General features: G+C 41.4%; 5 protein-coding genes and 1 pseudogene across 5 annotated transcripts; 3 read left to right on the top strand and 3 right to left on the bottom strand.

Annotated features, from left to right (window-relative positions):
* Window positions 1–4,346: 4,346 nt before the first annotated feature.
* On the bottom strand, window positions 4,347–7,852 carry LOC139455580 (serine protease inhibitor dipetalogastin-like). The gene is made up of 4 exons (XM_071237130.1): window positions 7,764–7,852; window positions 6,688–6,841; window positions 5,472–5,825; window positions 4,347–4,446 (listed from the first exon to the last, which is right to left on the bottom strand). Exons 1-4 carry the CDS (start codon window positions 7,798–7,800, stop codon window positions 4,380–4,382), a joined length of 612 nt encoding a protein of 203 aa, XP_071093231.1. The 5' UTR covers window positions 7,801–7,852; the 3' UTR covers window positions 4,347–4,379.
* Window positions 7,853–11,333: 3,481 nt separating this feature from the next.
* Window positions 11,334–16,949, bottom strand: LOC139455581 (ovomucoid-like). Its single transcript, XM_071237131.1, has 5 exons — window positions 16,833–16,949; window positions 15,718–15,847; window positions 12,816–13,022; window positions 11,664–11,744; window positions 11,334–11,418 (listed from the first exon to the last, which is right to left on the bottom strand). Exons 1-4 carry the CDS (start codon window positions 16,867–16,869, stop codon window positions 11,672–11,674), a joined length of 447 nt encoding a protein of 148 aa, XP_071093232.1. The 5' UTR covers window positions 16,870–16,949; the 3' UTR covers window positions 11,334–11,418; window positions 11,664–11,671.
* A 7,097-nt stretch (window positions 16,950–24,046) lies between these two features.
* LOC139455582 (follistatin-like) lies at window positions 24,047–29,229 on the bottom strand. The gene is made up of 5 exons (XM_071237132.1): window positions 29,149–29,229; window positions 27,253–27,376; window positions 26,253–26,459; window positions 25,363–25,435; window positions 24,047–24,132 (listed from the first exon to the last, which is right to left on the bottom strand). Exons 1-4 carry the CDS (start codon window positions 29,183–29,185, stop codon window positions 25,363–25,365), a joined length of 441 nt encoding a protein of 146 aa, XP_071093233.1. The 5' UTR covers window positions 29,186–29,229; the 3' UTR covers window positions 24,047–24,132.
* Window positions 29,230–40,291: 11,062 nt separating this feature from the next.
* LOC139455583 (uncharacterized) lies at window positions 40,292–43,030 on the top strand (annotated as a pseudogene).
* A 7,092-nt stretch (window positions 43,031–50,122) lies between these two features.
* Window positions 50,123–107,921, top strand: LOC139455584 (DNA excision repair protein ERCC-6-like). Its single transcript, XM_071237134.1, has 22 exons — window positions 50,123–50,263; window positions 53,065–53,303; window positions 55,273–55,460; window positions 60,278–60,403; window positions 61,830–61,995; window positions 62,455–62,580; window positions 64,042–64,134; window positions 64,912–65,081; window positions 66,277–66,382; window positions 67,255–67,373; window positions 73,679–73,889; window positions 74,558–74,671; window positions 75,992–76,040; window positions 76,586–76,775; window positions 90,761–90,909; window positions 96,422–96,540; window positions 97,758–97,929; window positions 98,516–98,835; window positions 99,549–100,968; window positions 101,506–101,586; window positions 106,012–106,120; window positions 106,751–107,921. The coding sequence occupies exons 1-22, from the start codon at window positions 50,191–50,193 to the stop codon at window positions 106,872–106,874; spliced, it is 4,464 nt and encodes a 1,487-aa protein (XP_071093235.1). The 5' UTR covers window positions 50,123–50,190; the 3' UTR covers window positions 106,875–107,921.
* Window positions 107,922–111,509: 3,588 nt separating this feature from the next.
* Window positions 111,510–120,089, top strand: LOC139454949 (proline-rich protein 36-like). Its single transcript, XM_071236545.1, has 4 exons — window positions 111,510–111,525; window positions 116,174–116,281; window positions 116,609–117,382; window positions 118,441–120,089. The coding sequence occupies exons 1-4, from the start codon at window positions 111,510–111,512 to the stop codon at window positions 120,087–120,089; spliced, it is 2,547 nt and encodes an 848-aa protein (XP_071092646.1).
* The last annotated feature ends 2,700 nt before the right edge of the window (window positions 120,090–122,789 follow it).

Raw genomic sequence — 122,789 nt, forward strand, 5'->3', positions numbered from 1 at the left:
CACCACGCCAAGCTAACAATCAAAACAGTGGACGCAGGATCCAAACAACAATCAAAACAGTTGAAGCAGTGACATCACCACCACCAAAGAAGGCAAATACGAGGGCTCGTCAAAAAGTTCTAAGCCTAACAAACAAAACCAACTATTGTGAAAAGTGTTTTTAATTTTATTTATCAACATAATCTCCCTGCTTTTCAAAAGAGTGATTGTGAAGCTTTTCATTTCCAGTCAGAAAATTGCATATTGGTTTCCACGAGGGTGTTCCTTAAGTTTAGGAACCAGGTGGAAATTAGTTTGGTGCCAGGTCAGGCGAGGATGGAGGGTGAGGAAGCTCATATTGTCGCACAGCAGCCTTTGCATGTCAAGAGGTGTGAGAAGAGGCATTGTCATGAAACAGTATAGCTCCAGCAGTCAGCATTCCTCGCCGCTTTTTTTATTGAATTTCTCAAGCGATGAAGTAGATCAGCATAGTAGGCACCGGTAACGGTCTCTGGTCCTTTTTTCCTTAAGATCAGAATTTAGAAACGTTGGCATCCAACGAGCATATATCTTATTCATCTGTAAATGTTCGCGAATAAACATTTCACAGGAGCCATGGCTTAGACCGGTGTCGTCCACACGTCCAGCAATGCTAATACGTCTATCTGGCAGTATAAAAAAAAATTTAAAACACTTTATCTTCATTGATGGAAGTTGAGGGAAGTCCAGACCTAGGGTCATCATCAAGGGTTGTTCTCCCAGCATTTAACATAGCTGCCCACCACTTAACAGTGGAATAGCTAGGGCACTTATTCTCATACACAAGTGACGTGCGGTGTGTTGTTCTTTGGGAGTACTTTTCTCTAAAGTCAAGAATTTGATGACTGCTCGGTACTCGTTCATTTCCATTCCTGTGTCCATTTGGACCCCTGCCACGTTCAACTGGCTGTCACTAATATACAAACGTCCTCAACAGACCAAATACACTTGCAATGAACTACTCAAACAATGTACTACATTGACTAGTTCTCTTTGTTATGGCCCGCAGTGCACAAATCAGTCATTGCCATGGCTATAAACCAGGAGAGTGGCTTTGAAGTCCTTCACCACCCATTTTATTCTCCTGGTCTGGCTCCGTCAGACTTTCATCTGTTCCCAAACATGAAGAAAGAATCCATTTCGACCTATTATATCCATGGATAACTTTGGACAAGCACAAGTAAAGAACTTCTACGGAGCTGTGATCACATCCCTCCAACACCGTTGGCAAAAGTATGGAATTGGATTATGTTGAAAGATGAATCATTTTAATGTATCTCGATCAAGTCTTTCTATGTGGGGCTCAGAAATTATCAGTAAACCCTGTAGCGACAATATTCTCAACATACTCGTTCCCTGGAGTATAGTTGAAAGTATTGAGTGAGGTACATGCTCCATTCTTGAATCCAAGTGGGAGAAGGCCTCGAAGTGCCTTCATCTCCTTTCTTATATATGTAAAGCCATCCCTCTAGAAACTGTAACACTAACGCCTTGACCAATGTCAGAGAGCTCTCTGTTCCCGGCAGGTAACGGAGGTGACAAGCGCTGGGACGGCGCTTGAACTGTAAACACTAATGCCCCCATTTCACTACGACCACGAATATCTAGAATCACCCCGTATAAAGAAAGGTTTCATGTTTGTAGATAAATCTCAATCATTTCTTGAAGTTCTTAAATGAATCTTATTTGATTCCCAAACATTCGTACAGTTCGCGGGAGTTCGTCGAATCGATTCTTTTGCATTCTGGGCTATTCTTAGCGATTCGTGGCTCCAAAATGTCTTGTCCTCAACCCGAAAACATCCCGAAACTGCCACGAATGTCCCGAGTCAACTACAAATCATGTGGGAATTAGGTAAGAACAACATTCGGCATATTCGTAACTTTGTCGTAGGTGATTCTTACAATTCGTGCATTATCCGTACATGAATCTTGTAATTCGTACATGTTTCTTAACCCATACCTGGCATTCTTCACATTTTTCAACCCGATTAGCCACGAAAGTTTGCATTATTGGCCGAATCACAACGAATTTCGAAAGTTTCCGATTTGGGTAATTCGGGATATTCGTGGTCGTAGGGAAAGGGGGGCATAGGGGAGCGCATCCTATTTTGTGAGTTGATGTGGGAGTATATGAATGGGGATATTAGGCACAACGGGGGTGGATGTTATGTAGATAGGGATATCGTGCACAGCGGGGATGGGGTCATGTGTTTAGGGTTTGTTTATTTGTAAGTGTGTTGTTTAACGCCACACACTTTTCCAGCTCTATGATGGAGGTCTGTAAATATCCCAGTTGGACCAGACAGTCCAGTAATTGATATCATGAGCATCGATCCATGCAATTGAGACACGATGACATGTGCATCAACCAAGTGAGCGAGTCTGACCACCATCTGACCACAATCTATTCTAGCCCGGATCTTCCCGGGTTCATACGGTTAGGAAACAGGGGCACAGAGGGGTAGGGTCATAATGATATGTATATTAGGCACAGCAGGAACAGGGATCATGTGGATCGGAACATTTGATACAGCAGAGACTGGATCATGTGGTTAAGGATATTGGGTACAGCCTCGGTGAAGGTCATATGGATACTTGGCACAGCTGGGGTGAAGGTCATATGGATACTTGGCACAACAGGGGTGGGGGTCATTGGATACAACGAGGAATGGGTCATGTGGATAAGGATTGGGGACACACCGGGATGGGGATGGGGGGGGGGGGGGGGGGGTCGGGGGGGCATGCGAAAACTGGGCACCCCAGGGGTAGGGGTCATATGGACATGGACATTAGAGAATGGATCACATGCATATGGATATTGGGCACAGCGGTTTGGGAGCATGACGGATTGGGATAATTCGCACAGCCGGGATTGGATGTCATGTGGATATGGATATTGGGCACAGCGGTTTGGGGGCATGACGGATTGTGATATTTGGCACAGCAGGAGTGGGACGTCATGTGGATAGGGATAGTGGGCACATTATTTTGAATTTCTTATTTATGATAATACTGAAGGTTTTTTTGGACGCTGTATTTTATATAATATTCCTGTTGTTGTGTGAATGTCAAAGTGTGTATCTTTGCAGGTGCTGGATCTATACAGAATCTCCTGTCTCCAGTAGCCAAGTAGTTTAATGGGCAGCAAGTCCCGACCAGACACCGTGAGGAATCAGCCTCTCCAATATCCGCTAATCGATGGTTTCGATTCCCAGATTATGATCTGATTGTGTTCCCTGATAGGCACGATGGTCGTGGGATTCACTAACGAGTAACTGACGGGGTCACAGATGTGTCAGCACCATAACCGTTCACGTTGGTGTCACGCCTAAGACCTGCTTCACCCCGGGCTTCCCACATTAAACCGTCCTGTCGTAATAATATATATGTAAATTACAGTTCAAAGCTGTGGTAAACCTACTCACTCACTCCTGGTTCTGGCTCCTGATTAGATTGCCATGACAACAAGCACTCGGTTTTCACTCCGTCCCATACGGTTCTTTCGCTAACTGTGGCAGCAATGATGTAGTGTAAACCGTTTAGAGCGGGGCGCTTATTACGTCGAATACGGTATGTAACGTCTCTTTAATTTTGCATGAGGAGTTGCGTCAGTTGTACTTGTCAAAATGCATTTCAGATTGACCAATGAGTTCCTGGCCCAGAATCAACTGAAACAACAGTAACAATAGGCCTTATGTAAAGTACTTATACACGTTTATTTGGGGACAAATGCAACCGAAAAATGGGAACAGTAATATGAGGTTTGTAACTATCCACAGTCTGTGTGGTTTCATGTGCTAGTGTGATGGCAACTAGTTTCAATCTGGATTCCTGACATTGCTGGTCGAGATCCTATTGGATTTATGGTCTCGATTTCTTGAAAGAATATTCACCAGAATTATAAACCCTTTATTGTAAACCCTTTATATTTGTTTGCGAGGCATCTAAGGTGCCTCCATTATCTGTGCTGAGTTGCGTCCCCTTGGCGTGCCAGACACTCATGAAGCCAAAATCGCCCTGATCACGATTAGAACCAACCATTGCTCGACATAGACCGAAAATGAAGTCGTTTCATTTTTGTCTCCATTGAGTTTGCAGTTATATATATGTAACTGCAATGTTATATATATAATATATATAAACGGTGTAAGTTTTTGTACATATAAACAAAAACTTACACACTCTCTCTCTCTCTCTATCTTTCTCTCCTTCTCTATCTTCTCCCTCTCTTTCTTTCTCTCTTTCTAGCACACACACACACACACACACACACACACGTTTCAGAATCTTTACTAAGCGTGGGCGTATTCAATAACACCAATAACGTCATGGTCCAAGCTTTACTTCAAAATCTGACATTCAGCAATATCCACTGTGTGCCATCTTGAGCTGTCTGTGCATGCATCTTGCTTTTTGGAACTCACAACTGAAAATATAAACATCCAGTATTAATTTAGGATCCTGTATTTAATCAACAGGACGTCCAACTCGAACAATTTACGACCGCAGCAAACCAATTAGAAAGTTTGTCAATTTCGATTTTCTAAACGGTTTGTACTTATTTATGGGTTCCCTTAAAAACAATATCAATTTCAAATAATTTTAAGCTCAATTCTCTCAGAATATAACGTAATAAGGTATTAATTATTAAATACTTCTGTTTGCTGCTCAGGACCAGTCACTTCCAACTCGAAACCGTCAATGTGTGATTTTGCATCAAAATGTGAATATGAAATGTAGATCATGTAATGAATTTAATGAGATTGTCCAACACATTGTGAGTGGATGTCCAGCTTTGGCATAGAATCGACATGATGGGGTGGCTCGATAATTTTATTACCGTCTTCGCCATGACTGTGGTTTTGACACAGAGTTACATCCATGGTACGACCCGGAATAGGTAGAGGGCGTCATGGAAAATTATAAAAACAAAATCCTTTGGAATAGGCCCGTATACAGCTTCATACATATCCAGGCCAACAAACCTGATCTTGTCCTTTTTGATAAATCCAATGAAATCATTTATATCATTGAATTTTCTGTCCCTTTTGACAGTAATGTGATTGACAAGATTGAAGAAAAACATGGCAAATATGCAGACCTCGCTTTTTGAAATGTCACGCTTGCATCCCTAATACCAAGTTGTCCGACTCCCCATTGTTCTCAGTGCCTTAGGTTTGGTACCTCCCAATCTGTTCAGTGACATCGGAAGAGTACCCGGGTTTGCTACCAGGAATCCAGCCCTTCTGACAATCTTTGTAATGCAGAAGGTTGCAGTGTTGGGGAGTCTTCACATTCTCCGATAAGTTCTGGGTTGGTTTGACTAGGCAGCGCTTCCATTCACGCAAGTGCCTTTGACGTGGAACCAGTATTAGCATTGTCACCTTTGTTACCATCACATATGAATAAAATGCCGTATACACGTGCATTGTTATCAACAAATAAACTTACTAATTGCGGTAGGTAAACCCATCGGATCCACAGACTTCGCTCAATTCGGGTACACAGTCCTCGCGAGACAGCTGGATGCATAAGAAATCCAGAACATTTTCTGCTGATGCTCCACTCGTTGAGGTCACGGGCAGCACAGTGGAGGTCACGGCCTGCTTCGTTGTGGTCTTAAACATCACAGTGGAGGCCATCGGCTCTTTCGACTGAGGCATTGATGTAGAGGTCGAAGGCTCGGGTGAGGTCACGTGCGCGCTTTGTTGATTGTGTGTAGTGTGACTGTTGTGGCAAGCACGCAGCCCTGCCACATGTATCTGATTGTGCTTGGAAGCACATTTGACCTGCATGAAAGCGCAACTGAAACAAGCAACGTTTGTATGAAATAATATTTCTGTAGCAGTGCATTTGTTCATATTCTGAAAACATAAATGAGTGAGTGAGTGTTGTTTTACGTCGCTTTTAGCAATATTCCAGCAATATCATGGCGGGGAACACCAGAAATTGGTTTCACACATTGTACCCATGTCGGGTGTGGAACGAGCGAGCGCTTTAAACACAAGGCTACCCGACCGCCCCTCTGAAACGATGAGGTGATATGAAGTCATTGCAGATATATAACGACGTGCTTGTGCCTGTGTGGCTGCTTGTACTAGTCCTGTCTTTTGCCGTTTTTTTATCGTCGTTTAACATGGAAACCCAAGTCAGGACACCAAAGAGCAAAATGTGTCAAAACGATTCTTGGAGTTTATTGCTTGAATAATATAATAATGCTAAACGGGGTTAAAACCATCTCACTCATTTTCCGATATATGATATATTTTAGTTTAATGGGGGCACGGGTGTCAATAGTTGAAGGCGCCACAATTCGCCACGCAGAGTTTGCCAGAAAAAGAAAACTATTGCTTTGAGTTCGAATCCCGGTTCGCCCCGATTATGTTTCTAGCTTTGTCAGCACCATACCCGTGCGCGCGGGCTTCACAAACTTGGTAAACGTCTAACACCTGCCTTACTTCGGGCTTTCCTCCCACATGAAGCTGACAGGCCGTGATATAACTGGAATACTGTTCAAAGGGGAGTTAAACCTAACTCACACACTGACACATTAATTTAAAATACATTCGTGATTGTGATGGCCAAGTTAAAAACATTGTTTCTTCTATGTTGCCATTCTGACTATCCAAAGACATATCTGTTACGCGCAGAAGCTGACGAGACTTACAAGTCTTTATATGTGATCCCATCTGAGCCGCAGATCTCAGTTATATGGGTGTAAAAGGGGCAGCCATCATGATGCCCGTCATGGTCGTAGTGATCACAGTTACTTAAATCACGAAAGTTGCTTCCAAAGTCATCCAAGATAAAACCGGTTGCCCCTAAAACAAAGTTGTAAATACATATCAATATATAAATTGTATAATGATTTATTAATTGATCGACAGAGTGAGTGAACACCTGGTATCCTCACCATTTGATTGTGATTTATAAACCCATTCTAATGATAGTGCAAGGCTCTGCTTTTAGGCGCGATTTGTTATGATTATAGAAATGATTTCTTTTCCTCTTTGGTTTTATGAGCGGTGATTCCTGAGAAACCAAGAAAATTAATTTCTTGCTACACAATATACCACTGAAGGTAAGTTAGGACATCGTTGGTTTAGTCTTTTCCATACAATGAATTATTTAAAAATCTATATTGTTTCGTGAAAAGGATGCTGTTAGTTTTTTTTATAAGAAAATATAAGATTTTGAATTGCCTGCCAAGATAAGTGTGACGTCACTATTCATTCTGATCATGTCAACTAACGATGAGTAAATGTGGTTTACGCTGCTTTTAGCAATATATCATCAGTATGATGACAGGGGACAATAATAATAATAATAATAATAATAATAATAATAATAATAATAGCGACACAACCATTTACAAATTCCTAAGAAATCTCTGCTTAAAGCAGAGTCGATTGTACGTTTCCGAGTATATCATGAGCATGTGTTTATGAATCACATTAACATAGTTGTGATACAAGGTGTTCGCGAGAAGGTGAGCGTATCCTGCTCCGCCGGTGGCAAACGTCGAAAGCACATGCAAAGGCAATTCAGTTGTTCATCTGAAAACAAACCACTGAAACATATGGTACAAGTCAAAACGGTGACATCATCTTCGTCACTGGCCGATTGATTGTGTCATGTCTACATTTATTAACGAACCTAATTTCTGGAAGTTAACTTGAACGTTCGTGACATTAATATTTTTATTTAAATACGAGGACAATAATTAATCAGCCTGACACTTACATGACACTGCACAGAAGAAGATGACCACGCGAACCATTGTGGACTAGCTGGTTCAAGGTTGAGTTCCTGAATGTCCTATGTTGGCCAACCCGGATCCTTTATCTAAACTCAGATCAGGGTGCGTTATCGTTGACACAAATATCTGCATATGCAAAATAAGTTAAGCACTCCTTGCCTTTAGTCTCGATGTTGTAGTTTTTAAAAGTAAATATCTATATCTTGATTCATGTTATAAAGCGGTAAATAAAGACATGATTCCATGGAAAATGTTCAACGAGACACACACCGTATTTGTCTGGCATTTTGAGTTTCAAAATGAGAAACAAAATTGAATTTGAAACTTCGCTATGTAGGCCTAAGTACAGAAAAGAATATTCTATAGTTTACGAGATAGTAACGTTGTCAAGAAGGTTATCAAAAGAGTTGAAAGCAATAATGAAATGTAAAATTCGGAAAAGAATCAAAATCTTTGTAAAAACAATAAATAACGAGAAATATCGATTTTAAAATAATAAATAATAATAAATTTATACTACCAAAGTGACACTGTAGGCTTTCGTATGTAAGTTTGCAAAACCAAAGCTATTACTAATATCTTGAATTCTTCTCAAATTGATTTTTTATACAGTGACAGTATTTGGAATTGTACCAATACACTCATTTATTTGTTTGAATACAAAGGGGAGTGATGTGGTAACCTGTTGGTGAGTGAGTAAGTGGGTCAATCATCGAGTTTGGCATAACGCCTCCTTGAAAATAATTCTTTCTTTTTTCATGAAATCTCACGCATGAGATTGACAATGGAGTTTTTCATTTGAAGTACATTGCAAACAGTATACTACTGACGGAAGCGCCATACAATGGTCAATGGCATGTACATTATTTCATATCAGCATCATGTTTGTGGAGTCACACAAGCTTGTAAGACACTGTTACACGTTGTGTTAAAAGAAACATTTGCTTCGCATTTTCATACCAAGAAATATATATTTGGCTAAACAATTGACAATTAATGGATTAGTAGACGACAATAGCTGTTTAAATTTAAATACAGTTGGAAATGTTTTGTAATACTTTGGAAGTACATCTATTCTCAATCTTCAATTAAATAGGGATATCAAGCAAGCATGGTATTCAGCTTCAACATAGAGAATTACACAAAATGAACAGGGCCTAAAACAACGTGGAAAATTAAGTTTCCTTCCTTCTTCCATTAATATCCTGTGATCGAAACACCGGAATGTACATAGGGCTATTCTATATACTGGTTCCTTGATTATTGAGAAATAATACTCATGTCTAACATCTAACTGAATACTTCTTAACATATCTAATTTTGAAATTGCCATTGCTGTATTCAAACCAAGTCAGTTTAACAATAATGATACACCTCTCTTTAAATTCTGAGATACAAGATTTTGCACAACCAACAGCTTGCCGTACACAAACATAACCAATTCCATGCTCCATTTTCTGGAAGGGAATATTGGAATTCATAACTTTTACGTGATATATTATTGCTTGCTCATGCAAAACTCTGACCCAATATTTGATAGTGGTTTACTCTTGTCGAAAACCTTCCTAACTCTCTCCTTGATGCAATGCTCGGAGTTGCTCGGCCTAAATGAAGAACCGGTTTGTTATAGGGTTTTTTCAACACGAACTTCTAGACTTCGGAACCATACAGCAACACCGGAAGAACATTAGCATATTTTATGTGTAATAAAACCCACTAAGCCCACTGGATCTTAATGTCCGGACGATTTTTACAGCTTGTTCGGAAAGTGTTTGTTGTGTCAAGACCATGAACTAGAAAACAGTATATAAATATGTAAGGGAAGAAACCATTTCCAATTTTAAACCATTAAAATAAAACCTTTCATAATGCTTGAGTCTTCCAGCTTTTCAAAATACCTTATCCTTAGTTTTATCCACATTTTCCAATAAGTGTCATGTGTTACAATGCACTGATAATTTATCTAGTTTCCTTTGTAAACCAACAACACTGCTTTCAGTTAACACCATATCGTCAGCAAACAACAAAATAAAAACCCATATTTCAATACATCTTTGACCCTCGTCACCCCAAAACTGAATGATGTCATCAATGTATAACGTAAATAACAGGGGAAACATCTGACATCCCTGTCTGAAGCCGAACAAAGTAAGTGAGACACAAGATACAACTTTTGCATACAAATTGTGGCTTAAACGGAAAGCCGTTCACATTATCAGTCCACAATTTAAGCAGACAAACACTTCTTGCTACAGAATCGAAAGCTCATTTTAAATCTATAAATGCACAAGGCAGTTTACCTTCATATGGTGATAAGTATTTATTCATGATGGTATCGAAAACAGAAGTATTATCAACAAGTTGACATCCCTTCCTGAAACCTGATTGTTCAGGAACTAGAATAGTATAACTTTCTGTCCAAAAATATAATCTGTTTCAAAAACGTTCGAGAATATTTTCCCTGATACTTCTAACAACGTGATAGGTATATAACTAGATGGCTGATTGACACTCCCCTTGTTATGCAGTGGCATTATTACTTCTCTTATCCACATTTCTGCATATTTACCTGATGCTAGAAATGAATTGAAAAGAATTCAATACAAATTATGGGGCTTTCTTCAAAACGTCTATCGGTATTGCACTGTAACCGAGTGTCTTACCATGACGCATTTGTTTCCACGAATGGATCAAACCAGACATTATTAATGTAGCACATATCCGAAATGGTGCGGAGAGTTTAAGCAATGCTCATGTGTAAATGTGCGTCTGAATATGTATGTATTTTGATTGGAGGCCTTTTACTGAAAACTGTTGGTCTCTCTGTCTGTCTGCCAAATGATTACATAGTATCTGCCGATCTCAATACAAATAGTCATAATTTAGTCAACCATAGATATCCTCCATGAATGAACCAAACGTTGACATAATAAGCACCACTTTATCTCAGTAATATTATGTACAGTAAACAAAGACTGTTTGGTCAGATAACGGACAGAGGGTCAGAATGTAGGCTTTTGGCGTATCTGGTGTGTGGTCACTCAATCTAATATAGAAGTCATAGACTGATCATACAAGTTCAAGATATTGGATATATCTTTTTTAGAGTTTTAGGATTGAAGGATGGCTTTAAATTAAACGTAAATGTAAAACCATATATTTATTTGGTGTTCACTAGCAACGCAGAAACAGAAACGCATCATTGGAGACATAAATGAGGATGAGGATGAGGAGGAGGAGGATTATGATCGAAAGAACTCTTTCCATATTCATAGGAAAACTAAGTCGATTTTACAGTTCCGACTATACCATGAGCATGTACTGAAAAACACTATCAACAAGTGATGATACCAGGTGTTGGTCAGGGGTGAGCGTATCCGGCCCCACTGCTGGCACCCGTTACAAAGATATGCAAAGAAAAGTCAATTTTTCATCTGATGACGAAGTTTTGTTCGCCAGTCAGTTTGTCTTCAGTTTGTTTCGCAGAATGGGTGTTTATAATTATATTGATTTTAGCTGGCTCCATAGGAAGAGATGACTGACGGACTTCACACTTTGTTTGGATTTTATTTATTTCATGTTTCAAAATTACAAGTGGTATGTGTTAGCACTTGTTCTATCCCATGCTGATCACGCAATCTGAAACACAAATGATGGTAACACGTAAAACTTACAATGAGATTCAGTTTATCGATGCCTCTTACAAGATTTTAAGAGTTTTAACCCACGAACGTGAGGCAGGTCAGCATTACAGTTAGCGTTCCTCTCAAATATTAACACACGCTTGGATTTTTTTGTCGGTGGGTATAACGTCCACCTGAAGAGCTAAAGGTTGTTGTTTTTATGGCGTAGAGCCCTACTCACTCACTCACCCTTATACTTACGTAAGTGTTTAGACAGGGCATGTTCCGAAGGTCATAACATGAAGATCCCTGTGGGTGCATTTTGCCTTCTCATATTCACAGCTGAAAGTCATAATAATGCACCTGATGAAATCCTTCTTTTAACAGGTATTTTCTATGTGAAAAGAAGTTTCTAAAATAGGCACTGTTCCTTGCAGTTTTACTGTCACATTATGTTTTCAATTACAAAATCATATATAGGATGATATAGTATTACTCTGGTGGATTTGCTTGGATTGTTAGTTGTTTAACGCCGCGCTCAGCAATATTCCAGCCATGTGACGGTGGTCTGTAAATAATCGAGTCTGGACCAGACAAACCATTGATTGACATCATGAGCATCGATCCTCGCAATTGGGATCGATGACATGCATCAACCAAGTCAGCGAGCCTGACCAACCGATCCCGTTAGTGGCCTCTTACGAAAAACATAGTCGCCTTTTATGGCAAGCATGGGTTGCTGAAATTCCAAATTCTACCCCGGATCTTCACGGGTCTACACTGATGGAAGAAAGTAGGAACACGCCGTATTGTAGTGATGCCAACGTCTCAAGTTCATCTTACAATCCTTGATTAACCCTTCGTTACTTTCATCATTTAAAGAGAATATGACAAAACTCACTATTATTATTGCCTTATGATATTAATATATGCTGACCAAAATAAGTTAGGGATCATGAATAGGTAAGGAAATATTACTTTATAAAACTGTGTGCTTAGCCTTCACTACGAAATAAGTCCCGTAAAATATTCATGATCTCTTACTTTATTTGTTCAGTATATAGAGAATCTCACCCGAGTGTCTTTTGATATCAAATATATCAACACAAGTTGATAAAAGTGGAAAACGAGAGTTGATATATTTCATCTCACAAGACACGAGAGTGAGTTTTTTTATCATCCAACATCATTCTTCCACCTTTTTCAGTTTGTAGACAGTAATAAGCAGAGTCTTAAGTCTAAACAGTACTGCTAACAGCTTCAGTAGCAGAGCCATTTGAGATGTCATTTGATTTTGACGTCATGGTAACCAATGGTCTGCAAAATATTGTGATGCAATTTCATTGCAGTGATATCTCCTGTGGGAGCCAGTTTTGGATGATAAATATAAGCTTGACAAAATACAACTCTTACAAGTTGTCGTAGGTGACTTTGTCTGTTCCACAAACTTCATCTTTATCAGCGGGGCAGTCTTCGTGGGAGATCTCCAGACAGAAGAAGTCCAGAACAGCCTCTTCCCCAGAGAGCACTGGGCCCCCTGTTATGGTGCGGTTGTCACAGGCACCGTAGTAGGCTACGTCGATGACGCTGTCTTGACAGCGAGCCTTGGTAAAGTCACATCTGTAAAATACACATGACCACGTGTTATGATGTCAAACTGTTAGGGTAAACTAAACGCCTACAATTCTTGCATTTGAATTTCAATGTGCACAGTTGGTATTCTACAGTAATGTTATCTGATAGTGGATGTGTTCATGATGATTCATTATAGGTTTATGGGGAAGTAAACTGTAATCATGATAAGTGATAGAGTTACGAATGGCCCCTGTTCACGTGTGACTGCATTAGATACATATCTGTTCATGTGTGTGACTGTATCAAATACATGCCTGTTCATATATATGATAATATCAATGACTTGCCTGTTCATAGTTGTGATTACCTCTATGACTTCCCCGTTCATGTGTCTGACTATATCAATGACTTCCCTCTTCATATGTTAGACAACATCAATGACTTGCCTGTTCATAGTTGTGATTACATCTATGACTTTCCTCTTCATATGTTAGACAACATCTATGACTTCCCTCTTCATATGTTAGACAACATCTATGACTTCCCTCTTCATATGTTAGACAACATCTATGACTTCCCTCTTCATATGTTAGACAACATCTATGACTTCCAAGTTCATAGTTGTGATTACATCTATGACTTCCCCGTTCATGTGTCTGACTATATCAATGTCTTCCCTCTTCGTATGTTAGACAACATCAATGACTTCCAAGTTCAAAGTTGTGATTACATCTATGACTTCCCCGTTCATGTGTCTGACTATATCAATGTCTTCCCTCTTCGTATGTTAGACAACATCAATGACTTCCAAGTTCAAAGTTGTGATTACATCTATGACTTCCCCGTTCATGTGTCTGACTATATCAATGTCTTCCCTCTTCATATGTTAGACAACATCAATGACTTCCAAGTTCATAGTTGTGGTTACATCTATGACTTCCCCGTTCATGTGTCTGACTATATCAATGTCTTCCCTCTTCATATGTTAGACAACATCAATGGCATGCCTGTTCATGCGTGTGACCTCATCAATGACTTCCCTGTTTGTCACGGAGCTGTGCTCCAATGATCAGGGGTGTTATTTAACAAGAATAATGAAAACTTGGTAATAGGTTCACATGTTTATTACTAGAAGCTAATTGTATCAATAGATGACAATATATAGAGTCAAAAACCTAATCTATACTGACAATGATCCCTGATTAAATAAATCGGAGCAAATACACAAGCTGATTAGTCAAGCAAGTGTATTACAGTAATGAACTGCGAATAGCCAAAACACCACTTTGACAAGTTATTGACCAGGTACGTTGACGGCAGTGAACAATTAAAACCTGAGTTGCTTAACACGACCCTGTAATGAATGAATAACCTAGGCTTGGTTAAATAGCGGGAAATAAACACAGAGGGCCTATCCCTAAAAGGTCACTTGGACCATAAAATAGACGAGAACGTCTGAATATCAAACGGGTCAAATATACTAAAGACCCTGCAACTTTGTCTGAGCAAGGAAATAATAAAATTCCCCAAAGGCTAGACAATCACAGGAAGGTTTGTAATCCACGGATTTGTAGTACGACGTATGAAAACCCTTAGCTAATACGTTTAGCGCTCATTACCACCTCAATAAGTCAGTACTAAATCCAGAGTGCCCCGCAATCACTTACTAAGAAAATCTAACAAAGCCTAAAGACACAAGATCCTGAAATAGGTATGTATACTTGGACAATCTCTCCTGAACAGCCAAGGCGAGGGTAGCGGTGCGGTCACTAGACCGTGACAGGGATAGTTTCATGACTCGATGACACTGTTCATATGTGAGACTACATCTATGACTTGCCTGTTCACGTGTGTGACTACATCAATTACTTCCCTGTTCATATGTGACTATGTCAATTATTTACACGTTCTGGCGTATGTGACTGCATTAAAAACATACCTCTTCATATGTATTTCAATAAACTGCACACTCGTGCGTGTGGCCCACCTGTTCATATGTGACTATGTCCATTATTTACACGTTCTTGCGTATGTGACAACATTAAAAACATACCTCTTCATATGTATTTCAATTACCTCAATGACATCTATATCCATGTGTGTGTTCGACAACATCAATGACTTGTATATCCATGTGCGTGTGACAACATCAATGACTTGTATATCCATGTGTGTGTTCGACAACATCAATGTCTTGTATATCAGTGAGTGTGTGACAACATCAATGACTTGTATATCCATGTGTGTGTGACAACATCAATGACTTGTATATCCATGTGTGTGTGACAACATCAATGACTTGTATATCAGTGAGTGTGTGACAACATCAATGACTTGTATATCCATGTGTGCATGACAACATCAATGACTTGTATATCCATGTGTGCATGACTACATCAATGACTTGTATATGCATGTCTTTGTGACCACATCAATGACTTGTATGTCCACGGGTGTGACTACATCAATGACTTGTATATCAGTGAGTGTGTGACAACATCAAGGACTTGTATATCCATGTGTGTGTGACTACATCAATGACTTGTATATGCATGTGTGTGTGACTACACCAATGACTTGTATATGCATGTGTTAGTGACTACATCAATGACTTGCATGTCCACGGGCGTGACTATATGAGCTATGGCTGAGTTCACCCTTGACCGAGTCAGTGAGACACTTCTCTACGCATCTAACCTGAGGAGCAAAATAGAAGCTCTCGGTCAGATGTGTGACGTACCTGTTCTTGTACGTGACCCCATCAGTTCCACATTCCTCGTGTATATCGTATGTGGAGCAGTCCCTGTGTTGGTAGATACGGCAGGTGAACTGGCTGCCGAACCAGTTGTTGAAAAACTGGGCGGAGGAAACTGAAAGAAACATGGCATGGGTTTAATAATAATAATAATAAGAAGAAGAAGAAGAAGAAGAAGAAGAAGAAGAGGAATGACCAGCCTGACTGCGCCAGAATCACCCGATCCGCTTTGCTCTTTTTCTTTATTTCAAGACTCGATTATTTACAGACCGCCGTCATATAGCTGGAATATTGCTGAGTAAGGCGTTAAACAAAAACAATCTGCTAAGTGATGACAGCGTTTACATGTTTAGAAGTCTCGTTGTTTAGTTATTACGTGTTTCGCAGACAAACAACAACAGTTCACTACTGATGCTCAATTTAGGTAAGTGAGTGAGAGAGTTGTGTGTAACGCCGCTTTTTCCAGTTATATCAAGGCGTGTCAGCTTAATGTGGGAGGAAACTTCGAAGTGATGCAAGTCTTCGATGTTTACCACTTCGGTGAAATCCACGAGCACGGTGCTGACAAACCTAGAAACATAATCGGGGCGAACCAGGATTCGAACCCACAATCATAGGTTTCTGGCGTGCCCAAGGGACGCAACTCTGCACAGCGAATCGCGGCGCCTTAAACGACTGGGCCACCCGTGCCGCCCTCAAATTAGGAATCACAAGAGTGTATGAGACCTTTGAGTGTAATTATGTATTTACAGCGAAAGCTCAGCATAATAAAACCCCAGCGTTCCATATAAGCAAGAGTTCAAATTTTTACTTATCTGTACAACGATTGTATACAAGTCACTACTGGATCCGGAGTTGGTATGGTTGTGGATAATACAACTGGGGATCATGACCACTTTTTCGCAAAGCGTTCAATGTTCGAAGAGAAAAACATGTAAAGGGAGCAACAAATTAAACTTAAATAACAAAGTCCAAACGTTTTAAAGCAAAAACGAAACATGAACAATGCCATCATCAATATTGCAACATCGATTAGGCCGGGCATTTATGCCACCAAAATACAGATGTGCTTGGTTGCCTTGAAAAAATGGTAAACTTACCGGACAGAACCGCCAATACAACAGCTACTCGCAGCATAATTGAAAAATACACAGTCGGACACGTAACCGAGTCAGAAAGACAGAACACACCTTACTGTGACTACTATTATTCGCAGATATTTAAGGTGTGTCCGAGTATCTCTGTACTCTGCCATCTGGCTCAGAATTATCTTGGGTTTGGACTTATCATTTTGTTACAGATCTATTTTCAATCCCTAATGTGTTGACATTATAAGATCGTAAAGGATTGTTTAGGATCTAAACACATGAGAGGGGTTCGGATTTTTCTCAATGTCCAAACCTCCCCCATAATTTTTGTAAGTAAAAACTTCTGCCTCCTTCTGCTTGAAAAAAATATGACCAGAGTATTTCGTAAGAAAAGCCATAATCATTTACATAGAGGCATGAGCATGATAGAAAGGTTTCCTGTAATACTTTTTTATTAAAAGTCCATGGAGGTCTTCCTTCCAAGCGGCCATACCATGCACGTCACCGTATGTTTCCTTAGACACTCCGCCTTTAACAGTATTCCACTCAAATCACGGCGTGTCAGCTTAATTTGTGAGGAAAGCCCGAAGTGATGCAGGTCTCAGACGTTTACCACGAGCACGGGTGTGGTGCTGACAAACCTAGAAACATAATCGGGGCGAACCGGGATTCGAACCCACAATCATAGGTCTCTGGCGTGCCCAAGGGACAGCGAATCGCGGCGCCTAGGACGACTGGGCCACCCGTGCCCTGGCTATGATAAGACTGAAACAGTTGTTGACTGTGAAATTGGATGGATGGATGGATAGAACCACCCTTCAATCCTTCAGAATGTCAGTCAATATTGTGTATGCCCACCACAGGCATCAATGCCCCAACTCGACGATAAGCAGAAGAAGTGAGACGTCTGGTCAAAAGAAATGGGATTCAACGCCATTACTTTCGGAGGTCCTGTGCCAAGTCTCTGATGAGTGTGGTGATTGTACTGGCAAGGCAAGACGTTGTATGGGGTCTTGTGTTATCTACCTGAAACAGGGTCTGGGGATTATGTTGCAAGAACAGGATAGAGAGGTTGCCCATGAGAGATTGATGTTTCCTTCCAAAGTTACCAGATCCGTCTTGCCTTGGTTACAGATGCAGCCTTCACCTACCTACAGAGGCCGTACTGACTTGTCTAATGATGCAGCCTTCACCTACCTACAGAGGCCGTACTGACTTGTCTAATAATGAAGCCTTCACCTACCTACAGAGGCCGTACTGACTTGGCTAATGATGCAGCCTTCACCTACCTACAGAGGCCGTACTGACTTGGCTAATGATGCAGCCTTCACCTACCTACAGAGGCCGTACTGACTTGGCTAATGATGCAGCCTTCACCTACCTACAGAGGCCGTACTGAATTGTCTAATGATGCAACCTTCACCTACCTACAGAGGCCGTACTGACTTGGCTAATGATGCAGCCCGAAGCCATATGCCGCCACCTCCAAACGGCTCAACATCTTGAACGCAACAACGTGACGTTCATTCTCATCGTCAACGGTAGAAACATACTCTTTCATCTGCACTGAAAAGATGTAATCTGCTATCTCCTGTGTACCTGAAATGTGTCCTATATCTTAGCAATCACTACACAGACTTGTTTCACACTGTGTTTGGTTCAGTTAGATTCAATACCACAATGAGACAAACAATTGAAGTGTCACCTTGCCACATCATAAGCTTTTACTTATGTTCTGAACAGGTGCTTGTTATCAGAATGCGAAACAATCACCAGAGTCTCTACATTTGGAGCTATTTTATCGCTTATGTGAACCCTTATGGTGTCTGGTCCCGCATCGGTTTTAAAGCTTAATTAGCTTAAACTTCATAGAATAAAATGTGTAAAGATGGTTGTCAAAGGCGTTGCATATCTAGACCATAGCACGGCTGCAAACACTGTAATTAACGGAACTGGGGCCCGATCCACAAAGCATTCGTAGCCCTACGAACATAGTTAAACCCGTCGTAACTTTATGACAAAAATCTTAAGTGATCCACAAAGCTATCTTAGTAAAAAAATCTCGTAAAGTTAAGAGAAAAATTATGAGTGGTCAGTACCTATCTTAAATCAAACATTTCTGTCGTAACTTTAGTATCAAGATGGCTGCATATTTTTTGCTTGGCTTATTAGAAGAAAAGGCAACACGGTCACGACCAAGGGTGTTTCGAGACCGAAGTCGAGTACTTGACACGCTCGATGATGACAGCATAATCCGGCGCTACCGGCTACCACGTCATGCCATATTTGAGTATATAGACTCACTAAAACCAAATCTTGCTTCCCAAACAGAGCGTTCCCATGCATTGACCCCGGAAACACAGGTTTTGATTGCCCTCAGATTTTATGGTAAGGGATCGTTCTTCACTGTATTATAAAGTTAACTTCAAAGATGATTTGTTCTATGGGAAGCTGCCCTGGAAGCCGAGACCTATTCTGTCCCGGAATATCATGGGCTATAGTGTAAACCGTCCCAATAATCTCATTAAAATCTGACCTATTATTCTGATAAGATATCTCTCTTTGTAGAATGTTACGTCAGGTAAGCCCTGAGCAAACCTTGACCGCCCACTCTAAATGCAGGATGTGTGGGTTCTTGCGCCAGTCGATTGTCAGCTTTCTGCGATGGGTGGCTGAAAACTTCGGAGCCTGATTATGAAGGATGTATAACTCTAACGGCCATCCATTCGGAAATGGTGTCTGCTTAAGGAGATGATGCTCTCCCTGCTTTCGCACTGTTAAGAGGGGAAGAGATGATCCACGATAAACTGCCACTAAGAAATCTGTTAAAAAATACATGACAGGATCATGGATAATCGACAACTTACCACACGTCACACAGAGTCCAAGGCGTCTGATTCTTGGTCAGAATCGCTCCAGATTTATCATCTCGTGAGGTGACGTGAGATGACGCGAGAATTCGTTTTAAAGGGGGTCCAGCTGATTTTGGTGAGTGACGTATAAAACAATGGATAAACGGTCAAGCTTGCTGACGTGGTTGATGCATGTCATCGTATCCCAATTGCGTAGATCGATGCTACGGATTCGAATATTTACAGACCGCTGTCATATAGCTGGAATAGTGCTGGGTGCGCCGTAACACAAAAAAACTGTTTTTAAAAATGCAAGCAACGAAGGCCGCACTGATGGAATCAAGAATCAAGAATCAAGAATTTTTATTGTACAGAACACCCTCGTAGGGCAGGGTACAAACTAGCTACATATGGAATAAATATAACTATCAACATGAAAGGTAGTTATACATAATGTACATGATATATATGTATATTACATATTATTTCATTCATAGTGTATAAACATTTATAAATATATATATCATGAGGTGGCTGGCAGCGTGTACTTTAATGATGCTGATACTGTAAAGATAGGTCATAATAATCATAAGGTCATATCTAGATGTTGTCTATAAGAGAGGTTCTTTTAATAAACATGTCGGAGATAATTTGTGAAACATATTTTGCTCTTTCAGGACAGGGGTTCAGGATATTTGCCAAGATTTTATTATCATTTTGGCAGTTTTGTAAGTCCTAGTGTTCGAAGAAGTATCTGCCTTTCATTCTGATAATTTGGACAGTACAAAAGGAAGTGTTTCTCATCTTCTATCTTATTTAGCTTACATAATTTACATATTCTCTGGTCGACAGGCGTGTTAGTGTATCGGCCTCTTTCAATCTCCAGATTATGGCAACTGAGTCTTAATTTGGTTAAAGCTAATCTATGATCTTTACATTTTACAGCTGAAACATACTTCTTAAGTTCAAATTTATCTTTAATAAGTCCTAGATGCCTAAGTTTGTGGGAGTTATCAGTGTTTACTTGGTCACTTTCAATGAGAAATATATTTCTAAATTTTGTTTGAAGAGCTTCATAGAATTTTGAGCAAGGGGCATTTTCACTGTTGGATTTGGGAAGTAGGTGTGCCATCATTTATTTGATAGAGGATGTCCAGGACATTTTTTGTGAGGCCAAGAGAATATCCTCCTGGTACACATCGAATAAGAGCTTGTCACATTCCAAGCCTCTCAGGCGCTGGTAATATCTATACATGGACATATATATTTGTAAAGTAAGAGGGTACATTCCTAATTCACTGAGGCATCCAATATTACACGACTTTTTTGGTACTCATAGAATCTGCTTTGCTATTTTGATAGTGATCTCATTACATAGTTGTTTAGACCAGTTATGATACATTTCATGCGAGGGTCTTAGAAGACTGCAGCCCCATACCTCGGCTCCATATGACGCAATGGGTACAATTAAGACATTATACAAGCGAATGAGAATGTCTGCTGGGAGATGAGAAGTTGATTTCAGTGAACTTTTGATCTTATACCATGCTCGCATGGCCTCTCCTCTCAGTGTATTGACAGCGGCCTTAAAAGATCCAGTCCTCATTAGTACTACTCCAAGATAGGAGTAGGAGTCCACTACCTCAACGATTTGATGGCCCAATTCAAATTGAAGTTTATGTTCTTTTGAGGAGCCCTCAAATACAATTATTTTAGTTTTGGATAAGTTAACTTTAAGTTTCCAATGTTCAGTGAAGGTCTGTAGGCTGTTAAGACTGTTTTGCAGACCACGAGCAGAGCATGAAAATAGTACAAGGTCATCAGCAAATAGTAAGTGGGTTAGGGCCTTATCATTCAGTAGAGAGGCATTGTTAGAATTGTCTGACATAAGGTAATCCTGTAGGTCATTTACGTAGATACTGAAGAGGGTAGGGCTGCAGACACATCCTTGCTTGCCACCAATATTAGAACAAATTGGGGTACTGGAGCCTTCTTGAGTTTTCACAGCATAATAAAGTGTAGAGTATATATTATCAAGTAGATTATAGATTTTCCCATTTATGTTGTTATTTAGTAGCTTGTGTCTTAGACCATTTCTCCACACAGTGTCAAAAGCTTTACTAAAATTAACAAAGCAAGCATACAATTTCTTCTTAGACTTCTTATATTTCTGAATCAGAGTCCGCAGTATGAAGATGTTATCAGATGTTCTAAAATCTTTTCTAAAGCCAGCCTGTCTCTTATCAAATATCACCTCTACATACACCATTATGTGTGCATCATCACCTCTATACCATTGTGTGTGTGCATCATCACCTCTACATCATTGTGTGTGCATCATCACCTCTACATACACCATTATGTGTGCATCATCACCTCTACACCATTGTGTGTGCATCATCGCCTCTACACCATTGTGTGTGCATCATCACCTCTACACCATTGTGTGTGCATCATCGCCTCTACACCATTGTGTGTGCATCATCACCTCTACACCATTGTGTGTGCATCATCACCTCTATATACACCATTGTGTGTGCATCATCACCTCTACATACACCATTATGTGTGCATCATCACCTCTATACCATTGTGTGTGCATCATCACCTCTACATACACCATTATGTGTGCATCATCACCTCTACATCATTGAGTGTGCATCATCGCCTCTACACCATTGTGTGTGCATCATCGCCTCTACACCATTGTGTGTGCATCATCACCTCTACACCATTGTGTGTGCATCATCACCTCTACATCATTGAGTGTGCATCATCGCCTCTACACCATTGTGTGTGCATGATCACCTCTACACCATTGTGTGTGTGCATCATCACCTCTACACCATTGTGTGTGCATCATCACCTCTACACCATTGTGTGTGCATCATCACCTCTACACCATTGTGTGTGCATCATCGCCTCTACACCATTGTGTGTGCATCATCACCTCTACACCATTGTGTGTGCATCATCACCTCTACATCATATAGTGTGCATCATCGCCTCTACATCATTGTGTGTGCATCATCGCCTCTACACCATTGTGTGTGCATCATCACCTCTACATCATATAGTGTACATCATCGCCTCTACATCATTGTGTGTGCATCATCGCCTCTACATCATTGTGTGTGCATCATCGCCTCTACATCATTGTGTGTGCATCATCACCTCTACACCATTGTGTGTGAATCATCACCTCTACACCATTGTGTGTGAATCATCACCTCTACATCATTGTGTGTGCATCATCGCCTCTACACCATTGTGTGTGCATCATCACCTCTACACCATTGTGTGTGCATCATCACCTCTATACCATTGTGTGTGCATCATCACCTCTACATCATTGTGTGTGCATCATCGCCTCTACATCATAGTGTGTGAATCATCATCTCTACACCATTGTGTGTGCATCATCACCTCTACACCATTGTGTGTGCATCATCACCTCTACATCATATAGTGTACATCATCGCCTCTACATCATTGTGTGTGCATCATCGCCTCTACATCATTGTGTGTGCATCATCGCCTCTACATCATATAGTGTACATCATCGCCTCTACATCATTATGTGTGCATCATCACCTCTACATCATATAGTGTACATCATCGCCTCTACATCATTGTGTGTGCATCATCACCTCTACATCATTGTGTGTGCATCATCGCCTCTACATCATTGTGTGTGAATCATCACCTCTACACCATTGTGTGTGCATCATCACCTCTACATCAATGTGTGTGCATCATCGCCTCTACATCATTGTGTGTACACCATCGCCTCTACACCATTGTGTGTGTATCATCGCCTCTACACCATTGTGTGTGCATCATCGCCTCTACATAATTGTGTGTGCATCATCACCTCTACATCATGATGTGTGCATCATCGCCTCTACCCCATTGTGTGTGCATCATCACCTCTACATCATTGTGTGTGCATTATCACCTCTACAGCAGCTGGGGGGGGGGACATATTTGTTGAAACGTGCCAAAGTAAAAGCATACTTCTGTTTGTTCGCATATAAATTTGGATAAGTATTTATGTTAGTTACGTGCCCATGAGCTTATATTTGTCGTCATAGGCAACTCCATGGTCGGTTTGTTCATAATATCAATCACTTGTTGTCTTTCCAGACTTGATTACTTCCTGGCCACTGTGACGTATCTTGATCATTGTCGACGGCGGTTTGGGCCAACAAACAATTGAGATATGTTTCATCTGAAAAACTGGTGATTGTGTTATCCAAATTATTGGTAAATCTTCAATGTTACTGGTATAAGTCAGCCAGAACTGTGAACCATTCATCTCATCGAGCTTGTGGAAATATACGAAAGAGCTGACGAACTAGATTCCCTTTTCATGATTTTATTCAAGGCTGGTAATTCTTGTGAATCGTTTTGCATTTCGAAGTGCGGCATAAGACGACAAAGACGGTCGGCGTTTTCATCTGAAAGATCAACAGTAGAATTATGTTTCTGCTAGGATTTCATACGTTTGAACAAACCCTTGTTGTTTTTCTGGGAGAGGTGTCTGCACTAGGTACTCTCATCGATTATCAACTAAGCAGCCACAGACCAACAGTTGGTATAAGTTAACGCCCAATGGAATCCGTTTCGGCAGAGAATCGAGACGGAGAGGAGAATGGCATCTAAATTTTTAAATTGAACAGTGATCCGTTAACCACGTATCAGAGGCTTTGAGCATGCCTGTCAGTGGTTTGGGGCACTGGGTTTTAGAAGTGGCATATAATTCTTCCTTACCCATAGGGACAGTATGGAATCCTAGAAAGGACATTGTCGCGTCTTCGCATTGACGCATAACAAAGACAAGCAACAAGTGTCAAAATTAACAAAAATGAGACAATGCGACAACGCGACAAAGTTCCTTCCAGGCTTCCATCGGTGAGAAATAACCGAGTTCATAAACATCGTAATGTGCACCAGTGCAAATATCGCTTCACGCGCACCCGTCTAATGTTTACGTCATTCGGACGGCATTGTTGGTGTCATCCAAACTTGTTGTGACGTAAGGGCGGAATGACGTCATACTAGAAACGACGATTTTTATTAACTCGGATATTTCTAACCCTGTGTGTAGTAAATTCCTACATACTGTGTATCAAGTTCCTTCCCAGCGCATGACACCGTTACACTCTCGGTAACATCGCTGCCACCAGTGTGGGGTGACCATTACAAGAATCTTGAAATTTGCCCTCTAATCCGAATTGTAGTAACGTTGAGACTTTTGTGTCTTTGGTAATGCCATCATAGTTCATTTTGAAAAGGTTTACGACTGACAATGTTTTCAAGATGAATTTACTTTGTTGTTTGTGTAATCAGATTGGTTCGAGATTACAAACTTAAGGAAAATCAACCAACTTCTCCCTTACATTCTTACTATATAAATTACATGATAGTTGTAATGAAATAGAAAATCAAATTGACAAACAAGGAAAGTAACTTAGCAGCGGTAAGTGTATTCACGACAGTCGTCACTTTTTTTGTAAACATAACGGTCATTCGGTTGTGAGTTCAACTCCAAGCATGGTTGTGGTCATCTATCACGGTTGGGAGTTTTGACTGATGGCGGCGATAGTATCAGAGATCCGCGAAAGGGATATCGCTGTGAGTAGCTTAAATGTGTATGTGTTCTCAGTATGTGCTAGCTCTGAACTCACCTAGCTCGAGCATGCACCAAAATCAGCTACGTGGAGATCACGGTGGGTACACTTTGTCTTCTCGTATTCGCACCTACAACAAAGATTGTGAGTGAGTGAGATTCATCCAGGAACCAGATCCAAGCAGGCGTGGCGGTAAGAGTACCTGGATAGCTGTATTAAGCATGTATTCGAATCAGAATTTCAAACATCTACGATCACACAAGTGTCACTAAAGTAAGACTGTTGCTTTGTTTGTTTTTGCTCAGACAAAAAATCACAGTACGTGTTTACAACGATAGTGGACAATATCCATCAGGGCAGCCAGCCAGCCAATAACTGATACCAAGACGTCCTTGCCGTCAACGCTACACAACCACATCACACACTTTAATCACCCAGGGGCGGTCGGGTAGCCTAGTGGTAAAAGCGTTCGCTCGTCACGCCGAAGACACGGGTTCGATTCCCGACATGGGTACAATGTGTGAAGCCCATTTCTGGTGTCCCCCGCCGTGATATTGCTGGGATATGGCTAAAAGCGGCGTAAAACCATACTCACTCACTCACTGTAACCACCAAATCTTCTTCATATTGGCTGAATCTCAAAGAACCAACGCAGTGGATATGAATGGGTAATGGGGATCAAATGATCTGCCTTTATTTACTATATATGTAAGGGACAGTTATCCGATATTGGTAGAGAAGGTGGGGGTCTCTTTAAAATACTGGGTATAACATTGTGCCTCAGGTTTTAAAAGGAATCTTTGGCTAAAAATTAGCATTTTCGGCCCAAAAGTGAAACCTTTAATTTCTCACATTAGCCTGTATCCTACATGCTGGACAAACCATGGGAGCAATGCCCTGGGGTCAAGAAATTAATCGGTTTGTCTATCTTGATACAAATTACTCACAAATTGGCGTAGGTCTTGCCGTCACTTCCACACAGAGTCTCGGTCTCGTTGGGGCACTTCTCGTGAGACAACTCAATGCAGAAATAGTCGAGGACTGCCTCCTCTCCACTTACACCTGCTCCACCCGTCGTTGGGCGTTTGTCGCAGGAACCACGGAAAGCGATGTCAATTTTTTTCCCACCGCATCGGACTTTAGTGAAAGCACACCTGCATGAAACGATAATTTAGTTCTGAGCCATTTTGGATGTTACTGACAATCGTCATCACTTCGCGCATGAAATAACATAAGGGATATTCTCGCGAAAGCCAGAATTTAATGCCTCACTCAGCAAATAGTAAAGCTGTATGAAGGCGGTCTGTAAATAATCGAGTCTGACCAGACAGTGATTGGCATCATGAGCATCGATCCACGCAATTGGGATACGATTGCATGATCAACCATGTCAGTGAGCCTGACCACCCGATCCTGTTAGTCGCCTCTTACGACAAGCATAGTCGGCTTTTACCGCAAGCTTGGCTTGCTGAAGACTTATTCTAAGTCGGATCTTCACGGGTCTAATTATTCAGTGAATGAATGTTCTTCTAATTCATGCAAATAATCCATTGCACGTTCATCTTTTTATATCTATTTGATTTTGATAAGATCTGTCTGAGGTTGTCATTTCTTATGGAGTCACGTATGGTACCCAATTAACTGAAATTGGATGTGCAGAGTTGCGCCCCTTAGTCATGCCAGAATTCTATGATCCTGAGTTAGAATCCCGGTTCGCTCTGATTGTATTTCTAGGTTTGTCAGTATCATGGCCGTGCTCGTATGTTTCACAAAAAGTTATGATAAACAAAAACATACATCGATTTTCTTCCCACATCAAGCTAAAATGACTGAAATTCATTTCCAAGCGGCGTTTGACCAAATGCAATCATTTTCTTTTGGTTGCTATTGAGAAGTGTTGCGTCACGATGTCATGTGCTATAGTCTCGACATTTAACGCTTACTCACAGGTTCCTGTAAGTAACGCCATCAGTACCACATTCTTGGTGCTCACGCTCATAGTCACAGTTCCTGTACTGGTAGCGACGACAGGCGAAGCTGCCAAATAGGTCCCCCAGCTGGGAGGAACATACTGAAAAACAGTGAGAATCACAATTAAACTGAGGCTGGGCAAGATTGTGCCTTAATGGTATTGAGAGACGTGAAATGAACATACTGAGATGGCTTCAGCTGCAATCATAGATCGACTAAAGGGCTCACTTAAATAGCCCCAGAGTATGATGTAACCATGTTTCACAATAACCTCAAAGACGACCTTGACCTATGATTGACACGAAACCTACATTTGATGTGGTAGGTTTTACAAATATACATGAAAATATAAAGTTCCATGTCTGTAGAGGGAAGTATGCCTCAGACACTGTCAATGATAAAACAAAGTTTAACAAGTACTATAATGTTGACCTTGACCTTTGACTATACTTAACAAATAATTTCTAAAAAACGACCCCATACTAGAGAAGGTATATACCAAATTTAATGATAAATGCATGAATACGTTTTGAGAAAGTGTAATTACATACATATAGTGAGTTTTTATCTGTCTGGTGACGTTGACCTTGACCTTTTATATGCCATGTGCCAAAGAACTAGATACCATGATACTCGTCACAATGGAGTGCAGATTTGGTGGATCAGATGTATGTCCATCGCCCCACGAATTCAATAGAAAGTGTCAAAGACAGCCATGTGTATTTAGCGGGACAGGTTGGAATGGAACCCCGCTGTGTCTCTATATGAGTATTTCTATGACCTCAAAAGGACAACCTGTGTTATGTAAAGGTTCTACACATGTCTCTTATCACCTTATGTATACAATCCCAAGCCGTAGTCTCGATCTAGGTTATCTGGAAAAAGAATCCATTAACTATCTTTGCGGATACATTTTGAAGTTAGAAAATGAATGTTAAATAAACTTTTATGTTCAAGTTTAAGGAATTACTGGTGATTTGATTGGTTTATTTGCTGTTAACATGACCCGTTCATATTTCAATAACCTTCAAAAAGTGAAGTTTACAAAATATGAACTTCATCTTTTGACGTTTACATGATTTGTTACCGGAACTACTTTTCATGACGTTTACATGATTTGTGACCGGGACTACTTTTCATGACGTTTACATGATTTGTGACCGGAACTACTTTTCATGGGGAATCACCGAGTTGAAAATATCTCTATTAATTCCCCTGGTTGTCATGTCTTAAATACCTACAAAGATTGTTGTAAGAACGCCATTTCTTATTTTAATACCTGCCAATTTACATGGTGACATAAGCGCTACATGAAATGCACCTTTGGCATTCAATGACAAACGTTTCAAGGTAAATATAGCTTAAAATGTACTTGGATGCTTCAGTGGTACATATGTCATATTTATGTCAGTTAATAAAAATATGATAATTGTTCCTCGTCACTGTTTTCAAAACTGGCAGAATAGGATTCATGTTTTATATTTCTCTAATAGCTTACACATGCTTGATGACACAAGAACTCTGTTGGTTGAAGTTTAAAGAGTCTCCGCTACGAAAGTGAATTGCATGGAGTGTGGAACAAAAAGCCGGAGCCAAGAGCAAAAACGAAAGTTAACAAGGCATGGGTAATTTAGGCGCAGGTTTGATCATGCAAAGCAATGCATTTATTTTAGCAAGCCTGGCGTAAGTAGGTGGCTACCCAGCAGTACGGTAGAAGAGTGGCACGGGGCGCGAGTGGAGGGTTCGAATCCCCATTCAGAGCATACACATAGCATTTCAAACACATTAACCGTCAACGACCCCAATCACCTGTGGCTTTCGTCCCACATCAAGGTGAAGTGCTGTTCAAACCCAACTCACTAACTCACTTACCAGCTACAAGGGCGGCAATGACAATAGCACGAAGCATAGTGGATGGACGAGTCGATCAAAGGTAAAGGAAGAGAAAACGTGTCAAAGGGTTATAAAAGAAGTTCGGATATAGGTGCGGCGGTTTTTGTGTATTGTGGGTCGAGCTGATTAGTTCCCTGTAGGAAACACTTGTTATACATACGTACATGACCCTGTTGACCTATAAACGTAGGTCCTTATATAAGTGGTATATTGCCATGTTCTGTTAAATATGTAAGTCTAAACACATTAAAGGTGTTCGCTGTGATGGAATATATTCTCAGACATCCATTAGTGGTCACACTCCAGCTATGGACACTTGAGCTATGTAAGGTGTAAGATTGGGTCAATGCCGTGGACAAGTGTAACTGTTACGATGTATGTATGGCGCCATACAGTGGACACTTGAGCTATGTAAGGTGTAAGATTGGGTCAATGCCGTGGACACATGTAACTGTGACGGTGTATGTATAGCGCCATACAGTGGACACTTGAGCTATGTAAGGTGTAAGAATGTGGCAATGCCGTGGACAAGTGTAACTGTTACGATGTATATGTGATCCTACATAAATATGGTTAAAAAAAGTCAAAAAAGGGAATTGCATCCGACACATAGTTTGTCACTGATGCGTCAAATTTGGGGCCCAGCAACGTTTTGATAACGTTTGTAATTTTGGGGTCAAATCCAGTTTTCAAGTGTAAGCTTTCTTTTGACCACCATTTTACTTTGTCTGTTTACTTCCCAACATTGTTGAGTTCGTTTCGTGGTTCTTTTTAACATCATTTTTTAATCTTGTTTTTTTTTTAAAACATTTATAACAATATCAGATACTTCTCACTGTCCCAAGATTTGCGAACTTTCAGAGAGTTAAAATACATCTTATTGTTGAGTCTTTTGTTCGTGTTCAGCTATCTTCGGTTGACATCTAGGGGTTGGGAGGGGATGAAGATACGCGGATGGCCCAGTCGTCTAACGCTCTGCAATTCTATGTGCAGAGTTGCGTTCCTTAGACGAACCAGAAACTTAAATCCCGGCTCCCCCATCTTATGTTTCTGGGTTTGTCAGCACCGTACCCTTGTTGGTTTCACCAAAGTCCTACATGTCTACGACCTGCATCACTTCGAGATTCCTTCCGACGTCAAGCTGATATAACACGTGTTATAAGTGTTTTTTACGTTAATATACTGAACCAAATTAAAAACTTCAAAACCTAAAATTATAACACTTCGAACAGTTATCATTGTGGGCCCGTATTGTGTATTTAAACAGTAATGGCCACGTATTGTCTTCAGATAACACCCGTTTTTGTGCAGGTGAATCGATCAAAATCATGTGCACAGCACTATAGTGGCAAAAGTGTTTTTTCACGTGCAACTGGTCACGTGGCCATAGTACCGCACGTGTTTTCAGTCATACTTGTTAGAAGTCATTAACAAAAAAAGAAGTCTTTACGGCCATTTGTCATGCCACGCCTTTCAAATGTGCAACGTGAACGTGCCATCGGCATGTTGCAGACGGGAACGTCCGTAGCTGAAGTCGGAAGGACGATGGGTTGTAGTCGACGGACTTTATGATTTACAGACGCGTCTACAGCAAACGGGTACCACCGCTGATCGCCCTCGGCGAGGTCGACCACGTGTGACGTAACATGCAGAGGATCGTCACCTCCGTAACCAATTTTTGACGGCTACATCAACAAGAAATGAACTGTTTAGGGGTAGACTGAGTGCGCAAACTGTTCGAAACCGTCTGAGAACTGCTCACCTTCAAGCACGACGGCCATACTGCGGGCCGATTCTGACTCAGTTACACAGACGTCAACGTCAATTGTGGGCACAGCGACACACACGATGGACTCAGAGGAATTGGAATCAAGTCGTCTTCAGTGATGAATCCCGATTTAATCTTCGATTTGCTGATGGTAGGGCGAGGATGTGGAGGCGCCGTCATGAACGTTATGCCCAGTGCGGGAGTCAACGTCATGGACTGGCCGTCAAGGTCTCCCGACCTCAATCCTATCGAACACGTCTGGGATGCTCTTGGCAGAAGTCTGCGCACTCTCCAGAACCAACCACAGAATTTGCAAGATCTTGGCACCATTTTTCAGCAGCAATGGCGTCGTCTTCCCAATCATGTGTTCACAAGCATTACAAGGTCCATGCGGAGGCGTTGTGCGGCAGTTGTCAACGCACATGGTGGCCATACACGCCACTGAACTTGTGTGCCATCAGATTCTCGTGCTTGGGACTTATGATTTAAACTGTTGATGTTATTACCGAATACCGTAGGTGCTTGGAACATATTATGGTTACCACCGTTAATTAAAATCCTTCTTTGGACATTAATGATTAAAAGTTACCTTCTCTTTTAATTTGTCCGTTGTATATCATATATGGGATTACTTTTAAAAATTTGAAGTTTTTAATTTGACTCAGTATACTTCTAATAAACGAATTCAATATTAAAGTCAATTCTTGTAAATAAATACGTCAACAATAATAAGTTCAAAGACCATTATTTCATCTGATCATTCGTGATTTAAGTACTAGTATTTAACACAAAAACATGTAGACAACGATACCGTCGTAAGTCAGTGATATCGTTCAGAGCACTAATGAATCACGCCACATGAAAGGGGGCCCCGAGTGTGGTCTTAAGTTAAGTGAAACATAATTGTAAACAAATTGATAGATACGCCAATAAAATGTCATGGAATCACTTCCAGTTTATGCATATATCTGTGTGTTGTGTTCAACCAATATGATCATATATAAAAAACGACAAGACCCTTTCCATGTTCTTAAGAAATCTCTGTCAACAGCAGAGTCGATTGTACGATTCCGACTATATCATGAGTATGTGTAGATGAACTACTATCAAACAGTGATGATACCAGGTGCTCGCTAAAAGATGAACGTATCCTGCCCCACCGGTAGCACCCGCCACAAACACACGCAATGGCAAGTCAATTGTTCACCGGAATAAATAATAAAGGATTATTAAACATCTCATCTCTTTTATTCAATAGCGTTTAGAGTTTGAGAAGTCAGATGTAGTTTTTTAACTATTTATATTTCACATAATACATGACGACAGTTGCTTGATAATTATATATGACATTTCTTAGCAGGTTAATCTCCGAAATGACGGTCACGCTTGATTTCAAGGAGCAAAATATAATGTCTATGTTGTGTTACTGTGTTGTGTGACCTATGTTTTTTCAATGGGACCTCATGCGTGTGTGATAGTCTAACATACATGATGTGTATTAAAGCATAGATAAGCGAGTTGGTGTAAGACATTAATTTACCTATCACCTAATTCTGTCACTTACTGCGACCGACCACGTGACGCTGACGGTCGCAGTGATCGGACTGTCACATGAGGACAAAATCAGGAATTTGTCATAACAGATGGTGTCCTTATAATGGGACACCATCTGTCGTGAGTGGGTGTGTGGGTTTACGCCGCTTTTAGCACTGTTTCACACATTATGTTTGATGGTTTGTTTGTTTGTTTGTTTATGTGTTTGTTTGTTTGCCGTGTAACGCCGTACTCAGCAAAATTCCAGCTATATGACGACGGTCTGTAAAAAAGCGAGTCTGGACCAGACATTCAAGTGATTGATATCATGAGCATCGATCCACGCAATCGGGATGGATGACATGCATGAACCAAGTCAGCGAGCTCACACATTATACCCACAAGGGAATCGTATCTGGATCTTCGGCGTGACGAGCGAGTGTTTTCACCACTTGGTTACCCCGTTTCATAAACGAGTTACTGTTCAATAGATATGTATAATAATTGAATACAATTCATACCAACGTCAACATATCAACAGGTCTTACAGAGAAATAATAGCGCTTCACCATGTTGTCGACTCGTTTGCTCCGACTGGTCTTGTTGATCTCTGCTTTCGTATTATCCCATAAAATCTCCTGTTGAATTTTGTAGAGTCTCTATAAAACTTTAGGGCCATTTCCCACTGTCGGACACAGGGCGGGGTCCCTCCTATGCCCCCTTCGACTGCTGCGCTGGTAGCGTACTTGAATAGTCCAATGAAAAAAAGCATGGCTCTGTTTTGAATACCGTTAACAGCTGTCAGTCTGTTGTTTATTATATTGCAATACATCTTGTAGTGAATGAATTGGGTTTAACGCCGCTTTTAACAGTATTTCAGTTATATCACGGCGTGTCAGCTTAATGTAGGATGAAAGCCCGCAGTGATGCAGGTCTCAGACGTTTACCACTTCGGTGAAACAGATGTGGTGCTGACAAACCTAGAAACATAATCGGGGCGAACCGATAATCCAAGGGACGCAACTCTGTACAGCGAATCACGGCGCCTTAGACGACTGGGCCACCCGTGCCCCCTAATACATCTTGTAAGTTCAACTAGTAACAGTTAACCTTCTGTAAGACAGAGGGTCACGTCGGTTATCTGTTGAAGGTTTAGGTTTGGGATTGTCTTTATTCCATTGTGCGTGTGTGTGTGTGTGTGTGTGTGTGTGTGCGTGCGTGCGTGCGTGCGTGCGTGCGTGAGTGAGTGCCTGCGTACGTTCCTGCCTGCGTGCCGAGCGCCAGGTAGGATAACAACAAAAACTATCTTTTAACGTTCTTTGGAAAGACGCGGCCGGGCAACGAACTCCTGGCCTTCCGCTCTCTGGGGGGACGCTCAACCACCAGATCACGGACGCGGTTTACCAATTTCAAGCAAAGGTTCAAGTCAAAGACATGTGTTTAGTCAGACAAGGTGAAGTTAACAGTACAAGATTAATCTGATCTCGTAAACTTTCTCCTCATGTCTTAGTCCCATTAGTTGTTTAAAGTAACATCCTTTTTGCCTGAGCGATTTGGCTACAGAGATACAACCAACCTTCCTCTATAATGAAGCTGCTATATCTAAAATAAAGTTCAAAGCGGCTTTTAAACCCAACCCAACCTCCGGACTCTAACCAACCCATGTGACCCGTGCACATCCGGGGTAGAACAAATCTTCAGCAACCCATGCTTGCCATAAAAGACGACGATGCTTTTCGTAAGAGGCGACTAACGGGATCAGCAGCAGCAGCAGCAGTAGCAGTCTCCCTGTATGCGTTTCAGTCATGGTTATTGAAGATACAAATTGACGTGAAGATCCGGGTTAGAATAGGTCTTCAGCAACCCATGCTTGCCCTAAAAGGCGACTATGCTTGTCGTAAAGGGCGAATATCGGCATCGGGTGGTCAGAGTCGCTGACTTCGTTGATGCATGCCATCATATCCCAATTGCGTTGTTCGATGCTCATGATATCAAACACCGTATTGTCTGGTCCAGACTCGCTCATTTACAGCCCGGCGTCATATAGCTGAATATTGCTGATTGCGGCGTTAAACAACAAACAAACAAACCATACCAGATCGTGTGTTGTCAGATATAATCATGAATGAGTTCTCTGTTTAACCTTAGTTCATAATCGGGGACAAATAGCGGTCTCTGACACCTGAAGTACGCAACTCAGTAGAAGATACTATGGTACCTCAGACAACAGTGACACACGTGCTCAGATAACAAGGTGCCGTACGTAGTGTGACTTGCGCTTTACACTCGTATTTCTGTGGTTTGTAATCAATTCGTGACTGTGGGATAGGCCGCGATCTGTGTCATGTGTACCTAACCAGGTGACCAAGGACATAACTGGAACATGTCTCATTCACAATACATGTTTACAATACACACTGTAGAAGAGATAGGCCGTGATACATTGAGCGAGTGAGTGAAAAATACACTGTAGAAGAGATATAACGTCATATATTGAGCAAGTGAGTGAACAATACACACTGTAGAAGAGATATAACGTCATATATTGAGCAAGTAAGTGAACAATACACACTGTAGAAGAGATATGCCGTCATATGTTGACCGTGTGAGTGAACAATACACACTGTAGAAGAGAAAGGTCGTGATATGTTGACCGTGTGAGTGGACAATACACACTGTAGAAGACATATGCCGTCATATATTGAGCGTGTGAGTGAACAATGCACACTGTAGAAGAGATATGTCGTCATATATTGAGCGAGTGAGTGAACAATACACACTGTAGAAGAGATATGCCGTCATATATTGAGCGAGTGAGTGAACAATACACACTGTAGAAGAGATATGCCGTCATATATTGAGCGAGTGAGTGAACAATGCACACTGAACATAAGATATGCCGTCATATATTGAGCGAGTGAGTGAACAATGCACACTGAACAGAAGATATGCCGTCATATATTGAGCGAGTGAGTGAACAATGCACACTGAACAGAAGATATGTCGTCATATATTGAGCGAGTAAGTGAACAATGCACACTGAACAGAAGATATGCCGTCATATATTGAGCGAGTGAGTGAACAAGGTACACTGAACAGAAGACATGCCGTCATATATTGAGCGAGTGAGTGAACAATGCACACTGAACAGATGATATGTCGTCATATATTGAGCGAGTGAGTGAACAATGCACACTGTAGAAGAGATAGGCCGTCATATATTGAGCGAGTGAGTGAACAATGCACACTGTAGAAGAGATATGCCGTCATATATTGAGCGAGTGAGTGAACAATGCACACTGTAGATGAGATATGTCGTCATACATTGAGCGAGCGAGTGAACAATACACACTGTAGAAGAGATATGCCGTCATATATTGAGCGAGTAAGTGAACAATGCACATTGTAGAAGAGATATGCCGTCATATATTGAGCGAGTGAGTGAACAATGCACACTGTAGAAGAGATAGGTCGTCATATATTGAGCGAGTGAGTGAACAATACACACTGTAGAAGAGATAGGTCGTCATATATTGAGCGAGTGAGTGAACAATGCACACTGTAGAAGAGATATGCCGTCATATATTGAGCGAGTGAGTGAACAATACACACTGTAGAAGAGATAGGCCGTCATATATTGAGCGAGTAAGTGAACAATGCACACTGTAGAAGAGATAGGCCGTCATATATTGAGCGAGTGAGTGAACAATACACACTGTAGAAGAGATAGGTCGCAATATATTGAGCGAGTGAGTGAACAATACACACTGTAGAAGAGATAGATCGTCATATATTGAGCGAGTGAGTGAACAATACACACTGTTGAAGAGATATGTCGTCATATATTGAGCGAATGAGTGATGAAGGTCGTAGACGTTTGCCAATATCCCCATGCGCTGCACAGTGTTGACAGACCCGTGATCTTAATCTGAGATTAAACCATTTGGATTACGGATCCTGACAGAACCACTCCAATATATGGCAAGTCCTCCTCTTCGTCACAGGGATCACATGATTTCTGTAAACTGTGACCGTTTTACACAACATCCCGCAACATTCCAGCTTAATAATCGAGTTTGGTGCAGACAAACTGTTGGTTGATAGAAAACACTGACGCCGTCTCAATACACATGAATACAGTCAGCTAGGACATTGCACTCACTCCAAATTTTAATCAACTCTTAAGACAACAGGGACACACGTGCTCAGATAACAAGGTGTCGTCCGTAGTGTGACTTGCGCTTTACACTCGTATTTTTGTGGTTTGTAATGTGCCGTCATATATTGAACGAGTGAGTGAACAATACACGCACGCAACCCTGGTGTGTCAACCATGTACCCCATTGCGACACCAGAGTCGTTGTGGGGACAACGTCAAAACCGAGAATGCTTCCAAAGATCCAGATTGCTAAAACGTCCCTTCCAAATTTTAATCAACTCTTTAAGATACGCGCATGTCTCCGGTCAAAATTCCCCCAAACATACCGTAGCTACAATTTAGCTGACCCGTGAAGATCCGGGGTAGAATAGGTCTTCAGCAACCCATGCTTTGCGTAAAAAGCGACTATGCTTGTCGTAAGAGGCGACTAAAGGGATCGGGTGGTCAGGCTCGCTGACTTGGTTGATGCATGTCATCGTATCCCAATTGCGTGGATCGATGCTCATGATGTCAATCACTGGATGTCAATTTCGTGGATCACAATCACTGCAACCATGGTGATGCAGACTTTTCCGAAAACGCACCAAACTATTTTGCAATTCGGGACCCAACGATGGATCAATCGTCGCTATGTGACGAATGTATGTACTCTAGAAAGCGGAGCTCCAAAAGCCTGTGGGTTGTTAAGGCTTGTGAATTTATTTATTTTATATTTAAAAAATAAATAAAATGTTATTATTATTATTATTATTTATTTATTTTTTATGAACCCGCCCGCGTTTTCATTTACCCCTGTCCGTAAAATTAATTATGTTTTAAGAAACGTCTTGATGAAGTCAAACCTTGTGCTCACGTCATCCAATTCAAAGTCTGTCAGGAGAACCTCGCCGGTGTCACAATGACTTCGGACCCCGTCTCTTAATTCCGCGAAAGTCGGGCCTGAAGAGATCGCGTGTAATATTAGCTCGGAAAGTATACTCGGATAGATTTGTAATCTACTTAAACTATTAAAAAAAATTGAAAATCCCTTCATAGTCCGTTTTGATAAGCCATTAACATTTATGGCATCTACTTGAAATATAGTCTTCTGACCCAGGTCAAGATGACCCTACAAACACTGAAAACATCGGGTGTTTTTCATATTTTACGGACGCTTCATAGACTACTCCTGGGCAGTCAAGCGATCTTTGTATTATCTGACACTTGGGCCTTTTTCAGTAATGACTACACTATTAGTCATTTTTGGACAGATACTTTCGTAAATAGGAAAACTGTTTACAATCTTTGATTTAATCTGCCTGTTATTTCTTCTATATTTGTTATTAGATCCACACACACGACCGCCTCCGTGGTCTAGTGGTAGAGCGTCCGCCCGGAGAGCGGTAGGTCCGGGGTTCGATCCCAGGCCGCGTCACACCAAAAGACGTTAAAAGATGGTATCTGTTAGATGTCTGGCGCTCGGCATTTAGGGGTTAATGCAACGACTGGTCGGCTCGGAGTCGGTATACTGTGTCTGAGTGGGGTATTCATGTTAAACTGCGGCATGGTATTTCAGTGGGCTAGCACTATAAATCGGCATCAGTCCGGTCTAGTACAAGCAGCCACACACGTGCATGCACGTCGCTATATAAGTGCAACAATCTTGGATGCGACGTTGAACCCCATTTCACCTCACCTCACCACCTCACACACACACACACACCGAGGCGAGAAATTAAATTTCTTTCTGATTATATGTAGTTATTAAACTGGTTGTATTTAATCAGTGCATTTCCACATTAAATAGGGGAAGAATAGGTCTTCAGCAACCCATGCTTGTCGTAAGAGGCGACTTACGGGATCGGGTGGTCAGACTGGTATCGCATCCCTATTGCGTGGATCGATACTCATGATGTCAATCACTGTATTGTCTGGTCCAGACTCGATTATTTACAGACCGCCGCCATATAGCTGGAATATTGCTGGATGCGGCGTTAAACAACAAACCAACCATACAAAATACCTATTTCGAAAACCGTAACTCTGTATCCTGTATCTGACGAAACACATTTGTTTTTGTTTACAACACTAATACGTTGCATCGACACATCTTTCAAGTGCTTCCGCAGTATCTTGGCATCGAAAGATATGTCCTACAACGCATGAACATACAGTATTTTTTCGTATCGGTATATCGGTGGTATAAATGTCTATCTAAATAAGATCAATATCTTATATATTTCCAAACTAAATACAGGGGAGATGGATATAGTCCAGGAAATCTATTTAAATAGAGATCAACCTAAAGAAAAGCATAGGAATGTAGAAACAGGAACACACTATTATTAAAATTAAAAACGTTGCCATGAAAATCACCCCAAATATTCTTTAAGAAATCAACAATTCATATAAAATGGAATATTTTAAAAACACAAATATGTTTACCACCCACATCCTTACCCTGTCACCGCAAAAGCAATCGACCTGGTCTGGAGATGAGATTTTAGGACCCTGGCTACGGCCGATTGTCTTTCCCCTACATCTATTAATGAAGTTGTGCATCAGTTAGCGGGGCATGACTTCGCAGTTGAATAGTTGTTAAAATACCAAATAAATGTCATTTGTATCATTGATTGTGCATAACATTTTACCATAAACTGCACTAATAAGAACTCATTGAAATGTTATTTAGACCTTGATGCATAAGGTTTCTGGTAATCTGATGTATTAGATGATAAATAACGGCAATATCACCAAAATGACATAATACAAATTACATTCACCATATTATATTTGACAGGATTGAGTAAGCTAGCTTTGTATTCTTGCACAAATATATTTGGCCGTTTGTTCAGTCTCAAACCTTCTATTGACAGGATTAATATATGGAAATAAAGAATGGGCTTAACTAGTTTCCAGGTACACAATGAATGGATGTGAGTGTTCCAACAAATTGTTATCTCATAAAACCAGTTTTATTCCAGTCAATAACTTTTTGTCAACAATCTAATTTAAATGAAGGGACATTTTGTACACTCATTGTCACTTTGAAATGGGACAACTGATTCATCAATGAAGTGTCTTGTGTCTTGAAGTTGACGTCAAAGGCTATTGCTTGCTGACAAAGTCTGGAAGACACTGCTCTCGTGTTGCTTTCCCACATAACTTGCAATCGTTCGTGTTTCAGATAACTTCTCTTTATCTAAGTCGCTAATGTCATCATACAAAGAGAGTTATCACGCTTTGAGACAAATCGCCCATCCAATGACGGCATAGAGGAGAACAATAGGATGACGTCATAGAATGGTTCCGTGACGACGTCTCTGGTTTGCGAGCCACATTCGTAAGCATATGGTAACTATCAGACGCACAATTCTTGCGGCTCGTCGGAAACTTTATAGTTTACTGCAGTTGAGTGTACCTTTTCCCCAGTGCGACTCTTACCGAAGTTTATAAGGTAAGAACTATTTTATTTGTTCACAAAAGAATCAGAATGTCTTGCGGGAAAGATGTGGCTATTTGAAGGTTTTTGTACAGTGTGATCGTTACGTCGTATCTGTAGAACACTACATTATGTTCTAGACAACAGTCTCCTGTTCGCTTCTTATGGAAACTATCATACCCTCGTAGCCACGGTCCAGCAGCTGGTCTGTAGTTTCACATTCAGATTTCATTTTCTCCAGATGAGTCTGCATCCTCAAGTTAGGTCGAGACCACGGAAAATTCTCTCGCCCATTCTTGAAACGAACGCGGGCGAATAAATCCCAATCAGACTAACACCCACAGAAAAAGAACATTACTTGGTATACTCCTAGAACACATTGATTTAATTGGAATTTCAGAAGAAAATCACTTGGTGTGTGTTGGAGTTAATAATACACTGCATTAAAACAAACATAAATAATCGGAGCACCTTTAGATTACAGTACCATAACTTCTCGTGAGGACGATCTCTGCACACGTGTGAAGACAAGCAACCAGTTTTTGTGAGACTCCGTTGGACGCGGACATTCGCATTGTTAGCCTGACAGCTAACCGGCTGAGCTACGTCCACACTGTAAAACCTAGTGCAAATTTACCTAGTCATGCCTATGACGTCACGGAACTGAACGAAAAGGGTCGAATAGGTGACGGACACTTACGAAGGTTACGGGTAGGCATGGTGTCTCGTGACTTTAGTCTACGGACACTTACGAATGATCCCGATGCCTTTTGGCACACTCGTCCCATTCCGTAATCTACAAGATACCGAGTGGTGAGGAATGAGCCGATATGGCGCGAACTGAAAACGGCTTCAGGCGTCAGACGTCAGACGTCGAACTCGCGAGTACGCATGAATGATATGGTGATTTTTGTGACAGAAAAGTGTGGTAGGGAACACTGTAAGTATGATGTGGATAATAGTAAGGAACGAGGGAGGAATAAGCATGACTAGTGACGACACAACGGTGAGTTCGCTTTTGAATCAGTACTGAAAAAATGTAGCCCGTGAAAGTGGCTTGTGTGAATGTTCCAGGACAGTTTCCAGTAGCCAAAGTATTCGACACAAAACCATTTCATACTTTTTACTCGACGTTTTTGTGTGAAGAATATTAGGAGCCGCTATAGACTCTATAATAGCCACTGTACGGGTAGATTTACCTAACCCTAATGATCGTAAAGGGGCGATTCACCGTAAAGGGGATCCAAGGGCTAAGGATAGAGTTCGGGGTAACCTACCCTAACACTAGCGATATTGGGATGTGTACAGCGCCAATATAATATCCCTAATAAACTGCGTTCTTGTGCATAATAATGAACCGAAAAAATAATATATGTATATTAGTCCCGATTTATAACCCTTTTAGCCACTTGAATTACGAGAAAAACGAAAAAGATATATAAAAAATAAAAGTGCTTTCGTAAACTAGCGCTTGCTATAAAATACGCTGCCGCAGGCTACATTTAGTAAACAAATATTCAAAACTCTCCACACTGCTTGGCGTATTCAATGGCATTTCAATGTAGCGATGATAGATCACTGGGAGGAGCTTATGCACACCCGATGACCCCTGACGTCACAGGGCATTGTTTCGCCGGTGTGACTGGCAACAAAATACTACAAATTACGTCATAGGGTATGATCACGTGTTTGAAAAGTTTGTGGTACTGTATTCTAAAGGTAATAATTAATATATACAGTCAAGCCTTGGCTCTGTTGGTTTCCACAACACAGTGGAAGGTCCAAAACATGTAATGTGTGCCTGATGAAGGTCGGGAGGCCGGAAATGTGACTCTACATATTTATGTATTTATTTGAATTCCGTGATGGGAATAAATACAAAAGAAGATTTATCAATGATCCAGTCAATGTAAAATCTAGTATATTGTAAGCCAGATAAATTGTAAATGCGTTCAACCCAACAATGTCATAGTTGTCAACAATGTCAACAAGTTGGTCTCGAAATATATATGTATATAATCTTTTCTTTTATGTTCGCAGTTCAGTATATGGACTTTAAGTCCCAAGTTGGAGATATGGAGGAAAGGTAAACACTGTGAACGCTCATATACCTTTTATCGTTATTATTTATTCTAAAAGAGATCTCCGAGTTTATATTTATTCTTGATAAAATACGAGTTACCACATCCTTATATCCATCCAGGAACAGTGGGGGATAATTTTATCTATATTTTAGTGGTATTGATAACTAAGCATTGCTCAACTCTGATTGAATATATATGTATGTATCGTCTAATCCTAAACATATTTCTTCTTCAGCCTTCTTGATCATCTCTTCAACGAGAACAAGAAACTCCTAGAAGAGAATGAGCGACAGAGGCGAGAAGTGAGCCATGAGAGAGAGTTGCGGCTGAAGGCCGAGGCTGAAAGACAACAGTTCCGACTAGACTATTATAACTATAAACTCAGTTTCACAATGGAGCAGGCTGAGCTCCGGGAAGTGAAGAAAACACTGGAGGAGCTGGCGGGAATGTGGGAGACGGAGAAGAAGGCAGAGGAGGAACAGAGGAAAAAGCTGGAGGAAGAGCTGAAGCAGCTGAAGTCACACCATCAGCTTGCTGAGCATGAACTGGCTGCCCTCCAGCGCCACACTGCTCCTCTGACCTGTCAGACTCCCGGCAAGACACAGCCCAGTCTTCCCTCCGTGGCTCCTCCAGTTCAGCCGAAGAAGGCACACAGACCCTACACGGGACGATCTAAGAACAAAGGTCTAAACAATGCCTCATCTGCCAAGTCGGACCTCCTCGCCTCGGGGGACAACTTAATCAAGGTCAAGGTTATAACAACTCAGAACAACTTAAAGATCGCTGGTGGTGTTTTGCCCAAAGAATCGCAAATTCACAATGCTGCCAAGAAACCAATCCGATCAACCAAGGGTGTTTCTATTGCAAAGCAAACGCAAGTTCGGAACAGGCGATAATGACTCATAACATTTAAGAAGTGATTTGTTATCTTTAAATTCCATATTGTTGTTATCTATTTAATTGTTATTTCGTTTTACAAGAATATAACACCGCAATACTTAAACCAGCGTATTGTGTTGTTTTTTCACGAGGGTTGGAATTCGCCATGGAAATGCTGACAAATAAAACGGTCTTTCAGAAGTCAAGATTACTTGATGTCTCAGGAGGTGTGGTACGTGGGTGGAGAGGAACAGGACTGACACAGTCGCCTTAACCGCCGCAATTCGCTGTGCAAGTTAAGTCAGCCTCAAAGTACAAACGAAAGGTTTGGATGCATTCGTAACACACTAGTGCAGAGGAAAAGAGTTCATTACCCATATGGACTCAAATATGCAGTGTAATAACTTTTTGATATTTGCACAGTGTGCAATTAGTCATTCTAGAAGCTGATTGGTCAGTTGAACAAAGATCAAATTTCATTGGACAACGAAACTATTTTTTTCTCATTCCATTCATTCCCAAAGCCATGCCTCTCCCTTCAGATGTTTTACGTGCTACAAACTCACTTATTCGAGATTTTTAAGACAAGGAACATACTTTCATATCAACAACATGATTTCACATTATTATTTGTCATTTATTTCACATGATTTTCATTTCATTGAGAGTAAAAACCAAAACTACGTCAGCGTTTGTAAACAAACATGGCTGGCCGTTTGACACCTGTCAAAGTAAATGACCTCTTTAAAGCGGACGGAGATCTGACTGACATGAAGAGTTATTCGTATAATTCAACCTCTGAACACACTTAATGTCTGTTGTCAAAACGTGGCCTACCCTTAGAATACAGTATCTGTCACTGATTATCACAAACTTTTCAAACACGTGACAATACCCAATGGCGTAATTTATAGTATTTTGTTGCCAGTCACACCGGCGAAACAATGCCCTGTGACATCAGGGGTCATCGAGTTTGCATAAGCTCTCCCAGTGATCTACCATCTCTACACGAAGTGTCATTGAATACGCCAAGCGCTGTGGAGAGTTTTGAATATGTGTTTACTGAATATAGCCTGCGGCGGCGCATTTTATAGCAAGCGCTAGTTTACAAAAGCACTTTTATTTTAATATATTTTTTATGTCGTTTATCTCGTAATTCAAGTGGCTACAATGGTTATAAATGGGAACTAATATACATGTATCATTTGTTTGGTTCAATATATTTCAGTATTATGCAAAAGAATGTAGATCTAGTTTATTAGGGATATTATTTGGCGCTGAACACATCCAATTATCGCTAGTGTTAGGGTAGGTTACCCCGAACTCTATCCGTAGCCCTTGGATCCCCTTTACGATCAATCACCCCTTTACGATCATTAGGGTTAGGTACCCGTTTAGTGGCTATTAGATTACCCGAATCCTGTCCTTAGCCCTTGGATCCCCTTTACGATCAATCATCCCTTCACGATAATTAGGGTTCGGTAAATCTACCCGTTTAGTTTCTCCTAATATTCTTCACACACAAAAATCGAGTAAAAAGAATTAAATGGTTTTATGTCGAACACTTTGGCTATTGGAAACATTCACACAAGCCACTTTCACCGGCTACATTTTTTCAGTACTGATTCAAAAGCGAACTCACCGTTGTGTCGTCACTATCCATGCACATGCCTCCCTCGATCCTTACTATTATCCACATCATCCTTACAGTGTTCCCTACCACACTTTTCTGTCACAAAATCCACCCGACGAATTATTAAATAACACGTACGTCATTCATGCGTACTCGCGAGTTCGACGTCTGACGTCTGACGCCTTGAGCCGTTTTCAGTTCGCGCCATATCGGATCATTCCTCGCCACTCGGTATCTTGTAGATTACGGAATGGGACGAGTGTGCCAAATGGCATCGGGATCATTCGTAAGTGTCGATAGACTAAAGTCACGAGACACCATGCCTACCTGTAACCTTCGTAAGTGTCCGTCACCTATTCGACCCTTTTCGTTCAGTTCCGTAACGTCGTAGGCATGACTAGGTAAATTTGCACTTTGTATCACAGTGTGGACGTAGCTTAGTCGGTTAGCTGTCGGGCTAACAATCCGAAGGTCGCGAGTTCGCGTCCGACGGATTCTCACAATATAGGTGGTTGTCTTTAGACAAGTGACCTACGGCAGATACCGTCCTAACGAGAACTAATGGTACTATATTCTAAAGGTGCTCCCAAAACTGCATATGGCTAGATTGAAGTTCCAAGATTCAGATTATGATGTTGCCAGAAACTGTTTCTAGTGCGCCAAGATCAACACCACCAAGTCCGGGTTTGCGTCTGTCTTAGAGGGCTTGCTTTTTGACGAATTTTTTGACCACCCGAATCCAAAAACCGGACTTTATACAGACAGGTTTGCCCTTGTGAACGATGATGACACCGATAACTGCCAATGAAAATGAAAACACAATGAAAAAGACTAAATCTGACAAGTTGACATGAACATGGTGCACAAATATACAGGTAAAAACAACACGAAAAATAAGACTACTCACACTTTCAACGATGGCATGAGAATAAAAACAAATTCATTTTGCAACAACATTTAGACTTTCCGAAAGACTTGATAAAGATACACCATTTCGTAGAATTTTGTAACGTTGTGTGAAGAAATAAGAACGTGACACTTTTTTGTACAATGTATACGTTTTTTTGTAACTGCGATGTCAGCAAAGTACGGCGATGAGCGGTATGCAGGCTGACTGACGTCCGGGCACCATAAGACTATGAGGGTTAATGACACAGGAAAGGTGCAACTAAACATTATTCTTTGCAAATTTATCATTTCAGCATGCACATCAGAATTCGAAATGTCCACTTTGAAGGAGATCAAGTGTAGCATAGAGTGTTGCCTTGGCGACAAGATTACCAACATATATCTGGTTGCGAAATCGATGCTGAACTCGGAGAGGTTTTGAAATAATTTAAAACACAAGGAAAGGAAAACTTACCTCAGCGAGCTGATCCTGCGTCCAATATTGAACTAATTGAACTCCGTGAATGCGGACAGCTTGTCATGAAGTCTCCAGATACCGTGTTAGTTTATCAACAGGTATTCGACCATGATGAATCTAATCAAATTATCAACAAACTCCCGCAAACTCCACTCCACAAGCGCGTTTGACAAGTCTTCCTTAAATCCCACATGTTTCCCATCAGTCACATTTGTCTCAAATAACACACGATGTTCATTAAATTTTTCGCCTGGATTAAACTGTAACGCCGGTTCTCATGTCATTCGATCCTTGTTTCGGATGTCTCATATCTGGGTCAAGTCGGGTCATTCATTCCGACACTGTGACAGCAATCGTACTTTTCAAAGTTTACCTTCTTTTCGTAACTTTTCTCTAACAAACAAGACTTTTGTACATTCCGTCTATGTTGTTGTTATAGGTTTTGGCATTTTTTTCTAATGACACATAAAAAAATTGACAGGTTTTCCGTGTTTCCTCTTCTCAGTGTGAAATGCATGTCTCTGCCGATGCACGACGGGGGCTGTCTTGTCAGTGACGAGATCTGGTTGTCAAAACAAGCCTTGATTAAAAAGCCTGATGAACCTTTTTGGAAACTTGTCTTCTTTATCAATGCTAGATAGTGTACGCTGTGTAAATCGGACTGAAATATAACTGCAATAATGTGATCTTTACAGTTCTTCAACAGAACTATATTTTTCATGCGTAACAACACGTTAAATAAGTAATGCGATTGGAGTGAATGGACAGTGTTTTTTCACACGCGGATTGATACAAAACAGCTGATTTTAGATCGGCGACAGGGTGTTTTCCCCCTTGAAACGTCTTTAATATGATAATGGGTAATAAATAGAATAACCCACCCGAGTGGATTAATGTACGCTATTTAGATTTAAGAATCATTAATGTGATAAGTATCAACACTGTTAGATAAATAACAGAATGTACTCAAAATGAAAGGTTACTCTTATCATACGTCCCCCCCCCCCTCTCTCTCTCTCTCTGTCTGTCTCACTCTATCTCTCTATCTCTCACTCGCTATCCGTCTCTGTCTCTTTCGTAGCGCAAAATCTTCACCAATAGAGGGTTATCGCCCTTAGAGACATATCGCCCAATCCAATGACGTCATAGACAGGAACAATAGAATGACGTCATAGAATGGTTCCATGACGACATACCTGGTTTGCTAGCCACAGTCGCCGGCATCATACCCGTGCTCGTTGGTTTCACCAAAACAAAGCGGTACGTCGGACCTGCTTCACTTCAGGCTTTCCTACAATATCAATCTGACACACCGTGATATAACTGAAATACGGTCAATTAACGTTTAAATCCAACTCACTCACTCACTCACTCACTCACAACATCATACCCGTGCTCGTTGGTTTCACCAAAACAAAGCGGTTCGTCGGACCTGCTTCACGTCAGGCTTTCCTACAATATCAATCTGACTCACCGTGATATAACTGAAATACGGTCAATTAACGTTTAAATCCAACTCACTCACTCACTCACAACATCATACCCGTGCTCGTGGGTTTCACCAAAACAAAGCGGTACGTCGGACCTGCTTCACTTCCGGCTTTCCTACAATATCAATCTGACACACCGTGATATAATTGAAATACGGTCAGTTAACGTTTAAATCCAACTCACTCACTCACTCACTCACTCACTCACAACATCATACCCGTGCTCGTTGGTTTCACCAAAACAAAGCGGTATGTCGGACCTGCTTCACTTCAGGCTTTCCTACAATATCAATCTGACACACCGTGATATAACTGAAATACGGTCAATTAACGTTTAAATCCAACTCACTCACTCACTCACTCACTCACTCACTCACAACATCATACCCGTGCTCGTGGGTTTCACCAAAACAAAGCGGTACGTCGGACCTGCTTCACTTCCGGCTTTCCTACAATATCAATCCGACACGCCGTGATATAACTGATATTACACAGAGGCGTTAAACTCATCTCGCCCATCCACTATAGAAAAGGGTTTGGTATTATGAATATTAAACAAACAGTGTTCTACACCATTTGTCATATAAACCGTTTTCCAACAGGTTAAATATGGTAGAAGCTGCGTTTACAGGCTTGGTCTACCAATTGTTTCAGTAGAACGTCCGAGAGGGTTAAATAATTGGGCGGATTATTTTCAATAATTGATCTACGGATCCGCCGAACCTAACAATCGGAAATGTTTTCTTTGGGGAAACTTTATAATATTAACGCCTAGTCTCATAATCATACCTTTAAAAAATCACAAATTGTGTTACTGTCTTGCCCAGACTAAATATACCTGCTCAGTGACCCGTGAATGGCTACTCTAAAATGAAGAAGGTACTCCAAGCATATTGTGCGGCTTTGTTCCAGTGTAAAGGCTAAAAAACATTTCACATTGCTCAAGAATGCCAAATTAAAAAAAGGAACTTGAAATATATTTTTCCCATCATACCGATAGATTATTTTACAAACCATTTCTAAGTATATACTTCGAAACGTTGTGTCCTCGTAATAAAGAAGTTGACATTCACTTATTCTCTTCCCTTCTTGAAACCACTTTTGTTTTGAGTGATTAGTGGAAGTTTGTTGCTAAACGTCTCACTCGGCAATTTATATTCCAGCTTTATGACGGCAGTCTGTAAATTATTCGAATCTGGACCAGACAAACCAGTGATTGATATCATGAACACACCGATCAACTCAATTGGGATACGATGACATATGTATCAACCAAGTCAGTGATCCTGACAATCAACCCTATCATTTTATTCGCCTCCCATGACAAGACTAGGTTGTGTACCTGGAATTTTAAGAAACTGTATACGGGTCCCTCTTCAGCACGTACACTTATCTTCTAATCAAGTTTCGAAATATGTTCCTCTACAAAATAGCAATACTATAGATAAGGACATGATCACAGTAACTCAATTATGATTTTTAGTTTTTTAATATAAGTTAATAAGTCAGGTCTTTGAAAGGCATTTAGAAGTGATTCACATAAGGAAGAGAATATATGGATGTCAACTTCTTTATTACGAGGAACACAACGTTTCGGAGTATATGTTTACTCCTTCATCAGGTGAATCAAAAATGGTTGTCAGCATTTTGGATGACCATCCCCATTTCCATGTATATTTTCATTAGGACCCTACCCGAAAAGACAAAATGCATTACGCTTTATAGTTTATCATCAAATGTCCATTTGGTCATGACCCTCCCAAAATACGTGTACTGCTTTTTTATGACCTTCTCCTAGAGATTGTCAAAGTCTCCGGTGACCCTCTCTGACCAACTAGTGTGGTGATCAAATTGTCCATACCTATGTGGTTTTAAGCTGTCTGACAAACGGGGCGCGTGCACATGTGGAAACACAGCTAGTCCCTGCTAGAGACTCCCAATTTAGAGTCATAGACATACTTTCATAAACCAATCATGAACCCTCATTCCACTCTCATCCCCTTCTCAGTCCCAGGATGCTTATATTTAGTTAATGGTTTCTTAATACTAGGGCTGAGACGAGTCCAAATTTACTACCCGGGTACCCACCCCGCTATTACCCGACCCTACCTGGGTACCCACTACAACTAGGTCTCAAGAGTTTGGTAAAAAATGTCCAATAGGAAATAGTTTGAGCGTAGCCCTGGTCAAATGTATTTAAATATATGTATAAAACGATCTGGTCATGCATACACTGAAGTTAACTGAAGTATTATTGTTATTCAAACCTATAAAGGTCAGAAGCAATGTCTTAGTCAGAAAGAAATGCGAACATTAGTGAATTGTACTGTAACCATAGAGTTCTATATTTTTTTAATCATTAAACAATATGTCACATAACACCACGGGTCCGGGTAGTCTTGTGGGTACCCGGGGCATACTCAGTATCCATCCGACCCGAGTACCCGAGTTACCCGTCCCAGCCCAACTTAATACACGTGGGTTCCTTGATGAAAATATGGTGTTGTGAACGCTCCACGCAACGCAATGTTATTAGACTGTGCAGGGAGTTTGTTAAAGGGGGGTAACTGCAAAGCGAAGCTACATAGAACTTCCTGTTTATTGGCGCACTTTTCGAAAGGCAGGATATCATCGACATGTGTTTATTGGTTTGATTTGACTGTCATTGAAGATACAGATTCAATCATTATGGATTCTGATTTTGAAAATACGGAGAGGCAGTTTGGTGGCATCACTATCAGTGATAAGAGACCATTCAAAGGTGTGCAACAATGGCAATATGTGGCGGTGTCAATCGTCACTCTGGCAAAGTTTGGGTGGGGTTTGCATACTTTTACATTCTTTTGATATGTCTGAGAAAAAAAGATTGTTGTGGTCCATAACAGTCATTCGATGGTTTATATAATCAAGCTGTAAAATCACTATGAATTCAGATAACGATGATTATTTTATACGATACATCCAGCTAGGCTAGATATCAGGCCTCTAAAGACCGTGAACGGTGGAATTAGTTTCCCTGGGAAACCAACTGGCAGGCACACTGCCCCTGTCAGGACTTTCATCTGATAAGGTCTCTTACCATGTTAACTGTCCAACAAATGACCTTGCCAATACTCTGCTATGTACCAGATGTTCAACTATCAAAACAGGATGTCTAATCAGGCCAACTAGGCAAAGTCTACACACGGGTTTATTTGGCTATTATCTGCTGATACAATAATGATAATTGTCCTTTTGATAAATCCAATGAAATCATTTATATCATTGAATATTCTGTACCTTTTGACATTAATGTGATTGACAAGATTGAGGAAAAACATGGCAAATATGCAGACCTCACTTACATCCCAAGTACCAAGTTGTCCGACTCCCCATTGTTCTTGGTCCCTTAGGTTTGGTACCTCCCAATCTGTTGACTGATCGGGAGAGTACCCGGGTTTGAAACCAGGAATACAGCCCTTCTGACATTCTGGGTAATGCAGAAGGCTGCAGTGTTGGGGAGTCTTCACATTCTCCGAAAAGTTCTGGGTTGGTTTTACAAGGCAGTTCTTCCTGGGAGAAGTCCCATTCACTGTCTGGGCTGCGTGTAGAGGGGGCAAGGGCCCTGAGCTGATGATGAGCCTAACCAGCCTGACTGTGCCAGGATCACCCAAACCCTCTTGGCTGCATTATGTATTTTAATCTGTACATAATAATTTAAAAAATAATAAAACAGGCTGATGAAATCATATTCATTTACAAGCATAATTATATACAATTGCTATTTAGTGTGAAGATCCTGGGTAGAATAGGTCTTCAGCAACCCATCCTTGCTGTAAAAGGCGACTATATGCTTTTCGTAAGAGATGACTAACGGGATCGAGGGGCCAGGCTTGCTGACTTGGTTGATGCATGTCATCGATCTCAATTGCGTGGATCGATGCTCCTGATGTCAATCACTGGATTGTCTGGTCCAGACTCGATTATTTACAGACAGCCGTCATATAGCTGTAATATTGCTGAGTGTGGCGTTAAACAACCAACAAACATAATCTTACTTGTTGAACATTACACAATCTCATTGAAATCAGATCTTAGTTCTCGTTATCGCTAAACAAAGATCTGAGGACATCCCATTACGGGTCACGTCAGAACGACCTTTCATCCAACCAATCAGAGCGTCGCTTACCAGATCATGAAAGTGACAGTCGGAATGTGATTTCTAATCATGCAACCACGAAATATTTAACACGGGGTATTCCAAACGACAGTTACAGGTTTTATGACTATATCCATACAATCTAGGCCATCTATAAGTCATTCCAGAATGTCGTTCTTATCAGTTTTAAATTTTTTAATCGAGAACACGTTTCGAAGCGTAGTTGCCAGTTTGAAACTAGTGTCGTAAAGCTTGAGAAAGCTGCCTTCTGATTGGCTAATGTCGATTTCTTGTCAGTCATTTCATTGGTCGGTCAAAATTCGCTAAAGGTCGTTCTGATGTGACCTGTAATGGGATGTCCTCAGATCTTTGTTTAGCGGAAGCGAAAACTAAGATCTGATTTTAATGATATTGAACATTATAGGTATTATTCGTTGGAATAAATGTCGTCCTATTCCCACTGATGTCCAAGGTATGGTTGCCCCTCTATGTTGGGGTATAAACATCTTGTCTTCATCAAGATACAGAGTGGCATTATCTCTCTTCTGTGGGTTACTGCCCATTCTCCTCCACCAACATTCATTTTCTTTGCAACATATCGCTCATCATTTCAGCCTCCCTTGTTGGCTATAACCCACCAGTACCTTGTGTATAGTTTTTCCATATATGAAAGTTGATTTTTTATCTCGAATTTCGAGTTATGAAAGATGTGTATTATACTATTTATGTTTATGTATATTTATCACAACAGAAATGGTATAAGTAGCAAAAAAATACCTTGGCACAATTGATCATTCGTATAAAAAACCCACTCCGAACAGCTAGCATTATACATTTTTTGTACTTGTTACACTTTCCCCTGCTATCTATAATTATATAGAATTATGTGAAAGTACATATTGTCTGTTGGTGATTGACTACATGATACTGACTCGGTGACATAGTGACATGTATATAGTGTTTATAGTGTATTGTGAGTTTTTCCTTGTTTTCCATACCAAAGAGGCAAATAGGCTAGAGAAACAGACTTTCACAAGTCTCTAAAGCAACAATCGATCTTTTTTAAATAATAATTTCTAGATTATATAAATAATGATATGTTGTCCTATAAAAGACTTGCATCCTCAGACTGACCGCTTATCTAGACTTGCCTATTATAAGGAAAGAACGACTTTACACCCTTGGACTTATTCAATACAAGGAGCAAGGCTAATAGCAGGCAGTGGGGAGATGCTTGAGATTGGGAGACAGGCAGCAGAAGCAAGCTCCCACTGTGTATCACACAAAGAGGTCATTCCAGCCATCATAGTCCCTTCGCCCTTATCAGTAGATTACAAATCTCATGTCCGCCTGTCATTTACATTTTGATAATCTATTAGCAACCAATAATAATAATTTTATTATTATTTTCATGACATCCACAGAAGTTCAGAATTTGCGGCATGAATCCCCTACGTCCAGTAAACCACCGAGGAAAGACAGCCACCCCTCAAGTTCCGACGGTGACCACCAGGTGGATGAGCAGGTCATGTTCAACAAACTGGTCACCAGGGCCAAGAAGCTGGCTTCTCACGGCCAGGTCGAGAGAGCCCTGGAGTTCAACAAGCGGGCACTGAAGATTCATTACACAGAGAAGTTGGCAAAACGGATCAAGAAAATGGAGGTAGTGATTGGAAATTTGTATCATGAGCATGTTAAACTGAAGTCGGGCGTTGGGTGTGTGATTTGAATTTAAAATTGCTTGATTATATATTGAAATGGTTACTATGGTAACTGTATCACAGCCTCTAGATACATAATGTTGCACCAAGGTCCTGTTTTATGGGGTTTTCAAGAATGGGGAGGTTCCTTCATCATGTTTAACAAATAGAGTTAAAATTCAGGTAACTTTTTAAGATTATTTTTGATCAGTTGTCAGTTTTAACATTTAATTAACTTAAATGACAACAGTACAGAAATGATATCATTTACAAAACATTCATCATGAACAGATAAAGGCATGTCCAGCTTTATTCAATGTACTTCTTTTAGGAAGATATATAACATCAAAGCCATGCATCAGTTAGGCATGATAAGAATTCCTTTTTTAATTCTATTTGATTATATGTACGCTGTTTGGTAGGGAATGTAATTAGTTCCTGCTTTAAAGGCATTTATGTGGACCTGCTCATGGGCTGATATTTGGCACCATATTTGGCACCAGTTCATGTCAGTAAAATTTCCATTTTTTGATTTCCCAAATGATGAAAAGTAACAATGGTATCAGGCCTATTTCTCCCGTGACCAACCAACCCCTCCCCCCATCCTAGTCCCCCCAGGACGCTGGCTTCTCATTCGTACAAAATAACATGGTTTACTTAGAATAACAAATCAATTAGTGGGTTCTCACTCATCTGAAATTGGACCAGTAAATATCAATACACAGGCTTCTCACTCAGTAATGGAAAATATGTATCGCTGATAAGAATGAATTGTTACATTAACTTCTGAAATCAATTATCATTGATAAAGTATTAATTGTTATTTTATGAAATTATGAAATACTGAAATGAGAACATGTTGACCTTTCTTTGTGGTCCATTGGTGGATGGAGGGTGGAGGGAGACAGATGACATTGGGGTGGGGGAGACAGATGACATTGGAGTGGGGAGACAGATGACATTGGAGTGGGGAGAAAGATGACATTGGGGTGGGGGAGACAGATGACATTGGGGTGGGGGAGACAGATGACATTGGAGTGGGGAGACAGATGACATTGGGGTGGGGGAGACAGATGACATTGGGGTGGGGAGACAGATGACATTGGGGTGGGGGGAGACAGATGACATTGGGGTGGGGGAGACAGATGACATTGGGGTGGGGGGGGAGAGATGACATTGGGGTGGGGGGAGACAGATGACATTGGGGTAGGGGGAGACAGATGACATTGGTGTTGGGGGAGGCAGATGACATTGGGGTGGGGGAGAGATGGCATTTGGGGTGGGGGGAGAAATGACATTGGGGTAGGGTGAGAAATGACATTGGTGTTGGGGGAGACAGATGACTTTGGGGTTGGGTGGGAGGGGTAACAGGCCTAGACCCAGTAATTTCTAATGTCAGAGCTACAGGTAAGCTGCATATTTGCATAAAATAACCCCCCCCCCCCCCCAAAAAAAAAAAAAAAAAAAACTATTCAAAACCAAATTACTTTTAGTTAACTTGCGTACAGAAATGCATGCATTAAATGAAAAACTCAATTGTTTGGAAACAGAATGTGTAAATACCCAATGAAGCATTTTCAGCATGTGTACATGGGAGCTAATTCCTGAAACAATTACAAGCTAATTTACTCTCTGATTCAAGCCAATATTTAGAACCTTTTTTTTTTTAAATCACAAAATGCTTACTCATTTTGGGAAAAAGCCAATAGAGTGATGAATAGATGAGTGAAAAAATATTGGTTACCCAATGAAAAATGAAATAACACAATTAAAAAAGAAACCTTCGAGTGAAAACTCAATTGCTCGAAACGTTATATGGAGCTCTGAATGTTATGGCTTTGTAGGCTTGTATTTCACTGACAAATTACCGATTTTCTTCCAAATTGACTGCCAAGGACACTTAGTTTAATTCCCATGCATGTTGATTTCCAGGCCTACCTGGCCCAGTATGGTGGGGGGAGCTCGGAGGAGGATGACGGCACCATGGAACATCTTGGCGAGGGTTTCTACCTGTACAGGGAGTTCTATGAGAGAATCTACATGCATCAGAAGGAAGGCCTGCTGTGGTTCTGGGACCTCTTCAGGAAGAAGAAGGGCGGCATTCTGGGAGATGACATGGGGTAAACCAATTTTAAAACCTTATGGGTTTGCGATTCTTGAGGCCCAAAATAAATTATTATGATTATACTTTTCATATTATACATTTAAATACTGCAATTACCCACTCATCTCTGCTCAAATGCAGTTTATATAGTTGTTCCCAGATCAGCAAGATCAGTGGATCTGTATGAATTCCATTTATTATTTTCAACTCCCTGGGGAGTATTCAATCCATGCTGCCTAAAGGCACTAGATCGTTTACAAATTGAGTTTTTACTCGAAGGTTTCTATTTTAATTGGGCTATTGCATTTTTCATTGGGTAACCAATATTTTTTCACTCATCTATTCATCACTTTCTATTGGGTTTTTCGCAAAATGAGTAAGCATTTTGAGATTTAAAAAACAAATGAAACGGTCCTAAATATAGGCTTGACTCAGAAAGTAAATTAGCTCGTAATTGTGTTTAGGAAATTAGCACTGTTGTACGCATGCTGAAAAACCTTCATTGGGTATTTACGCGTTCTGTTTTCAAACAATTGAGTTTTCCATTTAATGCATGCATTGGTGAACGCAAGGTTATTGAAAGTATCTGAGTTTTGAATAGTTTTAAGGGGTATTTTTACGCAAATACACAGCTTATCTGTAGCTCTGTGAAAGTGTTGTATTACTTGTGTTTCAGGAAACCCAGCCTAGTACGAGCACCTTATGGTGTCACTTTGGTAGCATAATTCTTTTTTCAACATGTTCAATGTTTCTTCTTATTTCAATCATTTGTTTATGTTTTTGAAACTTTGATGAGTTTTTTCTTGTTACTTTGATTATATATTTTCTTTTCGGTTATTATGTCTCCCCCAGAATGAAGGGAGACATATTGTTTTTGGCACGGTTCCCGTCGGCGTCGGCGTTGGCGTTCCCACCGTTTCCGGACCATAACTCAGAAACCGTTTAATATTTTTTCGCGAAACTTTGTATACACATTAACCCAGCACTGAAGTGGTGCCTTTTGCTATTTAGAGATTTTTGACATTTTTATTTTTTCTCGTTTCCATGGAGATAACTTGAACATAGACTCTGAATGGGGGTAAGCTTGGTTTCCGGACCATAACTCGGAAACCGTTTAATATTTTTTCGCGAAACTTTGTATACACATTAACCCAGCACTGAAGTGGTACCTTTTGCTATTTAGAGATTTTTGACATTTTTATTTTTTCTCGTTTCCATGGAGATAACTTGAACATTTACTCTGAATGGGGGTAAGCTTGGTTTCCGGACCATAACTCGGAAACCTTTTAATATTTTTTTGCGAAACTTCGTATACACATTAACCCAGCACTGAAGTGGTGGCTTTTGCTATTTAGAGATTTTTGACATTTTTATTTTTTCTCGTTTCCATGGAGATAAGATGAACATAGACTCTGAATGGGGGTAAGCTTTGTTTCCTGACCATAACTCAAAAACTGTTCAATATTATTTCATGAAGTTGTAACATATTAACCCAGCACTGAAGTGGTGCCCATTAGTTGTTTGAAATTTCTAGGAGTTCTATTTTTGTCTCTGTTATTTAGTAATGGAGGGTGGGAATGAAGAGATGGGGTTTAACGTGAAGTAAACGAATGAATGGGGGTTAGGGGAGTGGGGGGAGACATATGTTTTTACGAGTAAAAACACTTTCTAGTTTTCTAGTTACTTCGAATATTATCCCATAATTTCTATTATTTTCTTATTATCTGATTATTCCAAGTTTATTTATAAAAAATTCTATTTCAGAAATTTTTTGTTGCTTTTGATTATTATTCATTAGAGTTTTTTCTCGTTATTTTGATTATTTTCTAGTAATTTCTGTTTCTTTCTTGTTACTTCAAGTTTATTTTAAAAAACAAGAATTTTATACTTATCCTGCATTACTCTTTAATGCATTCACTGCTTACCTTATGACAACAAAAAAACAGTGCTCTGCGATGGTCTTTGGTGAAGAAATAAAGATGTTTCTGTATTCCACTCCTGCTTTTTGTCTAGGTCATCGCCGCTGTCATGTGACCTTGATGACATGTCACCTTCCTCACATCACTACGTGTTGCGGTACAGCAAGGTCATCTCTCAGCGGGGCTCTTCAAATTGGATATTTTTAGACCTTTCGCTTCGGCTATTATTCTAAATTTATATATGATTGGTGATGTATTCTTTTCATTTTACATCACTGACTTGTGTATTATTATGTGGGTGATTTTGGTGTTTGCAGCTTGCCAAAACCACCAACTTATGACGTATGTCTCCCCATTACCGGATCAGCAGGCTTGGGCGGTGAATGCATTCAGCTTCCTTTGGGAAGGTCTAAAAGCGTAAGCTTTTCCACCACCTGTTATACTTCCCAAGGTGATACAAAAGATCAAGGAGACAAGGAATCTTGCTCTGACTTTGGTCGCGCCCTGGTGGCCGGCGAGAGGGCGGTTTGTCGAGCTCAGAAGAAGATACACTCCCACAGTGGTCCAACCTACTCATCCACCCTCACAACAAATTGCCTCACCCTGAAGGTTTGCGAGGGCCCCCCTTTGAGCCCCTCGACACATCCATTTGTCATGACATCACCAGGAAAACAATATTTCTCTTGGCATTAGCCACGGCGGCATGGGTGAGCAAGCTACATGCTGGTCGACATCACCCTGGTCCTTTTTGGGCATGGTGCGCACGGAGCGTATCGGCTTGTGCTGGGATTTTATAGCAAAAAATCAACTACCAGGCCAACCCAATCGTTCATTCACTATCACACCAATATCAACGATTGTGGGTGCTGAAGATGAGGGTGAACTGCTCTTGTGCCCAGTACGAGCACTTCGAGGTTTCATCCACGGTTCCCAAACTAGGGGTGGTTTGAGGAAACGGTTATTCATACCCGTATCTCCTACGTCCACGACAGAAGTTAGTCGCAACACCATATCCCTATGGTTACGAGCAGTCATCCTTCAGACTTAGGAGATCACCAAACTTGATCCTCTGAGAGCAAATAATCCTCCCGAGATCAGGGCGTTAACCTCTACCATTGCGTTATGTAGTAACTGTTCTATTAAAACGATCATGGAAAGATGTTTTTGGAGGTCCGACAGTTTTCACCAGTCATTGTCTTCATGATGTGGCTCTTGAGGACGTCGACGACATGCACAGTTTTGGCCCTCTGGTAGCCCAGCAGGTAGCCCAGCAGGTAACCGACCCTTGACACAAATAATGAACTAGCCCTATACAGAGCCAGTCTACTTCCTGCGCTGAGACTTGACCAGTGGAAGAAATCAAGACAAGGTTTTTCATCAGGCTTTTGCTCGGTGACATAGTAGGTAAAGAGTCTTAGCTGTGAAGCTAGTATTCTTTATTACCTAATATGTATAGGGTCTTACCCTTTAATTCCTATGTTGCTTCTGTAAAGACGATTGAATTAACCCTAAAGTTATGGCGTTTTTCTGAGCTATTTCCACCTGACGGATTATTGACAAACATGTGTCATTGTTTTGGGATGTGGATTATTGATGTTTTGGACTTCTGAAGGTGACTTGTCATCAAGGACAGCAACGATGGTCCATGCAAAAAGCAGGAGTGGAATGTAGAAACATCTTTATTTCTTCACTCAAGACCATCGCCAAGCGCTGTCTTTTTGCTGTCGTAAGTTAAGCAGTGAATGCATTAAGGCGTTATGCAGAATATGTATACAAATGTACAAAATATTTAGATTTTACTAAAATTTTGAGTTTTTTCTCGATGCTTCGATTCCTGTGAAAAAGAACTCAAAATTTCAAGTAAATAATTGAAATAACAAGGAATTTTATTTAAAAAAATTAAAGTTATGCTATCAAAGTGGCACCATAAGGCTTTCGTAGCCACGCTGTTGCACCCAAATGTTTTTTTATAAAAGCTGGAAACCCATCTTTAACATCTGGACAAATATCAGATGTTTTACATATCATTGTTATCTACAAGTTTGAGAAACCTTTCAGCCTACATGACTTTTTACATCTTACAAAATATTTGAGTGAATCATTATTAAAAACATTGTTAAAATGGTTAAAGTGTTCGCACGTCATGCCAAGAGCCCGGGTTTGATTCCCCACATGGGTACAATGTGTAATACCTGCTGTCTGGTGACTCAGCCTTGATATTGCTTGACTGTTAAAAGCGGCGTTAAAGATACTCATTCACTCAGTTGGTTGCATGTCATCCTACCCTGATGGCATGGATCGTTGCTCACAATGATAACTACTGAATTGTCTGGCCCAAACTTGATAATTTACAGGCTGCTGTCATATACTGTAGCCATGATAGCTGGAATATTGCTGAGTGTTACACAATACAGATGTACACTTGAACGACAAAAAACAAATCATAAAGATTTAGGGTTAGCCCCCCTTTAAACCACACATATTTTAGGCCTTAACACTAAATAGAATCATTCATGAAGATTTGGGTTGGGACCCATGCTTGCCGTAAAAGGCGACTATGCTGTCGTAAGAGGCGACTAATGGGGTCAGACTTGGTGACTTAGTTGATGCATGTCATCGTATCCCAATTGCGTAGGTCAATGCTTATGATGTCAATCACTGAATTGTCTTGTCCAGACTCGATTATTTGCAGACCGCCATCATGTAGCTGGAATATTGCTGTTAACAACAAACAGATCAACACAACAAATAGAATAATGTCATGAAACAGTCCTCTTGAGCATGTTGATTTTAATGTTTTATACGTGTTATATTTTCAAACAACTTAACATTTAAACATTTTTTTCTTTGGTAAGATTTAGGGTAGGTTTGTCAAAATTGGTGTGGCCTTGACATAATCAATAAATGTTTTCAGATTAGGAAAGACGATCCAGGTGATTGGGTTCCTGTCTGGGATGTTCGACATGGACAAGATCAAGTCGGTGTTGATCGTGATGCCTGTGTCTGTCATCCCCAACTGGGAGAAAGAATTCAGCAAATGGTGTGTAGCATATTTAGGAGATAAATGTGTATTTTTATTTGCAGCCGTTTATTGTGATTGTTATTATTTCTTCTTGGAAATGACAATGTTAGCTGGGATCCCATGATGTGACGAAACAAAAGATGACATCATATATTTCATGATAAATTTAAGATATATACTGAACTTCAGATTGGTGGCTTCAGTTGTTGGCTGTGTTTGGTGATAAAACTTTCAACAAGAAAACAGGGATAATTTCTTGTCCTTTAATGAACAAAAGGAAGAAATCTGATCATTGACAAACTAGTAGGCGTAACTAACAATCCAATAGCTACTCTTCGAACAGGAGTTCTTCTTCCTCTATTTTCATTCCTCAGTTTACCCACTGGTAAGGAGACCTCCTCGGCGGTCTAGTGGTAGAGCGTCCGCCTGGAGATTGGAAGGTCCGGGGTTGATTCCAATCCGTGTCATACCAAAAGACCTTAAAAGATGGTACTTGTTGTTACCCTGTCTTGCGCTTGGCATTAAGGGGCTAAAACTGTGTCTGAGTGGGGTATTCATGTTTGACTGCGGCATGGTATCTCAGTGAGCTAGTACTATAAATCGGCATCAGTCCGGACTAGTACAAGCAGCCACACACACACATGTGCATGCACATTGCTATATTAGTGCAATAATCTTGAACGTTAAACCCCATTTCATCCCCCTCCCCCACTGGTAAGGAGGATGGCAATTTCAATACACTCCTGCTGAAGTCTCATCATCCTCTATTATGGATCCTCTTGATCCATCCCCGTACCTCGCTGCACAAGACACCAATTCCAGATCCATGTAGATTCCCCATCGGAATATGATGAGTCTAACAGCTAGGTACAATCCATCTAGTCTGCAGCTCATTTTGGACTGTTAAATAAGTAGAATTATTTCTGTGGATTTTGGGGGGCATAAGCGGCCCAGTCATCTTAGGCTTCACAAATTGATATGCAGAGTTGCGTCCCTTGGGGATGCCAGGAATTTGTAATTGTGGCTTTGAATCCCAGTTCTACCTGATTATGTATCTAGGTTTGTCAGCTGCATACTCGTGCTTGTGGGCCTCACCAAAATGGTTATTGTCTGAGGTCTGAATCACTTTGGGCTTTCCTCCCACATCAATCTGACACCCAAGGATCTAACTGGAATACTGTCCAACGCACGCCCTCCCTCCCTCCCTCCCTCCCTCCATCCCTCCCTCCCTCACTCACTCACTCACTCAATCACTCACTCACTCACTCACTCACTCACTCACTCACTCACACACACACTCACTCACTCACTCACTCACTCACTCACTGTGTTGACCAGGGCTCCAGGCATCCGTGTGACGCTGTACCACGGCACCAGCAAGTGGGAGAAGGAGCTCACTCACTCACTCACTCACTCACTCACTCACTCACTCTGTGTTGACCAGGGCTCCGGGCATCCGTGTGACGCTGTACCACGGCACCAGCAAGCGGGAGAAGGAGCGAGCTCTGGCCAAGGTGCAGCGGCGTAATGGTGTCTGTCTCACATCCTATGGTCTTGTTGTCACCAGCTCGAAACAACTCACTCAGAAAGATGGCGCTGAATTTGTCTGGGTGAGCTCAGTGTTTGTTGCAGATGTCTTGTTATTAATTCTACCTGTGGGTATGGTGACCTCACTGCCTTAAATGCATTTGGATTTTGTAATTGGTCAGAATTCGAACACTTGCAAGAACATAATCTTGATTGAGATGATTTTATGATATCTCAAAAATCGCTTGTATTAGGCCTTATATTCTTTTTAAGTTGGTTTACTCGCCCAAAAGACAAAATAAACTGAAATTTGAAACATAAAAGACTTTTGAAAAAAATCATTATGGGCGACAGTGTTTTACTATAAGCATTAATTAGATGAAGTGAAAAAAATGCACAAGATTTTATTACCGCTGTTAATAAAATATGGTGATTGAGATATATAGGTTTTCCACTTCCCTACCTCTGTACTTACCGGGTATATAAGAAATATATGCCTACTGCCTCACATTTCTGAATCTATGTATGATTGACTATTCCAGGACTATGTGATTCTGGACGAGGGCCACAAGATCAAGAACCCGACTAAGACAACAAAAGGGGTTCACGCTATCGGTGCCCGGAACAGGATCATCCTGACTGGCACGCCGGTTCAGAACAATCTCAGGGTGAGTCACTGAGGAGTGCACAGATGCCGGCCTTTACCGTTTTGGTGTAATAGTTAAGACTTGAGCCTAAAATTATACTATTACACTTGTCCCCCAAATTGTGATTTTTGACATTTTGTTCACAAATTATTTACATGCATAAAATATGGCAGAGAGCAAGTTCTGAGGATGACACTATGCTGATCAGTGAGACCATGCTTTCAATTCACATGGTGTTAAAATGTAAGTCCCACAATGATACAAGGTCTCTGACTGGTGGTGATGTTGAGACATATTGACCAAGCATTAATTAAATCAACAATTAAAATAAATATGGTAAGGCAATGTGGGGGAAAACACACCATATTCCTTACAACAAAACACCTGGATCAACTTTGAAGGGACATCTCAAATAGCAGCTAAGAGGGAAAAAAATGTCAAATATGAAAATGACTTTGAAAAATGCATAATTTTATTCCATTATTTACGCCTAATAAACTGGTACGGTTGTTGAACCTAAACAAAGGTTTTGAATAGTTAGAGCAATGTTTGAAATTAGGCATTAAAGTCAATGGGCCATGTCAAGTCTTCAGGCTTATGAAAATAAAAGAATTGGTCTCAGGCAATGACTTTTGAAAATATAGTGCGGGTGGGAGTTTCTTTTGTTTTTTGTGTGCTTGTTCAAACTAGTATGAACCAAGTAAGCAGTTGTGTACCATCAACCTTGGAAAGGGCCTCCCTACATAAACAAGCATACAAACCCCCATTGGCGCCATAATCATAGCACGAGATGCGCAGTAAAGCAGTGTACATGTAAAGGGAAGTAACTGCGTGTTATATTGGATTGCATTTTTTTTTAAGTAATAAAAACGAAACATGCGGCAGACTTTATGGTGGTGCGGTGGGCGGTGCCTGAAAACCAAGACTTTTATTTTTTAGCCTTAGGTTAAAAGTTAAAGACTCCCTGGATTCAAATACTGCCACTGTAGACTTCCAGGATCAAAGGATCCCCTTTAATTTCGAACACTCGAATTTAGGACTATCAGAAGCTGCATATTTTGAAAGCCTCTTCTTATAAACATTTTAAGCGAGTGAGTGTGTTGGTTCTTGGGTTTAACAGTATTCCAGTTATATCACAGTGTGTCAGCTTAATTTCGGAGGAAAGCCTGAAGTGATGCAGGTCCTGTTTGGTGAACCCACGAGCATGTGTATGATGCTGATAAAACTAGAAACATAATCAGGACAAATTGCAAGCTTAGGTGTCTGGTGTGCGCAAGGGACGCAATTCTCTGCAGTGAATTGCAGCAGCTTAGACGACAGTGCCATCCGTACTCCCTGCGGACATCATGCATGGATGGCAAACATCATGATTTTGGTGGAATCTGTATGGAAGTTTGAGTTAAATTCGGCCGTAATGATCAAGGGAAATACGTTATACAAAAAAAGGTTACTGATCTCACTACAGATGTTGTGTTTGTTCAGGAGCTGTGGGCATTGTTTGACTTTGTGCACCAAGGACAGCTGCTGGGAACAGCCAGGACATTCAAGATGGAGTATGAAAACCCCATTATAAGGGTAAGTAGTTGAGAGCATATTAAGTTTTTAAGAACCCATGATGATTCCTGGTTAGAATTGGTCCCTAGCAGCCTTGCAGCACTGTAGATTGGCACTAGTCCCATAGTCCTTGCCACACTACCCAATTCAGCAACTATGCTTGTCATAAAAGGCAACTATGCTTGTCGTAAGAGGCGACTAACAACATGTATTTCAATGTGCAGATTTCGGTCTGACAGCAGGAATGCAAAGCATGTGTACCGCCAACTATACGTCGACAGATATTTTGCAAATTCTTTCATGCTTCTAATCAAGATGCCCACATGATTTGATGCACTTCGCAGGGTAAGACCCGTTTTATTGCAATATAGATGTTGATTATAGAGCAAATCTTCCTGACTGGGCGTTGCCATTTTGTTTGAAACAAATGCAAGTGATATGGGTGATGGAATCTGATTGGTTAATAGGAGGAACATAGAAGGGAGATAACTCATAATAGCCACTGGTGGCACTACGAACGAGCCTGGAAATTCCAGCCTTGTTCGACAGGGGTAGAAACTGGACTATTGTCAGTTAATGCCCTTGCCTCATGAAGATTATTGATATCAGCACCTTGATTGTTTGGGACAATGCGTTCATGTGACATCACATTGCAATGGGACTCTTCACGACAGGTAAAATAGGTGGACAATTTTTATATGCTCTGTTGGAATTGCTGAAAACCTTTCATCTACATACCTATGGGTAAGATCAAATACAGCAATACTCAGTATGTGAAAGTTATTGGTGATGTTTCAGTCTCGAGAGCGTGATGCCACAGCCGGTGAGAGACGACTTGGGCAGGAGATGGCGGAGAGTTTGAAGAAGATCATTGAGCCGTACTTCCTTCGAAGAACCAAAGCTGAGGTGACTGACAAGAAGAACAAAGGAGGAGAAGAAACTGAAGATGGGAAGAAATATCTCACTAAGTACTTGCTCTTATGCATCATTTCAGGGACTGCCGCAAATAGCTACAAAATTGCTGGCTCCCTAGCTCACTCACTCACTCACTCCAAAAACCTATGATGCGACGATAATAGTATTGTGTCATGAATAATAATAAAGGCATATATGATCGAAAACAGGACAGTATATGTACTGTACATTCTCTAGATTGACATGAAACTTTATGAGAGCATTCATTGGTCATTAGAATCGATACCCTAAGTAGGAATAATCCTTACTACATTTACTTTTTAATCATGAAATTGTGACACGTGTGACCCCTTGCTTGGCATTTCTGTCGGTCAAAAGTCCAACAACATAAACAAACCATTGGTCAAAATGAAATTTTATCGGTCTGTGACCGGAGACCGACGGCCACCTGAAACCCTAGCCTAGAACACACCCACTCCTTCATTCAAACACTCTGAATCAAAATTCCCTGGTTTGACCTGCTATGGAAGATTTGTCAAATCTTAATGGAGAGATGATTCAGTCAGGGTAACTGGGGGTAAATTATTTTAATGGGACTGACTCCTTGGGCCAGACTTTGTTGTTTTGATTTATGGAATTTTTATTGTGAAATATTCGGTTGGTTCTTTTAAAAAAAATGCATTGTACAGAATTATTTTAAACATCTTAGAGTTTGATTAATACCAAATTTTTTTTTGTACAGATTTTATTTGAATAATACCGAATCTTGTTTTCTACAGATTTTATTTAATCATCAGTTTGATTTTGATTAGTTGGTGATGTAATAATGAATAATAATTACCAGTTGTCCGATTTCATTTTGTGGAAGCCTCGGTGGCTGAGTGAGTTAGATTGCTGACTTTGTGTGCTGGCGATTAGGTGCCTCACCCTGGCAGTGTGGGTTCCGATCCCCCCAGATGGGACTCAACCCAAACAGTGCTAGAATCTGTACATTACTGAGAAAGTGTTATCTCAAAAATAACATTTGTTAAATAAGAATTCTGTTTTAGCCTTATAAAAAAACCCTTATATTATTTTTATTATGAAAGCAATCCTTACCGATATAATCAGCGATGTAAGTAAAAACATGTCATTCTGATTATATTTTTTCTGAATTTATCATTTTTAAGGTTGAAATTACCATGCAAAAACCATTGTTGTAAACCAAACCAAAAACATAAGGCTTAAGGAAAACTTGTTTCCTTCCAGAATGCCATCACTTGGTCGGAAGAACGATTTGGTGGTGTGGGTGTTTCTTAAGCAGACACAGTTGAAGATTTATGAAGATTTCTTGGCTTTAGACAGTGTTAAAGAGGTGAGATCTATCCACATCAAAGTTCATGGTAATTACCCTATTTGACGTAATAAGTGCCCAGGGCACTCTCAAAATTAGAAATAGGGGCTCTTTTTAGAATATATTTTTGGTGAAAAACAACAGATTTGAAAGATCGTAAATTTCATGGTTTATGCTGAAATGTTTATATACGACAGATATATTTTTCCAGAATTTAATTACCCATAATTCAGGATGTATATAACACATACATTATACAGGAATAAATAAGTCGTACATTGATCAATCTGAAGGGGTGCTAATTGGGATTGTTCACTAGGCAATATATAAGCAAATATTACTGTGGGCGCTTATAAAAGCGGGGCGCTTATTATGTCAAATACAGTATGCAGCTTGAGGCCATACAGTTTTGTCTCCCGGAAATCTGATATGGATTATCTGATGTCAATAGTGTTCATTATCACGAGTCATCATTATCATCGAATTAATATGCATGCCAAGACTGATATAGTTTCAATTACTCTTTGCACTTTCACTGGGTATATTTTTGGGTTCTTTCTCATCATTAGAAAACCCTACCTATCATCTATAGGTTACATGCATGGTTTGTTTAGTTATTTTGAAAAAGACAGGAAGAGAGTTGTTTATCCTTGCCTTCGTACATTGATCGAAGTAGCTTGCCACAATGTAGATTCTACAGTAGTAATCAATACTAAAGAAACTGATCTCATTGCACCACGGCTGAAATATTGCCTATGATCGTTTTTACTCTCTGTCACTTAGATTGAATGTTTGAAAAGAAATCTTGTTTGTCAGGAAACAATTACAATTTGCAACTTGCAACGACTGAGATCCGTCTCATGTACTGAAGGTCATATGTGTTTGATTGACAGCTGCTGATGACCAGTAAGTCTCCTCTGGTTGCGCTGACCGTGCTGAAGAAGATTTGTGACCACCCACGGTTGCTGTCCAGCCGGGCATGTGCTCAGCTGGGTCTCGATGGCGAGGAGGGGTAGGTAACACACAGCAAATCCAGTGATCGCTGTTTTCACTTCTGTTGCTGCCAAACCTAGACAATATTTACAAGTTAAATTTCCATTTAAAAAAAAGTATCAATTACTTTGTTTTTAACCTTAACTGTGCAGATCCAGTGCAGGGTAGAATCGGTCTTCAGCAACCCATGCTTCCCGTAAAAGGCGACGAAACTTGTTGTAAGAGGCGACGAACGGGATCTGGAGGGTCAGGCTTGCTGACTTGGTTGATGCACATCATCGTAACCCAATTGCGTGGTTCGATGCTCATGATGTCAATGACTGGATTGTCTGGTCCAGACACGGTTATTTACAGACCGCAGTCATATAGCTGCAATATTGCTGAGTGCGGCGTTGGGCAACAAACAAGCAGAAACATTAAGAAATTCATCATTGTCAATTTTACAACCGCTGCTGCTCTGTGCATTCTTTACCATTAGTGAGTGAGTATCGGTTTACGACATCGATTGTCTTGTCCAGACTTGATTATTTACAGACTGCTTCATACAGCTGTAGTGCGGAGTTAAGCAGCATGGAACGAACATTAATTGTGAAATTATTAACATTTGGACATGTTTCCCCTCTCTGCCAATGATGTTTTCCTTCCCTGACTAACTCTGATAATGTTTCTTCTTCCAAACCCTGTCTGACACCAATGACATTTCCCAATCCATGTCTGATTCTATTTTCCCTTTCTCTAGCTGATATTTTCTGAAGATATTTTCCCATCCTTTGTCAGTCACTGTATGTTTTCTCCTTTCCTTGTCAGACTCTGAAGATATTTTCCCTTTCCTTGTCAAACGCTGATAATATTACATTAAGTAAGTAATATGTTACCACTGTTATACCGAGGCTGTTGTCTCCCACAACTTCCTGTTATAGCGAAATCTACCACAGAGATCTCAATTACCTCATGCAGCACGTGCGTAGCCACCTAGCTGCCATGTGACACCCTTCACTCTTGTCTCTTCGCTTGCTCTAGCAAGATGTACAATAAACTGCTCAAGCGTTCCTGTTTCTCCAACCATTCGGTGATATTTATTACTGTTTCTTCTCTCTAATAAACTGTGCTTTTACGGGGCGTTTGCTGTAACTACGCTTGGAAATATTTTTCCCGCCAAAAGGAAATATTTTTCCCGCCCTTTTTTTCTATATACTTGCGGGGTGTCTCGTTTGCACGTTGCGTCTTACGTTCCCCTGTTCTAGTATATATTGGGGTTTTTACATCACTTATTCCTCTATATGTTATATGTGTATGTTCTATATTCCCATTGCTCGTTTATTTTCTTGTGCAAATACTCGTTTGTGACTATTCGTGGTGTGTGTGTTGTAACCATGTTACAAACAAAATGTCTGACATGGATGTTTCGCCGTCCTCCACCCCCTCTACCCCCGCAACCAGGAGCTGCGGGGTGTGCCGCAAGCGAGCGCTACCGGCTGTATGTGCAGTCCGTTTCCACCCCTGTGGTGGCCGGCTCGTCCGGTCGGGGTCCCCTTGCGGGTACCACCACCACGGCTGCGGCGGATCCCTTGGCGGCCCGTGGGCTGTCCGGGGATTCCGTCGCTGCATTACTTGCACAACTTGTGGACTCCAAGCTGGCGGCCTTATCTCAGGATAGGCCGCTGGCTGTTCCGTCCCCGGCCACTTTGGTGGCCGCGGGGTCCACCGGTACGGCGGCGGCTCCCGTGGTCACCGGTCCTTCCCCCGAACCGTTGCTCCCGCTATCGGTTAAGGATCGCGTGGCCATGGTTTATGACCTCTTTGAGGACATGCCCCGGCCAGTACCGCGGGGAATCCACGACTGTGGGTTCCTCCGAGGTATACGATGAGTCTTCCGACATGGCTTTCCCCACATCAACCTTGCTGCGCGGTATCAAGCCTTCCTTGGAGAACGCCTTCGCGGCAGCCTCCGGTCGGGGTCTCCCGTTGCCTCCGACGTCGTGGAGAAAGGGTTTATTCCCGGTACATGACCTTGCCTTTCCCGAGGCTGGTCCTACCGCGGAGGCCCATGTTGAGCGGTTGGGTGTCCGTGCCCAACCGGCTGCTACGGTAACGCAAGCTACCTTGCACCAGCTGGACGCCCTCGCTTGGCACTCCATGTCTCATGGAGACACTTACTTGGCTGCAGCGGCCAGTCTGGTCGAAGGTTCTCCCACGGACCGTGACCAGCGCATTTACAACTGCCTGCTCAGTTTAAATGCTTCCCTGGAGTACGTTGCCGAGGACTCTCGGCACACACTTGCTCTTGTTGGGTCCCTGCATAGGCGCCTGGGTGCCGCTCCTAACCGGAGCGCGCCCCAGGCTGCTGCGGCCGGTAGGTCTAAGGGGTCGGGTTCTTCTTCCTCTTGGAAGTAGCCCCGCCCTGAGGGCTCCGGTATGGGCAATCAGCTGCCCTTTCGCGGGAAGACGGGGAACTGGGGGAAGCCCAAGTCGTCTAAGGACGGCAAGGGCCCCTCCTGGTGACTCTCATTGGAGGGGTTCGTATGCCGACAGCGCCAACTCTGGTTGGCCCTTAGGCGAACCCGAGTCACTTGGCCCTGGACAGCTGCGCCTGCCGCAGCCTGTCAGGGCCCCCTCTCCTTCCCCAGTGGGAGCCAGACTCCAGACTTACTGGGAGAATTGAGAACAAGTGTTCGACGACCCGTGGGTGGTCAACACGATTCGGTACGGCTATCGGCTTGATCTCAAAGCGAATCCGCCGCTCACCGTTGCCCCGTTGGCAGGTTTCGATTCGGAAACCGATCTTCCCATCCTCACCGATGCCATCGGCAGGTTGGTGGAGAAGGGGCAGTACGGGAGTTAGCTCTACCAGAAATAACACCGGGGTTTTACTCCAGGATATTTCTCGTTCCCAAGTAGGACAGTGCTGAACTCAGAATGATTCACACGTCCGCTCCGTGGCTGTTCACCCGGTTAACCACCCCCATAGTGGGGTTCCTCCACAGGAGGGGTGTCCGGTACTTCGCGTACCTGGACGACTCGCTAGTAGCAAATCGAATGACGGACACCCTGTCACGCCATCTCGTTTTTGCACGTCGGCTCTTGGAGCAATTGGGGTGGATTATCAATCTCCCCAAGAGCGAGTTAACCCCTTCTCTGAACTTGCTGTTCATCGGAGGTCGGTTCAACACGGTGTCCCATCGCCTCTTTGTTCCCCCAGACCGGTGGCACAAGATTCAGGCGATGATTGCAAAAGTCTTAGCGGTGCAACAGACTGTTCACTTTTGGGAACAGCTGTTAGGGCTACTTGTATCAGCCCAGGACTGCACCGATCGGGGTCGTCTCCAACTCCGCCCGCTGCAACGGTTTTTAATCCAGTTGTTAGCAACGGAGGTGAACAGTGCGACCGTCGCCCTCCCGGATCGGCTCCGACCGCATCTGGAGTGGTGGACGGTCCCTTACAATGTCTTATCAGGAGTCTCTATGCGGACCTACCGGGCCACGTTGAACCTGTATACAGACGCCTCTCTAGTGGGCTGGGGCGCCCATCTAGAGGGGGTGGTGAGCTCGGGGCTGTGGTGCGTAGACGAACTAGGTCTTCACATCAATTGTCTCGAGATCAAGGAAGTGATCAACGCAGTCAATCACTGGAAGCATCGTCTCGTCGACGCCCGGCTCATGCTGGCGACCGACAACACGACGGTAGTGTCCTATGTGAACAAACTGGGGGGAACCCACAGTCACTCGCTACTCGATCTCACGTTCGAGTTTTACGCTCTGGTGGACAGTGTCCCGTGCCAGATACGCGCCCGTCACATCCCAGGTGTGCTGTACGTACTGGCCGATGCTCTATCGAGGCCTCAGGATCCGAGCCCCACAGAGTGGATGCTGAACCCAGTAGTGTTTCAGTGGCTGTGCGAACGTTTGGGTCGTCCGATGGTCGACCTGTTCGCAACGCGGTTCAACAATCAACTCCCGTTGTTTGTATCACCAGTACGGACCCGAGGGTCATCGATCACGTTAGACTGGACGGTCTTGGACGCTTATGCTTACCCGCCTACAGCGTTGATACCACACATTCTAAGCCGGCTCCGAGGAGTTCGCTGTCGAATGTTACTGATCGCGTCCATGTGGCCGAACAGATCGTGGTACCCCGACTTGCTGACCCAGGTCACGCAGTCGCCACTTCCACTGCCTGTGAGACCGGATCTCTTGATCCACCCTCACACCCGTCAGCTTCATCCAAACGCAGGGCAGTTCAATCTGCACGCGTGGATGTTGTCACCGAGCGTCTGAGGAGTAAAGGTTTTTCTCGCCGGGCGTCTCGGGCATACGTTAGTATGCATCGTGATTCTACCCAGAAGGTGTATAATGCACGTTGGGTTATTTTCACGAAGTGGTGTTGTAAACATCACATTCATTCGCCAGATAAGGTATCTGTGCAGGATATTGCTCGTTGCTATGGGTACCAGTCTCTCCAAAGAGCCGGTGATACGGGGTATTATTATCAAGGGTTTCACACAGCACGATCTTAAGAAGGGCCGCCTTCGGGCACCGGCCTGGGATCTTTCCCTAGTGTTGCAATCACTTACGGAAGCTCCGTATGAACCCTTGCATAGTGCTTCGTTCCGGCATGTGACTTGGAAAACAGCATTTTTCCTCTCCTTTGCCATGGCGGCACGTGTATCCGAAATTCATGCACTCGATGTCGCCAAGGTACGATTCGATAGGGGTGACGAAGGAGCGGTCCGCCTGGGCCTGCTCATGGGCTTCGTCGCCGAGAATCGGGCAAACGGAGAGAGAATTCACTGTAAGATCACTCAAAGAAATCTTACATCCTGCTGATACTGAGGTGATACTGAGGACAGAGCGCTGTGTCCGGTTAGGGCCCTTAAGTATTATCTTAAGGCTTCAAATGAACGTAGACAAGGGCGTGACCGTCTGTTCATATCGTGTAACCCTAATCGCACGGTTGACATAAATCGTAACTCGATTGCGTTGTGGCTTCGTTCTGTCATCAATCTGGCGTACCGGTCTCGGGGGTTACCGGTAGCGGGGTCAAACCTGCACGAGATCAGGGCGCTAGCGGCAACATTTGCCCTACACTCGAATATCTCTGTTCGCAGAATATTACGAGGTTGTTACTGGCGTTCTGACTCGGTTTTTGCCAATCATTACCTCAAACAGGTCGCTGATGCCGTCGTGGAGAGTGTGCACCGTCTTGGCCCGCAGATCGCGGCGCAAGCGGGCACCTAAGGGGTGTGCCCAGCGCAATTCCGAACTCCTCAGGCGTCAGACCTTGCACGGTGGTCAATCTGGGTCGACTCCAATGTTCCCACTGCCGTGGGTACAGGAGTTGGGGTCCCGCAAACCAGCGCACTCACACCACAGGTGAGGGCGGCTTTTTGTGTGCTTTGTCCTTATTTGTATTTTGACAATTATGTATTTAATTGTCTGTCGTGTATCCCAACCTTGTGATGCATGCTTACAAATACTGGAATTAGGTCATATACGATCTGAATGAAATTAATTTCCCTCTTTTCGACTGTTTAACCTGATCTAAGATTAAGCTCACGCGGATACAGTGTTCTCATCCGCTGCGGCGATGAAATACCTATCCAGTGGGGCCGTTTGGAATCACCAATCGTTTTGGCAATGACGATTGAGCCTTACGGTATGCGCTTGAAAGTGCTTTGGTATTCCTATAGGGTAACGCCTAGCTAGGTGCATGCGCATCGAGTGCTTCCGCCTTGGTGTTTACTTCCGCTGGTCGGAAGGAACGCTAGCAGTCAGGATTCGGGTTGTAGGTGCTCCCCACCGCCTACTGTGGTAGTCAGCCTCGGTATAACAGTGGTAACGTATTACTTAATGTAATTTGTAGAATTTTCCTATTCGGAATATTCTATAAGTAATACGTTACCACTGGGCTGCTGCCCGCCCGTCCGTCCCCCGAGCACTTGCTCTCGCAAGAGACAAGAGTGAAGGGTGTCACGTGGCAGCTAGGTGGCTACGCACGTGCTGCATGAGGTAATTGAGATCTCTGTGGTAGATTTCGCTATAGCAGCAGTTGTGGGAGACAACAGCCTCGGTATAACAGTGGTAACGTATTACTTATAGAATATTCCGAATAGGAAAATTCTACAAAATTTCCATTCACTCCGACCTCCATGGATGTTTTTCCCTTTCCTGTCTGAATGTTTCCCCACCCTGTCGGTCTCTGATAATAATTTCCATTCACTCCGACCTCCATGGATGTTTTTCTCTTTCCTGTCAGACTCTGATAATAATTTCCATTCAATGATGTTTTTTCCCTTTCCTGTCCCTGACTATACTGTCCCCCTCCAGACTGAACACCTCCGATGACACGCCATCCGGCATGGAATGTGCTGCCAACAAGATCAACCACATCGACGACGAGGTGCTGATCGGGGAGTCGGGGAAGCTGTTGGTGCTGGTCGACCTGCTGGACAACCTCAAATCAGAGGGCCATCGCTGTCTGATCTTCTCTCAGTCACGCAAGATGCTGGACATCATACAGAAAATTGTTACAAACAGAGTATGTATCACCGTTCTTACAGGGTTCTCACAGGGTTCATACAGAGCTCATGCAGGGTTCATATGGGACTCATGCAGGGTTCATACAGAGCTCATGCAGGGTTCATATGGGACTCATGCATGGTTCATACAGAGCTCATGCAGGGTTCATATGGGACTCATGCAGGGTTCATACAGAGCTCATGCAGGGTTCATACAGGACATACAAGGTTCATACAGGACTCATGCAGGGTTCATACAGGACATACAAGTTTCATACAGGACTCATACAGGAGATACAAGGTTCATACAGGACTAATGCATGGTTCATACAGGACATACAAGGTTCATACAGGACTCATGCAGGGTTCATACAGGACATACAAGGTCCATACAGGACATACAAGGTTCATACATGACTCATGCAGGGTTCATACAAGGATCATACAGCACATTCAAGGTTCATACAGGTCACAGGGCTCATAAAGGACATACAGGGCTCATATACAGGGCTCATACAGGACATACATGATTCATACAAGATTCATTCAGGACATACAAGGTTCATACAGGACACACAGGGCTCATACAAGGTTCATACAGGGATCATACATTAATAATAAGGCCAGTGGACACTCTTGCCTCGGGAAGATGCCCAGTCCTCATTAACACATTATCTGTTACCCTCAGGGACACAAGGTGATGCGTCTGGACGGCACAGTGACCCAGCTGTGTGACCGAGACCAACGCATCCAGAAGTTCCAGGGAGACAGCTCCTTCTCGGTCTTCCTTCTCACAACACAGGTACACTTGAAGCAGGCAGTGATTATCCACTAGAAGAATACCTATTGGACTGTTAGCAATGCTTACTAGTTTTGTCTTTGATTGAAACACTGGGTGAGAATAATTTGCAAAAGATGTCTTTAGCTGTACCTTGAATAGTGGTATAGAGATTAAGATTCTAGCAAAGAGTTCCAGCTTGTACTGGCTGTCACTCCATATAAAAACTCCTGGAGGATTGGAGAGATCTTGTACATTTTGTAATGCTTAATTTACACCAATTTGGATCAGCTTGTCCATGTACAGTGTGGCCTGACGTATGAGATATTCCTGCTGTGTACCAGTTTGTGTGAATGACTCCGTCAATCTCAACTCTTGTATATGGTATCTTGCGGTCAGATTAAACTAATTTTTTAGCGATGTGGTATGCTAATGCTGGACCATTAATATACCCATAATTACTCTTATAAACTTGAAAGTGAATTTCAATATAACAAAACAAATTATTACCCATGGTCAGTATGCAAAAACAAGGCCAAGGGTACATGACCCCTGAAGTGATCTGACTGGACCAAGGCCACAGACAGCCTTTGAACTGTCCGCTATATCATTACAGTAACTTAGCTGCTAGTGAGCTAGTGCTATAAATTGGCATCAGTCCGGACTAGTACAAGCAGCCACATAAACATGCACACGAACTTGCACGTCGCTATATAAGTGCAATAATCTTGGAGGATTGGTACATGGCTAGCATTTTCATGTATTGTCAGGTCAAATATGCGACCACAGTGAAAATATGTCATAAAATGAATTGAGTGTGTGCGGCAATCATTGCTGATGCTAATGCCATCAGTTCCAAATGATTTACACAGTGCTCAATCAATCCACAAATATGAAAGCATAAAACTAAAACTACATTCATTTTAGTAGGAGGACGGTTTGCCGATTTATTTATTTTTTACTTCTAGATACAAGTATCAATGACCATCGAACACAAAGTAAAAAGTATCAATTCTTAACTTTAATAAAACCACAGATAAGAGCACATGCAAGGATACGATAAGTATCAGATCATGAACAAGGTATTGTGCTCATATTGGATCGCAGAGTTGGTGTATTGTCGGGGCAGTCGTGTAGCCTAGTGGTTTTAAAGCGTTCACTCGTCACGCCAAAGACCCGGGTTCGATTCCTGACAAGGGTGCAATGTATGAACCCATTTCTGGTGTCCTCCGTCTTGATATTGCTGGAATATTGCCATACTCACTCACTGGTGTATCGTCCCAACCCTAATTCATTCTGTGAATGATGACCAGATGTTTGCATGTACAATGTCTTGATCTGCAGGTTGGTGGTGTGGGACTGACGCTCACCGCAGCAGACAGGGTGGTCATCTGTGAGTGTTTACAATGTGTTTGATGTGCCAGCTTCCAAGTTTCCAGATTACTTAGACACCATTTCAGTATAATATGATCATGATAAACATGCTTTAATAAACATGTTACCTTGGGATCCATACTGACCTCAATACATGTTGTTAATTGATATCATAAGTGTTAGATTGGAATAATACCCAGTGATGACAAAACGATGTCATGTGTCAGTGTTGTTTGTTCGGTTACAAACCAGACATGTGCATGCGCAAACAGCAGCACTCTGAACTGGACTTAAGTCCGGTCATTCAGTTAACAGTCATTCTCCCGTAACCTATCTCACTTATGTCACATATACCATCACACAGAACATTAATTACCAATAACAAGTTACCCTGACGACATCTGATGTCACACTAGTCTCCACCCACTTGTACAATGTACTGCTATCAATGCATTACAAGCCATTGTTAGTTCTAATTTAATCGTTTGACCCCAGAAAGTGAGTTAATGTATGTCTCAATGTTTTGTTCCGCATCATTTTGAACGTGTTCCCACCCCTCCCCAGACGACCCCAGCTGGAACCCTGCTACGGATGCGCAGGCAGTGGACCGAGTGTTCCGTATCGGCCAGAACAAGAATGTTGTGATCTATCGGCTGATCACGTGTGGGTCTGTGGAGGAGAAGATCTACCGCAGACAGATCTTCAAAGACTCCATCACCAGACAGACCACAGGGAACGCCAAAAACCCTTACAGGTATAGTAAACTATGTAACAAACACGCTCATAACAAACTGACAGATATTACAAACTGTTTTGGGGTCCTGTCCCTTTGCTTAATATATGCTGTGTGTGTGTGTGTGTGTGTGTATATATATATATACACACATAGGTCGAAGCAGTAAGCCACGGCTCATGTGACAACTGCAAGTGCTTCACGAACAGTATACTACGGTTATATATATATATGCTCATAACAACAAACTATGGTTATAACGATTATTGGTCTGTTCATTGTAACCGTAGTATACTGTTCGTGAAGCACTTGCAGTGGTCACATGAGCCGTGGCTTACTGCTTCGACCTATCAGTTGTAGCTAAGTATTTCGACATATTGGATGTAGCTTAGTGGTTCGACATATCAGTCGTAGCCACTAATCTTAGAAAATCTAGAAGGAGGTGTGCACTAGATGGATCATCCATTGCATTATGATAAATTACCCTGAACATTTGAAAAATGGCTTCATTTTGAGTCCCATGACTCGTACAATAGGAATTCAATTAATTGCCTCCTCATCTCTCTATGTTGCATGCCATCTAAAATACTTCCAGAAGATTGCATCAGAGCACAGCTATCAGCAATATTTATTAGTCTGATTCAAATAAATATATTAAGGGCTCTCTCACAGGAGGCAGTGGTTTTAGGTGTTCATTTGAGATATTATCATTGGTTGTTGATTTAAAGCTCATGAGCAAGGAACTATCATGCGATAAGAGAAATGGAGCTGGTTCCATACGCCGACCCGAGTCGTGGTATCTATGAGTGCAGTCATTTATTTATGTATCACTTACATGCACATTATCTAGGTTGATCATTGAATAATAATGCTGGTATCATGTTGGAATATGAATACTGTTATAGATGATGTTCAGACAAAAGACTGGCAGGAAAGTTTGCAGCTATTGCAGAGATCGATTTGTATTTAGAAAAGATCAGACGCAGATTCATAAAACATCATAATAGCATAAACACAAATATCACCAAATTAAAAACACTTCCACTTCCACACTTTCTACTGGGTATTATCCAGTGCACCCATGGCAATTACCCCTCTGACAAGTGTAAATTGGCACGGCTCCCATTGCGGAAAACTATGAATTCACAATGCCATATAGAAAGTGGTCTTATGTAACAAATGTTATATTTGAGATAATACTTTCTTAGTAAAGTACAGATTGTCATACTTTTTGTAATGAAAAAAACCATTGTGCAAGACTAGAGACTTGGTTCAGTGAGGGGAGGCTACTCTCATTTGTAAGTTCAAGGGCGTAAGTAGTTGATGATGTGACCACGTTAGTTGTGATGCTTATATAGCATTCCGTCCATCCTTCAGTCTGAGCTTTTGTACGGCCCATTTTTAACCATGCACCCTAGCTTCACCAAACTTGCTACACACATTAACCACAATGAGTACTTGTGCCTTAAGCTAGTTTGAAGATTCTGAATTTTTAATTTTTGCTGTTTCAATAGAAACATTAGAAACTTAAACTTTTAGGGTGGGTGTTTTGTACGGCCCATATCTTTTTAACTATGCATCCTAGCTTCATCAAGCTTGCTACACACATTAACCACAATGAGTACTTGTGCCTTTTGCTAGTTTGAAGATTCTGAATTTTTTTATTTTTGCCATTTCCATGGAATCATGGTGAAACATAAATTTTGGGTAGAATTTTTGTACGATCCATGTTTACAATATTGTGTATCCTAGCTTCAGCAAACTTGCTACATTAACCACTATGATTGTTTTTTATCTTTTATAAGATTCTGAAAGTTCTCTTTTGCAGTTTTCATGGATACATGATGGAATTTAGAAATTTTGATGACTGGTTTTGTATAGCTAATATATTTTCCAAATTTTTTTCCACACATGTAGATCATCATCAGTATCTGTGCTTTGTGTGTTTTTGAATTTATGAATTCTTTACCATATCTGTTAAGGCTAGATGGGATAATTCAGGGATGTGAGCAGGTTTTCCCCCAAAAAGAGGAAAAGTCTAGGGGGGGTCTGGGAGCATCCCCCCCCCCCCCCCCCCCCCCCAGAAATTTTTTTAAACATTTGATAGCATTTTAAGCAATTTCGTGCAGTTTGGACAACATTCACACCAAGAAATGTAATAGGACAATGGCAAAAGTCAATAAGTCAATTAAACAAGATGGCAGATGCAATAAAATTTCGAAGTGAAATCAGTACTTTTAAAAAATCGGGCATAGCTTCCGCGCACCTGGCTACCCGCCAGGTCTGGGAGCAATACTGCCATAAACTTCAACCCCCATACACAAGGACAACTGTCACAAGCGTGCAATGTCTGACCCTTTCCCCACGTTGAAGCATGTTGAAAAAAACTTACCTTGTACTTACTTACCTTTTGTTGAAAAAACAACAACATTGCAAACATAAGACATTTATACAACATATATCATGCATGTTATGGGTTTTTGGAAGCTGAAGAAACATTCACAGTTTTCTCGCTAATTACATGAACAACTGTAGCATATCTCATTCACTTACAGGCTAAAAGACAACTTTATCTTAAAAACAAGCCATCATCTGACTCTGAGTATTTACAATTTCTGTGTGACGCCACACTCCACGTTATAGTGCAAGTATTCGTGATGATGTCCGAAAACCTATGCTGCTGAAAGCTCTGGATCGAAAAACAGGACAATCCGCAATGATTGTCCGGTTTTCGATCATATTTTTCGGAGTGTTTTTAAAAAAATCTTTGATTATATTTTTACACGGAACTTGATTTTTCCCGAGGACTACTGTTTTAAAAAACGTGTTTTTCCGCGTTTCCGCGGAGATTTCACATCCCTGATAATTAATTAATTGATTTTCTAATAGGATATTATTCCATTTTTCATGTGTTTTATATCAACAATTTTTGGTCCTTTTTATAATTCTTCTTATGTAACTCCTCAAACAAATTTTTATTGAAGAAAGGTGTTCATGGTGATCTACTTCCTCGTAGTGAACACTGGTAACATGGGAGATTTGGGGGGAGGGGGGGGGGGGGGGGGGTCATTTATCACTGGAACTCAATCTTTTTAAGTCTTTCAAAGTTTTTAAAACATTGAAGTTAAAAATCAGTTAGAAATATGTAATATTTCATTAATTAACAAACTATTTACTATTTGTTGTTGACCAGCGGGGCTAGCAGGGGTATGTGAGCTTTGCTCACTACTTTCTTGTTGGTGCTGCTCTGAACCTTTGTAGTGCCACCACAAGGCGTGCATTACTACAGCAACAGTACATCATAACCCATTTCCTTCAAGTACAGGATTTCCAAAGTTGACAATGAACCCGTGGCAATTAGGTGTTAGTCAACTGGACATTCATTAGAGAACGTCTCAAACACTTTAAACACTTGGTAAGCGTGAGTACATGGTGTCAGCAAATGTCTGTGGCTGATATTAACCTTATCGTGCCTTGTTTGAAATTACTTCCTTGGTAATTGAAGTTTATCCCTTGATCCAAATACTATGGTAGCAAACCTCTGAATGCTGGAATTGCAAACAGCTTCTATGTACTGGTTGAATTGGGTCTTTTGCTCAATATTAATGATTAGTAAGACGTAGCAAGGGGATTGTACCCGACATGTCCCCAGCATAAGTAAGTGCTATTGGTGATGTGACAATACCACTGTACAAATCCTGGGAATACACTGGGATAGTTCAGCATCCTGTCCTGTGATCTACCACCTGTCTATCCATTATGTCGATCTGATGTCCAGGTATGATTGGGTAATAAAAACCAAGCTGTTCCATAGCTAAGTGTAAATAGCAGCCTGGATAATTCTATATTGACAGCAATAAGTGCTATTGGGGTACCACTGAACAAATCCCAGAATCCACTGGGATAATTTGCAGTCCTAATACCTTCCAAAAATCAGGTCACTAATGTCTTTCTGATGCTAGCCAAAACTGAGCGAAGTGTTTGGATTTATGGGAGAATGGAGAATATGCTCCTGAAACTACTGGTGAAGGATGTATAGTTAAATATATATATGTACAGTGAATACAGACTGTAATTGTTTACAGTGGTGAGCTCCAGAATGACTACAATGAGACAGTATCTTCAAATAGTTAAATATGGCTGTGGTGCAGTGGAGAATCGACCCATGAAGATCTGGGGATAGGTATTCAGGAAACTTGCCCTATGCTTGTCGTAAGAAGCGACTAACGGGATTGGGTGGTCAGGCTCGATGAGTGCAACAAACAAAGCAATGGAGAATCATATGAACCATAAAAAAGTGGAATGTTTGCAAGTAGGATTGTAATGGGGAATTTTTGAAGTCCCTATATTATGCATCAAGCGGCACCCTGGATAGTTTTGAGGGATTGTACCCGACATGTCCCCAGCATAAGTAAGTGCTATTCGTGAGGTGACAATACCACTGTACAAATCCTGGGAATAGGTGGGTGAGGATAGCAGCACTGTTCAGGGGGTTCCCTTCAATGACCATGATGATGTAATAGGGAGTCACAGCAGCAGGTGTGCTGCTATAGTCTTGTGATGATGTAATCATCTGCTGAGAATTGATATTTAAGATTGATGTCCAGATTTGACTATGAGTTCATTATGGAAAACCTGAGCACTAGCTACATTAGGATGGTTTATCACAATACATAATAAATGATAATTATACCGCTGTGATTTGTATGAAAGATGAGGACTACATGTTCAGCATCAAATGATGTGAGACAGAGTGTTTCAGATACATATCCCAGAACATATTTCCAGATTGCGAAAATGTTTGTAATTACAGAATTATGATGTGAGAGTCTAGTATAGCCTGTAGCCAGGCCCATGCATGTCCCCAGCATAGGTAAGTGCTATCTGTTATTTCACAACAGCACTGTACAGATACAAGGGATATGCTGGGTCATTAGACTTCCTCTACACAGAAAACAATTTAATAATCTTTTGCATGTATAATTATGAAACTGTAGTAACTTTCCAGGCCCCTCCCCAGCATTCGTAAGTGCTAATTTCACCATGTCAACCAGCACATTACAAATACCCGGGACGATCAGGGAAAACTTGGTTTTCGATTTCAGTCTGACCATTTCCAAGTTTAGATTCTTAAATGTAAATGATGATTTTTAGGAGACAGGTCCCTAGCAACAATAAGTGCTACTTGATATCATGCAAGCACAAAATTGTTCCCCGGAAACTGCCCCCATTGCACAGCGTAGTCCTGGATGATGCAGCAGACAAAATCCCCAGCATCAGTAAGTGCTAGTTGGCAGTATCACCAGCACAGACAGATTCCAGGAAACTTGCTCACTCACACAGATACACAGATACACATCTGTAAAACACATCAAAATAAAGGAACAACTGACATGTTTGTTAAATAAAATATTATTCGAACATATATTTGATGACTGCCTTTACCCAGCAGTGTAGTAATTCTGCTTGAAAATCAGGAAATATTAACAGTATCAAATTACATTTTTCACAACCTTTAAACTCACGATCCCACTGGGTCCCCTCCCCCCGGCCAGGTAAGTAACTAAGTAATCATACCGCGTCCTTGGCAGGTCATTAACACCTGGCCTATTGTGTAATTAAGAGGCCCCAATTAAGAGGAACAAAGGCCAGCATCAGTCAAGGTAGTATTTGCACACCTCGTCTCACCTGGCATCAAATTGGTGCAGGAGGTAATTTACCTGTCACAATAAGATACCTGGGAGTCAGGCGGCCATGTCACAATATTGTTCCACCTTTGGGATGGTTTGGGACACACCTGGGCAAGGCACCCCCTAGGCCAGGGAGAGGACAGCATTGCATCTGTTGGTGAATTGAGGAATGTAATAATAAAGAACTAAGGGATATACACCATAATCTGAAAAAAACATTATATCCCCATTCCACTCATTTATGACCTCATTTAATTCCCCCTTAGCAATTTTGGCTGACCTGTCCCTATATTGACCTCCCATAGTGGGGTAGTTATGGTTAGGACATCTAGAGATAGCCAGTAGAGGCTTTGATTGATGAGGTACATAATATTATAGAATTTAGAATAGAACTTTTTGACTAGAGACTATTTGGTTTGGTGGTGATTGATTGCTGATTGAAATGCTATGTGAATATGTCTTAGACCTGAGCCCGGCATTTACAAGTGCTAGTTGTATATCTGACTGGCACAGTGTAGATACAGGCTAAGAGCTAGACCAGATGACAACCAGCCATGTAGGTAGGGAATACAGAGTCATGATGTATGGAGCGTAGACAGTCTCCTGGCATCAAATTGGTGCAGGAAGAACACCTGGCACTCAAGCTGATCCCGGGGGCCGACAACGCTCATCATGTTTCCAGGACCAGTAGGCACAAGTTGATGTTGATGGTTCCTTGCCTCTACTCTCTGGCATCAAATTGGTGCAGGAGAAGTTAAACCTGTCACCAAGTAGATTCCAGGGCAGATGCAAGGAAGGAACAGGAGCTGCCATTTGCAGCAGCATCAGGGTGACTGTTCCTAGTGTGTATAGTTGTAAGGATACATGAGGCAAAAAGTAGCCAGTGCACTGTCACGCAGTTTGCTTCAACATTATTAAATAGTTCCAGGTGTTAATTGGTTTAACACAGATATGAGAAGCATTTATACAGTCAAACACAATAAGGACCTATGCAAATGCTTCAAGTTTGAGGGTTGACACATTATATACTAAGGAATACACCATGCTTTTACTTCGACGAGACCATAACGTTGAAACATAAGTTCAACACAGCAGTGTTCGACTGTATTAAATCAAATACTGACAGTTGGCACCTTAGCCAACAGATAACCCTGTACACACACACTGAACTGCAATTAGAATTATTTGACTTACCTGTAGCTTGTTCCTGTCCATGTGTGTGGTATGAGAGCCGGTTGCAAGTGTGACCAAAAAACAATTTCAGGCCCATATATACAACTCCCATGGCACCCTGAGTAATGCCAAACACTGCTTTCCACAATCTGCTTAGACATATGCATCCAAGTAGGCAACAATAGCTGCAAATTGCTATCACAATGGCTAGTCATTCATAACACAGACTGGCTATACAAAAGGCAATTTGCTCATTGCTTGTTTCGACTCGACCAGCCCCTGAAAACAATAGCATAACAAGGCTTAATCCCCTATATGTGTAATGCTCAATTGACTGGGGTGTGACAGGTCCCCTAATTGACAGTTAGGGCCGCCCCTTTTCATTTGCTTGATTGTGATTGGCTGATGGAATAGGGTCTGGTTCTTGATTGGTTCATGTCAGTTGATGTGATTTGACAGGGAATTGAGAATTTGGGTGACATTTTCAAGTGAATTCTGTAATTTAGGTTGTTTGTTTGTCATTTTATTTTTTTAAAAAGCTGGAATAATTTTTCTATGGATGTCAAATAAAAAGCTTTTAGTGTCAATTATGTGTGTAGCATTTTAATTTGGATGATACTATGTCCAGATTCTATGTCTTGAAATATTTTTAAGTTATGTTTTACAATATTGATCAGAAAGAAAAAAACAATGATGTAAAAATAAACACAAAAGCTGAAAAAGACCAATGAATACATTCAGCTTAACATTCATATATATATGTAATGTTTCAGTATACCCTTGTCGTCATACAGGTATGTGTTAAATTAAATAGGCTTTATGATAAATGTTGGTGTGTAAGTTGAAATAAACATAAATGTGAATCTCCGATATATGGATCAGAATCATATTTATATTTAAGTTATATAAGGCACCAAACACCTGACTCTTGATGACAACTAACATTGTTAATGCTATCCGCTATGAACATATTTGCAAGAACAGGTTCTTTTGCATGTTTTATTTATAATCATGAACATTATTATTGTTCAATTTATATATTTAGATATATTATATTTATTTTCCAGGTCAAACACACCAAAATTCAGCTCAGTTGTAACGACAAAATATTACACAGATGGTTGATTAAAGAATATATATTAAATTTCGATTCAGGGTAAATTGTCTGTTGATTAGAAAGGTATATTATTACAAAGGTTTTAAGTAATCATGCAGAACTTTTGTAAAATAATTGGATTCAGGGGATGTTAACTGAGTTAAGGTAAAAACAGTATGGCCAAAACAGAAGTTCAAGTTACATTATTGATATTATTCCAATTTTCTTGTGGCCAAACTTTTCTACATAAATAGAAAATCTTTTGTGCACTGTGATTACAAAACAAATTCATAATCAAATATTTTATGCACAATACAGATAATAAAATGCATAATGTGTTTATTGCCTTTAAGTAAATCACATCCTACATTAATTCCAAAAATTTTATGCAGGCAGCTGTAATAGGATAGGAGAAATACAATCTCCTTGTGGTACCCCACAAGGCCATGTGGTTTTCTGTCAAGGTGCTTCATAGAGCAATAAACATGTCATGCAAGGGTCACCTCATTATCTGTAATTAGCCAACTTGTGTTTGATTTTTGATTAAGAACTTGTCTATAGTTCTTTGTTGTATACTTATATGGTAAGATTTATCTAAAAGAGAGATATGGGAATGTGTAAATCCTAGTGTAAATTGTGCAGTGTGATTCAATGGGGATTAAGGCTGATGCAAACACTGAACTTGCTTGTTCTTACTTGTAGTCTTCGACCATGGCTGTGTCATATAATTTTCCATTGTTTATTTTGTCTGTCTGGGGTAATAATATTGGTTTCTCTTGAAGTGCATGTAGTTAGCCCTGAAGGGCAAATGTTAATGATTATTTAGAAATATTGTATTTGAATTCTTGGAGTTTTAAACAGATTCATCTTATGCAAGGAACAAATCTTCGGGATATTATTTCACAAAGTGGTATTAAGATCACTTTGTGTTGACATGCGAACACTTGGTGTCAGCACTGATTTTCAGTTATCTATTCCCTTAATTTTCACCACTACATTGCCATTTACGCCCAATGGTATCTGTGTGGGCAGAAAATCAAGACTGATTTATCTCAGGCATTGATGTTTCATATTTATAGGAATAAAAGCAACATACTGGTTAAACTATATATTTCGCTCATATCAATACAGGAAAGGGGATAAGTACGTAGACAACTAATGTCCAAATAATTATATCCCTCCATAATAATGCATAACCAATATACCAAAAATACAAAAGAAAAATTGCAGCAAGCCTGTGGTTAAGTTTTCTGTTTTATATCATTGTAAAATGAACATAGCGCTGGTGTTATCTTGACGTGGCTTTTGAATCTGAAGTCAATGCAGATGTGATTATCATATGGATTTAAACATTCTGTGACTGTATCACTTGCTTGATAAATGTAAGTGCAACCTTACCAATACATTAAACTGAAACAATAAGAGGACTTAATAAATACATTTGTCAATATTGTCATAAGAAGTCATCATTTTTAGTTTGAGATTTTGAGAGTTTGAAACATTTTGATGCATGAAAATATTTTTTTCTTTTTTTCTTTTTTATATCAGTATTTTATAAACAATGAGCATTAATGACATTAACCATTTTTTGTATCAGTTATATAAAGGCCATTTCATTAATATCTCTTGCAGTGTGATGTATAGTAAATACTGGAATGTCTTTCCATATACCTTATAGAAAAGTGTTCCTGTTTCTTGAATTCTTCATGAAAATGTATAACCATCATGGACATTCATAAATCAGTCAGCAACTTTATTGCCATGAGCCAAGGATTTAAAGTGTAAATGAAGTAAAATAACTTGGTATGAAATATTATTTTTGAAACTGCAATATCTCGCTCCAAGACACATAGTATACCTATTGGTTGTCGATTTCAATTTATCTATTGCTCATTTAATTATGTTCAGCATTAATGTTTATTTACCAGCTCTTGTAAATTGTTTTCTCAGCGTGGTATTTACATACCAATTCAGATTTCATTTACGGAAAATAATATGTTTAAATTGTATAGGAAAAGTTATAAATATTTTACAGCGCTGAAATATTTGTAACAAATTGCTTTTATATATAACCTAATGATATGTTGTATTTTGTAAAATACAGTAACTTAGACAATTTATGGATAACAACTTCTTTACAACTGTAAAGGCGACGTTTCGGTATAGATCCTTTCGGTAGTCAAGAAAAACTGTTTTGCTTGACAACGTTATAATATCTATACCGAAATGTTGCCTTTAAAGTATTAAAGAAGTTGTTATCCATAAATTGTGTCTACTTTGTCATCTATCAACTTCTAAGTAATGCCTATCAAACAAATTGTGTTATGGGATAAAAAACAACATGAAACTCTGTGGCTGAAACAGTGGATAAGACAATTCATTTTAAACTCGCACATGTACAGGAAAAAGATAGAGAAAGAGTTTTTAGATGGGAAAGTTCGGGTTACAAGTTTAACTGTTTTGAGCTGTCAACTTGTCCATGCATGTACTTGAGTTGTGTATAGCTGTCATGGCTAATTGCTTCTTTGTCTCCAGGTTGCAGTGGGCCATATGCTAATTACTTCCATTGTTCATATCATCCAGGTCCTAATTACTTTCAAAACAAGCTGGACCATTGAACTTGCAGCAGTTTCTGTGTTGCCATCTTTGTCCACTTTAGAAGTAACTGTATATATCTTTGATGTTTTTTAAAATATCTCACGTTGCCATTTAGCAACTAGTTGCTATCAGAGCTCTCTCTTTCTTTAATGGATCATCAAATAAATGACTATTGTCACCAGTAATGACGGTATTGTTAAAGTTGAATGTCTGACAGACAGGGACGTGTATTGCATGCAGAGGGATATAATTAGTTCAATATGTATTATTATGAAAAACTGAAGACAATTTGACGACAGTTATTTTGTTATTCGCTTTCTGGATTAAGCTTGAAGTGACACTGGTAGAAACTAACAGTTTTAGTCCACTAGTCCTTATAATGATAACATATAGTAAAACCCTTAAAAGGGGCCAATTTCTACTAGTCCTCATGATACCTTAACTATTGGGCAGTTTGGCAAGGACTAAAGGGCTAGTGCCAATTTCTAACATTGAATGATATATTGTAAAATATGATTACAATATTTTTGGCTCATTTTTACCTCCGCTTACAGAACTGGGGGTCCAGGCAACCCCTAATAATTACTTTCAAGAGTCCCCACAGGAAACAAGAAGGTCTGTACCCTAATATTTCTTGTCAAGAATTGGGTATAATGACAAAGTTTGTACAGGCTTGAAAAGGCCTTAAATTTTAAGGTCCTTTTTGAAAGGCCTTGGTTTTTAGTGTCAACTTTGAAAAGCCTTGAAAATCACAAAAATAGCATGAAAACCTTGAATTTGTGATAGAAAAAACTTGTTAAACAATGTTAAATTTCTTGACAGACTTAATTTATTTTATTTGTGGGTTACAAAAATAAATCCTGTTGGAAAATGTGTGATGTTCTTGCTGCTTTGTAGGTTTTATAACTAATATAAAATGTGTTGATTTTAAAAGTAATATTGACGGACTAAGGCCAAAAAGCCCTGAAATGACTGTTGTAAGCCTTGAAAAGGCCTTGCATTTAAGTGGAGAGAGAGAAGGAGGGGTATGTGTTAGTTTTATATAAAGCATAATTGCCTGTGCCATTATTGACATGAGAAATGCTCTATTTTCCTCATTGATGTCAAGAATTATGGTTAAAAGAGCATCAAAACTGAGCTCCACATGTTTGCGTAAAATACACAAAATAAGTCACATTATGTAATCATTTTTAGTTATTTGCATACTAACAAGCATAAAATGTAAGAAACCCAATAGTATGAAAACAACTGATCTATTTTACTCATGGATCTACAGACATACCAAACTAGGTATTGTACTTTTCTAATAATATGTCGACTGATGTTTCTGTTTGATCATTTTGCATTCTGTAACCATTTCTGTAATTGTTTCTGTTGCTGGAGGTGTATTAGTACAAGCTTGTTCACCAATTGGTTAGAATAGGTCTTTATCAACCCATGCTTGTTGTAAAAGGCTGCTATGCTCGCTGACTCCTAGTGATGCATGATACCAGTTGCATGGATTATGATGTTAATAACTGGATTGCCTGGTCCGGACTTCATTATTTACAGACCGCAGTCATATTGATGGAATATTGCTGAGTGTGATGTTAAGCATCATATTTACAAACCAATCCTATTTTTAGATGGCTTGACAGCACCGAGTGTTATTACCAAATGTAGCCATTCCAGCTTGTGTACAGATCTTTATTGGCTGATCGAATGCATGCATCATGTATATATGGATTCTACTGCAGTGAACAACCATGTTTTTGTACTTAGAAATGTATATTGGTGTTGTGGGCCTATGTGACCCGGGTATCCTAGTGGTTAAAGCGTTCGCTTGTCATGCCGAAGACCTGGGTCGATTCCTGACATGGGTGCAATGTGTGAAGCCCAATTCTGGTGTCCGCCGCCGTGATAGTGCTGGAATATTGCTAAAGGCGGCGTAAAACCATACTCACTCACTTATGTGACCCGGGGTAGCACATGACAAGTGCAACGTAGAAGTCAGCTGAAAAATCATTATTAGAAGAATTATTTAAAAGGTTCTACTGATAGGCTTAAAAATACTCAATAGACTGGACCCAAAGGAGTAAACATATATTGAATAAAAAAAAACACTATCAGTATTGAGTGTGAATGATAATATGTGAGTAAACACTTAATAGCTTAAAACATAATCTGGTGTCGAATTTTACAAACACATTCATCATCCTGTGACAAGGGAGTTAACTGACTGTAGAAGTCCAATTTCCACCTTTGCAGAACTAGGCAGGAATTTCTGGATCGATCGTAATACAACCAGTGGCTATTACGAGTTATGTCCCTACTATGATCCTCCGGGGGAGGTCGGGTAGCCTAGTGGTTAAAGCGTTCGCTCGTCACGCCTAAAGACCCGCATTCGATTCCCGACATGGGTACAATGTGTGAAGCCCATTTCTGGTGTCCCCCAGCCGTGATATTGCTGGAATATTGCTAAAAGCGGCGTAAAACCATACTCACTCACTCACTCTATGACCCTCCAATCAGATTCCACCTCTCATATCACTTGCATTTGCTTCAAACAAAATGGTGGCGCCCAGTGAAGAAGATCTGATCAATAATCAAGATCTATATTGTAATAAAATGCGTCTTACTTCACGAAGTACTTTAAATGACCTGGGCGCCTTGATTAAAAGATTTGGACAATATCTCTTGAAGCTGTATTGATGGTACACTTGCTTTGCAAATCCTCCAATTGTCCAAAATTTGCAAGGATGTTGATTTCATTACAAAATTTGGATTGGACTATGCATAGTCTCGTTAGTCCAGTCAAAATAAAATGCCATAATTCTAGGCTAGTTCGACAAGGCTGGAAACTGGACTTTTATATTCAGTTAACTCCCTTGCCTCAGGAAGATGAAACACATCATAATTTGTTAGTGTGTATGTGAAATTCAGTCACCAGGAAGTACAAGAAAACAAGGTCTTGATGAAACATAAAAATGTATTTCTGAAATATCAGAGACTAAGATACTTCAGCAACGGTCTGAACATAATATGACGAAGTACTTTAAATGACCTGGGCGCCTTGATTAAAAGATTTGGACAATATCTCTTGAAGCTGTGTTGATGGTACACTTGCTTTGCAAATCCTCCAATTGTCCAAAATTTGCAAGGATGTTGATTTCATTACAAAATTTGGATTGGACTATGCATAGTCTCGTTAGTCCAGTCAAAATAAAATGCCATAATTCTAGGCTAGTTCGACAAGGCTGGAAACTGGACTTTTATATTCAGTTAACTCCCTTGCCTCAGGAAGATGAAACACATTATAATTTGTTAGTGTGTATGTGAAATTCAGTCACCAGGAAGTACAAGAAAACAAGGTCTTGATGAAACATAAAAATGTATTTCTGAAATATCAGAGACTAAGATACTTCAGCAACGGTCTGAACATAATATGATGATGTTTATTTTCAATCCAGGTATTTCACAAAGGGGGAACTTCGAGAATTGTTCACACTGGATGATTCCCGGTTCTCCAAGACACAGAGACAGCTACAAGACATGCATGGTGTTGACCGGCGCTCAGATCCCAGTTTAGACTCCCATATCGCCTATCTGCATGCACTGGGTAAGACCTGAAGACACTTGGCCTTTATCATCACTTACTTACTTAAATTGGAAATTTAACTTGTGCTTTCCGATATATGCGTATTTCGCGCATGGGCCCGCCAGACCATTTAGTGTTTGGTCGAAAAGGGTATGTCCGAAAGGGTGACGCAACCTAGGGGGGCTTTTAGGGTTGCTTACTTAATTTGGAAAACAAATTTAGAATTCTGAAATATGCCATGCAAAAGGTGGAGGGGGGACTAAATGGAGTTTGTGTGTTTTTTATAGGCTTAGAATTTTAGGGTTTATTGGCAGCTTGTTTGTTGTACTTTTTTTAAAAGCGGCCTTTATCATCTCGGCATGAGTGTTTAAATACAGGCAGTATGTCAGTGTGTATAATTTACTGCTTGAATACTCTGCCAATGGCATCAGCTTGGCTAGCTGGAACATATCCCTCTAGGTAGAATTGTTTTTCAACTACAGTTATACAGACAGAATTTTTGTTTATTTACAACTATTAACCTGAATTTTTAGAAATAAAACACCTTTGCAACAATATAATTTTTCTGGCAATTTCTCTTTTTTTTAATCAGTCGGAAGCATAGTTATTTTTTATTTTTAATAACCTTTTGGGCAATTTATTTTCCTAGATAAAATCCCAGGCCCCCATGATAATATGAAATGGTCCTCAGTCAGTCAGTGTGTTTTAATTACCCCTTTTAGTCTTAAGTGTTCAGTGACTTTTGAAAGATTGAGACGTAATATAAAAATATTGTAGACGACATGGGGAGATTTATTGAAACTATGGTAAGTACAGGGAACACCTGAAAAGCACAGCTCCAGATATCAGACTCGTTATCAAGAGGAACCCTTCATGTATCTTAGTTCTTTTAATCAGTTGTCTGCAACAGCAACCAAATCTTAACCATCATTCCCCTTACCCAACATTGTTTTTATTGGAATTTCATGTTAATTCATAAAACAACAAATCTCGCCAAAAATCGGCACAGAAGCTTGGCCCTATCTTTGACAATGCGACATGTATCAACATGTTTGTATAGAGTTTAACACCTACAAGATAATCTCCAGCTAATCCCTGGCAGTAGATACAGGCTTACAGATTAAAGTCCCGGCAATTAAGCTTCTGATATCAGCCAGACCAAGGGCTCAACAATGGAAGATTTGTTGTCTTGAGTTTAATAATCTGTGTGTGTTTTGTTTGTCAACTTAGTGATTTACATAAACATCTAGTTGTGGTAGTTTGTAGGATTGCATGTTTTTGCGTTTTGTAGCTGTTGCGTACATGCAGGGTGAGATTTCCCAAAGACAAGACTGCTCTAGTTCAAATTAAAATTGTCTTGTGCAGCCGAAGTTTATTTATGAGCAGACTGTCGGTAAAATATTCCACAAACAGTAAATATCCCTTGCTTCAAATTTATTCCACGTATATGTTACAGACAATGTGTAAAATGAATTTTCACTTAGGGATTCTGCCAATCTGTCCATATATTTTATTATCATAATGAATTCCAAACATTTTGATATTTAATTTCATCACCCAGTGACTTTAAATGGTAGGATTAAAAGAAAATGAAAGTATATTTTTATTTGTCTTCTGATCCTAGCATAATTAGTCTATTGTGACGATTTTAAGACCTTTTGAACTTTTTAAAAGCATTCAGTATGTTAACAGGACTGATGTTTCAGGCATTTTGTGAATTTCTTAAATGAATCACATCTTACACATTGACTATTTATGATATAAGAAAATCGAAATGGAATTATTTTCATTGAGTGGATTTGAATTTCACTAATGACAGGAGCAGTGAAAAGAGTGTGTGAGTTGCATTTAACACCTCTTTGAACAGTATTCCAGTTATAGCACTGTGTGTCAGCATTATGTGGGAGGCAAGCCCAAAGTGATGCCGGTATCAGACGTAAACCAATTTGGCGAAATCTACAAGCACTGGTATGGTGCTGACAGATCTTGAGGATTCAAACCCATGATCATAGGTTTCCGGCATGCCCAAGGGATACAACTCTGCACAGCCACTTGCCGCGCCCTAGATGACTGGGCCACCCATGCCAAGCAATCAAAAGAAACTGTTTTGATATTTTTGTTTACATATTGCACACAGTTTTAAGTTTTCTCACTCTTGTACAAAATAATGTCGTTTTTTTCTTTCCAATTTGCCTGCCATATTCACAGTAAAATAGATATAAGAGGGGGTGTAAAAAATATTTTGAGCTCAGCATACGTTGAAAGGAAATATTGTCATGAGGTTTAATTTTTTTCAACATGGTCACCTTGGACTTCAATACACTTGTTCCATCTCTTGACCTCCGTGGTCTAGTGGTAGAGCGTCCGCCCGGTGTGCGGAAGGTCTGGGGTTCGATCCCCAGCTGCATCATAGCAAAAGATGTTAAAAGATGGTACTTGTTGTCTGGCACTCGGCATTAAGGGGCTAAAACAAGGACTGGTCAGCTTGGAGTCAGTATAGTGTGTCTGAGTGGATATTCATGTTAAACGGCAGCATGGTATCTCAGTGAGCTAGCACTATAAATCGGCATCATTCGGGACTAGTACAAGCAGCCACTCAAACACACACATGTACATGCACGTCGCAATATAAGTGCAATAATCTTGTACGCGATATTAAACCTCACCTCACCTCACCTCACCTCACCTCACCTCACCTCCAGGTCAGTTATCACTGTTTTGTAGGAAGTCAAATCCTTGTCTGTCAACCTGCCCTACACAGCAGCAACTATTTATTAAATCTCTGACCAAGCGATTTTTTTTTTTTTCAAATTTATAAACAGGTGGAAGTCACTCGGGGTCAGATCTGGGTGCTGTTGTACAAAGCGATCTTAGCGCTAAGGTGATTGTAACTCCCATACCTTAACATAGATTTATGACAGTCACAGTCTTAGCGCTGAGGTTGTTTTGTACAGCGGCACCCTGGTGGATAAGGTGAAAGGGCTGCAAGTGTGTATCCCATACACTTTGCTACAACAGCCATTGCAACTTGATATCTTGATGGAGAACACCACGTCAAAGTTGGCCCCGATGCTTCTCTTTGATAGGGTCACACAATCTTTTCAATAAGTTAGCATGACAAACACCATTCCTAGTTGTTCCCCTTGGTAAATATTCAAGGTAGGTTATGCCTGTCTCTCCCAACAGAAGGTGGCCCTAACTTTCCTTGTGAATCTGATTGCTTTAAACTTTCTGGTTTTGGGAGAATCGAAGATTTTCGGCCTCATAGGTTCTTGTCTCCAGCTGTCACTAGTCTAAAATGAAAATCTTCTGAGTTGCGATTATATCTAGCAGGTCTCGATTGAGCTATATAAGACATACACCAGTGCAACCTATTGTTGAAAAATGCAATATGTCTACTAAGAAATCAGATTTGTGTTAGACTAACCCTTACTTGTCACCATGCTTGCTGTAAAAGGCGAATATACTTGTCGTAAAAGTCGACTAACGAGATTGGATGGTCAAGCTCGCTGACTTGGTTGATGCATGTCATCGTATCCCATCTACGTAGATCAATGCTGGTGATGCCAATCACTTTATTGTTAGGTCCAGACTCAGATATTTACAGACCGTCATCATACAGCTGGAATATTACTGAGTGAGGCGTTAAACAACAAACAAACAAACAATACTTCATCTATTATCCCTGTTATGTGTAATTTGTAATGCTTTTGTGGGCTTGACTTCATCAAACTGTGAGTACGTGCATATAATATAATGTGCACATGTCCCGTTTACATTTTTGCCCAGTTGTCTAAGGTGCTGTGATTCGCTGTGCAGAGTTGCGTCCCTTGGGCGCGCCAGAAACCTATGATTGTGGGTTCAAATCTCGGTTCAACCCAGTTATGTTTCTAGGTTTGTCACCATACTCGTGCTCGTGGGTTTCAGGGAAGTGGTAAACGTCTGAGACATTCATCACTTCAGGCTTTCCTCCCACATTAAGCTGACATGCCACAATATAACTGGAATACTGTTAAAAGCGGCGTTAAACCCAACTCACTCACTCACCTTTTACATATTACAGCAATGCGTCATTAATTTATGTGACACTGGCAGACCAGCCTATGTTTCAAGTTTGATAAATCTATGGGACCAGTGTGCATCCTGGTGCAAGTTACATCAAGTTCCTTAAATTGAACCCTGCCTGGTTAACAGGGCAGTAGGCGGTGGTGACCTGACAGCACACTCGGAACCAATGAGCCATAAACCTATTACATATGTAGATGTTCTTGAAGGATTTTTTCTATTAACCCATACAAGAAACCTGTGGTCTCCTTCAAGTCATGGAGTGTGTAATGTGCCTATTGTTGAGTACCTGTTTGTGTTGCATCAATGTGTTCTCTTCTCTTGTCATGCTCGTACTCCTGCCTGTTTACCCCGGAAGGATTCTGGTTTAGAATCCCAGCAAGCTATGCATGCCTTGGATGACTTTCTGGAGCTGTGTGTTTTGTTAGTTGTTCAACACAAGACCCAGCAATATTCCAGCTATGTCTGGGGCGGTCGGGTGGCTTAGTGGTGAAAGCGTTCACTCGTCATGCTGAAGACCCAGGTTTGATACCCGACATGGGTACAATGTGTGAAGCCCATTTCTGGTGTTCCATAATATTGTATAATGGAAATAAACATTTTACAATTGAAGCTTGACATTGTGGAAGATAAGGCATGGAATGGGAATTTTTGTTACTGCCAGTCCCTGTGGACCGGCAAATAAGGTATCTTGTAAATCTTTGTTGTTGAACGAGACATCGACAATAGTCAATAAATAATATGTTTCAAACGAGGAAATAGTGCAAATAAATAATATGTCGCTTTGCTTTGAGGTGAAATATCTATTTGTAGTGACTCTTGAACCAAAGTGAAATATTCAGAAAAAAATTATGATTTAACTAAGTTGCTTTCAGAAATAACGTCACTGTATTTGTCAGCCATCAAAGTACACTATCTTGAAATTAATGTAGAAAGAATTAAAATCAGATAATTTTTATACCATTTTCATTTGTTCGAAGTTGGGACTGACAAAAATTGAGTGGAACTGGTAATTTTTAGAGTAGCTAGTCCACCAGGACTTGTAGTTTCAAAAGCCTGGGGGAACACTATGGTCGGCTTGGAGTATACTGTGACTGAGTGGGGTATTCATGTTAAAGTGTGGCATGGTATCTCAGTGGGGTAGCATTATAAAATAGGCATTAGTCTGGACCAGTACAAGCAGCCATGCATGCACTTAGCTATATAAGTGCAATGATCTTGGACACAACAGTAACCCCTTTCAACCTCAACCAACCTCCATCTACCACTTCCTGTTTAGGGGCAGTCGGGTACCTTAGTGGTTAAAGCGATCGCTCGTCACGCCGAAGACCCGGGTTCGATTCTCTACATGGGTACGATGTGTGAAGCCCATTTCTGGTGCCCCCTGGCGTGATATTGCTGGAATATTGCTAAAAGCGTCGTAAAAGCATACTCAATCACTCACTTCCTGTTTATGTTTTAATTACAGAGATATTTGGCGTGAGTGACCATGACCTTATGTTCAGTCAAGAACATGCTGACGATGTGGACAGCGATGCAGAACATGACACGAAGGAGGTCCACTCTAATGACTACATCCAGCATCGGGTAAGGGGCCCATTGGGGAGTCAGGGTTAGAATTTGCCTCCAGCAGCCTGTGCCAGACGTACAGAGTGACTTCAGGGATAAAATGGTCAGGCACTGTGACTTGTATGGTGGCGCTGATGGGATGTTTGGGATGTCTGGTCTCACAACTCCTAAACCGTTGAATATTTCTTGATGAAACTTACTGTACAGATCAGTCTAGTTGTGAATTTTTGATGGTGTTGGATATTTATTTTGTATATATATATTGTTTTTTCATGAAGACAAGTTGGACTGAAAATGAGGGTAGAGTTCGTTTCAGGAGCAGAACTACAAAACCATTGAATATTTCATGATGAAACTTGCCATACAGATCAGTCTAGTGGTGAACAGGTGCCTTTTGATGATTTGGGATATTTGTTTTTTATATTTTCATGACGATAAGTTGGACTTTACTGAAAATGAACATTGCGGTGATCTGGTGCCTTTTTAGGATTTGGGATTTTTTTTTTTTTTCCATTTTGTGTTTTTAGGAAGCCAAATTTGGCTTGTACTGAAAACGAGAGTAGTGGTCATTTCAGGAGCAAAACTCCAAAACCGCTGAATGTTCCTTGATGAAATTTGCAATGCAGATCAGACTAGTGGTGAACAATGCCTTTTGATGATTTTGGATATTGGAAAAGACTGAACAGCATTATTTTGTTCTTTACTGAACTGTAGGTATCCAATGGCAAAGAACTAAGAGTGTGGAATAAGTAGCCAAATTCCATGTCCAAATTGCACCAGACCGGGGGGGAATATGTCATGTTAGATGAATATTGCTGAGTGCAGCATTAAACTACAAACAAAAACAAAAAACGTTTTCTTATGAACTATTCGTGGGGTGGTCTGGTAGCCTAGTGGTTAAAGCTCGTCACGCTGAAGACCCGGGTTCGATTCCCGACATGGGTACAATGTGTGAAGCTCATTTGTGGTGTCCCCCGCCGTGATATTGCTGTAATATTGCTAAAAGTGGCGTAAAACCATACTCACTCACTATGAACTATTCGTATAAGGCCAGACATTCTTTATCTACCGCCCACCCTCATTTTAACATTTTGAGGAAATCAAAAACAAATGTTTAAAACTGGATTTTATTATTTGATATTTTTTTTCGCCCTGTTGACCTGATTTTTTTTTGCTAAAAATCTGTAAACCTGAGGAATCAATGTCTGATCTAGATTTGTGTTTGCTGTGTTCAGGTCCAGAAGGCCCAGGAGCTGCTGCAGATGGAGTCCAGTCTGTCGTCAACGCTGCAGGAGAGAATGGGGCAGTACCCCCGCAACTGTGATGTCAACAACAGAGCTCAACGCAAATCCCCCACAGGCTTCTTTCAACCCAAACAATATGATCAGAAACCCAACAGGCCGAAAGGTATCTGTTGTTTCCTTCAGTTTAAACGTCTGAGACCTGCATCACTTGGGGCTTTCCTCCCACATTAAGCTGACACGCCGCGATATAACTGTAATACTGTTAAAAGCAGCATTAAACCCAACTCACTCATTCACTCCTTCAGTTTAATCTCTGAAACAGGATAGTAGAAGGCACTTCCATTTGTGTTTATGTCATGCACCTGAAGTGTTCTGAAGGCCCCACTGATATTTTTGGGGGTAAGGGTGGCCCAGTTGCCACAATTTGCTGTGCAGAGTTGCATCCCTTGCACACATCTGAAACCTATGATCATAGGGTCAAACGTGGTGCAGGTCCTGCTCATTTTCCGTATGTAGGAATTCGTCATGGTTATTGGCCAGATATTTGTATTGCAATTTACGTACCACAATATATTGCATGTATCCTTTCATCTGTAATTTGTTATGGACCGGAATAAAAATAACCACACGACTTGAAGGTTTTTGAAGCCTGAAACAGGGCCTTGGAAAAAGAGATAGCGTTAGCCACTAGGCTACCCCACCGCCCTTATCATTAAGAAAGTCATGTTGGGAGCTTCTTTTTATTCCAGGCAGCTCTGACTATGACAGTGATGTGCCCCTCCCCGCCACTGTAGACCTCACGGTCATGGATGATGATGACGATGAAGCACCAGTAGAAGTTCAGGATTCACCAGTGAAGATCAAGGTGGAGAGGTCACCTGTTATACAGGGTCAGAATGGATCAGACACTTCTTTGATTGAAATTCTGGATTCTCCTGTAAAGGTTAAATCTGAACATTTACCACCTGTGGTCAAAGTTGAAGGGTCAGCTGTAAAGACAGAGGTCAAGGTTGAAGGGTCAGCTGTAGAGAAAGCAGTCAAAGTTGAACATACATCAATGATGGATGAGGTAAAGAATTGGTTTAAGTAAAAATCTTTCCATTTCAGATTTTCATTTTCATTTGTCAACATTATGACATTTTAGTGGTTATGGCAAGGTAAATATTCAAAATATGCCACAAAAATTTAAAGGGTATTTTTTCTATGTTTTTCATACAAATACTGTCTTTCAACAGATCTGTGAAGATCGGGGTAGAATAGGTCTTCAGCAACCCATGCTTGCCATAAAAGGCGACCCTGCTTGTCGTAAGAGGCGACTAACGGGATCAGGTGGTCAGGCTCGCTGACTTGGTTGATGCATGTCATCAATCCCAATTGCGCGGATCGGTGCTCATGATATTAATCACTGGATTGTCTGGTCCAGACTGGATTATTTACAGACTACTGTCATATACCTGGAATATTGCTGAGTGCGGCATTAAACACCAAACCAACCAACCAACCAACCAACCAACCAATCTTTCAACATCTTTTGTGAAAACACTTAGTTGATGAAACAGATGTTTTGGACATCAACCCAGCTGTCGTGGTGCTAAGACTGCCACTGATTTCTGTTCCAGGCTTATAGGTCACCACATGACCATAATGAGAGATATTGTGAAATTTGGTCTGCTGTAATACTGTAATAGATGTCCACTAACACCATATGTCAGGATCTTTGACCTGCATGTACCACTCTACTTGCTTGAGCTGGAGTAAATTATGATATTCTTCTTCTGCCAGAGTAAGCTCCAGTCTGACAAAGGATCTGATATGTATGAGGCTGATGTGTCGATGGCAGAGGATGATGTGTCGTCACCTACCAAGGACGTGACCAGGAAAGATGCATCACCCATCAGCGACGACACAGAGTATGACAGCTGTGAGGAAGAACTGAACGCTGAAGCTGATGCTGCAGTGAACAACCACCGTTCCAGGCTTGAAGACCATCTGCCAAATGCTAAAGATGCACTGTCTAATGAAATTGACCATGTCATTGACAGAATTGACCAAAACATGAGCATCACTTTACAACCTGATTCTGATGACGGTGCTGGTAAGGCATCAGGATTAGATTGTTCGCAAATGAATGCAACTTGTGAAAGACTTGAAGACTATTTATCCTCATCCGACAAAGAAACAGAACTATCAGATGATAATGATGAGGGATTGACGACAACCAACAAGCCAGAGGCTCAACAACTTCTAAAAGTGAAAGAAGAATTGACATCTCCAAAAAAATTCAAATATAAAAAATTGACTCCTCTGAAGAAACGACCGCTGGTTGTTGAGGAGCACATTCTGATCTCCCCAGAACCGGCTAGTCCTTTGATGGAGCTGAAAGCAAAGAGACAACGCAATCATTCTAAAACAGCATCTCCTGCTCAGTTTCTGAGTCGCACTTTGATGAGCTGTGCATCTGACAGTCCCGAGACACCATCATCAACCTCCTCTAGCCACAGCGACAGGCTTGAGGAAACCTTTGTGGAGGACTCCCCTGCTTGCAAGAAGAAGCTGCAGGAGAGTCTACAACAAGCTGATTTACCTAGAATAAAGGCTTTGAAAAGCTTCCATGTTGTCGACTCGGTAGAGAACACTCCTGTTGTTGAGGATGAGGAGGTGGATTCCAGGGTGGAGAGCAGCATCTGTGATGACGACATTGTGAGGGATAGTGACAAGGATACCCCAGTGAAGAAGAACCGGCGGAGGAGTGTTTGCAAGAGGAATATTGTAATCGAGAGCTCGGACGAAGAGGATGAGGAACAAAGATCATCAAGTGCTGAGTTGGCTGAGAAGAGTGAGGTGAGATTGCCAGAATCGGACAGTGAGAATGATGAGCTGCCGGACCTGGGGGATGATGTGGCAGATGACCCAAGGGGACCTGCTGCAGGTCGAAGTGCCGTTGGAAGTACCAGGACAGGGGATGATTCTGCTCTGTCATCAGGGAATGGTTTGTCAGAGTTGGAGGAGGGGGATGTGGATAAGTCTTTGTTATCCGAGGACGAAGAGTTGGAGGAGGGGAATGTGGAAAAGTCTTTGTTGTCCGAGGACGAAGAGTTGGAGGAGAGGGATGTGGAAAAGTCTTTGTTGTCCGAGGAAGAAGAGGCAGAGGCTGGTCCTGCTGATGACTGTGATATGGAAGGTTCAGAGGAGGAGGAGGAAGGTGGGTCTGGGTTGTTCTCATGATGAGGATGATCATTCATCATGATGGTAATCAGTGGAATTTAGGTTTGAGCATGAGGACTTTGTATCTAGTTTGTTAGAATCCATTTTGGACTGGGACTCTCACACAGTATTTGACTAATGATATACTACTCAACATTTGTTAGGGACCACACATTTGACTGAAGATGACTGTTGTGGTCCTTATCAAATATTGAGTAGTGTATATACTTCAGTGTATAAGATCCTCAAACTACATATATTTTATTATATTTACATCAAAAACATATTACCGATATCTGTTAATTTGAAATTGGAATTCCAGATAATTTCTTTGAAGTCACTGAACACTTTCATAAGCCTAAGAAATGGATGTTGCAAGATCAAATCCAATGGCAAAACATTTTATTGAAATTTTCATGGAATTTAAGGATGGTAACAACTAACAACTGAGTTAACTGAAGAGAAGAATCCGGTTGAAATGTGCCTTTGTTATGCTTATAATTAATGTGATTTTTATTGTTATGATTTTTTTCAGAAGATGAAGTTGATAGCGATGATGATGATTTTATAGATGATGATGAGGAGGAATTTGAGGAAACTGGAGATGAGGAAGAAGGTAGATATGTCAATCCGAGGACTAAAGTCTGCTAAAGATCAAGTTTGGCTCTTAAATTCTGTATATGTGTGGTATTTACAAGATTTATGCTGAGTCTACACCAATCATATTTGGACAGGGGCAGTCCGGTAGCCCAGTGGTTAAAGCGTTCGCTCGTCACGCCGAAGACCTATCCTATCTCACACTTTGCATTTCTCCCTTCTCAATCGATCCTAGAGTGGAAACTAACCTTGAAAATGTTTCCATCTTCTAAAAACACCTCACCCAAACACACCCCAGCTGTAACTATGGTCACCACTTGTCCATGCAACGCATGGATGTCATGCTGTCTGACCAATCGACTTGCCCTATCAACTCATTCTCTTTCATATTGCCTTTGAGTGGAGACATGTTTTTTTCTGTAGGAGAATAATACTTTTTTTTTTAGTATTTCAGTTCATAATGTTTTGTTATGAGGAAGGAAGGAAAAGGAAGTGTTTGACAGATGCAAGCTAATGTTTTATGCACATGATCTGTATAATAGCTATAGTGAGTGTGGAGGACTTTGTCCTTCATCTGACAGGTGTGATATCTGTAACGTGCTGTGTGACGAGCAGGGGTCCGGAAACCGTCATATGCGCCGGACATGTCCGATTGGGAATCTCAAATGTCCGGTCTAAAATATTGCTTACCGGACATTTAAATTTTTCTGTCCGGACATTTTAAAAAGTATTGTCCGGACATTCTTAAATTTTGACCGGACATGATCAACAGTTAGGACTGAGCAATTTCTGTCTGCAGTTGTAACACAATGAAGATTATCTACACTGACAAGCTTTGTTTGTTTTGATTGCTGTAAATACATCGTACCTAGAATGATAGTCCAATCGGTCAATCACTGTAATAGGCAATAAACTGAGTTGACACTGATTAATCGAGGATTTATTACTGAGAACATCTTGTTAATTTGAGTAAAATGTATTTACAACTGTACATAAATACCTTGCATCATCGATATACCTCATTATCCTCACAATGCTACGATACGTAACCTCAGTCAAGAAGCGAAAGCGTGACGACAGCCAGTCGACCGATGCAGATCAGTCGAGCGGATCTGCCAAACCCTCAAAGTCTGAATGATCATTTTGTAAGTCGTGGCTAACGACTTTCACTTGGTTGACATACAACGAGGATTTGCAGATTTTATTGTTTTCAGTAGCTAGTCGTATATTGAATCTTGATTGACCGCCATTTTGCTTTCTGTGACGATCGATAACAATTTTTTTTATGATCAATAATTAAGTACAGATGAAAAAGTATTCAAATAACTACTGCTATCAACGATAGTTTAGGATTTATGATTATATTATCTGTCTTGTTTTAAATAATCTTTAGTTTAAAAAAAAAACTTTTCCCGTGAGGTCACGTGATAACCAAATATGGGATAATAGTCTCGATCCAAATGTTACAACGCGTACACTCTAGCAGACTCATGAATATTAATTAGACCGTTCACAACGTTGACAGATCGTTATTATAACAGAAACAAACGAATGTTTTCCATATATATCTAAAATGATATTATTTGTTATTAATTGTCCGGTGAATTAAACAATTTAAATTGAAACAATTCATAATTCATCATATTATGAATACGTAACAACTTGTAATTTGTGTGTAAAAAGTCGTACTAAAACACGCTGTTTGAAGGGGGCGTGGCATAAATGTAAATGTCCGATTGGGATTTTAAATTTTCCGGACCCCTGGTGACGAGTACTTTCCCATCTACATTAGGAAATGTGCAATGAGGGAAAGTGATAGACGATCAAAATCCACGTCTGAGGAACATGGATGGGCCTTCTGCTGCCAAGAAAACAAAACGAATGTTAAAAGCTGCACGATTGGGTTTGTCTAAAGTGGCTGCGAACGGTCCATGACTCGCGAGGAAGGAAGGTTTGGACTCATTCTTGACATCAGACCTAACTGAAGAATCATCTGTAGTGAATAGATCTGTAGTCATCTGTGTGGAGAAGCTGTCTACTGTCACTTCCACGGCTTCTTAACGAGATGATCTTTGCAAGATCTCCAAAGAGATGCAATCTGTGTCGGCAGCTTTCAGGGAAAGTCATTCGCCACAGAAGGAAGTGCTCTCACGGGAAACATCTTCTAGTTCTAGATCCCCTACCCAAAGGGCTCGATGGGTGGGTCTCGAGCTGACATATTCAACTCACCATCGTGGATCTAACTGCTGCGGTACCATGCCACACCTTGAAACAGTGACTCTAGGACCACCATCTTTGATAAACAGTGTTGATCAGATGGACATGTTGGCTTGGATTGATTATGGTGTCCCCTTACATTACATGATAATAGTGTCCACTTACATTACATGATAATAGTGTCCTCTTACATTACATGATAATAGTGTCCCCTTACATTACATGATAATAGTGTCCACTTACATTACATGATAATAGTGTCCCCTTACGTTACATGATAATAGTGTCCCCTTACATTACATGATAATAGTGTCACCTTACATTACATGATTATAGTGTCCCCTTACATTACATGATAATAGTGTCCCCTTACATTACATGATTATAGTGTCCCCTTACATTACATGATAATAGTGTCCACTTACATTACATAATAATAGTGTCCCCTTACATTACATGATTATAGTATCCCCTTACATTACATGATTATAGTGTCCCCTTACATTAAGTGATAATAGTGTCCGCTTACATTAAATGATTATAGTGTCCCCTTACATTAAATGATAACAGTGTCCGTTTACATTACATGACAGCTCTACATAGGAGGGGCATTCTTCATACTTGTACTTGGGACAAACAGTTCAGGACGCAACAGTTCCAACAGCCTTGGTTTTCCAACACTTTTTTAGCCAATGGTATTCAGGCGGTAGCCAGGGAGGTGACAAAGGACACTTGGCTTCAGATATCTGTGGGACTTTTGCAACTGCAGAGGCAATAGCTTCAGGAGAATAAGCATCTCTGATAGAAGATACAATATAGTCCGTCAAGCACAGATCTGAAGGCTCACTTTCGTTGTAAGAAGCGTCGAAATTAGGGAAATGAGTCCTTGCATGCAACGCGACTGCGACCTTCCACCCCAGTCATGACAGTGTATGATACACCTGCAGGCATAAAACTTGGGACTTTTTCAGCCAACTGGATGATCCTTACATCTTGATGCTGCTGACTGAGGGCTACAGGTTGCCACTGTATTCAATGCCTCCCATGACGAGTCATCTTATGCAGCTAGACTACTCAACCAGCCAAGTGAAAGCTCCACCAGACACAATAGTGGTGTTGCTTGACAAACATCAACAGGATCATTAGGTCCCAATCTCCTGAAGAAAGACACCAGCAATCTGTGCATGATCTTCAATGTGAAACCGTTCAGTGAGCAGTTTCTGGAGATACCACTGCACTTTTCAATGGTTTTGATTGCTCTTCTTCGAATGATTGTTCGACCGGGAGACTACTTGGACCTCCAAGACTCTTACCTTCTTGTGCCAATCTATCCAGATCATCAAAGGTATCATCGCTTTATCTTCCAGGGGATACACTACCAGTGTTGGTGCTCCAATTTGGCATTCCATGCCGCCCTGGTTATTATCCCTCCAATGAAACCCACCACTCAGTTTCTTCACTGCTGGGGGATTGTCCTCGAGGCCTTCATCGATGACTGCATTTAAGCTCATGCCGCCCCTCGGGTCTTAGGGAATCATACGCTAGGGAGTTGTTACACCTCCTAAGCTGACTCGTCAACACAGTAACGTAAGCCTGTAAGTGCTCTGTGAAAGAGAATGAGTTGGTAAGGCAAGTCAATTGATCAGACAGCATGAGATCCATGTGCTGCAGGGCAAGTGGTGGTAGTGGTGACCATGGTTACCACGGTTACCACTGGGGTGTGTTTGGGTGAGGTTCAGAAGCTGGAAACATTTTCAAGGTTCGTTTCCACACTAGGATCGATTGAGAAGGGAGAAATGCAAAAGTGTGAGATAGGATAAGTATTATAAATACACAATTTGTTGTTACATATTTTCTCTCATTATTTCTCTCATGTATTATGATTTTGCTAATGCAGCAGTTATTTGGTATCCATGGATGATGTTTCTGTACATTGAGAACTGACAGTGTTAGTGACATCAACCTTTTGTGGGGATTCTTCATCAGAATATGTCCCCAGTACCACATGCAGAATCGACGTTAATGGGGATCGGGTGGTCAGGATCTGTGACTTGACAGATTCTGCATCAATGTACTGTGAATGGCATGGATTGGTTCTTATGCACTGATTTGCCTTGTCCAGACTCCATTACTTCCAGGCAGCCATGATATAGCTGGAAGTAGCGATTCAAATAGTGGGTATGTCTACAATATGGAAGTGACTCTTCTCTCTGTGACATCTCTCCAGGTTCAGGCTCCAGTGAGGAGGAGGAGGAGGAGGAGGATGACCAGGATGATCTGAATGACCTGTCACCACAGTTGAGGGCACAGTTTGACAAGTTTGTACAGAGAGGCAGGTCAGTGTCTTTAAGTGCCATTTAGAATCTGTATGAAGGAGGAAAGAGTGAACGTCTTTTTTTGTTTCAAAGTGATGTTTGAGGTGCTTGTGCCATTATCATGCAAGTGATCAACAACTGGCTACGACATGGTATATAATCTATACACATAGGCTATTATTTTTCAGAAACAAAGGGTTGGCAGATGTTTTTAAGTGTTGTTAAATAGTATATTGGAAAGAGTGAAAAAGTTAAATATATGGCCAGATTTTCAACTAATTAAACATTAATATTCTGTTCTAACCATTAATGAATTTTTAGAGATTATTATTAGAGCATGTGTGTCATGCTGATTTTACGAAAATGAGTTTCAGAATTATATTTCCCGACCGAAAGTGAGGGTATTACATGAATTCTTACACAAGTTTCATAATATCTATTACTATACACATACTTTCCTTTATACTATTAACAATAAGAACATCAAAGATGGACCTAAAAGAACATTTCAAGATCTGAAACATGTGGAATAAAACATGGCATGTTCTAATATTTAATTTTGTTCAATAGTTATTAATGTTAGAACGATCTGTAGACAAAGGAATGCACAAATGCCTCATGAGAGTGAAGCCATCGCACTCTCTGTTCCAGGACTTTGTATCTTGAGGGTCAGCATGAAGAAGCTCTGGCCAACGTCCTCCAGGCGCTGGAGATCCACTCCGACTCAGCTCTTCAGGCCATGGCTCTCAAGATGCACCAGGACATCGCCTCCTGAGTCAGACTGTACGTTGGTGAGCTGAAAGACACTGTCAATACCTGCCCGTCAAGTTGCGTGTGTGCAGAATTACACCAACACTGAAGAATCACCAGGCTGGTCGTTAGCCATCAGAGAAAGACCAACACTGACATTGTGTCCGGAGTCGTCCTGGATAGTTGGATATTTATTGCTGAGGGAAACACTACCAGAGTCTCATTCCACACAGTGGTCTTAGCATCATGACTATCATAAGTCATTGTTAACTTAGTATTGGAGTAGTGATTGTTGTTCCACTACGATTGCTTTCCGGAACACCCTGAACTGATCTGAAGTCTGTAAAAGTTTGAGAGTAGCCATGGTTGTAGCACAAGATGGTTTTGTAGAAGAGGCCTCCTTATTACACGCAGTGGCCTTAGCGTAATGACTATCATAAGTCATTGTTAACTTAGTATGGGAGTAGTGTAGAGTCCCACTACGATTGCTATCCGGAACACCCTGAACTGATCTGAAGTTTGTTAAAGTATGATAGTAGTCATGGTTGTAGCTCAAGATGGTTTTGTAGAAGAGGCCTCCTTATTACACGCAGTGGTCTTAGCGTAATGACTATCATAAGTCATTGTTAACTTAGTATTGGAGTACTGATAGTTGTTACACTAAGATTGCTTTCTGGAACACCACTAAACTTATCTGAAGGTTTTTTTTAAAGTATCAAGTGAACTATGATGGCTTTGTGGAGGGGCCCATTTAAGTATTTTGAGTCCAAGTGTAAAATAAGATGGGTTTGTGGAACATTGCCCCTTAAACATAGACTTACGATTTTTGTAGTGCTACGATCACTTTGAGGAATGGACCCTGGACATTAGCTCTTAGCTGGACGCCTTACCCAGAGGTCAAAGAAACATCTCCAGGGGGATGTCTTCTGAAGAATCAACAGCAAATAGTGCTTGAAAATTATGTAATCATTTGTGATTTGTCTTGTACTGGATGTGGTTTATATCGTTTATGTATGGGATGTAGCTGATGTGTCTCATGTGGTTATGTGTTAAAGGGATCTCAGTATTATGATGACAGATATACTATCCTGTATTATTTAGACAGAAGTGTAACAAAATGGATTTACAACATAAGTGGTGTGAATAAACTTGTTATGTTGGAGAAGTGTTGCATTCATATTTCAGTCAAAGGCTGGATTCTGGGCAATGGCCAGTCATAGGATATGTTCACAGTTAGCTCTTTCAAAGGATGTACTTGATACCTGGTATGACAAAACTAGTCTGGAGCAACCCACAATAATTCAAATCACAATTTATCAGTCAAAAAGCATTCAGTACCAATGAGACAATAAAAGGTATCTTCCTATTGTTCACATGTGTATTTTTTATATTTAGATGTATAAAAATTGTACTGATAGTGCCAACAAATAGAATCACCATGTGCAAATACATATCATGGGTGGATACCGCTTTTTTTAAAAGGTGGGGTGCACAATTAAGATCTATTTATTGTCTTTGGTGGTAATTTATACAGAAATTAAAGATTTTTTTCAAAATAAAAAGGTGGGTTGAGCACACCACCTCTGTATCCGCCCATGCATATTTCTAAAGGAAAAGCAAAACCTTGAACCTACAGCAATTATTATTTACACATTGCTTCAGTTTCTTAAGCCTTGTGATAAAATGGGGGACGGGGAGGTGAAATTAGGTTTAACAGTGCGGTTCAAGATTATTGCACTTATTTAAGGTGTTTGCTGCTTGTACTAGTGTGGAAGAAAGTCAGTTACACATTACTAGCCCATTGAGATTCCATGCGCCCATACTGACTAATAGCCATCCAATCAGTGTTTTATAACCTTCATACTAAGCACCAGGCAGGGAAACAACAAGTGGCCTCATTTAATGTCTGTTGGTATGTTTCTTGGTTTGTTTGTTGTTTAACGCCACACCCAGCTATATGTCGGCGGTCTGTAAATAATCCAGTCTGATCGATATCATGAGCATTGATCCATACAGTTGGGATACGATGACATGCTTCTATCAAGTCAGCGAGCATGACCTGATCCTGTTAGTTGTTTCTTACAAAAAGCATACTCGCCTCTTATGACAAGCATGAGTTGCTGAAGACCTATTCTAACCTGGATCTTCAGGAGTCATATGTTGGTATGACATGTCGTGATCGAATGCTCTGGGCAGAGGTATCCGCTAAACCATGGAGGCGATCAACAAAAAGACGAAATATGCATATATATCAAATCGCAGCATCAACAATGAAGCAGTGTTCAAGAGCCTAGAATTAAGTTTTTAAAGCATGACAAAAGAGCAAAGGTCAAATAAAGGCTAACATATAAAATATGTTGATTCCTCTTCACTGATTAATTTTTCAAAATAAAGGTTGGTGTAGTTGCCATAGATATGGGTTTCATTTCAAAATGGCTGCTGTGGCTGTTTTGTTACCACTACAGTCATGATCCTAGAACAACATTTCAGCGACCTGGAAGTGTCATATACTTTAATGTAATCACATGTTGTTTCACCCAGTCTTGGGCCACCTCCGTGGTCTTGATGTAGAAGCGTCCGCCCGGAGACGTTAAGACGTTAAAAGATGGTAGTTGTTGTTACCCTGTCTGGCGCTCGGCATTAAGGGGCTAAAACAAGGACTGGTCGGCTTGAAGTCAGTATACTGTGAGTGGGTTATTCATGGCATCTCAGTGAGCTAGCACTATAAATCGGCATAAGTCCGGACTAGTACAAGCAGCCAAAGCACACACGTGCATGCACGTCGCTATAGAAGTGCAATAACCTGGACGCGACTAAACCCAATTTCACCTCACCTCACCCAGTCTTGACAATCAGACAAGCCTGATATTCTGGGCACTTTTATTCCACAATGCCAACGCGGTTCTTGTTTCATAAATGCTGTCAGCATGACACAGACGTCGGTATAGTTCTAGACCGTTTGCTGTCGTTTGTTGGGCTCACGCGAATTTCACGTGCGCATGTTGGGCTGTTCAATTTACAATGCAGACCCCCTTGTAACAACAGGCAAGAAGCCACCAACAATTACATGAGCTTTTGTAACAACCTTTTTAACACTTCATGACAATCTCTGAAATTATGGTGACGAGTTGGTAGGGACAAATAAAATACTTTCATGCCATTTAAGATGAATCGTTGCTTTCAGATTTATATCTATTTTGCATTTCATCGGTACGATTTTGCAGCAAGCGGACAAAATTCGTAGCGAGTTCTGGGTTTCAAACAGTATTTCATGACTGCTCAGCTTGTGTGAGGACAACTCTCAGTACGGCAGTTCCCAAACTTTCCTGAAACGAATGCTCACATAAATGGTGCTCAAACAACAAGAAACAATCCTGGCGAAACGGAATCCATTATTGGAAACCCAAAATCAATTGTTTCTGGCTCGCGTAATGGGCGCAACCCTTGTCCCGCTTGCACGGTGCAGTTTCTAATCTCTTGCAAAGGTGAGTATTGATCTATCTATTTAATGATTTTTAGACCAGCCCTAAATGTAGCTCTTTGTAATTACATGTTTAAAATAAGGTGACCGCCTACGTGGTCTAGTGAATAGAGCGTCCGCCCGGAGAGGGTCTGATGGTATCAGGCCTCGTCATACCAAAATGGTACTTGTTGATACCTTGCCTGGCGCTCGGCAAAAGGGGTTAAAACCAGGACTGGTGAACTCGGAGTTGGTATACTGTGTCTCAGTAGGGTATCCATGTTAAACTGCTGCATGGCATCTCAGTGCGCTAGCACTATTAATCCGGTCTAGTACAAGCAGCCACACGCACACACATTCACCCATAGGTGCATTCACGTCACTATGTAAGTGAAAAAACTTGAACAATGAACCCCATTTCACCTCACCTCACCTAAAGTATTGATGACACAGCTGTAGCGTATGGCTACACAGTATTGTTGTAATTGTTTTCCCATCGCATTCCTTGAAAATGCGAGTATTATCAAAATTTTATTTAACAAAACTGTTAACATGGCCTTTTTAAACATCCTTGAAATATTCTTATTTGAATATACGATACCTTGACTAAAAACGAGCGTAGGAGTGTACTCATCAATAATCCAGCAACATGACTGCGGCCTGTAAATAATCGAGCCTGGACCAGATAATCAGGTTATTGATATTACTGCAATAGCCCAAGCCGTCGGGGTACGATGACACACATACAACCAAGTCAGAGTAGCACAACTTTCTACAAGAGAATTATCTCTCCGTCTAGAGTACCTGGAGTCTGGTGAGGGCGGTCGGGTAGCCTAGTGGTTAAAGCGTTCGCTCGTCACGCCGAAGACCCGGGTTCGATTCCCGACATGGGTACATTGTGTGAAGCCCACTTCTGGTGTCCCCCACCCTGATATTGCTGGAATATTGCTAAAAGCGGCGTAAAACCATACTCACTCACTCACTAGAGTCTGGTGATGATAATTGTGGACCTTGTGAGTTATTGAATGGGAAATGCATGTATTATCAGTTTGTTAGTATAAAATGTCATGTTCACATGGAGTCTATGTACAAAAAATGTCAAGTATATTGTCAAATTCCATAATGTTTATAAGCCATTTCCCCTAAAGCCATATCTTGCAGGAACATTCCTGAGTGTATTTTACGTACGCGTCAGTCACTATGGACGAGGGACGGAGTAAGTACGGTTTTACGGCGCTTTTAACATTATTCCCGCAACATCATGGCAGGGAACACTTGGAATGGGTTTTATGTATTGTGTGTGGGGATTTTGTTATATTGTTCAGTAAAGTTGACATTTATTGTTGACATTTATTGTTAATAGGTTTAATAGTGGACAGTCGAAACCAAATATGTTTGGAGCAGTGTTGATGGCTCGCATCAAATTAATGTTTTCCCAAATCCTCGAATATGCGTCGTGCTTGTATTCATTTACCAAGGTAGGGGCGGTCCGGTAGCCTAGTGGTTTAAGCGTCCGCTCGTCACGCCGAAGACCCACGTTCGATTCCCGACATGGGTACAATGTGTGAAGCCCATTTCTGGTGTCCACCGCCGTGATATTGCTGGAATATTGCTAAAAGCGGCGTAGAACCACACTCACTCACTCATTTACCAATATCAACTGACAAGACATCTATTCCAGTATTATTCATAAATGCTCTCTCGATGTCTCTGCCTTGTGTCGGTGGAATACGCGTGTATTTTAAGATGTACGATAGATTTAAAAAGGCAGGGTTCGCTTCCGGGTATGACTTGAAACTTTGTAAACATGCCAGTAACTTCTGAAAGTGCCTTTTACTAATCAGAAGTTTGGGATATTGTTTTTTGCTTTTCCTAGGCAGCAAGAAAGTCACGAGAAAAAGAAGGATGGGTTCATTCGCAGTGTGTATACACGTCATGAAATAAATATTGAAAGAAATTTGTATTTCTGAAGACATCAAGATACAGTTTGGATCGGTTTGGGTGGCAGCCTTGATAGCCAACGAATAGGTTCATCTCGGAATCTCCCATATCACTAGGGCTCCTCTTCAATTTAAATTGAGTTACTTGTTTCTTTCAAAACTATACAGTTTTAGAGACTAAGCATTAGTCTGAAAAGGCATCACCAGTATGGAATTGTACGATTCCGAACTTTCACGAGACTGTGTTTATGAATCATTGTCAAATAGTGGCGACATGAAATCTCGGAAACAATACGCGAAATCGCGCATGCACAGAACGGAAAATTTGGATAAGGCATTAAGTAATCCGCATGCGCAGAACGATTGATTTCAATACTTCCGCTAAGCGCTTCGAGTGCAGCGTCAAACGCGGGCCTGTAATCTAACACGCGTGAACTGACCAATGAAATCTGAGAAGTAGAAATACCGGTAGACGCTGTTGCTTGATTGACAATGTCAATCAAGAAAGGGAGGAGCTTGATGATATCGTTCTCTCCCAGTAAATTCCGAAGTCAAATAACGACGTTATTTGGACGGAAAAACGATGGTTTGAAAACGTCCAAATAACGTCGTTTTTCCGTCCAATGACCATATACGGAAAAAAACGACGTTTTCGTGTTTGCAGTGTGAGGCAAGTGCTGAACTTGCGCCTTTGCCTATGTAAGTGATATTTCTGTTATTGATTGCGTTTCCAAGGCAACACGTCAGACGTGTTCAAATGAAAGTAGAGGTGTTCAAATGAAAGTAGTGTTCATTCTTACCCCCAAAATTTTCAATAACCTTGTGGAACTTTGCATAACAATATCAACAGAAGCGTTTTGCTATTCATATTTTCGATTTTGAGCTTTTGCATTGGACTTCGTTTCGATATTTTTTGGGCTCGTTTCCTGAACACAACTTCTAAACGGTTCAGTATGTTTCATAAAACTTTGCATATACATCAGGCAACTGCTGAACTGGTGCTTTTTGCTGATTAGGAATTGAAAAATTTATTTTGTTGCGTTTCTCTGGAAGAAATGTCAACATAACCCCATTAAACCCCATTTCACCTCACCAACTTACGCTAGGGTCTGTGTCCTGTGCCAAACTGATATATCTTTAATTATTTTTCTAAGAGATTATGATAAATTATTTTGTACCATCACATTTCGAGTACTGGGCTTAAAGGTGAAGTTTAAAGGTGAATAGTGTTTAGGTGAATCATTTCTATTTTGCCCCGGGAGACATGCACACATATCAAGTTACAGCGCGTTTTGAGTATACAGTAAACTTTGGTTCGTTATAATCGTTGGTTTTAAGCATTTCGATTAATTACCTCACTCTGGTCGTCGCATTTTATAGACATAACATATCCACTTCACAGGTTTTAACCTAATCACTGTTTTACTATTGTACATGAAACTGGCAAGGAGCTTATTATTTTATCAAATTGCATCTTCGAGTTCTTACGATTTTGACGGCCAGTTATATGAGGTGAGGTGAAATTGGGTTTAACGTCGCGTCTAAGATTATTGCACTTATGTAGCGACGTGCATGCACGTTTGTGTGTGTGGCTGCTTGTACTAGTCCGGATTGATACCGATTTATAGTGCTAGCCCACTGTGATATCATGCCGCAGTTTAACTTAAATACCCCACTCAGACACAGTATACTGACTCCGAGCCGACCAGTCCTTGTTTTAGCCCCTTCATGCCGAGCGCCAGACAGGGTAACAACAAGTACCATCTTTTAACGTCTTTTGGCTCTCCGGGCGGACGCTCTACCACTAGACCACAGTGGCGGTCGTTAGTTATATGAAGGTCGGGTGGTATTAACACACTGAAGAGTGTCGTGCTATCCTAAAAGAAGTGACTGTTTCGATATTTTTCTCGTGTTGGAAAATGCTTGACATAGGAACACCGAAGCTTACTTGCAGCTTGATGTTGCAGCTTTATATCGCCGTTTTCTTGTATAATATATAGGGGAATGTTAACTGAGTGCAAAATTACAAAAGTGGCATTTCTTGGTAGTCACAAGTTACAATTCCCTTGTGGCCAACTTATTAACTCTTAAAACTATTTGCTCATGTAATTTAATTCATTAAAAAATCGAGATCTAAAAGTTTGACGGACGATTAATTAAACAGGATAAAAATTGACGATACATATTTACAATGTATTACTACCTGACATCGTATAAACCAGATAATAATAATAATATTAATGATAATGATAATAATATGTACATATTCTAGTAGATAGTGTAGTATGTTTTTCAGAAGAATGATAACCACAGTGACGCACTTTACCAGTAACATAACATCTAGACATCATAGTAAGCTAAATAGTCACATTTGGTAACTTGCCTTGTCCATGACCCGTATGGCCGTGTATAACTTGTCCCGAAATTTCAAGAGCAGTATACATTAAGTGAATAATGCAAAACAGAGAAAAATATAATATTTATGGAAGTAAATCTCAATACAATATTTTTTTATCCAAGGGAGGCTACTCTCATTTGAAACACAAAGGTCACGGTCGATCTCACTACTGTGACTACGCAGTAACATATGTTTATTTCGCGATTGTGTGGCCGGTATGACAGTGTGTTTGGATACCCTGCGTACATATTCATGTCCAGGAAAATGAAATTTCAAAGTAGTCATGTAATGATTCGGTGCATCGTGTCACACTATCTTCGTTCAAGTTGACGACGAGCAATGAATACAACGTATCACGTGACATCAAAAGCTATGACGTCATAGAAAAGACATTGCGGCCCATTACGTTTCTAAGGCCTGCATTGCCATCCCCTCATCGGAGGAGATTCTGCCCACAAAGGAATCAACGGCACCCAAGAAAATCACACGCAAGGAAAAGGTTTGTAAGCGTTATTCTTTGAAGTGTGCAGCCATTTACAACATACAATATTTTCGGTTTTGAGAATGTCATACGTTCTAGACTAGGCCAACCCCATCGTTTCAAGGAACTCAAAGGCTTTAGGCTAGTTTGTTTTGATTATACGAATATTGAATGCACCTTATTGTATCCCATTTTTGATTGATATCATCTTCCAATGCGAATTAAGTAGGTTGTGACGTTAATGAGGTGTTTTCGGTAGAGAAGAGTACAGTTAACCAAAATTAAGTCGTTCTACCCCGTTTATTTTTGTGTGTCTTGCATTGTGTGTTTGGGGGCTGCTTGTCTATTGTCCCCATGAAGCTGTGAATGTAATTGAAATTGACATTGACTGACCAGGGTAAAAATAAGGATTAGTAATCTTTTATATATTTTTAATTAGTCCGCGAAAATCATCAAGTACAGAGGTGCAATTTTCCTGGTAGCCCCCAAATGATCCTCACGAGAATCTAGTCCTTCCTGAATTTTCCAAATCATGACTGGCAGATGTTGAACCCAAGCAATAACGCTTTGCCATTTGGGCATGCCAAACTATGGCTTGAAGTATTAGACTACATTGCTTCCACATGTCATTAATAGTGCTAATGTTAAAATAGTCTAATTAATTATTATTAATTATTATTAGTACGCACCTCCATTTTTTGTTTGTTATGTTACCCCTTTACAAAGTTCAAAATGGGTAATAATTTATGTCATTTTAATAAACATTATTCACACCAGTTTAGTTTCTTTGTGAGTGAGCACTAATCATGTCTGGGCATCAGTCATCTGCATGAGGCTGCATGTACCTCCCTGGATCCAGAGATGTAAAACCTAACTCACTGTGATGTATATAGACGATTTTGACAGCTAAGCCACAAAACAAATTTAAACAGGCACAAAATATTGGAATAGCTCAGTGGAAGGAAGGTTATATAATATATTATTTCCCAGACTTAGGACAAGTTTCTTTGTCACTTGTGTATCAAAGGTATTGATTCTGGTACAGATCTTGTGCTGCTTCAAGAACTTGGCTACTGCCTGTTCCCATGGAGATTGATGAAAGTTTCCCCTATGGAGTCAGTGCCTGGCTATGCGAACCAGGAAGACAAAGAGAGTAAGTCAGACACATATGTTTTATACATGCTTATCCACCATGCCATGATCATTTCTGTCCCTTGCCTCAGCTGTCACCCTCCCTTGCTTCACCTGCCGACAACTGCCAAACCTCAACCTCCAGCCTCACCTTCCCACCAACCTCCCTTACCTCATTGCCTACCCCTGTTATCTCATTGCCTGCCTCCCTCAAATCATAGCCTGTGTCCCTTGCCTCACCTGCCCACCTCCCTTGCTTCATTACCTGCCTCCCTTGCCTCATTGCCTGCCTCCCTTGCCTCATTGCCTGCCTCCCCTACCTCACTGTCTCCTGCACCTGTCCACCCAGTCTTCTACACCTGTTCCCCTGCTTCCTTCTCCTGTCCACCCTCTCTCAAACACCTGTCCACCCTGTCTCCTACACATGTCCACCCTGTCTCCTGCACCTGTCCATCCTGTCTCCCACACCTGTCCATCCTGTCTCCTGAACATATCCACCCTGTCTCCCTCACCTGTCCACCCTGTCTCCTGCACCTGTCCACCCTGTCTCAGAGTGTCTCCCACACCTGTCCACCCTGTCTTCCGCACCTGTCCATCCTTCTCCCACACCTGTCCATCCTGTCTCCTGAACATATCCACCCTGTCTCCCTCACCTGTCCACCCTGTCTCCTGCACCTGTTCACCCTGTCTCGGAGTGTCTCCCACACCTGTCCACCCTGTCTCCTGCACCTGCCCACCCTGTCTCGGAGTGTCTCCCACACCTGTCCACCCTGTCTCCTGCACCTGTTCACCCTATCTCCAACACCTGTCTACCCTGTCTCCTGCACCTATCTTCCCTGTCTCCTGCACCTGCCCACCCTGTCTCGGAGTGTCTCCCACACCTGTCCACCCTGTCTTCTGCACCTGTCCACCCTGTCTCCTGCACCTGCCCACCCTGTCTCGGAGTGTCTCCCACACCTGTCCACCCTGTCTTCTGCACCTGTCCACCCTGTCTCCTACACCTGTCCACTCTGTCTCCTGCACCTGTCCACCCTGTCTCGGAGTGTCTCCCACACCTGTCCACCCTGTCTCCTGCACCTGTTCACCCTGTCTCCTGCACCTGCCCACTCTGTCTCCTGCACCTGTCCACCCTGTCTCCTACACCTGTCCACTCTGTCTCCTGCAAAACTATACAGTTTTAGAGACTAAGCATTAGTCTGAAAAGGCATCACCAGTATGGAATTGTACGATTCCGAACTTTCACGAGACTGTGTTTATGAATCATTGTCAAATAGTGGCGACATGAAATCTCGGAAACAATACGCGAAATCGCGCATGCACAGAACGGAAAATTTGGATAAGGCATTAAGTAATCCGCATGCGCAGAACGATTGATTTCAATACTTCCGCTAAGCGCTTCGAGTGCAGCGTCAAACGCGGGCCTGTAATCTAACACGCGTGAACTGACCAATGAAATCTGAGAAGTAGAAATACCGGTAGACGCTGTTGCTTGATTGACAATGTCAATCAAGAAAGGGAGGAGCTTGATGATATCGTTCTCTCCCAGTAAATTCCGAAGTCAAATAACGACGTTATTTGGACGGAAAAACGATGGTTTGAAAACGTCCAAATAACGTCGTTTTTCCGTCCAATGACCATATACGGAAAAAAACGACGTTTTCGTGTTTGCAGTGTGAGGCAAGTGCTGAACTTGCGCCTTTGCCTATGTAAGTGATATTTCTGTTATTGATTGCGTTTCCAAGGCAACACGTCAGACGTGTTCAAATGAAAGTAGAGGTGTTCAAATGAAAGTAGTGTTCATTCTTACCCCCAAAATTTTCAATAACCTTGTGGAACTTTGCATAACAATATCAACAGAAGCGTTTTGCTATTCATATTTTCGATTTTGAGCTTTTGCATTGGACTTCGTTTCGATATTTTTTGGGCTCGTTTCCTGAACACAACTTCTAAACGGTTCAGTATGTTTCATAAAACTTTGCATATACATCAGGCAACTGCTGAACTGGTGCTTTTTGCTGATTAAGAATTGAAAAATTTATTTTGTTGCGTTTCTCTGGAAGAAATGTCAACATAACCCCATTAAACCCCATTTCACCTCACCATCCTGTCTCCTGAACATATCCACCCTGTCTCCCTCACCTGTCCACCCTGTCTCCTGCACCTGTTCACCCTGTCTCGGAGTGTCTCCCACACCTGTCCACCCTGTCTCCTGCACCTGCCCACCCTGTCTCGGAGTGTCTCCCACACCTGTCCACCCTGTCTCCTGCACCTGTTCACCCTATCTCCAACACCTGTCTACCCTGTCTCCTGCACCTATCTTCCCTGTCTCCTGCACCTGCCCACCCTGTCTCGGAGTGTCTCCCACACCTGTCCACCCTGTCTTCTGCACCTGTCCACCCTGTCTCCTACACCTGTCCACTCTGTCTCCTGCACCTGTCCACCCTGTCTCGGAGTGTCTCCCACACCTGTCCACCCTGTCTCCTGCACCTGTTCACCCTGTCTCCTGCACCTGCCCACTCTGTCTCCTGCACCTGTCCACCCTGTCTCCTACACCTGTCCACTCTGTCTCCTGCACCTGTCCACCCTGTCTCCTACACCTGTCCACTCTGTCTCCTGCACCTGTCCACCCTGTCTCGGAGTGTCTCCCACACCTGTCCACTCTGTCTCCTGCACCTGTCCACCCTGTCTCGGAGTGTCTCCCACACCTGTCCACCCTGTCTCCTACACCTGTCCACTCTGTCTCCTGCACCTGTCCACCCTGTCTCGGAGTGTCTCCCACACCTGTCCACCCTGTCTCCTACACCTGTCCACTCTGTCTCCTGCACCTGTCCACCCTGTCTCGGAGTGTCTCCCACACCTGTCCACCCTGTCTCCTGCACCTGTTCACCCTGTCTCCTGCACCTGCCCACTCTGTCTCCTGCACCTGTCCACCCTGTCTCCTACACCTGTCCACTCTGTCTCCTGCACCTGTCCACCCTGTCTCCTACACCTGTCCACTCTGTCTCCTGCACCTGTCCACCCTGTCTCGGAGTGTCTCCCACACCTGTCCACTCTGTCTCCTGCACCTGTCCACCCTGTCTCGGAGTGTCTCCCACACCTGTCCACCCTGTCTCCTGCACCTGTTCACCCTGTCTCCTGCACCTGCCCACTCTGTCTCCTGCACCTGTCCACCCTGTCTCCTACACCTGTCCACTCTGTCTCCTGCACCTGTCCACCCTGTCTCCTACACCTGTCCACTCTGTCTCCTGCACCTGTCCACCCTGTCTCGGAGTGTCTCCCACACCTGTCCACTCTGTCTCCTGCACCTGTCCACCCTGTCTCGGAGTGTCTCCCACACCTGTCCACCCTGTCTCCTGCACCTGTTCACCCTGTCTCCTGCACCTGCCCACTCTGTCTCCTGCACCTGTTCACCCTGTCTCCTACACCTGTCCACTCTGTCTCCTGCACCTGTCCACCCTGTCTCCTACACCTGTCCACTCTGTCTCCTGCACCTGTCCACCCTGTCTCGGAGTGTCTCCCACACCTGTCCACCCTGTCTCCTGCACCTGTTCACCCTGTCTCCTGCACCTGCCCACTCTGTCTCCTGCACCTGTTCACCCTGTCTCCTACACCTGTCCACTCTGTCTCCTGCACCTGTCCACCCTGTCTCCTACACCTGTCCACCCTGTCTCCTGCACCTGTTCACCCTGTGTCCTACACCTGTCTACCCTGTCTCCTGCACCTATCTTCCCTGTCTCCTGCACCTGCCCACCCTGTCTCGGAGTGTCTCCCACACCTGTCCACCCTGTCTTCTGCACCTGTCCACCCTGCCTCCACAATTTTCCAACTAAACCTTCCAAGATATTGAGCAATTTTATCACTTTTCTTCTTCATATTGTGAATGAACTCTGGTAAAGGGTAGCCCCATATTCATCTTCATCTTGTATGTGACCCTATAACCATGAAGACCCTGAACTTGAATGAGTGATACATATATATTTTGTTTGAACTGTTCCTAATTCATTGTCTTCATTTCAGTTTTGGAATTTGCTGTCGGACTCGCCATCAAGGCCTCTCTCACATCAGAGCTGGATGACACTCTCTAAACATCCAGGTAATGACAATACATGTTTCTCATCTCAGAACTTGACAGCATGTTCTAAACATCCTGGTAATGTCAATACATGTCCCTCACCTCTACCTGGACAGCATGTTCTAAACATCCTGGTAATGTCAATACATGTCCCTCACCTCTACCTGGACAACATGTTCTAAACATCCTGGTAATGTCAATACATGTCTTCACCTCAACCTGGACAACATGTTCTAAACATCCTGGTAATGTCAATACATGTCCCTCACAGCTACCTGGACAACATGTTCTAAACATCCTGGTAATGTCAATACATGTCCCTCACCTCTACCTGGACAGCATGTTCTAAACATCCTGGTAATGTCAATACATGTCTTCACCTCTACCCGGACAACATGTTCTAAATATCCTGTTAATGTCAATACATGTCTTCACCTCTACCTGGACAGCATGTTCTAAACATCCTGGTAATGTCAATACATGTCTTCACCTCTCCCCGGACAACATGTTCTAAACTTCCTCGTAATGTCAATACATGTCTTCACCTCAACCTGGACAACATGTTCTAAACATCCTGGTAATGTCAATACATGTCCCTCACCTCAACCTGGACAACATGTTCTAAACATCCTGGTAATGTCAATACATGTCTTCACCTCAACCTGGACAACATGTTCTAAACATCCAGGTAATGTCAATACATGTCCCTCACCTCTACCTGGACAGCATGTTCTAAACATCCAGGTAATGTCAATACATGTCCCTCACCGCTACCTGGACAGCATGTTCGAAACATCCAGGTAATGTCAATACATGTCCCTCACCTCTACCTGGACAACATGTTCTAAACATCCTGGTAATGTCAATACATGTCTTCACCTCAACCTGGACAACATGTTCTAAAAATCCTGGTAATGTCAATACATGTCCCTCACCTCAACCTGGACAACATGTTCTAAACATCCTGGTAATGTCAATACATGTCTTCAACTCTACCCGGACAACATGTTCTAAACATCCTGGTAATGTCAATACATGTCTTCACCTCTACCCGGACAACATGTTCTAAATATCCTGTTAATGTCAATACATGTCTTCACCTCTACCTGGACAGCATGTTCTAAACATCCTGGTAATGTCAATACATGTCTTCACCTCTACCCGGACAACATGTTCTAAACATCCTGGTAATGTCAATGAGTGAGTGAGTGAGTTTTACGCCATTTTTAGCAATATTCCAGTAATATCACGGCGGGGGACACCAGAAATGGATTTCACACATTGTACCCATTTCGGGAATCGAACCCGGGTCTTGGTGTGACGAGCGGACGCTTTAACCACAAGGCTACCCGACCGCCCCCATAATGTCACTGCATTTCCCTCACCTCTACCTGACTCTACCTGTCCACTCTGTCTCCTGCACCTGCCAAACCTATCTACTTGACATATCCACCCTGTCTTCAACACCTGTCAACCCCGTCTCCTGCACCTGTCCACCCTGTCTCCCACACCTGTCCACCCAGTCTCCCACACCTGTCCACCCTGTCTCCCACACCTGTCCACCCTGTCTCCAACACCTGTCCACCCTGTCTCCAACACCTGTCCACCCTGTCTCCCACACCTGTCCACCCTGTCTCCAACACCTGTCCACCCTGTCTCCTGCACCTGTTCCCCCTGCTTCCTGCACATGTCCACCCTGTCTCACCTCCTGCACCTGTCCACACTGTCTCCCACACCTGTCCACCCTGTCTCCTGCACCTGTCCACCCTGTCTCACCTCCTGCACCTGTCCACCCTGTCTCCTACACCTGTCCACCCTGTCTCCTGCACCTGTTCCCCCTGTCTCCTCCACCTGTCCACCCTGTCTCATACACCTGTCCACCCTGCCTCCACACTTTTCCAACTAAACCTTCCAAACTATTGAGCAATTTTATCACTTTTCTTCTTCATATTGTGAATGAACTCTGGTACAGTGTAGCCCTATAGTCCTCTTCCTCTTGTATGTGACCCTATAACCATGAATACCCTGAACCTGAATGAGTGATACATATATATATATATTGTTTAACTGTTTCATATTTATCGTCTTCATTTCACTTTTGGAATTTGCTGTCGGACTCGCCATCAAGACCTTTCTCACATCAGAGCTGGATGACACTCTCTAAACATCCAGGTAATGACAATACATGTTTCTCATCTCAGAACTTGACAACGCATTCTGAACATTCAGGTACTGACAATACATGTCACACATCTGAACGACATGCTCCAAGTATCCTGATAATGTCAATACATCTTCTTACCTCAGACCTGGACAACATGTTTAAATATCCTGGTAATGTCAGTGCATGTCCCTCACCTCTACCTGGACAACATGTTCTAAATATCCAGGTAATGTCAGTGCATGTCCCTCACCTCTACCTGGACAACATGTTCTAAATATCCAGGTAATGTCAATA

Source organism: Haliotis cracherodii, unplaced genomic scaffold (genome assembly GCF_022045235.1).
Source record: "Haliotis cracherodii isolate W230 unplaced genomic scaffold, xgHalCrac1.p SCAF_11, whole genome shotgun sequence".
NCBI lineage: Eukaryota > Metazoa > Mollusca > Gastropoda > Lepetellida > Haliotidae > Haliotis > Haliotis cracherodii.

Coding starts and splice junctions, on each gene's coding strand:
- LOC139455580 (XM_071237130.1), bottom strand. CDS start 7,800: ATGGTTCGCGTGGTCATCTTCTTCTGTGCAGTGTCAT. Junction 6,842..7,763: donor CTTCTTCTGTGCAGTGTCAT/GTAAGTGTCAGG, acceptor ACTTTGTTTTAG/GGGCAACCGGTTTTATCTTG. Junction 5,826..6,687: donor GGGATCACATATAAAGACTT/GTAAGTCTCGTC, acceptor TGCTTGTTTCAG/TTGCGCTTTCATGCAGGTCA.
- LOC139455581 (XM_071237131.1), bottom strand. CDS start 16,869: ATGCTGCGAGTAGCTGTTGTATTGGCGGTTCTGTCCG. Junction 15,848..16,832: donor TGTATTGGCGGTTCTGTCCG/GTAAGTTTACCA, acceptor TGTTTCTTTCAG/TTTCCTCCGCCCAGTTTTTC. Junction 11,745..12,815: donor AAAGTCACCTACGACAACTT/GTAAGAGTTGTA, acceptor TATGACTTTCAG/CTGTGAATATGAGAAGGCAA.
- LOC139455582 (XM_071237132.1), bottom strand. CDS start 29,185: ATGCTTCGTGCTATTGTCATTGCCGCCCTTGTAGCTG. Junction 26,460..27,252: donor GGCGTTACTTACAGGAACCT/GTGAGTAAGCGT, acceptor CGTTTCATGCAG/GTGTGCTTTCACTAAAGTCC. Junction 25,436..26,252: donor GGCAAGACCTACGCCAATTT/GTGAGTAATTTG, acceptor TCTTTGTTGTAG/GTGCGAATACGAGAAGACAA.
- LOC139455584 (XM_071237134.1), top strand. CDS start 50,191: ATGGATTCTGATTTTGAAAATACGGAGAGGCAGTTTGGTGGCATCACT. Junction 73,890..74,557: donor AGAAAATTGTTACAAACAGA/GTATGTATCACC, acceptor TGTTACCCTCAG/GGACACAAGGTGATGCGTCT. Junction 106,121..106,750: donor AAGTTTGTACAGAGAGGCAG/GTCAGTGTCTTT, acceptor TCTCTGTTCCAG/GACTTTGTATCTTGAGGGTC.
- LOC139454949 (XM_071236545.1), top strand. Junction 116,282..116,608: donor GAACCAGGAAGACAAAGAGA/GTAAGTCAGACA, acceptor CTGTCCACCCAG/TCTTCTACACCTGTTCCCCT. Junction 117,383..118,440: donor CCACTCTGTCTCCTGCACCT/GTCCACCCTGTC, acceptor CCTGTCTCGGAG/TGTCTCCCACACCTGTCCAC.